Source organism: Bubalus bubalis, chromosome 20 (assembly GCF_019923935.1).
Source record: "Bubalus bubalis isolate 160015118507 breed Murrah chromosome 20, NDDB_SH_1, whole genome shotgun sequence".
Classification (NCBI taxonomy): domain Eukaryota; kingdom Metazoa; phylum Chordata; class Mammalia; order Artiodactyla; family Bovidae; genus Bubalus; species Bubalus bubalis.
The window spans coordinates 55,760,769-55,904,947 of NC_059176.1; the positions used below are offsets into that span (position 1 = coordinate 55,760,769).

At 47.6% G+C, this 144,179-nt stretch overlaps 1 protein-coding gene and 2 long non-coding RNA genes across 3 annotated transcripts; 1 reads left to right on the forward strand and 2 right to left on the reverse strand.

Annotated features, from left to right (window-relative positions):
- Positions 1–42,988: 42,988 nt before the first annotated feature.
- ST8SIA2 (ST8 alpha-N-acetyl-neuraminide alpha-2,8-sialyltransferase 2) lies at positions 42,989–115,302 on the forward strand. Its single transcript, XM_006078752.4, has 6 exons — positions 42,989–43,399; positions 83,715–83,777; positions 85,987–86,115; positions 91,581–91,838; positions 95,329–95,622; positions 110,793–115,302. The coding sequence occupies exons 1-6, from the start codon at positions 43,302–43,304 to the stop codon at positions 111,076–111,078; spliced, it is 1,128 nt and encodes a 375-aa protein (XP_006078814.3). The 5' UTR covers positions 42,989–43,301; the 3' UTR covers positions 111,079–115,302.
- On the reverse strand, positions 51,680–56,045 carry LOC123330719. Its single transcript, XR_006546796.2, has 2 exons — positions 55,906–56,045; positions 51,680–51,930 (listed from the first exon to the last, which is right to left on the reverse strand). It is a non-coding gene; the product is annotated as an uncharacterized LOC123330719 (long non-coding RNA).
- LOC123465197 lies at positions 64,249–88,056 on the reverse strand. The gene is made up of 3 exons (XR_006640340.1): positions 87,928–88,056; positions 64,807–64,922; positions 64,249–64,377 (listed from the first exon to the last, which is right to left on the reverse strand). It is a non-coding gene; the product is annotated as an uncharacterized LOC123465197 (long non-coding RNA).
- Positions 115,303–144,179: the final 28,877 nt, after the last annotated feature.

A 144,179-nucleotide genomic window follows, 5' to 3' on the forward strand; every position in this document is an offset into this window, starting at 1 on the left:
AGGCTCCGCCGTCCCTGAGATTCTCCAGGCAAGAACACTAGAGTGGGTTGCCATTGCCTTCTCCATACTAGCGTGTGAGATGAGTGCAATTGTGTGGTAGTTTGAATATTCTTTGGCATTGCCTTTCTTTGGGATTGGAATGGAAACTACCTTTTATAGCTTAATCCTAAATTTATCAGAAGGTTCTATTGAGTAGGCATCACCTACTCAACTTGAGGGACAGTTCCTAAGGGCCCCACACCTATTCTTCTCTGATTATTCTCTCCTCACCTCAGTCTACGGAGTTGTTGTGTAGTCTGTGTTTGGAGAAGAAACAGATGCTTGGCAAACAAACATCCTTCCAAAATTTTCCTGCCACCTCTGGGGCAGTGGCTTTTTAGTCTTTAAAGCCAAATATGTGATGTCTTTTCCTCTGGCTCTCCTGGGCTCATCACTTTGGGGTGAACCGGGCTTAAATCTGACTGCTGGGGCTGAGGGGTGCAGAACTGGTGAGGAAGGGAGGAGAGAAAGCAAGCAGGATGTTTGGAGCAAATGGAGAAATTTGGAGTGGAGAGGTACTCATCAGTTAAAACTCCAGAATTTTCTGTACTGCAAAAATACAAACACACACACACAGGGGACTGCCTGGGTAATAATTTCAACAAACACCTCCTTCCTTTCCAGTAAAGAAGCAAACCTCTTCCCAATATACCTACTATACCCACTGCCTTCAAATCCACTGAGACATTGCTGTAGACTGTAGAAGCAGCACATAGGCATGGTGGCTGGAATTGCAACCCACGACCCTGAGCATCACTGCATGTTCTTGCTAAAGGCACCAGGAGTGCAAGGCCCTGAGTGCTCTGACCTGGGTTACTTCCCAGGGCTGTGTCTGCAGCCAGTAACCTTAAGGGATGAGGTAGCATCGCACTCCCCAAACCCAGCTTTCTTCCCCTCCCTGTAAAAGGGACAAGTCCTCCAGGCACAAAGTGTAACATACTTCAATGTCTGTGAAACAGCCATTCGAGCCCACCTGTGTCACTTCCCCTTACCTCCATGGGACTGCAGGTCACGGAGAACCAGTACAGACATGAAGCTCTGGCTACAGATTTTGCTATGAGTGATAAAAGTCCTTTGTCTCTGACCCAGGAGTGTCATGCCTTCTGCCAGCATCCATGGAAACATGATATGTTAGCTTATAAGTAGTATAAAATCCCAGAGAAGGCAATGGCACCCCACTCCAGTACTCTTGCCTGGAAAATCCCATGGACAGAGGAGCCCGGTGGGCTGCAATCCATGGGGTCGCTAAGAGTCGGACACGACTGAGCGACTTCACTTTCACTTTTCACTTTCATGCATTGGAGAAGGAAATGGCAACCCACTCCAGTGTTCTTGCCTGGAGAATCCCAGGGACGGGGGAGCCTGGTGGGCTGCCATCTATGGGGTCACACAGAGTCAGACACAACTGAAGCGACTCAGCAGCAGTAGCAGCAGCAGCAGTATAAAATCCCAGACCATTAGCAACTCTTTTCAGTGGTGGCCTTTCAACGCCTTGTCCCAAAGGGTACACAGATCACCTTGACCAGCATCTCTGCATCTCAGTGGGACCCTGCTAAGTGATATAAAGAATGAGTGAAGTCGATGATGATAAAAAAAATAAAATAAAATAAAAACCAGGGCGGAAATCTAGTGTCTACCTCCCACTGGCTGGGCTTGTCTGGCTTTCACACTTAAAAACCCAAAAGCACTATGATGGAGAGGGTGTTTGAGGGTGTCCTCCTGGCCCAGTCTGGCTGATCTAAGTGCCTTCTTGGTGCTTTTAGAAAGAAGGTATCTACCAATGCACTCTGGCTTCTTAGCCTGCTGCTGGCAAATGCTTGCCATTCCCAGATTCCGAGCAGCCTTTCTAGACAAGATTTCAAACCTAATTAAGCTTAGCATTATCACTGTTTTTATCACATTAAGTTCCCGCCTGGCCCACAGCAGCAGAGACCACAAAGTCAGCGCTGCATCTTTAAACAGAAACAACAGATTTTGGTTCAATTAAAAATTCATTAAAATGCAAATGAGTTTGTAAATTTTTTTCCCTCCTTCTGATAATTCTTTAGCATGGTTTTTAAATCATAGCTTGTGCTGAAGGAGAGGTGAACCCATGGCTAGAAAGGAAAAGAGAGGGAGAGACAGAACACTGGACACTCACTGAGACGTAATGCTGCTTCCCTGAGAGCCTTCCCCCTCTGCCCCCTGCTTCCTCTCCTCCACCACTCTCCCCAGAGGGGACTAGTTTCATGATTGCTCCCCAGTGCTAGTGTTTAATGTTAAACCCCATCATTTTTATCTTTATCTCACCGCATCTTAAGGGAAACTCCAGGATAAAATGAATAAGTAACCTTATCCACCTAAGGCTATGGTTTTTCCAGTGGTCATGTATGGATGTGAGAGTTGGACTATAAAGGAAGCTAAGTGCAGAAGAATTGATGCTTTTGGACTGTGGTGTTGGAGAAGGCTCTTGAGAGTCACTTGAACTGCAAGGAGATCCAACCAGTCCATCCTAAAGGAGATAAGTCCTGGGTGTTCATTGGACGGAATGATGCTAAAGCTGAAACTCCAATACTTTGGCCACCTGATGCGAAGAACTGACTCATTGGAAAAGACCCTGATGCTGGGAAAGATTGAGGGCAGGAGGAGAAGGGGATGACAGAGGATGAGATGGTTGGATGGCATCACCAACTCAATGGACATGGGTTTCGGTGGACTCCAGGAGTTGGTGATGGACAGAGAGGCCTGGCGTGCTGCGGTTCATGGAGTCGCAAAGAGTCAGACATGACTGAGCGACTGAACTGAACTGAACTATCCACCTAAACCCCCTAGGGCTTCCCAGGTAGTGCTAGTGGTAAAGAACCCGCCTGCCAATGCAGGAGATGCTGGTTTGATCCCTGGTTCAGGAAGATCCCCTGGAGGAGGCCATGGCAACCCACTCCAGTATTCTTGCCTGGAGAATCCCATGGACAGAGGAGTCTGGCAGGTGACATTCCAAGGGTCGCACAGAGTTGGACTGAAGCGACTTAGGATGTACCTACAGCCCCTAGCCATCCCATCATATGTTGATAATGCTTTTAGGGAGCTTTCTCCACTCACAGGACATTGAAATGTGACCAAGGGCTCCTGTAATGACTTAAAATGGTGATTAACCCCTCTCATGCATTTGGCCAGGTAACCTCTTTGCCCAAATCCAACAAAACCACAGAGCCTACAGAAAGACATGTATGAACTAACAAGATGTTTAGTGTATACAGGACCTGTAAGGCTTTGCCCTCACGCTCTGACCAGTCTACCCAGAAACCTTAGTATACTCCCTACTTTTATGCCTGGCATAGGAATGGGGAAACTGAGGCACAGAGATTTGGGGAGATACTTGCTATGATTTTTCCAGTAGTCATGTATGGATGTTAGAGTTGGACTATAAAGAAAGCTGAGCAGCCAAGAATTGATACTTTTGAGCTGTGGTGTTGGAGTAGACTCTTGAGAGTCCCTTGGACTGCAAGGAGATCAAACCAGTCCATCCTAAAGGAAATCAGTCCTGAATATTCATTGGAAGAACTGACACTGAACCTGAAATTCCAATACTTTGGCCTCCTGATGCGAAGAACTGACTCATTGGAAAAGACCCTGAAGCTGGGAAAGATTGAGGGCAGGAGGAGAAGGGGACGACAGAGGATGAGATGGTTGGATGGCATCACCGACTCAATGGACATGAGTTTGAGAAAGCTTCGGGAGTTGGTGATGGACAGGGAAGCCTGGCGTGCTGCAGTCCATGGGGTCGCAAAGTTGGACATGACTGAGTGACTGAACTGACTGACTTGCCCAAAGTCACATTACTAGAAAGTAGTGGTCAAGACCTGAACCCATATCCCTTGGATTCCAAAGCCAGTGTTCTTTATATCACACGAATTCCACAGCTCTTTGTTTCCATTTTCACAGAGCTGCTCCAGCTTTTTTTCCCACAATTGACCAGCTATTTCATCCACTGGATCCTAAAACAGCTTGGATGTATAGACTGATGCTAGCTTTTGAGAAAACGATGCCATGGTTTCAGATGCCATCAGACCCCAGGAGCGATGCTGTCATGGTGCCGCTGCCTGTGGGAGGCAGGCAGCTTCCGCAAGTTCATTAGACACCCCTAATTGCTGTGAACACATTCAGGAGGTATAGTAAATGCGACTTAATTGAGAACTAATTAACTTGTTATAGTTATCTCGTTACATGCCAATTGAATGTCTAAATATTCTTTTCTTCTCAGATAAAGAAATATAAAAAAGGAAAATCAGGGGTGAAACTGGATCTCCATCCAGGTACCGGGGCAGCAACAGGGGTCTTGGTCCTCCAGAAGGAGTCAAGCTCATTAACACTATGTTAAAGGAAGATGTTCAAAGGCGGTGGGCAGATCCTGACTTTCAGAAGAATTCTCCATTAAATCTGCTGTGAAATGGGATTTAGCCTCATAAGGCTCCAAGAGACAGGACCCGGCAAGGGCTGTTTCTCCCACCTGGCTTCTCTCTAGCTGTTTAAGGTTTGGGTTTTTTATCCCTTTGTTTGCTGACAATCTGCCCTTTTCTGTGAAAGGCCAAGGGGACCTCCACGTAACCATGTGCAGCTATCAAGAGCAGAATGCCAGGCAGCGTTCAGCTGCAGCCCAGCTCTTGTGTTATCACTCGCCCTTTATCTGTTTTCAGCCACAATGTCGTTTAACCCTCTCTTCTGCTGAGTTTCCAAAAGCTCAGCGAGTCCCCAGCCATGGGGGAGATAAGGGGTGCCTCTCTCGAGGAGCAGGAATGAAGGCAAAGCTGAAATAATAGATCCGTTCACAGCACTTTACTTTCAGCTCTGATGTTTCTTGTTCAATTATGTCTGTTTAAATCACCAAGGAAAGCGAATCCTGTTTATTTCCATCAGAAACTCAAATCAATACCCAGTCCTGGCAGACAAAGGAGTCGGGTCCCCTTCTCACTGATTTGTAACTGTTAGAACTTATGGGCCACCTTGCTGACAATGGTTGGTATTGCACAAGGAAAAGATGTCCCTGGCTTTCCATCTTAATGAAAGGCAGGCATGACTGCTTGGAAAAACACTCTGGTTGACTCTCTCAACCTCTCCAGTTCAAGTACCCTCCCAGGTCTTTCTGGCTTCCTGTCTCACTGAAGCCAATCTCAACCACATTGTTTCTGGGACTTAAACATTCTTCTTTTGTCACTGCTGCTGTTGCTAAGTCGCTTCAGTCGTGTCTGACTCTGTGCGACCCCATAGACAGTAGCCCACCAGGCTCCCCCATCCCAGGGATTCTCCAGGCAAGAACACTGGAGTGGGTTGCCACTACCTTCTCCAATGCATGAAAGTGAAAAGTCAAAGTGAAGTCGCTCACTCGTGTCCCACTCTTAGTGACCCCGTGGACTGCAGCCCCCCAGGCTCCTCCATCCATGGGATTCTCCAGGCAAGAGTACTGGAGTGGGGTGCCATCGTCACAGCCTCTGATTATCCCCTATTCTGGAAGCTGATGGTGCTAACATAACTCTCGGCATCCCAGAGAGAAGTCAGGATGCTGAGGGCCCATTCTCTAAGCAGAGCTATTTATGTGGGCTGCCCCCAGGCTGGACATCCAAACCCCTCTGTCCAGGTGGGTTTCTATAAAGAACCCATTGGGATTCCTTTGTCTGACCTTCGTGAAGACAACAAAAGAATGGATGGAAAACTATTAGCCTACCTTGTAGAAAGAAAAATGATAAACCACTTACTACACAGTCAGCATGCTGCTGCTGCTGCTGCTGCTGCTAAGTCGCTTCAGTCGTGTCCGACTCTGTGCGACCCCATAGACGGCAGCCCACCAGGCTCCACCGTCCCTGGGATTCTCCAGGCAAGAACACTGAAGTGGGTTGCCATTTCCTAATACAGCAAACTAAATACATACAGTGAGATTCTGAGTGTTGTTGTTTAGTCACTAAGTTGCATCTGACTCTTTTGTAACCCCATGGACTGTAGCCCACCAGGCTCCTCTGTACCATGGGATTTCCCAGGCAAGAATACTGGAGTGGGTAGCCATTCCCTTCTCCAGGGGATCTTCCCAAACCAGGGAAGGAACCTGTGTCTCCTGCATTGGCAGGTGGATTCTTTACTACTGAGCCATCAGGGAAGCCTGAGATTCTGATAAGCGTTTACACGTTCTTCTCCCTACAAAACTCGTGCAACCCCTCTTTACCATAATTAAGAAGCCTGCCTGTCCTCTAATTTATCTGGGTGTTTTGAAGTTTATTTTACAACCTAGGTTTGGCTACTTTATTTCTGCCGAGTCTTCTTGTCTCACTTTAGTCGTGCCGAGCATGGCTTCTTTGTATGAAGCCCTTGCTTGCTTCTATTTGCAGAAAACATTCAATCTCTGCTTATGCATTTGTTCAAAGTTCACTTTAAGTACAGAGTATTTATCAACTGGATTGCTCTGTAAAGCGCCTGCCGCCGGTTACTCATTACGGGGAATGGCTTCCCTTCCTATTTTGCACGGCCCTGCAGCTTTCTGTCTATGTTGCTCTCATTTGAGCGCTCCGTTTTCCTTGGCCAGCTGCCTCTGTACTCAGCCAGCAACCTGATGATTGGGGGCATATTTCAAACCTTCTACTCCTCCCGGGTGGGGAAGGGAAAGACCAGTTTGGGACTGACATTTAAAAGAGCTCTTGTATTGTTGGAGACATGGTTACTATGTTAAAATTTCCTAGAAGAAACTAGCATCCTGATTGGTGGGGCGTGGGGGGTGGGGGAGGTGCGGGGCGGGTGCGGCGGGCGGAGGTGGTGGTTAACCAAAGCTTCAGGGGATGGAGATAGGGGTGGGGGCTACGAGGTGGGTGGTTTCCAACAGAGGTTGTCTCTCGCATCCCCAGCTGTCCTTTGGAGGCCCTTGGGCAGAGTTTGAAATTCTGACGCCTCTGTCCCACCCCAGAGATTCTGATTGAATTATTGGGGAGGAGGGAGCCTGAATCAAGGTTGTTTCCCAGATATAACTGAGTACTGAGCTAGGCTAGAGGTTGGAGCCCAATCAGAGTCTGCAAGAAAAAGTGAGCTTCCCATTCAGGGGAGAGCAATCTCAACTTCAAGTCCAAGGGACCTGATTGGCGTCCAGACTGGAAAGCCAAGAGTTGAAAGTGAGGCATGATGCGGGGAAGGGATAGTTAGGGAGCCTGGGATTGATATGTACACACTGCTGTATTTAAAATGGATAACCCAGACGAATTAAATAAAAGACTTCTGGGGTGGAGTATGGGAAAGGCAACGCCTCTAAAACATGCATTTAGGGCTGGGACATTTCCTTCAATAGGATGAGTCAGGTCCCCCCCAGCAGGGTATGCAGGAGTTACAGCCCTCCATGTTTGGAATAAAACCTGAGAAGTAGCTCCATGGCAATAGGATAATCAATTAATGATAGAGAAAATAACAAAAACAAAGCAAAGTACATTATTTGCTCACATCAATGCTTCATGTATTTAGACTTAGTTATCATGTTCTGCGAGCTTTCCTGGTGGCTCGGTGGTAAAAAAATATGCCTGCCAATGCAGGAGACACGGGTTCGATCCCTGGATTTGGAAGGTCCCCTGGAGAAGAAAATGGCAACCCACCCCAGTATTCTTGCCTGGGAAACCCCACAGACAGAGGAGCCTGGCGGTCTACCGTCATGGGGTCACAAAGAGCTGGACGCGACTTAGCGACTAAGCAACAACAACGTCATGTTCTGCGTGGCCGGTTCCCAGCTCCTCTGAACGCTGCACTGACCCGCGCCCACGCGCCTGGCTGTCACTTCCACTCGCCATCTGGTTTCACTCTTTGAACGCATTCTAGATATTTCAGGTGTACTCCTTAAATCTGGGCTCCCCCAGAATATCCCTCAGTGCTCCCACTGTGGCCGTGAGAGGAATAAAAGCCAATCGCTTGTCCTTGAGACTGCATTCCTGTTAACTCAGCCCAAGTGGAACTGCCAGGGAGGAAACAGCACCAGCTCTGCCCACCCAGATCAGGTGCAGAGACCCTGGCTCAGTGTTAGGACCAATTCCTCAGCCCCCACTTTGGGGTCTGGCCCCAGCTCTGCCTCCGACTCCCTGAGTTTCCTTGAATAAATCACTTCTTCTTTTGGCCCCAGTTCTCTCATCTAGGAGAGGGATTCTAGGGACAACCACACCCTTTCTGCTCCGTCCTTGGTGAGTCTGGGATTACACAGGCCTGAGAGTGGCAATGGCACCCCACTCCAGTACTCTTGCCTGGAAAATCCCATGGACGGAGGAGCCTGGGGGGCTGCAGTCCATGGGGTCGCTAAGAGTCAGACACGACTGAGCGACTTCACTTTCACTTTTCACTTTCATGCATTGGAGAAGGTAGTGGCAACCCACTCCAGTGTTCTTGCCTAGAGAATCCCAGGGACAGGGGAGCCTGGTGGGCTGCCATCTATGGGGTCGCACAGAGTCGGACATGACTGAAGCGACTTCGCAGCAGTAGCAGCAGCAGCAGAGAGTGGTCCCGGAGGAGCGATGCTGTAGTCAGAGAGCTTGAAGAAAGCCCAGACATTTACCTGGGGTTAGTTCCCAGCAGTGTGCTTGTGAAATGCTCTGGTGAAGACTTGTGCAGTTCTAGAAAACATAATCGTTTGGTTACGGCTAAGCCACTTCTCCACTTCTTCCTTTGGAGAAGGAAATGGCAACCCACTCCAGTGTTCTTGCCTGGAGAATCCCCGGGACGGGGGAGCCTGGTGGGCTGCCATCTATGGGGTCGCACAGAGTCGGACACGACTGAAGTGACTTAGCAGCAGCAAGCCACTAACTCCATCATCCCCTATGTTTTCCATGGACTGGGCTCCCAGTAAGGAAGCCTCCAGTAAGGAAGAGCTTTAACACAGCCAGGAGTAGAATCATCCAGGATATAGTTAATTAGCTTTGTGCCCACCTGCCATAGCATCCGGGGAGCCCACATGCCTCACTCCCTTTGGCAGTAAAACTCTGCCTTCGTAGGTATTTTTCACTGCTCCCTGGGCTTCCCAGGTGGTGTTAGTGGTAAAGAACCCGCCTGCCAATACAGGAGACGTAAGAGACATGGGTTCGATCCCTGGGTCGGAAAGATCCCTTGGAGGAGGGCATGGCAACCCATTCCAGTAGTCTTGCCTGGAGAATCCCATGGACAGAGGAACCAGTCAGGCACAGTCCAGAGGGTCACAAAGACTCAGACACGAGTGAAGTGATGCACACACTCACTGCTCCCTGCCTTCCTCATCTCCCTGCACCTGAATACTTGGAATGGTGACATGGAGATCTTTCACCCAACTTTCCTTTCCCTAGCAGCATCCCTTTGTCAGGATGCCTCCCTCTCTGGGCTTGTCTCGTTCTCTCTCCCCTCCGTTTACCATATGTACATTATAGCAGACTCCTGGACATTCCCAAACATACCGACTTCTTCCCTCTTTCCAGTCTGGACTCCTGGGGACCACAACACCCTCAGGACAGATGTCTACCTCACCAGCATCTTATCCCCACACCCTGGGTTCTTTCTCTGACTGATGTCAGCACCATGCCCCTGTCTCCAAGCCTGGGTTTAGGGCAATCTCAGCCCCCTTTCAACAGAATCTATGCATCGCTCTCCTCTGATAAAAATAGGAGAAGAAATCCAGAAGATTTATTTCCTTCATACTCCAGGTTAAAAAATTGGAACAGCACAGTATGTGTATGCACCACGGGGCTCAGTTTAGACAAACTCACTGATTTAGGAGACTTATTTTCTCTTAAGGAGCTTTACAGTGGGTTAAAAAGTGTATGATCATAACTTTTGCATTCATTAGCATCGTTTCTATGCTGCCAAATGCATAATTCTGAGTCCCAGTTCCCACTGAACCTATAAGCAAGAGGATTTATTTTATTGTTTCATTTTATTCATTGCTTTTTCTTCCCTCTCAGTGCTTCCCTAGGGCTGTATCATGGGCAAAATTTCACCTGTGATCAGGTTACAGAGCTGGGAGCTGGGAATCGAGGTACCAGTCTCTGGTTGGCTGGTACCTACACTTGGGTAGGATGATGTTTTTCAGGAGGGTTGTGGCCCCAGCCAAAATGATACTGGCCAGGACAAAGGAAGCCTACTTTCTAGAAAAAGTCACACCTCTGATGCCAGTGTCTAAACCTTAGCCCCAAGGTATTGGGACCTCCTCCTTAATATTTTGATAGAAATTGAAATGAAATTTTAAAACTCTTGTTCCTTGGAAGTAAAGATATGATAAACCTAGACAATGTATTCCAAAGCAGAGACATCACCTTGCTGACAAAGGTATGTATAGCAAAGCTATGATTTTTCCAGTAGTCATGTACAGATGTGAGAGTTGGTCCATAAAGAAGGCTGAACCCCAAAAAATTGATCCTTTCAAATTGTGATGCTGGAAAAGACTCTTGATAGCCCCTTAGATTGCAAGGAGATCAAACCAGTCAATCCTAAAAGAAATCAACCCTGAATATTCATTGGAAGGGCTGATGCTGATGCTACAATAGGTTGACCACCTGAGGAGAAGAATCAACTCATTGGAAAAGACCCTGATGCTGGGAAAAATTGAAGATAAAAGGAGAAAGGGATGGCAGAGGATGAGATGGTTAGATAGCATCACCAGCTCAATGGACATGAATTTGAACAAACTCCAGGGAAACAGTGGAGTACAGAGGAGCCTGACGTGCTGCAGTCCATAGCAATGCAAAGAGTTGGACACAACTTAGCAACTGAACAATAATAAATTTGCCTGGTAGCTTGGACAATGTGTTTTTCTTTTAAGGTGACCATCCCCAAATCCATAACTAGTGCCCATTATGAGTAGGCAGTTCACAGAAGCAGCATACAAAAAGATATCCATTCTCACATATAATGAAATAATTTGCACTTAAAACAGCAAAATAAAAATTTTCACCTAGCCGTTGGCAAAGAGCCACACGTTTGACACAATGCTGCATTAGCTGGAGTGGAGAACGTTTTGATGGGAGAGAATACTTGCATAGCCTTTGGCAATACCCCCACAAGGTAAAGTGTATATGATCCTTGATTAAGTAGTTCTGCTCCTAGGACTCTCTCAGAACCACGGTGACCCATGGAAACATTACTGGAGAAAATCCCATGCTTATGCAGACTCAACTCACTGGATTCACCTCAAGTGTGGAGAAAAGCGAGCCTTCCTACGCTGTTGTTGAGAATGCAAGTTGGTGCAGCCACAATGGAAAACAGTATGGAAGTTCCTAAGTAAACATGGAGTTTCCATATGATCCCACAATCCCACTTCTGAGCATGTATCTGAAAAGGATGAAAACTCTTATTTGAAAAGATACGAGTACCCCAATGTTTATAGCAGCATTATTTACAATTGCCAGGATGTGGAAGCAAGCCAAGTGTCCATCAACAAATGAATTGATAAAGATATATATATATATATAGAGAGAGAGAGAGAGTACACAATGAAATACTACTCAACCATAAAAAAGGATGAAATAATGCCATTTGCAGCAACATGGGTGGACCTCAAGATTACCATATGAACTAAGACAGAGAAAGACAGAGATTGTATCTCCTATATGTGAATCTAAAAAATAATATAAATGGAATTATTTACAAAACAGAAACAGATTCACAGATGCAGAAAACAAACTGATGGTTACCAAAGGGGAGGGGAAGGATAAATTAAGAGTTTGGGATTAACAGATACATATATGTATAAGACGGAGAAGCCAATGGCACCCCACTCCAGTACTCTTGCCTGGAAAATCCCATGGATGGAGGAGCCTGGTAGGCTGCAGTCCATGGGGTCGCTATGAGTCGGACACAACTGAGTGACTTCACTTTCACTTTTCACTTTCATGCATTGGAGAAGGAAATGGCAACCCACTCCAGTGTTCTTGCCCGGAGAATCCCAGGGATGGGGGAGCCTGGTGGGCTTCTGTCTACCGGGTCGCACAGAGTTGGACACGACTGAAGGGACTTAGCAGCAGCAGCAGCAGCATATGTATAAGATGTATATAACAGATACATATATACATATAAAGGAGAAAAACAATAAGGATTTACTGTATAGCACAGGGAACTATATTTAGTATCTTATAGTAACCTATAATGGAAAAGACTAACACAATATTATAAATTAAATATAATTCAGTGAAAAATAAAAATTTAAACTCAGATCTGAAAATGCACCCCAAGCAGGCTTAACAATTCAACCACTCTTTCCTAGTCCAATGATCACATCATAGTCACTTCTTAAACCTCTGAATTCTTTCAGCTGGAGACCCTTCTTCTGTCTTCATGGAGAAAGAGATGCAGATACAAACTGTTTCCCCAATTTAAAAAACTGTGATAGATCTACCATGGGTGGGGCGAGGAAGATAAAAGGCTCTGGCAACAGTCAGCCTCAGAGGAAAATGAGTTTAAATGCCACATATCAGCATAAGACCTTGGTCAGCATAAACACCCTGAAATTCAGGGTCTTCATCTTCATAACCAAGATCATGGCCATGGCCATGGAGGAAAGAGAGGAATCAATAATAACTCCCAGGTATTTGGCCTAAGCAATAGTACAGATGGTGGTACCATTAACTCAGATAGCAAAGTTCAATGGTTCAAAGTTCAAAGGTCAAGTGGGCCGGGGAGCGGCAGTATGAGCATCATCTCACTCCCACCCCCGACCTACTGAATCAGAAAGACTGAATAGCTAGCTAGTGGGAAGCTGCTGCATGTCACAGGGAGCTCAACTCCGCACCCTGTGATAACCTAGAGGAAGGGATAAATGTATACATGTAGCTGATTCACTCTGTTGTACAGCAGAAACTAAGACAACATTATAAAGCAATCATACTCCAATAATTTTTTTTAAATCTTAATTAAAAAATAAAACCTCTATGATGGACCCACAAGTCTATTTTAACAAGATGTCCAGGTATTTCTGATGCATGTTAGTGTGTGAGGGCTGGTGATTCAGAGAACATACCAAAAGTGAAAGAATTTAAGGTATTAAGCAGAAAAGGATTTAAGGTGGTTGGTACTTACAAAACCCTTGAAAGGGAGAAGGAACACAGATCTGGGAAGGTTGGTGTCCCTGGTAGCTTGGTTTACCTCCAGCTTACAGAGAGCCAGAAAGCTGTGGAAGTTCAGGAAACCTCTTGCACGAGTTTTAACTTCAGAAGTAGATGATTCATAGGAAAATGCTGGTGGCCACTGCAAAAACCTTTCATTTGCTAAAATCCATGAGGAGCAATTCTTTGGTTTGGTTTCTGCTTCTCCTCTTTCCTCCAAATCTCAACAAAGGCTTCCTGTTGGTGGAATCTAAACTGAGAACCCATTATCAGGTATCTGGGGAGATGGAGCTGCCAGATTCCCGGCCCCTGTGATGGGAGCAAAGCGCAAAGGGGAGGCGGATGTTGGGTTCCTCAGCAAGGTGGGGTAAAATAAGAATCTGTTGGAGATGCTGATGAGCCATCCAAAACTGGAGGCCCTCGGTAAGGATGCTGAGAGTCACTTTAGCAGAACGGTGGGGCAGAGCATTTTGGGGAATTGAATGAAGAGAGAGAACGCATAAAAGTAATGGATACAGAGAACTGACAGCCATTCCAGGGACATTTGCTATGAAAAAGGACAGAGAAATGGGCCACCACCAGATTCTTGATTATTTACAGGAAGAAACTGAATTTCAGAGAGTTTCTATGATTTGACCAAAGTCTCATACAGATGAGTGGTATTTAAACCTTGACCTCTGACACTGACTGTCACTAAATCCTATGTTATCTTCCCTCGCCCAGACAGATCCTCCAGTTTCTCAGGTTTTTTACTCTGGGTTTGTTTTCCCATAGTTACTGGAAAGAAAGTAAATTCCCTACTTACTCGTCAAAGCCTCTTGTCAGGAGGTAACTGTCCTCATTAGAAAAGAAATCTTATTAGACACAAGCAGGGATGAGGCCCCAGGCAGGTCTTCGTATCTTCAAAAGCAAAGGACTTCTACTAATTCACTCCCACAAGCACTTTCACAGACAGAGAACCTTCAAAGAGATAACGAGGAGAAGAAAGATAGACACTCCCTCCCTTTGATTGTTTCAGGTTAATAAATCAGTATTTGTGCAAATGGATTGACTCTAATGGCCACATGAATCTAAGCCAGACTCAGATAAAAAGAAGTCCCAAAATGAGTATACCCGGAAAAGTTAAAGCCAGACTGGCTTGAGGTTACAACCCACCTGTCACTCACCGTCTTCCCAAGAACATTCGATGGTATTACTTCCCAAGGCCTGGGCCATCCGGTTGCTGTGAAATCTGAATTCATTCTGTGTGGATGCCAAATGCCCTTTATGTAGTCAACCCAAGAGAGCAGCGCCAGTGGTGGGTTCCACGAAGGTGTTAAATCTACTGATGTTTTTTTCCATGAAAAAAAAAAGCGAAAAAAAACCCATCTACTTAGAAAGGGGTAAATTTAGTCATCAGTTGATCAGTAGATAATTTTAACACCTTCGTGGAACCCACCACTGGCACTTGGACTCTCTTGGGTTGACTACATAAAGGGCATTTGGCATCCACACAGAATGAATTCAGATTTCACAGCAACCGGATGGCCCAGGCCTTGGGAAGTAATACCATCGAGAGTCCCTTGGACTGCAAGGAGATCCAACCAGTCCATTCTGAAGGAGATCAGCCCTGGGATTTCTTTGGAGGGAATGATGCTAAAGCTGAAACTCCAGTACTTTGGCCACCTCATGCGAAGAGTTGACTCATTGGAAAAGACTCTGATGCTGGGAGGGATTGGGGGCAGGAGGAGAAAGGGATGACAGAGGATGAGATGGCTGGATGGCATCACTGACTCGATGGACGTAAGTCTGAGTGAACTCCAGGAGCTGGTGATGGACAGTGAGGCCTGGCGTGCTTTGATTCATGGGGTCACAAAGAGTCAGACACGACTGAGCGACTGAACTGAACTGAACTGAACTGAAGTAGATGTTTGGAATCGTGATCATATATGCTACATTACACCCTAGAAATTATAATCAAATTCGTCAAAACAAATAAACTAGGAAAAGTTGATGTAAACTGAATCTCATCTTGAAATAAAAAATAAACGTCTTATTTTCTTTTTTATTAATTTAATTAGAAAAATAATACATGAACATTGTAGGGGAATAAAATGAGGAATTACATTTTACCAGTGAGGTGGACATGGATGCTGGAGAAAGGGATTAAAAGTCTCCGAGAAGATGTAAAGCCAGAAATTTCAACACGTGTTTCAAGGAAGTCTCAGAAAAGATACCATCTTCTAATGTCAGTGGTTGGAGAGCACCAGCACCACTAACAAGTTCAGGGCGGGCTCTCTCCTGTAGGCCAGGGCTGGTGGTGGCTGACGCAGAGCTAGGCACAGCTGAGGGCAATGGGGATAAGGGGCCCTGGAAATAAAACCAGGAGGACACAGCTATCGTGATGATGACAGGGCCATTGTGATAGGAATGGCATCTAAGGGGGCTAGACTCACGGAAAATTCCTGTTATGCAGACAACAGAACGGAACGTCACTAGAGGTGAGATAGATGGGCACCCAACGATGGTAACTTCAGGCATGCACCACCAGAGGAAAGCAAGGACAGACGAGCAGGAGGCTGAAGGCAGTCACCGCAATAAAACAGCACACCCTCTTACCTGTGTGCTTGGTTTGAGCCAGTTTTCAGACTCAGACCAATCAGCTGAAGAGGTGGTTTGCCGCCTTCTTCAGGAGGAAGGAGCTAACGCCACCGTGGCAAATACACACAGTAATGACTCCCACAGTCCTTTCTCAAAGGCACCTACAGCCATTTACTTGGGTAGCTATACACCAAGGGAAGGGGGATAGTTAAACATTTGGATGACTCTTGGACACAAATCTGAGCCAACACTGATCTCAGAAACCTGAAGCATCATTACCCCTCCCTCTCGGTTAGAGTGGAGGGTACATGTGTTAGTTGCTCAGTAGTGTCCTACTCTTTGCGACTGCATGGCTGTAGCCCACCTGGCTCCTCTGTCCAAGGAATTCTCCAGGTAAGAATACCAGAGTGGGTAGCCATTCCCTTCTCCAGGGGATCTTCCTGACTCAGGGTTCAAGCCCGGGTCTCCTGAATTACAGGCAGATTCTTTACCATCTGAGCCACCAGGGAAGCCCAGAGGGGACATGGGGTCATGTAATAAGTGGAGTCCTGGCCAAGATCTGACTTACATTGGATACACTGCATCCATGAACCCACTTAGTGGTCACTTCTAGAGCTCCAAATGTATATTTGGTAATTGGTGCAACCCCCATATAGCAATCTTGACCAGTGGGGTGGGAACTATCATAGTGGGGAAGGCCAAGGAGAAGCCGTAGAACTGTATCCTTGTTTGGAGGTGATTCTTCATAATTATAGCATTTCTGCTCCTCTTCTGAGCCAAGCACCCTGCATGACTGTTTCTGTATCAGACAATCTTAGTAACTAGAAATAGTGTCTCCAAGATAGAGACCCTCAGTCATATTTCAGGATAATAAAATCTTTCTCCTCCCAGAAGATTTTATTACCTTCTAGAATAATAAGCTTAATCTTTCTCTGAAGAGGAAGATGGATGTGTTAGCCAGCAGCCTCATATAGGATTTAGGGTCTCCTAAGCTCAGTGTTTGAGCATTCTTTGGCATTGCCTTTCTTTGGGATTGGAATGAAAACTAACCTTTTCCAGTCCTGTAGCCACTGCTGAGTTTTCCAAATTTGCTGGCATATTAAGTGCAGCACTTTCACAGCATCATCTTTCAGGATTTGAAATAGATCAACTGGAATTCCATCACCTCCACTAGCTTTGTTCGTAGTGATGCTTTCTAGGTCCCACTTGACCTTCACATTCCAGGATGTCTGACTCTAGGTGAGTGATCAGTCATGTATGGATGTGAGAGTTGGACTGTGAAGAAAACTGAGCACCAAAGAATTGATGCTTTTGAACTGTGGTGTTGGAGAAGACTCTTGAGAGTCCCTTGGACTGCAAGGAGATCCAACCAGTCCATTCTGAAGGAGATCAGCCCTGGGTGTTCTTTGGAAGGAATGATGCTAAAGCTGAAACTCCAGTACTTTGGCCACCTCATGCGAAGAGTTGACTCATTGGCAAAGACTCTGATGCTGGGAGGGATTGGGGGCAGGAGGAGAAGGGGACGACAGAGGATGAGATGGCTGGATGGCATCACCGACTCGATGGACGTGAGTTTGAGTGAACTCTGGGAGTTGGTGATGGACAGGGAGGCCTGGCATGCTGCGATTCATGGGGTTGCAAAGAGTCAGACACCACTGAGCGACTGAATTGAACAGAAGCTCAGTGTTCATTGCCTATGACATAGACATGTGTGTGCAGCATCCACTAAGTCCACTCCTCATCACCACATGGAGCTTGGGGGGCAGTGAGAATCCATGCAAACATTTTGTGCTATGACTTATAGACTGTCTAAATACATTTTGCCCCATTGTCCTCTTACCAAACGCATCGAAGTGCAGAACACAAACCTTATTAATTGTCTGGTTGCTTGGCCTGACATACCCTTCCCCAGCTAAACAAGAGAACAAATCAAAAACATCCTGAAAAGGATGGCAGGAATCGCTGCTACTCTCAAAGACCTAAAGCAGGAGTTGGTAAATCACAGACCACATGCCAAATCTGGCCCACCAGTCTAAATAAAGTTTTATTGAAATACAGCCACTCATTTGCTTACATATTGTCTATGGCTGTCTTTGTACTACAGCAGCATAGTTGAGTAGTTATAACAGAGACTGTATGGCCACAAAGCCTAAAATATTTACCATTTGGCCTTTTGCAGAAAAGGTTTGCTGCCTCCTGATCTAAAGATGTCAGAGTAAGCGATCTCCATAAATGACGCAGTCTGGTCCCTGGAAGAAACCAGATGGATCCTGAAATGACAATAAACCACCACAAACTCAACCAAGCAGTAGCCCCAGTTGCAGCTGTCATGCCAGATGCATTGATTTTGTTAGTGGAAGTTAACATGGACTCAGGCACATGATATGTGGCCATTGATTTGATAAATGAATTCCTTTATACTCCTACCAGAAAAGAGGATCTGAAACAGTTTGCACTCACATGGAACAGGCAACAATATGCATCCATAGCTTCGTCTCAGGGATGTATGAACCTACCCCCTCACACACAAAAGAGAACATCCCAAAGACCAGCACATTCGATCTTCCCTTGGCATTGATGATATTGTGATAAGTTGGGTTAGATAAAGAATTGGATAGCACAGTGGATGCTTTGGTATGACACATATGCTACTGAGGGTGAAAGGAAAAATCAGAGTTTGCCATATCGATACAAGTGTTAGGGGTACAGCGGTAAGGGGCATGCCAAGACATCTCCTCCCAAGCAAAAGATAAATAACTGCAACTTATACCTCCTGCCATGGAGAAGGAAGGAAGGAAGCCCAGAGCTTGACAAAACACTGGTAGATTTTGTCAAGTTCCGGAAGCATCATGTTCCATATTTTGCAGTAGTATTCTAGCTCATAGACTGGATGAAATGAAGTACTGTGTATCTTGAGTAGAGACAGAGCCACGAAGGAGTTTGCAGCAAGTCTAAGGTGCAGAGCAAGCAGCCTTGCCTCTTGCACTGTATGACCCAGCAGAACCTATGTTATTGACTTGATGCTGGTGGTGGGCAAAAAAAGCAAATAGTAAAGAACAGGGCAATCACCACAAGGCCACAGCATCTGCAGTGGAGAATGATAGACCTTTAGAAAACAGCCTCTGGTAGAGATGGAGCACCATGGAGCACCAAGTGACCATGAATCCAGAATGTTCGATGATGGTCTTAGCCTGTCATCATGCCCTCAAGTTGGGCTGGCCCAGCAGCGGCCCAACAAAAATGAGTGGGATGAGATTGAACAGCATTTGGCCCAGAGAATGCAAGCAGGCTGCATGAACAGATAGCCTAGATCCCCATGAATTCACTCTCAGCTCATCCTGTACAGGAGCCAGTATGACCAGCTGGAGGAAAAACCCAAGCTTGGTTTACAGATGGGTCAGTGTAATGGCCTGAATATTTACGTCCCCCAAAATTTCATACATTGAAGTGCCCACCCTCAAGGTGATGATATTAGGAGAAGGCGCCTTTGGGAGGTGATGAGGTTTAGATTGGCTTCCCTGGTGTTTCAAACAGTAAAGAATCTGCCTGCAATGCAGGAGACCCAGGTTTGATCCCTGGGTCAGGAAGATCCCTTGGAGAAGGAAATGGCAGCCCAATCCAGTATTCTTGCCTGGAGAATCCCATGGACAGAGGAGTCTAGTAAGCTACAGTCCATGGGGTAGCAATGTTCATCCGCCAGCCCCAGAGACCACGCTGAGTGCTGATATAACAACATACCTCAAAAACTACAACTGGCAGCTCAATCCTTCCATCCTGAAGAGCTAGAAATTCCTTGTAAGAAGAATAGACATATTCCAATTATGGGTTTGCCTTTCCTACCCATAATTGAAGCTATGGCCTCAGTCTATCCAAGGACCAAATATGTTTGAGTCCCACCAACTTAATATGTCCCACCAACATGGACCTTACAGAACATTGTTATCACGGGGAACACATGAGCCGTTGTTACTGTCACTAAGTCATGTCCAGCTCTTTGCAACCCCATGGACTGTAGCCCACCAGGCTCCTCTGTCCGTGGGGTTTCCGAGGCAAGAATACTGGGGTGGGATGTCATTTCCTTCTCCAAAGGGTCTTCCCAATGCAGGGATCAAACCCATGTCTCTTGCATTGCAGGCAGATTCTTTACCATCTGAACCACCAGGAAAGCCATCATAGGAAACACATTCCGCAGCAAAGGAGGTATAGACGTTGGCCCACATGGAATCACTTGGACATATCACTTATGAAGCCACCCAGAAGCTGCCAGCCTCATAGAGCAATGGAAGAGCTTTCTGAAGGCTCTGTTGAAGCACCAACTTGGATGCAATACTCCATGAGGATGGGTGCCACACTCCAGGATGCAGTGACCCCATTGAGTTAAAGACCTTTGTACAGTATTGAATGCACAGTAGGAGTACTGCATGGGTCTAGGAGCCAAGAGGTAGAAACAGGAATGGCCATATTTAACATCCCTCCCAGTGTCCCAGGGAAAAACACTAGGCTTCTCATCTCTCCAAAGCTGGATTTTCCAGAGCTACAGGTCCTGTTTCCCAATGGGGTATGCTATTGCCAGAACCAAAGCAAGAGTCCTATTGAATTAGAAGCTATGGCTGCTATCCGGTCTTGTCAAACTCTTTAGGTCCAGTGACCAACAGGGGAAGTGAGGAGCCTTGATCTAGACAGCGGTAATTGTCCCTGAAACCGAGAAGGCAGAGCTCCAGGTCTGTCTTTAGGTCCCTCCCGGCCAACTGTGAAGGTACATTAATAAATGCAGCATCCCTGGGTATTTGAGCAGGTGAGCCCCTGAGACCAGCATGAGTGTTAGCAGAGAGTGAGAGGAATCTATACAGGGTGGTGGTGCAGAGAACACGGAGCTCCAGGTGGGGACCCAAGACCAGCTGCTGTTAGTTGCTTCTCTTCTCTCTCTCCTAAGTTTCTCCCAGGAAAGGAGGAGCTCACGGGCATCTTGGGGAAGTTGCTGGAGAATGCGAATGAAGAAGCGGCTCTGAGTGGCGCGAATAGCCGACTGCGGGCACAGACGCCCGCCGCGACGGAAGAAAAGTCCTGCTTTCTTCCTGTGGAAGAAAGTCCTGCTCCCACGGTGCTGCATGCGGACAGCTCCCGGCTGTCAGAGCTGCAGGGTCGGCCTCAGCTGCAAGGTGACCTCGCCCGACGGCCTGCCCTTCCTAGGCTAACGCATCCGACTGCCCACTGTGGGGAAGATAAATCTGGCCTTTTCCACCCAGTGGGGGTAACTCTGGTGGGCAAGCGTTCCCTGCGTGGTTGGCCGAGCTTTGGGGAGGTCCCCATAGCAACCCCCCCTCAGCCCAGCCTTGCTTTCCCTAGTCTTCTCCGCTGCGGTCCACGCAGGATGAGCTGCTCAAGAGGCTGGAAGGAGGGCCTGCTGTCCGGGGTGGGAGGTGCGGTCTGCAGGCTGTCTCTCCCTGCTGGCTCTTTCAGATCTGCGGGGGGAGTCAGAGGTCACGGCCTTCTTGGAGCAGCTTTCCTTCAGTGGCTGAGCAACACGGCTACAGAGGTAACCCTCCGCAGAAGCTGCTCCACGTTAGTCTCCTGTGAACAGTATATGGAATTAATTCCCTGTATTTAGTATCTGTTAAGTAAGAAGGTGCTGACCCCTCCTCAACATTGCACACATTCTGTGTTCTTTTCCAAACAACCATCTGAGTTTTATGTGGCTCCAGTTCATAGCACAACCATTCTGACCCCATGCAAGACACATCTGATAGAAAATATTGGCTGCAAAGTTCCCCTCTGGGTGGATGAGTCTTTATCAGACCTGCACAGTTGTTCACTGTCTCTTTCTATGCAGTCCCTCTCCTCCCACTCCCTTCATGGGTGTTGCTGCTGCTGCTGCTAAGTCGCATCAGTCGTGTCCGACTCTGTGCGACCCCACAGACGGCAGCCCAAACAAATACCTTGTAACCTAAGCTCTGTTTTAGTGCCTGCCCCCCCTCCCCGAGAACACAAATTGCAACAAAGAGGAGGAAAATTAAGTGAATTAAAGTCACCCCAAGTCACACCCCCATCATAAATAGAGAGCATGCCTCAGAGACATAATGGTTCTGCCATAAGTATATGAAATCAGCCAAGTATACTGTAAACTGTTAAGTCTCCCTTCTGTTTATTCAATGACAGTGTCAAAATCTCACATTTTTCATCAGAATAAAATATAAAAGGTTGTCATTGTCACATCTAAGTGATTTGCAGCCCCCAAACATGTTAAGCATGCTCTCTTTGTTATATTATGAAGTGTTTTTAATTAATCTCCATTCAAGGGACTTCAGTTAACCAAAGGCCTTTATTCCTCTCTGTAAGTCATTTGGCTGTGCGGAAGTCCTGCTCCTCCTGGTGGGCCTGCATACTTTCGTTCTCACGGACCAGCAGCTCACCCTAGAGAACAGGTGTCCCATAATACAGGGTTCCCCAGTCTCTGGGATCTACCACCTGATGATCCGGTGGAGCTGATGTAATAATAATAAAAATAAAGTGCCCAACGAGATGCACTTGAATCATCCTGAAACCATCCCCTCCTTAGAAAACCTGTCTTCCACAAAACCAGTCCCTGGCGCCAAAAAGGTTGGGGACCGAAGCTAACCTGACTTCCATTATGACACTAAATTGCCCTCCACAGAAGCTGCTCCAAATCACCCTCCTGTGAACAGTATATGGAATTAATTCCCTGTATTTAGTATCTGTTATGTGAGACGGTACTGACCCCTCCTCAATAAACAACAAACAATGATCTGAGTTTCATGTGGCTCCAGTTCTTAGATGAACTAAGGTCATCTAAGGTCATCTAAGAACCCTGGAGTCAGGCACAGATCATACATGTGTGAATCCGACTAGATGTTAAAACAACAGGCATGTTGAGGTTTGACAGAAAACAACAAAATTCTGTAAAGCAACTATCCTTCAGTAAAAAATTAATTACTTAAAACAACAACAGCAGGCCCTGGTAGAGCCTGTTGAGAGCTGAAAAGTCCGTGGCCCACTAAGAGCCTTTCGACTTTAAACACTTTTCTGGCCCAATAAAATATTTCTGTGACTCAGATTAAACATGGGCTGTGAGTTTATGATCCATGGTTTATACTTGAAAGATACTTGTTGAAAAGTAATTATTGCCTCTGAACATGAAAAGAAGCATTCCCTAAGCAAAGCCAACTGCCGCATACAGCTGGCCCTACAGTCTTTACTCCAAAAATGTCAGATGAAATGGGCTGGCAGGAACTCCAAGATGGACAAAGGACTCGAAAATTAATAAGCATTCTCTTCTTGAGAAGCAAAAGTAGGTGTCATATGAAAACATAAGTGAATGAACAAACGGTGACTGCTTTTCTGAGCTCCCTTCCTCCTTACCTGCTACAAGCGCGGAGCTCTCTCACTTTCAGAACCTGGGAGTGATGGCAGATACATTTATAAATACACCCACACTTGTCGTGAATCTCAGCAGCTTCACTCCACATCCCTGGAGGACTGACTGTAGGAATCCATTAAGTTAATGAGGAGTTGGGCACAGCTCTATCTGTGCAACATGTGACAAGCATCACCCCCTAATTGAATCAGGAACCTTCTGCAAAGACTCTGAGGGAAAAGTTATGCTTTCCATTTCTTGAAAAGCAGAGCGCTGGGCACACAGCTGGGCACATAATGGGAAGGTTTTACTAGGACCCGATGGCAGGTGTGTGAACTGTGAGAACACGAATGCTGTATGAATAGGTCCCTTTTCCTCCTCCGTCAAGGAATCCGGTTTGCTGTTTCCCCTCCTTTTCTCTGGGGAAGGGAAGAGTTGTCAAGAGAAAGCCTCTAATTTCATGTCTAATTGTATTGTCAGGGTGTCTGGGGGATGTGGGGACATTCCCTATTTTTGGCTTTTTTATTTAAAAAGCTAGAAAGGGCATGTCTTCCTGTGGCTGTGCCCAAGTCAGGGAGAGGTTCAGATGCTGACTGAGTATTGATTTTCACTGAGGGTGTAAGGTGTCGTTTTATTACTGATTTTTGTGTTATTTGATTCTTTGAAGAACTGCTCAAATTTAATTTCTTCACCAGACCTAGAAGGGGCATTAAGAAAAGGACTCCTCTGAAGAAATAACTTGGGATTTTCCAACCAGTTTTTGATGATCCCTGTCTGTCTCCCCTTGGTCTGTTTGCTTTGCAATACTGATTTCCAGAGAGACTACTGTATCTACTTTTTCATCTCAATTTCAGTTACATTGTTTCATTGTTACTGTCATTCAGTTACATTGTTTGTTTGCTGCTGGGTCTTTGTTGCTACAGGGAGGCTTTCTCTGAGTGTGGCAGACGGGGGAGGGGACGGGGAGGGGTGGGTGGGCTACTCTTCCTTGCCAGGCACAAGCTTCTCATTGTGGCGCCTTCTCTTGCCGTGGAGCACAGGCTCTAGGTGCTGGGGCTCAGTAGTCGTGGCACAGGAGCTTAGTTGCCTGGGGCATGTGGGATCCTAGTTCCCTGACCAGGGATTGAACCTGTGTCCTCTGCTTTGGCAGGTGGATTCTCAACCACTGGACCACCAGGGAAGTCCTGCAGTTAACGTTGTGACTGAAACTATCTACTGAGACAGCTCAATGAGCAAGATGTAGGATTCTTGCTCCTTTAGGAGACTGTCTCCTCCTCACTATATTCCTATATTCCCATTCTCCCGATTTCCCTTTTGACTCTCCCTGGCCCTGGTACTGCCTCAGCTCAGAGATGCCACTTCATTTTGGGCACCACCCCCCTTCAATCTTGCACGCTCTTCAATCTTGAAGAATTGATGCTTTTGAGCTGTGGTGTTGGAGAAGACTCTTGAGAGTCCTTTGGACTGCAAGAAGATCCAACCAATCCATCCTAGAGAAAATCAGTCCTGAATATCCATTCATTGGAAGGACTGATGTTGAAGCTGAAACTCCAATACTTTGGCCACCTGATGTGAATAACTTACTCATTTGAAAAGACCCTGATGCTGGGAAAGATTGAGGGCAGGAGGAGAAGGGGACGACAGAGGATGAGATGGTTGGATGGCATCACCGACTCAATGGACATGAGTTTGAGTAAACTCTGGGAGTTGGTGATGGACAGGGAGGCCTGGCGTGCTGCGGTTCATGGGGTCGCAAAGAATCGGACACGACTGAACGACTGAACTGAACTGAACCATCTTGCGCAGTGCCACCTGGTGGTTCCCCTCTGCTATTACAGCAGGACAACAAAAGCAGCCCAGCGGCAGGGGCAGCTCATCAAATGAATGGAAACAAAGCTTTGAGGACCACTGCATGAAAGAAATCAAATGACTGATAGAAAAAAAATTCCTCCTTTTGTGGAATGGCCATAAATTCACGAGTTGTATGAATGCAGAGTAAGAAGTGATTCTGTAGGGACTAGTTTACAAACATCAAAACTATATTCCTATCCACATCTTTGAAAACACCTTTTATACTGTACTTTGTTAGTGAATGAGGGTGACTTTGGAGTGGTTAACCACTCTCTATGAAAGTCCTCTCTTTATAGGCTTCTGAAAGCAAAACTATAAATGGTTTTCTATTATCTAGCAAATTATGATGAATCATCAATATTATTGACACTTCCAAGTTTATCCTTTCAAACAGCTGCAGCAACCTCAGAACGTAAATTCCTGCTTCATACAAAGCGTCTCCCTCTCACAGTGGCTAGCTCAGTACTGTCGTCCTGGGTCCTGGCTGATATTTCGCCACGTGAAAGAAAAAAGGACCAAGTGGCAGTAAGCTTTTTAACATTTATCTTTTTTTTCCCTTTAGCTGTGCTTTGGAAATAACTGAAAATGTTTGTCGGTGTAGTTTTTAAATTTCTCTAGTTTAAAATATAGGTGCTGCTTCGTGATTTCTGCTTCATAGTTATTTGTGGTCAATGCCATTCTAGAATTGGAGGAAAAGAAGATCTTTACCACCAGCCTCATCTATCCCATTGATTTCCTCGCCCAACACAAGCCCCTAATGGAGCTTGAAATGAAGGCAGCTTTGCTTTTGTTTTCTGCCTCTGTCGGCACACCTCTGCTGGAGGCCAGCTGTGGTCTAAGCCTGGGGCACTCATTCTGCATGTAGGCTAGCTGCCCCTCCCAGTGCCTGACAAGCAGAAGGTAAGGGGAGGAAAGGGGAATGCCATTCCCTTGGCTGGGCCTGGAGCTGAACTACAGAGGGAAAGGCTTATAAAAGACATAGGAGCCAAGAAGTTACCAATTCAGGTAGAAAAGCAGGCTGACAGTGCTGGGAATGCGGCGGTGGGAGGGCTGCTATAAAAGGCCAGAGGGACTCGCGCGTGTCTTACAAACTACAAAATAAGATAGAGAGGCACAGATGTAGAAAATAAAATTTTGGTTACCAGGGGGTAAGGGAGGAAGGGGGTAAGGGAAGAACCCCATGAACAGTATGAAAAGGCAAAATGATAGGACACTGAAAGAGGAACTCCCCAGGTCAGTAGGTGCCCAATATGCTACTGGAGATCAGTGGAGAAATAACTCCAGAAAGAATGAAGGGATGGAGCCAAAGCAAAAACAATACCCAGTTGTGGATGTGACTGGTGATAGAAGCAAGGTCCGATGCTGTAAAGAGCAATATTGCATAGGAACCTGGAATGTCAGGTCCATGAATCAAGGCAAATTGGAAGTGATCAAACGAGATGGCAAGAGTGAATGTCGACATTCTAGGAATCAGTGAACTGAAATGGACTGGAATGGGTGAATTTAACTCAGATGACCATTATATCTACTACTGCGGGCAGGAATCCCTTAGACGAAATGGAGTAGCCATCATGGTCAACAAAAGAGTCCAAAATGCAGTACTTGGATGCAATGTCAAAAATGACAGAATGATCTCTATTCGTTTCCAAGGCAAAGCATTCAATATCACAGTAATCCAAGTCTATGCCCCACCCAGTAACGCTGAAGAAGCTGAAGTAGAACAGTTCTATGAAGACCTACAAGACCTTTTAGAACTAACACCAAAAAAAGATGTCCTTTTCATTATAGGGGACTGGAATGGAAAAGTAGGAAGTCAAGAAATACCTGGGGTAATAGGCAAATTTGGCCTTGGAATACAGAATGAAGTAGGGAAAAGTCTAATAGAGTTTTGCCAAAAGAATGCACTGGTCATAGCAAACAACACAAGAGAAGACTCTACACATGGACATCACCAGATGGTCAACACTGAAATCAGATTGATTATATTCTTTGCAGCCAAAGATGGAGAAGGTCTATACAGTCAGCAAAAACAAGACCGGGAGCTGACTGTGGCTCAGATCATGAACTCCTTATTGCCAAATTCAGACCTAAATTGAAGAAAGTAAGGAAAACCACTAGACCATTCAGGTATGACCTAAATCAAATCCCTTATGATTATACAGTGGAAGTGAGAAATAGATTTAAGGGCCTAGATTTGATAGATAGAGTGCCTGATGAACTATGGAATGAGGTTTGTGACATTGTACAGGAGACAGGGATCAAGACCATTCCCATGGAAAAGAAATGCAAAAAAGCAAAATGGCTGTCTGGGGAGGCCTTACAAATAGCTGTGAAAAGAAGAGAAGTGAAAAGCCAAGGAGAAAAGGAAAGATATAAGCATCTGAATGCAGAGTTCCAAAGAATAGCAAGGAGAGATAAGAAAGCCTTCCTCAGCGATCAATGAAAAGAAATAGAGGGGAAAACAGAATGGGAAAGACTAGAGATCTCTTCAAGAAAATTAGAGATACCAAGGGAACATTTCATGCAAAGATGGGCTTGATAAAGGGCAGAAATGGTATGGACCTAACAGAAGCAGAAGATTTTAAGAAGAGGTGGCAAGAATACACAGAAGAACTGTACAAAAAAGATCTTCATAACCAAGATAATCACGATGGTGTGATCACTCACCTAGAGCCAGACATCCTGGAATGTGAAGTCAAGTGGGCCTTAGGAATCATCACTACGAACAGAGCTAGTGGAGGTGATGGAATTCCAGTTGAGCTATTTCAAATCCTAGAAGATGATGCTGTGAAAGTGCTGCACTCAATATGCCAGCAAATTTGGAAAACTCAGCAGTGGCCACAGGACTGGAAAAGGTCAATTTTCATTCCAATCCCAAAGAAAGGCAATGCCAAAGAATGCTCAAACTACTGCACAATTGCACTCATCTCACACACTAGTAAAGTAATGCTCAAAATTCTCCAAGCCAGGCTTCAGCAATATGTGAACTGTGAACTTCCAGATGTCAAAGCTGGTTTGAGAAAAGGCAGAGAAACCAGAGATCAAATTGCCAACATCCACTGGATCATTGAAAAAGCAAGAAAGTTCCAGAAAAACATCTATTTCTGCTTTATTGACTATGCCAAAGCCTTTGATTGTGTGGATCACAATAAACTGCGGAAAATTCTTTAAGAGACGGGACTACCAGACCACCTGACCTGCCTCTTGAGAAACCTATATGTTGGTCAGGAAGCAACAGTTAGAACTGGACATGGAACAACAGACTGGTTCCAAATAGGGAAAGGAGTACGTCAAGGCTGTATATTGTCACCCTGCTTATTTAACTTATATGCAGAGTACATCATGAGAAACACTGGACTGGAAGAAGCACAGCTGGAATCAGGATTGCCAGGAGAAATATCAATAACCTCAGATATGCAGATGACACCACCCTTATGGCAGAAAGTGAAGAGGAACTCAAAAGCCTCTTGATGAAAGTAAAAGTAGAGAGTGAAAAAGTTGGCTTAAAGAGCAACATTCAGAAAACGAAGATCATGGCATCCGCTCCCATCACTTCATGGCAAATAGATGGGGAAACAGTGGAAACAGTGTCAGACTTAATTTTGGGGGGCTCCAAAATCACTGCAGATGGTGATTGCAGGCATAAAATTAAAAGACGCTTACTCCTTGGAAGGAAAGTTATGACCAACCTAGATAGCATATTCAAAAGCAGAGACATTACTTTGCCAACAAAGGTCCCTCTAGTCAAGGCTATGGTCTTTCCTGTGGTCATGTATGGATGTGAGAGTTGGACTATAAAGAAAGCTGAGCACCGAAGAATTGATGCTTTTGAACTGTGGTGTTGGAGAAGACTCTTGAGAGTCCCTTGGACTGCAAGGAGATCCAACCAGTCCATTCTAAAGGAGATCAGGCCTGGGATTTCTTCGGAAGGAATGATGCTAAAGCTGAAACTCCAGTACTTTGGCCACCTCATGCGAAGAGTTGACTCATTGGCAAAGACTCTGATGCTGGGAGGGATTGGGGGCAGGAGGAGAAGGGGATGACAGAGGATGAGATGGCTGGATGGCATCACCGACTCGATGGACATGAGTCTGAGAGAACTCCGGGAGTTGGTGATGGACAGGGAGGCCTGGCGTGCTGCGATTCATGGGGTCGCAAAGAGTCAGACACGACTGAGTGACTGAACTGAACTGAACTGAACTGAAGGGAGGAAGGGATAAATTGGAAGATTGGCTTTGACAGATACACATTATTGTATATAAAATAGATACCTAAGAAGGACCGACTACTCTGTAATGGCCTCTGTGGGAGAGGAATCTGAAAAAAGAGTGGATATATGTATATGTATGCTGCTAAGTCACTTCAGTCATGTCCGACTCTGTGCGACCCCATAGACGGAAGCCCACCAGGCTCCCCCATCCCTGGGATTCTCCAGGCAAGAACACTGGAGTGGGTTGCCATTTCCTTCTCCAATGCATGAAAGTGAAAGTGAAGACGCTCAGTCGTGTCCGACTCTTAGTGACCCCATGCATATAGCTGAATCACTTTGCTATATAGCAGAAATTAATACAGCATCGTAAATCAACTATACTCCAATAAAAATCATCTAAAAACACAAAACAAGAATTATAAAACTCATCCCAAATGCCCCAAATGGGGATTATGCGCACAGAGGAAAAGTGAAAAGGAAGGACATGTATAGAGAGTCTTCCCGAGTTCTCCAGCTGCCTCAGGACTCCCTCCCCTCCCTCCCCTTCCTCCCCTCCCTCTCCTTTCTCTCCCCTCCCCTTCCTCCCCTCCCTCTCCTTCCTCCCCTCCCTCCCTATCCTCTCCTTTCTCTCTCCTTCCCTTCCTCCTAGGCTCAGGAAGCAGGAGCCCCACAAACAGCTGAATCAGTGAGTGTGGCCAAGGACCTCATGGACCCTACCAGAGATAAAATAACCCACAACGGGCCCTTGTGGATCTGAGATCCCAGTTTTTCCTTTTGGAAGAAAACTGAATGAGGAATTTGGCCTTCTTAATCTCTCCCAGACCCATGCACTGCTATATTGGGTAGACCACACAGCATTTCTCCAACTCAGCGTGTGGATAACTGAAGTGCTCAGTTGAGGTAGCTGCTATGAGCCCAGGCTACTCTCAGTGATGTCAGGGGGCTGGGGGCTGCTCCCAGGGCCGCTCAGGAAAGCTTAGGAAATGGCTTTCAGGCAGAAGAGTGATCCAGTTCTCATCAGTCACCTCGGGGAATTTCCAGAAACCCAAGAATGGACTATATTCCCCCATTGGCTTACGATTACAACTGGGGTTCTGTTGCTGGACGTGTGTGTGTGTGTGTGTGTGTGTCACTCAGTCGTGTCTGACTCTTTATAACCCCATGGACTGTAGCCCACCAGGCTCCTCTGTCCATGGAATTCTCCAGGCAAGAATACTGGAGTGGGTTCTCATTGCCTACTCCAGGGGATCTTCCCGACCCAGGGTTCACACCTGGGTCTTCTGCATTGCAAGGAGATTCTTTACCATCTGAGCCACCAACTCTCACCAAAGATATGTTGCTATAAAGGCAGGAACCTGCTACCACTCTCCATAATCATTCTGAATTGTCAAAAGTATCTCCCTCTTGGTTTAATAAATAAATTTCTTTTAAAAAAATGTCTGGGGAAACTTAAATTACTGCTTTCTTTTTCATATCAATAAATTTCCTCCTAGCCAAAAAATGGAACATATTTCAAAATGTGCAGCCGTCACATAGGTGCATTTCAGGTGAGGATTCTTCTCAAAGAGAGCAGTGTGCCACAGGATGCCCTGAAGACCTGGCCAAGAACTTTATTTGTGACGATGTGAAAAGAAAGGGTGCCTTTATGATCTTCACGTTTCTTTCGCCCTCCACCCCTCATTTTAACACATCGGCAGTTCTGTTGCCAGCATCAGACCATCGTCAGCAGAATTTGAGCAGTGGTTGGGGGGAGGGGGCTTCCCAGGCGGCCCTAGTGGTAAGGAACCCGCCTGCCAATGGAGGAGACCTAAGAGACGCAGGTTTGTTCCCTGGGCCGGGAAGATCCCCTGGAGGAGGGCATGGCAACCCACTCCAGTATTCTTGCCTGGAGAATCCCATGGACGGAGGAGCTTGGCGGGCTACAGTCCATAGGGTCGAGAAGAGTCAGACATAACTGAAGTGACTCAGCACAAACGCAGGCACACGGCCAACGGGAAGTGGTCCCCTCGGCCCCTGGGAGTTACAAGATTTGTGGCACCCCACCCCCCTGCAAGTGGATCTCTGAATCGCCCCTGTGCCCCAGAAGCTGGGGCCAGGCTGTGACACAAAGCAATCAACAGAGAAGTCCAGGATAAGGGATGACCAGTGACATCAGGTGAGAAGGCAGGAGTCAGAAGCGTCCCAGGGCTCCCGGGATTAGTGGGGCAAGTTTTTGTAAGCTGTGCTTTCCTTCACTGGAAATTGCAACGTGAATATTAGGTAGATGCTTACAAAACATCAAAGAAAGATTGGAAATTGTTTGCAAAACCAATTTCTTTACTTAATATGTGTGTTTATATTGGGTTATTGAGAAAGAATATTAAACTCTGGCAGGAAAAAAAAATTCAGTGCAGAGAAAATAGGCACAACAAATTTTAATGACATTTTTCTTGATTATAGAGTCATTTGTGATCATTGTAGAAAATTTATAAAACAGAAAAAAGTATGTAGAAAAATACAGATCAACCTAAGTTTCACCATCCAGCGATAACCCCTCCTCACGTTATATATAGTCTTTCTTTTTTTGTATTATCCTAAATGATAAATCAAAGTCCATATGGGATGAGCACTTTCAGCTAGGATTCCATGTACTTTAGATATATTATCTTAATTTGTTCTCACTGAAATTCGTAAGTTAAGTATTGCTATTTTCTTCATTTCATATTTTGGAGACTGAAACTTGAATTGAGATCACACAAAAAGGTGAGTTCTGAGCAGTGATTCACCTCGACATCAACTCTAAACCAGAACTACTCAAAGTGTGGTCCATGGACCAGAGCCAGTGTGTTGACTGTCTGTTACAGATCCCTGCCGAGACAAGTACAGAAAAGCAAAGACAAGCACTTAGTAACGTCTGTAGCAATTTCACATTTGCAACATCAGGGGCTCCTCTGGATGAAGAGGTTTGGGGACCCCCTGACACACACAGCCAGTCATGGTGTGAACTGCGTTCTAGTTACCCAGGAGGTCAGGCACTGGTCTGCAACCAGTGAGAAATTTGAAATGAAATGAAAACCCTGGTCTTGCACCAAGAGTACTTTGAGGAGCACTGCTCTAAACCACGAAAACCATGTTTTTAAATGTAGGTGTTATTATTTATTGTTCAGCTATGGTGAGCCAAACGGATCAGGAGGACCACTGAAAACATGGTTTGTTACTCACAGTTCCAAGAGGAGGGGGCACAACATGCCATGCAGGGCCACCGAGGGAAGCAATAGGGTCAGTCGGGAGGCAGAAGGCGTAGGAGGACAATGTGGGCAAGAGCCGTTGTTGTGGTTTCCGTGGAAAGGAACAGGTGAGGCAGGATAAGCAGACTTAGAATTCTCCGGTTTGCATCATTCCAATGGGCGCTGGGGCATAGGGGCTGACCCTGGTGTCTGGTACTGGCCTTAAGATGCTTAGGACAAGGGGTTAGTGGCTCAGACCTTGAGAGCACCATTAAAAGGTGGCTTGGGGTGTGGACTGTGGATTGTTCCACTTGCTCGTGAAAGGCAAATCCTTTGCCATCTCTAGGGACTGACTACCTTAGGCAGGGCAGTCTCTCCAGGGTCAGGAAGGACTCAGATGTCAAAGTATTAAAATCAAAATATCTGCTTAAGACAAACAATTTGCATTGCCTCCTAGGGTGATAACAATGAAATAAAGGTAGAAAAATTAGCTGCTAAGAGATAGAAAGTGCAACAATATGAAACAGCTACAGAAACACTCTGCTGCCCCCACACACATGGTCAGCAGCTTCTGGCAAGTCCTGTTTCACACAATCATTGAAGGCAGGCTGGATGAGGGCTTGTGTGCAAAACTGGAGGTGGGGGAAAAAAAACCCACCAAGATCTTTTGCAACCCCATTGCGGCAGAGCCTGCCAGTTGTCCCTTACATCTGTCCTTCCCTTCTCTCATAACAGACTTCTCAGCTGAGCACAAAGGCCAGGATAAAGATTTGCTCCACGCTTCCCTTGCAGCTAGGTGTGGCCACATGACCGTATTCAGAACAAAGTGGACAGACGCAGAAGCCAGTTTTAGACAGACGCAGACAAACATGGCCAGTTTTTTAAATTTTTAGTCCTTTTTTTCCCCCTGTTGTTCTTCTTTAAAGGTCGTTTTATTTATTTTCTCCCCACCATTTACTCTCTTAATTTCAGTAACCCTAGAAAATACCCCCAGAGAAAAGCAGACCACAGTATCCTAGAAATCAGTACTGACATGGTGTACTCTCTTCCAAAAGTCCTGCCAGGAGCCTTGCTGCAAATCTTCACCTGTTGAGACCCACATTTTCATCTTTTTAAATCAATTTTTGTTGGAGCATAGCTGCTTTACAATGTTGCATTAGTATCTGCTGTACAGCAAAGTGATTCAGCCACTCGTAAGATATATCCTCTCTTTTTTGGATTCTTCCCCGTTTAGGTCACCACAGAGCACTGAGGAGAGTTCCTTGTGCTGTACAGCAAGTTCTCACTAATTATCCATTCATACCTAATGTCAATAATGGACATATGTCAATCCCGGTCTCCCAGTTCCTCCCAGCACCCCTTTCCCCATCTTGGTATCCATACATTTGAAGAACTTTCTTTTTGTGTTTATCTCTTCCTCCACTTTGTTGCCTGCAACCTGGGTGTGATGGATCATGAGGAAAGGGCCTCGCTGTAGGCTGGGAGAGAGGAAAGTTGGGAGGACCTGAGTCCCTAAGGACCTCGGAGACCTTGTGGACAAACCAGCCCTGGTTATCTGCCTGAAGACTTACACATGAGGCAGGGTGCAGGGGGCTTGTTTAAAACAAGCCATTGGCATTTGGGGTTAACTGTTGTGTGCAGCTAAACTTCATCCAAACTCAGATACTTACAAAACCACTGGTCTCTTGATCCTTCTGAAACTTTCCCAATCTGCTTCATCAAACCTGTCCTGGGCTGGGGGGTACTGCGAAGAGAAGGTGTCCAACCACAAAGAATACATTTGAGGAGAAGTAGAAGAGGACTTGGAGAAGGCAATGGCACCCCACTCCAGTACTCTTGCCTGGAAAATCCCATGGACGGGTGATCTGGTGGGCTTCCATCTATGGGGTCACACAGAGTCAGATACTACTGAAGCGACTTAGCAGCAGCAGTAGCAGCAGCAGAAGAGGACTCCTAATGGGATGCTGTACAAGAAACCCACTTGGGGCCATGGGCCACTCCCCTTTAACCAGTGTTTTGTGAGGAGATCTCAGCAGGTGGATATGACGATGAATGCTGCCATGGCTTTGGAGACTCTCATCTGCACATCAGAACTGGTGTTTCACCAGCCTGCTCACCAGGTGGGTGTGACTGTGCAGCTTCCTGTTGCCACTGGTCACCGTATTGAGCTGGAAATGACTGTTAAACAAGGCCATCATTAAACGCTGAAGTATATAAGGTGAAAGTCACTTAGTTGTGTCCAAGTCTTTGCGACCCCATGGACTGTAGGCCACCAGGCTCCTCGGTCCATGGAATTCTCCAGGCAAGAACACTGGAGTGGGTTGCCATTGTCTTTTCCAGGGGATCTTCCTGACCCAGGGACTGAACCTGGGTCTCCCACATTGCAGGCAGATTCCTTACGACCTGAGCCACCAGGGAAGCTCCAACAGTACATAAACTTGCATTAAATTAACCATATTAAAAACAAAGGCAATACATACTCACAAGGCACCACTTCCTAATTTCATTCTCCACCTTTTTCCTATGTTCTTGAGATTATTTCATGTGTGGTCTCTGATAGAAATACATCAACTCTTCTCAACCTTGCCTTCAGTGAGGTGATGGTTGTGGCTTGAGATTGGCCATGGCTGAGACAGGTATTGAGTTGGTTTCTACCACGATGGATAACATGGGACCAGACGAGAAACAAAAATCTGCTGCCCACAAGAATTTACAATCTCATTGAGATGTCATGAAAAACTACGTAAAATTGGGTACGTGCGGGAGAGCTAGCGCTGAACTCAACTAGGAGACGGGGGGCTGGATTCTGTTTCAGTTCTGAAATTAGCAGTGGGGCTGTGGTCAAGTCTCCTGGACTCTGGGTCCCAGGGTTTTCCACCTGTAAGTGGCCTCCCACCCAGGACTCCAAGCTGCACAAGATCAGAAACCGTGCCTACAGATCCCCACTGCATCCCAGTCCTCTGGCAGAGTTCCAGACACTTGGTAAGTGATGCAGCAATACTTGTTAAGTAAATAAATGGCCAGGCACTGCCTCTACCCACTCTTCCAGCTCTGAAAAAATGGAGGCCCATGATCCAAATTGAGGCCAACAGAAGTGACACAAGACTGAGGGCCAGGGGTGACTGACCCAGGCCAGTTTCCTTGGATGACTCCAGGGTGTCAGGGGTGAGAGGGTCACGCCGGACTCTGAGCACAGTTGGGTGAGCTGACTCAGAAAAAGCTGATTCTGTGACCTCAGTGATAATTTCGCTGAAGCACTGGTCAGAACAGAGAAAGGGCATTCTTTTGTTTTGACCCTGAGAAAATATTTTTAGCATGTGTATCTGACAAAGGACTGTTATCATGGATGCCTTTATTCTTAATTGTATGATTTTTTGTTGTTGTTGTTAAACCCATTTTTATTGAAGTACAGTTGATTTACAAAGTTGTGTTAGTTTCAAATATACAGCAAAGTGAAGGCATCCTTTCTGGTTTATCTTCATCTGGTACCTGACTTCACGCTTTGGTTCAAAACCACCTTAATTTTTTTTTTTTTTTTTGTAATTTTACTAGAGCACTAGTAAAAACCAGAATAAAGATTTGTTTCATGCTTCCCTTGCAGCTAGGTGTGGCCACGTGACCATATTCAGAACAAACTGGACAGACACAGAAGGCAGTTTTAGACAGACGCAGACAGATGTGGCCAGTTTTTAAAACTTTTAGTCCGTTTTTTTCGCTGTTGTTTTTCTTTAAAAGGGTAGTGGCTAAGAGAAGTGACACAAGATTGAGGGCTGCAGTGGCCGACTCAGGCCACAGTTGACTTACAATGTTGTCTTGGTTTCAGATGTGCCACAAAGTGACTCAGCTATACACGTATTCATTCATTTCTAGATTCTTTTCTCATATAGGTTATCACCGAGTATTGAGTCGAGTTTTCTGTGCTATACAGCAGATCCTTATACATTATATATAGTAGTATATATTACATATATAGTGTGTATATTCATCCCAAGCTCCTGATTTGTCCTCTTCCCACATGTTTCCCTTTGGTAAACATAAGTTTTTTTTTTTTTTCCAATATCAGCAAGTCTGTTTCTATTTTGTAAATAGGTTCATTTGTATCATTTTTCAGAATTAGACCCCACACATGAGAAATATCATATATTTATCTTTCTCTGACTTACTTCACTTTAAGTATGACAATCTCTAGTGCCATCCATGCTGCTGCAAAAGGCATTATTTCATTCTTTCTTATGGTTGGGTAATATTCCATTGTATATATGTACCATATCTTCTTTGGGTTTCCTAGCTGGTGCTAGTGTAAAGAATCCACATGCCAATGCAGGAGATGGAAGAGATGTGGGTTGGATCCCTGAGTCAGGAAGATCCCCTGGAGGTGGGCACAGTAACCCAACCCATTTTCACCTGGAGAATCTCATGGACAGAGTAGCCTGGTGGGCTACAGTCCATAGGGTTGCACGACTGAAGTGACTTGGCACACACACACCATATCTTCTTCACCCGCTCCTCTGTCGATGAACATTTAGGTTGTTGCCATCTCTTGGCTGTTGTAAATTGTACTGTAAGGAACACTGGAGTGCATGTATCTTTTCAGATTCGGTTTTTAGTTTTATCTAGTTAGGAAATCATTTGCTTATTTCACAGGAACACATTGTCAAGAATTTAAGCAAGAGATGGTTTATGATAAGTAACTTTTATGATTCCTAGCCCCTAAATGTTTATAATTTCAACATTTTGTCAGTAGTTGAATGGTTACAGATTTCTACACTGAAAGTCAGTCACCCAAAGCTTAAATGTTCCATTTCATTTTCTTCCAATATTAAAAGCTGCTAACATTTTTGATACATGAGTTCTCTAGTCTTTTATATAAGACAAAACAGCCCTTAATACCATTTGAAGGGTTAGAAAATTCCTAACAAAAATGAACCATTTCCCCCCTCTCTGCTAAAATCTCCAGTTCCCTGGGGAGCCGTTCCCAAGGCCCTTGCAAGATCTCCTGCTGATTTTCCATACAAATTGTGAAATTATTTGTTCTAGCTCTGTGAAGAATGCTGTTGGTAGCTTGATAGGGATTGCATTGAATCTATAGATTGCTTTGGGTAGTATACTCATTTTCACTACATTGATTCTTCCAATCCATGAACATGGTATATTTCTCCATCTGTTAGTGTCCTCTTTGATTTCTTTCACCAGTGTTTTATAGTTTTCTATATATAGGTCTTTAGTTTCTTTAGGTAGATATATTCCTAAGTATTTTATTCTTTCCGTTGCAATGGTGAATGGAACTGACAAACAACTAATCTCGCGAATATACAAGCAACTCCTACAGCTCAACTCCAGAAAAATAAATGACCCAATCAAAAAATGGGCCAAAGAACTAAATAGACATTTCTCCAAAGAAGACATACAGATGGCTAACAAACACATGAAAAGATGCTCAGCATCACTCATTATCAGAGAAATGCAAATCAAAACCACTATGAGGTACCATTTCACGCCAGTCAGAATAACTGTGATCCAAAAGTCTACAAGTAATAAATGCTGGAGAGGGTGTGGAGAAAAGGGAACCCTCTTACACTGTTGGTGGGAATGCAAACTAGTACAGCCACTATGGAGAACAGTGTGGAGATTCCTTAAAAAACTGGAAATAGACATGCCTTATGATCCAGCAATCCCACTGCTGGGCATACACACTGAGAAAACCAGAAGGGAAAGAGACACGAGTACCCCAATGTTCATCGCAGCACTGTTTATAATAGCCAGGACATGGAAGCAACCTAGATGTCCATCAGCAGATGAATGGATAAGAAAGCTGTGGTACATATACACAATGGAGTATTATTCAGCCATTAAAAAGAATACATTTGAATCAGTTCTAATGAGGTGGATGAAACTGGAGCCTATTATACAGAGTGAAGTAAGCCAGAAAGAAAAACACCAATACAGTATACTAACGCATATATATGGAATTTAGAAAGATGGTAACAATAACCCTGTGTACGAGACAGCAAAAGAGACACTGATGTATAGAACAGTCTTATGGACTCTGTGGGAGAGGGAGAGGGTGGGAAGATTTGGGAGAATGGCATTGAAACATGTAAAATATCATGTATGAAATGAGTTGCCAGTCCAGGTTCGATGCACGATACTGGATGCTTGGGGCTGGTGCACTGGGACGACCCAGAGGGATGGAATGGGGAGGGAGGAGGGAGGAGGGTTCAGGATGGGGAACACATGTAAACCTGTGGCGGATTCATTTTGATATTTGGCAAATCTAATACAGTTATGTAAAGTTTAAAAATAAAATAAAATTAAAAAAAAAAAAAAAAAGATCTCCTGCTGATAATTCCAGAAAAAGTTAAAGCAATTGCCTGGATACATTTCCTTCCTTACTTTGACTAAGGTACAATGTTGCCATTTACAAAAGCTACAAATGAAATGCAAATGTGCCCCTTTACTTTGTCTTGTTGTTGTCGTCGTCCTTGTGTGTGTGTGCACTCAGTCGTGGCCAACACTTTGTGAGCCTACGGACTGTAGCCCACCAGGCTCCTCTGTCTAGTCTATTGTCTGTTCTCGCTATAATATTCCAACTCTTTACACACACACACACACACACACACACACACACACACCCCTACCTCACTCTGCCTCAGGTATAGCTGTTCACAGCTTCTGCTTCAGAGATGACGAAGAAGTCTGATCATTACCACTTGGCAGATTCTTCACACTCTAAACTGCTTTCAGAGAGTTCAAAGCTGTTAGGTACCAGGTCAGAGTTTTGAATGGGAAAATTATCATATATTACTGAGTTTTAAAAAACAAGTTTTGATTGACTGAAAGGCCTACACTCTTCCATGTGGAAAGACAAAAATTGAGATTTATGATCATGGTGTTTCTACTGATGAAGAGTGTGCAGGGAGTGAAGATAAATTTGTTCCTTTTATCTTGACATCCCAGAACTAAGGGGATACGGCAAGAATCAAAGGCAATGCAGGCTTACAAATCCATTTAGTAATGCCCGGGGTGCTGCAGGGGCCCTTGGCAATCCGATCCCAGAAGTTGCTGAGGCTCAGGGGAGACGGACTGAATTAAAAGTTCCTTTCTGTATTAGTTTTGCCAAAGTTATGTAAAGTTTAAAAATAAAATAAAATTTAAAAAAAAAAAAGAAAAAAAAAAAGACACATACCATAAAAAAAAAAAAAATAAAATGTGTTAAATGAATTAAAAAAAAAAATAAAAAACAAAAAAAAAACAAAAAAAAATAAAATAAAAGTTCCTTTCTGCTGGGTGAACCACTGTGGGCAGTTTTGCTCTTTTGAGCCTCAGATTCTTCAAATGTAGAAGGTGGGGACTCGTATGAAAGGACTGCCAAGACGATTCTTCTGAGAACCTGAGGAGCAGTTCTGTTAAAGTTTACATACATACCTTGCGGGGGGGTGGGGTGGGGGGAGTTAAATGTCTAAATGGTACTTGCAGTTTTGAGTTTCCCTGAATTTAAGCTCTGGATGCCAGGTCCTACTCCTGGTCCCTGAAAGGGGAGCCAAGCCCTTAGCTAGTGTCGGGATGAGAAGGGGCTGTCCCATGACTGGGTATAACTCTGTCTGGCCCCTCTGGGGCTCTGCTTCCTGCTCCTCTTTCCCTCATATTAAATATTTCTGGGGACCTGATGAGGTGCCTGAATAGCTAATAGATTTGATATGCATGAGTGCTCAGTCATTCAATCCCTTTGCGACCCCATGGACTGTAGGCCACCAGGCTCCTCTGTCCATGGAATTTTCCAGACAAGAATCCTGGAGTGGGGTGCCATTTCCTACTGCAGGGGATCTTCCCCACCAAGGGATCAAACCCCTGTCTCCTGCAATTCCGGCATTGGCAGGTGGATTCTTTACCTCTGGGCCTCCTGGGAGGTTCAAAAGACACTATTAATGTGAGTTAAATGTTACTGGTTGGTAATGACTTTTGACTTGCTGCCACTCCCATAAACTCCTGTATTTTAACCCAAACAGTCAATGACTTAGCTTAAAGAAATGATTACTTTGGGACCTTCTAGTTTCTCCAACAAACCAAGGCAGAAAAAAGTAACGTGTGTAAACAGAGGGTTCAGAAAGAAAGGAGGCTAGCACCAAGCGTGTGCCCACACACACTACCCAGCATCAGCAGACTTGACACTTCCTATCCAATCATTCTTTCTCCTCCAGATCCCAGGAACAAACTCAGTTTTCAGAGAGAGCTGCAAGGGGCAGGGAATGTACACAGATCACTGTAAAAGCAGCTGGCTCATGAGGATTCAAACCTAAGTACTTAGGGACAGCATCCCACGATCAACTATCACAAGGGTTCCCTACAACTCTCAGAGTAAAATCCCATCTCAATGGCTCTCAGTGCAAGGACAGCCTCCCCATTACAAAGCTAGTGCTACTTCCCAGCAGATATACTTGAAGAATGTTGCTCTGTGGGACTGGTTACAAGATTTCTCTATAAGAGAGCAGTGTCCAACCTTTCTGGCACCAAGAACCAGTTTTATGGAAGACAATTTTTCCATGGACAGGGCAGCGGGGGTGGGGGGTGATGGTTTCAGGAAGATTCAAGTGTAAAACATTTATTACGCCTTTTATTTCTATTATTATTACATCAGTTCCACCTCAGATCATCAGGCATTAGATCCCAGAAGCTGGGAACCCCTGCTATAAGGGATGGAACTGTTCACCAAGTTTCTACTCCTCCTGGCCACTTATAATGACTCCTCAAGTGAGTCCAAGGAAGGAAGCATCTGACGCTGGAATGATAACACAGGTCACCTAATAGATAATGGAAATAGACTGTTGTATCAGTGCTTGTAACAGTGACGTTTACCCGACCTGGGATGAATTAAGGATGATGGCAACCTCTCCATGACGTTCAGCGCAGTAAGAATGCAGTTTGTAGGGAAGCAGAGGGTTAAGGCCAGCCAGTTTCTTCTTGCTTTGGGGGGAGAGGGCTGATCCCATTGATCAATTGTAAGCCATTCAGGAGACCACAGCTGCATTGTAGCTCACATCCCCTGTGTATGCGTGCTAAGTTGCTTCAGTCATGTCTGACTCCTTGCGACCCCATGGACTGTAGCCTGCCAGACTCCTCTGTCCATGGGATTCTCCAGTAAGAATACTGGAGCGGGTTGCCATGCCCTTCTCCCGTGGATCTTCCCGACCCAGGGATGGATCCTGCCTCTCTCTGTAGTCTCCATTGCTACAAATGTGTCTTCCTCCTGAACCATGAACCACTAGGGGGCAGAAAACATGTGCCTCTTTGTAGGCCATCTCTAGCCCCTAGCACAGAGCCTGGCACAGAGTAGGCGTTCAGCAAATATTGCCAAGTGATGGAGTGAATGGGGGAGTGATTGAAACATGGAGCAGCATAACAGTTGCCTCCCATTCTGTCCGCTCCTCTTCCAATATCCGAACCATTTATCTCAGAAAAAAAAACAAGGTTAAATGATATCAAATACAACTCCTACACACAAGGAGGCAGAAGGACTCAGCACAGCCAGTGCTTTGGAGAAGAAATCAAAAAGGTCAATTCGTACCACCCCAGGGCTCTTCCGAAGGGGCTAACCACAGTCACCTCTGCTCCAAGCCCCTCCGGGACCTCGCTCGTGTGGGCGAGCCTAGCTGCCTCCCCCATTCATTCTCCAGTGCTTTCCAGGGAGGCCCTTGCATGTAGCCTCCCTTTCCTAGCCAGCTGATCATTTCTGGGAAGTTTTCTGATTTCAGGATTGTTACCATTAGCACAAGAAGAAGCAAAGTTGGGTAATTATCTAATTCCTGTAAAACTTAATGGGGCCCTTCCCACCCCAGGCTAATGGGTGATGCAAAATGTAATTTGAGTTAAGCGGTCTAAGGCTGGGGAAGTGTAAACTATTCAGCGGGAGAGGGGGATATTACCCCTTGTGGAGGCAAATTTTCTAGCAGACCTTTAGATCAAGGTAGGATCCCCCCCGGGGGGTACTGATTTTGCCGGAAGAGGGCAAGAGCTGGGAAGATGAAGCCCAGCTCAGAACTAGCACCCGTAGGGCCCAGGCAGGGTGAGCGATGTGTCTGCCACTGTGGACAGAGGAGCCACTCCGGTAGGAGTCGGGGATCTAGCCAAGGCTCCAATAGCTCAAGCAACTCAGCGAGCCCTCTCTGGACCCAGTCTCCTTGGGTCTGTCAGTGGAGACCAAGAGGACCGCCTGGCGGGGCTGATTTCTCTCGGTGGGGTGGGGGGCGGGGCGAGCACCTCACCCACAAATTGCAATCAGCGTCCCCTCCGAAGTTGGCGTCTCTCGGATGTCTTCTCCCCTCCCCTTCCCCCACCACCCCTCCTAATTCGTCAACTGCTGAAACATCTGCCTGGCTGAAACCAGCTCCTCGCCGCGCGCCGGGGGCTGTTTCCAGGTGTTGGTCTTTGTGTTGGGAAAACTTTGCGAGAAACCGAGGGCGCTGGACAAAGATTGAAAGAGGGAGGGCGTTTGCCAGGCGGCGGGGCACGCCGAGCGGTGCGCGCTCTTCCCTGGGGCTCCGCTTGGTACCCGGACGCACGCGGTGCTCCGAGCCCAGCCTCCCTAAAGCGGGGAGTGGCTGGCTCCGGCCCCATTCCAGCGCCCTCGGGAACGAAAAGAAGGCAGGCGGGAGAAGCAAAGGCCGGAGGCTGGACACTGGAGTTGTCTAGAGTGGGAGGAGGAGAGCAGGGGCGCGGAGCGAAGCTGTCAAACTGCGCGCGGATCCCCGCGCGGGGCGGGGAAAGGGAGGGGAGGGGAGTGGAGAGGAGGGGCGGACGCGAGCTGAGAGCGAGCGAGCGGGCTCGCCGCGCCTGAGCAACCCTTGTCTGCTGCTGCCGCCGCCGCCGCCGCTGGCCCGGACTCGCCCGGAGCGCAGCGTGTCTGCCCGGCTGCGCGCCGAGGCTCGGGCGCCTGCCGCTGCGCCCCCCAGCTCCAGCTCTTCTCGCCGGCCCGCGTGGGTCCCGGTGGGCGCGAACCCACCATGCAGCTGCAGTTCCGGAGCTGGATGCTGGCTGCGCTCACGCTGCTCGTGGTCTTCCTCATCTTCGCAGACATCTCGGAGATCGAAGAAGAAATCGGGTAAATAAATAGCTGCGCCGGGGCCCTTGCCGAGCCCGGGCGGGATCTCTTCCACACCCCTGCACTCTGTATCCACCCTTGCACCCGCTTTGTTTGCGCGCCGCGCCCCCCTGTCGCTCGGCGGGAGAGGTGGTGAATGATTTGGACCCGGGGTGGCGGTGCCGGGGGCCCGGGACTGTCTGCGCAGTGGAAGGCGGGGGCGCGGCTGCCGCGGGAAGTGACCGGGCCGGGAGGACTGGCAGCCTCCAGCTGGCCCGCGTAGGGGAGCAGACTCGCCCACCCTGCCTCCCTTCCTCGGCCTGTCCGGGCGCGTCGTCGCCGGGGTCGAGGGAGGGCGCCGGGGAGTGTCTGGGGCGGGCGGAGAGGCCGAGAGTGGAGGAGGTTGGAGTTTCTTTGTCTCCGGCTCGGCCGCTTTCTCGCCTTAGCAAAGTGGGCAGGGGGCGCGCGGGGATCTCTGTGCTGGGGGAGGGGATCCCCGGGGCCAGGGCGAAGGGCGGGGGCTCTCCACGGGCTCCCAGGAAGGCGAGGGTCCCCAGGACACCCAGATACGCACACGCGCCTCCCGCCTGCCCGGGAGCCCAGCACTGGGGCGCGGGCTGGTAGGAGCGCGCAAGGGTTAGCTGTCATCCCTTCCCCACCCTCACCTGGTTTTGGACGTTCAGCTAATTCCGCCGCGCCCCCTGCGCCCCCGGGTTCCTGTGCGCTCTGGGTCGCGGAGACGGAGACCTTTGGGCAAAGTCTGTACCGCCCCCCGCTTGTCCTGGCTGGGGGTTGGGGCGGGGCGGGGGCGAGGGGTTCCCAGGCACACAGTCCTGCCCTCGCTTTTCTCCCAATCTCTCTGAGGGCGGGACCGCGAGCCCCAGTCCTGGCACAGGACTTCGAGGAGTGCGCACTCGCGGCGCGGGACGCACCCGCTGTGGGTCGGGTAGGCTGAGGCTCGCGCCCCGCCCCGTGGCCGCCCGCACGCTGGCCAGCCCTTTTCCACAAAGAACCTCCACCCCGCGGTGAGCAAGTGTGGGGAGGGGGCTATCCAAGGTTCTGAGAGGCCCTTTGGAGAGCTTCCTGGCCCAAGGCAGAGAGAACGTGAGGTCATAGAGTGGGCAGAAAGTCCCTTCTTCCGTGGGTCTAGCTTCGGGCAGGCTCCCTCCCGCTGGTCCCGCGCCGCGCGCGCCCCTCCATTGTCCCGCTGGGTATTTCATTCACTCTCGGCGCTAGTTGAGGGCCGGCCGAGCCGACAGGTTCCTCCGAAGGGAAATGCCAGCCCTGGCCCAGAATGCCAAGGCCCTAAGGACCGAAACCCGGGCCGGTCGCCACTGCCTGTTCTCGCCTTTGCTCCTCGCCCCTGCCCGGCTTGGCAACCCCAGAATTTCTTCTGGGAACTCCACTGCTCTTCAAGAACCCCGCCCTCTTCCTCTCCCTCCTCCTCCTCCTCGATTTCTCCAAGAGCTCAGAAAACTTTCCCAAATACTGTTCACGTAATACACGACAGGCTCCTACGCGGAGATAAGAGAAACGCTCCTTTCGGTAGCTGTTCGTCTCAAAACTGTGGATCGGAAAGAAAATCCGGCAGGACAAGTCGGGGTGAAGGAGGACGCGGTTGGGAGGGCCTTCCTCGGCACCCCCTCCCCCCCTACACACACTCCCATTCTCCCCCAAGATGTGGGCTCTGCCTGGCCCAGGCCACTTGCTGACCTTGACCCGCGAGGGAAGGAACAGCGGCTGCCCATTGTGCTGGGAAAACTTAAGAGCTGGGCGCTGTCAGGCCTTGCTCGCTTGTCCCTCCACTGAACTTTTACAGAATTTCTTCTAGAGGCCAGTGACTTTTAATTTTTTAAACGCGATCAGGAAGTCACTTTGCATATAATGCTGCGCTTTCCTGCCAAATACCTTGTAAACCCACTCCCCACCTTAGGTTATTTCAATAGGGTATCCGGAAATAAGCTCCAAAACGGGAGCTAAGAAGGGCATTTACCATATGCTCAAAAGCCAGGGCTCCTCCGCTGTGGGTGTTTCCTTAGATCTGTTTCACTGGGGTTGGGGAAGGGGCGCATTCCTGCTTGGGCCCACCGTGGGGAAAATTGTCAAACAAGTCAAATGTGTTATCTCGTGCGGCACTACCCGCCCCACCCCCCAGCTCCGGTGCCCCTGTCCTCAGGCTGACCCCTGGCTTCCTCTCCCTCAGCCCTCTTCCAGTGCCACCCCCAGTCTGCCCCACACACGGTTCACTCATCTGGGATTTGCCATGACTCGGGGAGGAAGAACATGGAACAGAGGACCGGAATCCAAGCTTACAAGCCAAGTTGCAAGCTCAGTCACTTATTTAATCTTTGGGAGCACCCCAACTTTGGACAGCCAGCGGGGGCTCAGTGCAGTAAGTGCCCTGGCACAGTAGCCAGTGAAGGGCACCAGGCATCGGACTCCTGTCTTCCTCAACCTATGCCTTGCCTTCCCGGGAGACCCGGAATCCAACTTCAGACCATGGGGCTATGGCGCCAACCCTGCCTGCCCTTCCCCAACTTTATATTGACCTGTGCTCCGAAAGATTGCAAATCACCCGCCAGTGCTGGTCCCTGGGAGAAAATAGAGGTTCTGTTAAAGGATGACTGTTTCTGGAAGACAATGGTAGGACCCTGTGATCTGTTAGGAAGGACGGGGAAAAAAAATATCTCTTTTGGAGTAAAATTTCCAAGGATTAACAAATGAGAAGTAAAAGAGGAAAGACGATTTCATGTGTGTTATCTACAGGAACAAAACTGAGATACATTTTTGCTACGTTCTTGATTCCTTTTAGTATTAAGCCTTTTGATGTGGTGTTCTCAGAAGTTCTGTCCTGCCCAAGGAATCGTCTAAAGGGTTGCGAAGGGCACGGCTTTCTTCCAGGGGCTATTTCCCTAGAGACACGTCTCTTGCTAAGTAATGATTTTCACAGTTCTGTTTCTAACTTACTTGCTTGTGGAAATGCCTCCCTGGGGTTGAATGGGAAAAGAAAATGTAAAAAGATGGATTCTTTGCAAAGATTTCGAAGAGTGAATTCAAATTCTCAATCAGAGATTGGGTGAAGCTTTGGTAAAAGCTCCCATCAACTCAGGCAGCACCCCCAAATTTTAGAGTCCACTGGACAAAGTCGTAAGCCAAACTTTTTCTGATCATCCCCTGAGCTTTAGTCTTGAGTGTAACCTTCAAGAGAGAGTTGTGAGCATGGCTGTTGTGCCCACCATGGTGGGCTCAGAAGCTGACACACGGAAGGCATTCAGAAGCATCTGTTGGATAAATATCCCCTGGGGTCTGGCCCAGTGATGGACATGCACGGCATCTTTAGGGAAGGCTAACAACTCAGTCTTGGAACAAAAAGGGAGTGTAGGGTTCCACTTAAGAAACCTCCTCTCTTTTTGTAAGTGGGGTAAATTTGACCCAGAGAAGTAGCATCACTTACCAAAGATTACCCTGGCTGGTTGAGGACAGAGCAAGCCTGCTTGTTTGAGCTGGTCTCCTCATTTATAACCCCATGCCCAGTCCCCAGGTGAGTTCTCTAATCATAAAAGAATAACAGAACTCTGGACAAACAGGATGTGCACGCATGCTAAGTCGCTTCAGTCGTGTCCAACTCTTTTTGACCCCAGGTACCATAGCCCACCGGCTTTTCTGTCCATGGAGTTCTCCAGGCAAGAATACTGGAGTGGGTTGCCGTGCCCTCCTCCAGGGGATCTTCCCAACCCGGGATTGAACCCACATCTCTTAATGTCTCCTGCACTGGCAGGTGGGTTCTTTACCACTAGTGCCACCTGGGAAGCCCCAAAGAGGATGTAGCTAGGAATAATAGTAATAATAATAATAGAAAGCATGGCAATGGCAAAGATGAAGACGATGATGGTTATTAACGTTTATTCATTTATTGAGTGCTTGAAGCAAGAGCTATTCCAAGGGTTTTGTAGATGTTAACACGTCATCCTTGTGGAAACCCAATGGTCCCCTACTAAGTGGCCCCAAGAGCTACTATTTGTTGAGCACAAATAGTGCCAGACACCATACTTACTGCTCTAAAGCACTGGTTCAGGGACTTCCCTGTCGATCCAGTGGTTAAGACTCCGTGCTTCCACTGTAGGGGGTGAAGGTTTGATCCCTGGTTGGGGAACTAAGATCTCACATGCCCCAGGATTATTTTTGGCATGGCAAGATCAAAAAATAAATTTAAAAAATGAAATCAGTAAATGACTTTTAAAATAAATAAAGCATTAGTTCACTCAGTCCTCACCACACTTCTTGGAACTAGCTAGGTACTGTGGCTACCTTTAGGTCATCAGTGAAGACACCGAAGCTCTGAAAGACTGTATAACTTGCTCATGATAAAGCCAGTGACCCTAATTCTATGAGAATCCAAAGTCCCTGTCTTGACTGACACCCTAGACTGCCCTTTCTCTGAATTCTTGGCCTCCTGTAGTGGCATTACAGAATAGGTCTCAGAACTGGCCTTCCTAACTCATTCCACTGAGTTCTTCCAAAGGTCCAGTTTCCCTAAGGATGTGGTCTGACTTAGTAGTAACCACCCCCGCGCCAGCAGTTTAGAATGAGGGCAGGTGAGTGATGAAGACTGAGAAGGACTTGGGGCTCGTCTCCCAAAAATGCCCCCAGTCCGGTCAGGTTCAGTATGGCACTGTCCCCTGGTTAGCAGACAAGTTCACTGGCCATGAGCTTGAGCATCCCAGACTCTCGGGTGGGGCCTGGGACTGAAGCTTCTGAAGGAGGAAAACTCCCATTCCATTACAACTCTGATTTTGATGTCAGCCGAATGTAGCTTCCTCACTTCTACACACCATGTGATTGGACATCTGGACTAGGGCTGACAGTACAGATGCTTAACAACTGGTCCCTCTAGGGCACCACCCTCTTAGAACGGACATCTGATTGGTCAGAACTGATGCCGTCTAGTACATCATGGCCAGGGTCCTGGTGCACCCCAGTCAGACATCAGACGCTGTCTGGGAAGGTAATGAATGAACCAGCTCTGATCATCAAACCCGTGAGCTGGCAACTACTGCCATAAGCCAAGGATGAGCGAGGTGCACCTTTTGGTGGATGAGTCCAGGTGGGGACAAAAGGAAATGACCTTGGACAGTTGCCATCCAGGTCACAAGAAACACACATACCTGTACAAGATGAGGCTATGTTTTTTTTTCTTTTTTAGTCCAATCTTCGCCCCAGTCCTCGTGTACTTCGCTCAAGTATAAACATGATTGGAGGATAAAATAGGACAGAAAGAAAGTCTGGTTTTTAACCGACTTGCTCCAAGTCCTTGTTGCCAACTGTTCCTAGCATCAAATTTAAATTGTAAATAGATATCCTTCTTAGAAACCAATTCGCCACTCAGGGCCTCTTTCCCCTTGTAAAGCAGGGTTGCTAGGTTTTAAAATTGCTTAGGTTTTACAAATTGGGGATGTTGTAGATTACAAATTATAAATACTTCTCAGAGAGAGTGGAATTCTATAAAGGCTCCCATTGCTTTTAGTGTGGCATACAAGATAATACGTAATCTGGCCCCTGTATCTCTCTTCAGTCTTCCTGGGCTCCAGCCATTCTGTATTGCTCACAGTTCAGTGGAACATACCATGACTTCAGGCAACTGTGCCTTTGCACGCTCACTTACTGCTTTCTGGAACAACCTTCTTGCACACACTATTCTTCCTGACCTCACCCATCCATCCTGCCTTCCTCTGACTCCTCCTTTAAGGCTCAGAGCTAGTCCCCTCTGCAAAGCATTCCAGGACCCCAGACCTTCTTGGACCATCTGGTGTAGCTGCTCCTTCTCTGTATACCCTTAGCATCCCAGTATCCTATGGAGATGGACTCAATGATTATGTTTTCCCCCCTTCCCTGGCCCCTGGTGATAAGTATTGCCATTTAGTTGCTAAGTCATGTCCAACTCTTTGCAACTCCAGACTGTAGCCCACCAGGCTCCTCTTTTCATGGAATTCTCCAAGCAAGAATACTGGAGTGGGTTGCCATGCCCTCCTTCAGGGAATTGTCCTGACCCAGGGGTCAAACCCACATCTCCTGCATTGGCAGGCAGAGTCTTTACCACGGAGCCACCTGGTGAGAAGTATATGGTTTAGTAAATAGAGCCCATAAAGTATTTTTAGAATGATCAAACTTGGGCCTCAGTTCAGTCCAGTTGCTCAGTCATGTCCAGCTCTTTGTGACCCCACGGACTGCAGCACACCAGGCTTCCCAGTCCATCACCAACTCCCGGAGCTTGCTCAAACTCATGTCCATCCAGTCGGTGACGCCATCCAACCGTCTCATCCTCTGTCCTCCCCTTCTCCTCCTGCCTTCAGTCTTTCCCAGCATCAGGGTTTTTTCCAATGAGTCAGTTCTTCGCAGGTGGCCAAAGTATTGGAGCTTCAGCTTCAGTATCAGTCCTTCCAATGGATATTTAGGACTGATTTCCATAGATTGACTGGTCTTGGGCCAAGCACGTGGGAAATACAAGCATTCACCCTTATGCTCCCAAAGGTCTGTGTGTGTTAGTTGCTCAGTTGTGTCTGACTCTTTGACACCCCATGGACTGCAGCCCACCAGGCTCCTCTATCCATGGGATTCTCCAAGCAAGAATATTGGAGTGGGTTGCTGTATCCTACTCCAGGGGATCTTCGCAACCCCAGGGGTTGAAACCAGGTCTTCTGCATTGCAGACAAATTCTTTACCATCTCAGCTACCAGGGAAGCCCTCCCCACCAAAGGTCCACTCAATTGTAAAGCAATTAAACACCCTCCACTTGCTCAGAAAGCCCCTTGCTTTTCACTACATGTGTATCCAACATGGAGGTCACAGCCCAGTTAAGGGCACAGCTTTTGTCATCTCAAATGTTGGGGAGCAGGCCATGGGAATGAAAGGAACTTTCTAGTTTGTAAAAGAGGGGGACCCAGTGGTAAGGCTCCTGCTGCCAGTTTAGATAACAAAGCAAAGATGTGAAGCCCCACTTCCAAGACCATGTCCAGTTCTTTTTCTCCAGAGAGCTCTTTCTAGCTCTGCCACTGCCTATAATGTCAGGCCCCCACCATCCTCCTCTTGCCTGGAAAGGAAGGGCCCGCTCTGCCTATCTTTATCACCTTTATGGCCTCCACACTGGCAGTGAGAGCAGACTTAAGGCCAGCTGTTTCCTTCCAAGGGCTGGCCCCCGGAAAGGATGCTGAACAGAAAGGATGTGCTGTGTGTTTGAAACATTGAGGGAGAAAGAAATAAGAGGTCAGATTGATGCATTGATGCCAAGTTGTGTACAACTCTTCGCAACCCCATGGACTGTAGAACACCAGGCTTCCCTGTCCCTCACCATCTCCTGGACTTTGCCCAAGTTCATGGCCATTGATTGATGTGCATCATCTCAAAGATTTTCTCTCTGAAGCACCTTTAAGTTGTGTTTTGATTAACACTGGTCAAACCAGGGAATCATGATGGATTGGCCAAGACTTCTAAGCAACTGCGAGAACCCTCAGTGGGATTCAGAAGCCTTGCACCTTTCAGCTGCCTCAAGCAAAAATGACTTCATGAGGCAGGTGGAAAGATACAGTGAAGAGAGTTGGGGGGGGTGCCCTTCCCTGGTGAAACAGTGGTTAGTTATCCGCCTGCCAGTGCCGGGGATACGGGTTCGATCCCTGCTCAGGGAAGATCTCACATTCTGCAGGGCCAACTAAGCCCGAGTGCCACAACTTTGGAAGTCTGCTCTGCAACAAGAGAAGCCACTGCAGTGAGAAGCCCACGCACCGCAACTAGAGAGTGGCCCCCACTTGGCACACCTAGAGAAAAGCCTGCACAGCACCCCAGACTTGGCACAGCCAGTAAATAAATACAAAGAATGGGGGTGGGCAGGAACATGAATGCCACTGGGGGCTGGGGCTGGTCAGGTGGCAGTCTCCCGTGAGGAGATGGGCACAGATTCATGTCTCCAGGAGAAGCCCCAGGGTGAGACACTGGGGTGCCACGTGCAAGCAGGGAAACCATCCCCCGTGTCTGAGTGACTGCTGGTCTGGGGCTTGTCCTTAAGTGTTGAGATTAGTCACTCTCCTGGGCGGCAGCTGGGCTGGTTTTAAATTCTCCCCAGTCTCCCGCAATTCGTCACTTGGCTAGGAAACTGCCCAGTGTCCTGACGGGACCTGTTTGTCCTAGCATTTCTTAGCGTCAGCTGTCGCAGACTTTGCAGTGGCAAAGGGAACTGCTCCAGAGGTGTCTGTATTCCATGGTGGCAGGGAGTGGGCTCCTCCCAGACACTTCTAGCACTTGGAATCCTGGTTGGCTGCTCCTGGAAACCCCGAGTCCCTGTGTGGGTGTGTGTTTGAGTTCGGAAATTGCTCTTTGAGAAAGAAGCTCTCTGCTCTGTCACAGAGTTCTCCAGCATTTGGCTATCATTATTGCAGGAGCAGGGAGGCACAGCTCTGGTTCCTGGTCCCCTTTAAAGGCTCAGGGCTGCAGTTTCTCCTCTGCCTCTTAGTTGATGGTGGGAGGCTGAAATGACCCTGAGGTCAGCGGTTCCCAATGCTGATCTGCAGATGGGCGGTGACCCAGAAGGAAAAAGGAAAGAGAAAATAAGAGATACAATGTAGCCATGACAATTCTGTTAGTTTCAAGTTTTCAACCTGTCATTTTCTGAGAACTCAGCTATCTTCTGAGATGATGTTCTTTTTCTTTTGGGTGTTAATGTCCTTTCTTTCCTGAAAGAGGGTGATGGTAGATAGTAGTGTTACATTTTTCCCCAACCTGTGTTTTTGGACCAGTGCAGTGGGGGATCTTAGTTCCCCACCCAGGGATCAAACACAAGCCCCCTGTGCTGGAAACATGGTATCTTAACCACTGGACCATCCTGGAAGTCCCTCAGCCCCAATTTTTTTGGAAATGTTATTGATGGGTGAAATCTATAGTTTGGGATCTGAGTTTACCTTGAAGAGTAAACAGAGGCATTGCTTCTAGAAACAGGGGCTCACTCATCACACATCTTTTCTCAGTGGAGGCTGACGGCAGCAAAGAATAACAATGGTCTTATTTATTTATTTATTTATTGGTGTATCTGTTGCGTGCATATGACAGCCTAAGCACCTTAGCTCTGTTCGCACCTGTAATATTCCCAGCAGTCCTATGAGGTCCATGTTGTTATTACCTCTGTTATGATGATGAGCAACCTGAGGCACAGAACAGTTAAGCAACTTGACCAAAGTCACACAGCCAGTCAGTGGCAGAGCTGGGATGTGAACCCAGGTTCCAGGAAATCAGGAGAACCATCTATAACTGATGTATGAAATGACATCCAATGAGGGAAATATGCATGCTCAGTCCCCCAAAGGATAAAGCTGGGAAAGAGAGAGGTCTGCAGGAAAGAGAGAAACCTGGGGAACAGCCATGCTCGAGGAGAGCTCCAGAGACAGGACGCTAGAGGCGGGGCTGTAATGGAATATGGCAGCCCAGGAGATGGAGGTGATTCAGGGTGGCCAGCTACACGGCATCTTGTTTTGGATGGTGCTCCCCATGCCTCCTTCCCTCCTTCCCTCTCCCCCAGCCCCCTCCTTGCCCCCACCAGGTCTCATCAGAGTGGCTCTGGAGCATGTTTGTTTGATCAGCTCACTATAGGAGACACAGACACACACACACACACACTGATGGAAGAGAAAAAACAACACAAATGATTAAAGCCTGGAAGAATTTTTTTCTGGGGAAAGACAGAAGGGCTAGGGTGGTCAGCTTCCTGGATCCTGGCAAGGAAGGAAGGAAGCAGGTGGGGAGGAGACTTCTGCAGGGAGGTTGTAGGGGCCCAGGGAGTCTCTTTCCTAGGGGCTTATATTGTACTCGGAGCTGCCAAGTTGGTTCATCTACAGATGAGGGACTGGAGGCCCAGAGAGGGACCAAGTCTTGCTGAGGTCACACAGCCAGTAACAAGGAAATGAGATGCCAACCAGCTTTGCCCAACTGCATCACCATGCCCTTCGTAGTGACTTCTGTGTCCCGGAATCACTGGGCTGCCTGCGCCTGTTCCCCCTGCCTCCCGCCTCCTGCCCTGGGCCATTTCCTGTACCACAAAGACAGTTTGCAAAGGGAAACTGGAAACACTGGGACTTCAGCAAGGGCTCACGGATGGTCAGATGAGCCTCCTGAACACCATGGCGACCCCATACTTGGGTGCAGCATTTCAGCTCCTGTTGAGAAGAGGCACACACCCTTGGACAGTCCAGTGATGCATGGGTGCTTGCCGTTAGGTTTCCAGTCTCCAGTTTCAAGCACAAGAATATCGGCCACGCTTGGAGGAGTGATCCGCAGGATTAATTCACATCTTCTTGCTTAGTAAATGCCAGAGTGGCTTAAATAATGGAGCGGGGAGGCTAAGACACCCAGAGAAAATGAGCTGGTAAACTGATCGGGCAGCTGACTTGCGTTTGCTCTTCTCCTATAAGCAGCAAACCCTCTCCCACTGCACTCTGAGGCTCCTGAGGTTTGGGAGCTGACTCTTAAGTGGACTCTGCCTTATGTCCAAACTACACCCCAGTCCATAGGCTTTGTTCTAAGGAGAGGTAAAGAGAAGGGCGGGAGAGGAACCTGCAGTGGTGTGAGGGTCCTGGCCAGAGCTGGGAGCCTCCTCCACCGAAGCAGCAGGGCAGCAGCCCTCTGACAAGTAGATCCTTAAAGAACAGCCAGCCTTGGGGATGGAGCCAGCCCAAGGTGTCCCAGCCCCATCCCCAGCCTACGGGTACCCAGGCCAAAGCTCTGCCCTCCAGCATCATTAGAATATGACTCCCTCAAGTCTTCATTGTAAATCTCTCCCAGCTGCCAGCGTAGGGCCTTCCTTTTCTCCTGTCTGTAAGAACTAGGGCTTCCCTGGTGGCTCAGATGGTAAAGAATCTGCCTGCAATGCAGGAGGCCCGAGTTCGATCCCTGAGTCAGGAAGATCCCCTGGAGAAGGGAATGGCTACCCACTCTGGTGTTCTTACCTGGAGAATCCCATGGACAGAGGAGCCTGGTGGGCACAGTCCAGGGGGTTGTAAAGAGTCAACTGAGCAACTGACACCCACACAAGAACTGGCAAGTCTTCCTTACGAGCCAGACTCACTGTTCATGCTTTGAGACACTGGACCGCACCTTTGGAGCCCCTGGGAGCTGCTATGGGAAGACTAAGGCACTGATCACTGATGACATACTTATTACCTGTGTGACCTCAGGCAGGTGGCTTCACTTCTCTGAGCCTCAGTTTCCTAAACTTTCTAAAGGAGTTAATAGTATCCTATTCATAGTGTTCTGAGGCATCAGTAAAATATAACTGATGGGAATGTAAAATGGTGCAGCTGCTATGGAAAACAGTAGGGTGGTTCCTCATAAAATTAAAAATAGAAGTACCATCTGACCCAGCAATTCCACGGCTGGGTACATACCGCAAAGAATCAAAAGCAAGGATCTGAACAGGTATTTGTACACTTGTGTTTATAGCACTATCATTTTCAGTAGCCAAAAAATGTCCATCAGTGGATGACTGGATAAGCAAAATGTATATACACAAGAAAGGAATGCTGTTGTTATTCAGTCGCTAAGTCATGCCCACCTTGTTGTGACTTCATGAACTACAGCACACCAAACTTCCCTGTCCTTCACTGTCTCTCTGAGTTTGCTCAGACTCATGTCCAACAAGTCAGTGATGCCATCCAACCATCTCATCCTCTATCATCCCCTTCTCATCCCTCGTTCAATCTTTCCCAGCATCAGGGTCTTTTCCAATGAGTCAGCTCTTCGCACCAGGGGGCCACAGTATTGGAGCTCCAGCTTCAGCATCGGTCCTTCCAGTGAATATTCAGGACTGATTTCCTTTAGGATGGACTTGATCTCCTTGCAGTCCAACGGACTCTCAAGAGTCTTCTCCAGCACCACAGTTTGAAAGCATCAATTCTTTGGTGCTCAGCTTTCTTTATGGTGCAACTCTCACATCCATACATGACTACTGGAAAAACCATAGACTAGGTGGACCTTTGTCAGCAAAGTGATGTCTCTGCTTTTTAATATGCTATCTAGGTTTGTCATATCTTTTCTTCCAAGGAGCAAGCGTCTTTAATTCCATGGCTATTTAATTCATAAAATAATGTAGTACCAAAACGCATATGGGGAAGGAGCAGAGGGAGAAAAAGAGGAAAGAACTGGTACTAGAATTAGAGAAACATCAATGTGAACCATTACTTTGTTATGAGTATATTTGGATACGCTTGCCAGAGAGGGAGGGCAAATTCCCAACGCCTGGGATTTAGGACTGTGTATGTACACGTAAGTATATGTGCAAACATACACTTTTTGTGGACACCTTAAATACTCGTTGGCCTGCCTTCCTGTCTAACTTCAGTGGAGGGACCCATACGGCCTGGTAAAAGTCTAAACTGCATGGAAGTCATGGAGTGGTGGGGAAGGGGAGCAGGGGGAAGGAAGGGGAGGCCACAGGTGCAGACAACCCAGATCATCCCCTCCCAGACCGGATTCCCAGAGGCCCTTTTCCTTACCACCTGCGTGTGAGTAGCTTTCGTCAGTGTCTGTGGCTCAAGGGTGAGTCTGAACAGAGACCCAGAATACTCATCCCCAGAGATGATCCTGCTGGGCTGGGACTTGCTGAGAGGCAGCTGTCTATCCCCTTTCAGGCTCAGGCCAGACAACGCCCATACAACCACAGACCTGAGCTAGTGCTGCGCTTGCCAAGGGCAGGAGGTGCCAGAGCTGGAGGTTGTTACAAACAGTGCTGGCCCCACCCCCCAGCTTCTGATTCAGCAGGTGGAGCCTGAGAACTGGCCTCACTAACAAGTTGCAAGTGATGCCGATACCTTTGGCCCCTCCTTCAGAGAACCCCTACTGGGAGAACCATTGAGCTAGAGCCTTGTCAATCAAAGTGTTATCCTTGGCCCAGCAAGAGGGGCCTCATCTGGGGTTTGGGTAGACAAGCAAAACCTCAGGCCTCACCCTGGAATCCACACCTGATGAAATTGAATCTGCATCGGAACAAGACCCCAGGCAAATTGTATACACACTCCCTGCGTTGGTGGGAATAATTGATCTCCTGGCCTTTCAGCAGAGCCCCAGCCCAAGGCAAAGACCTTGACCCGTCAAACCAGGGGAAGGTTGTCTGAGGATCCCTGTTGCCCATCAGTGTTGGCCTTCACCCTTAGATGGATGTCAGAAAAATCAATAATGGTTATTATTACAGCCAGATGCCTGTGTGCACACCAGGAGTTTTCATATGCTATTTCACACATGTATTATAAAACCCTGGACAAGACTTCCCTGGTGGTTCAGTGGTTAAGACTCTGAGCTTTCCATGCAGGGGGGCCCAGGTTCGATCCCTGGTTGAGAAACTCAGATCCCACCTACCACATGGCAAAACCTAAAAAAACATACACACATTAAAACCCTGGAAAGAAACCATTTTATGGATGAGTGAACTGAGACTCGTGTAAAGTAACTGCTTAATCAACACAAAAAAACAACTGAATTTCATCAAGGTCTAGCTGGTTGTTTCCAGAGTGTCAGGGTTTAGCCCTGTGGATTAACCTGCTTCTCTTTCTTTCCCCTCCCAAAGTGAGGCCCTGGCCGTGAAGTAAGGCAAGGAGAAATCTTAAACAAGTGTTGAATTGACGTTTTAAGTGAGCTTAAGGAGGCTGCAGTGTCTGTACCAGAATAACCTTGATCCACGGCTGGGGCAAGTGATAGAAATTTCCAGAGAAAACTGCTCAGCCACCTGGCCTGTGTCATTAAGCCCCCTCGTGCATTTGGCCTGGATGTGATCATTCACACAGCTGACGGCCCCACTTCACAGTTGGCACGTGCAGTAACAGTTCCCTAGAGTTCTTGGGGTTCCTGAGTGGTTTTGGTGGCCTGCCCAGCCAGCAATCCAATTCCAAACTCCATTCTCAGTTATAAAAAGCAGAGGAATTGATGAGGGAGGCCTCTAGAGGTGATCGAAGGCCAGTAGAGGGGAGCCTTTTAAAACCAATCTGCTACTTCAGATAAAGACAGCCTCGAGACAGGCTGGAAGCCAGGAATTTAATTTTATTTATTTTTGCCGTTACCTTCTATTTAGGGCAAGGGATATTGGTATTCTATTTATGGCAGTGATATTAAGGGTTCCTTTGATGATAAACTCATTTATGTTTTTAAGTGAGTCAGTTTAAAGAAAATATTGTCAGTAAAGTGGGATCAGCAAAACACATGGAGGTAGACCCCAAAATGACTGAAGTTGATGCCGTGACGTTGTGCTTACTTGACTTCTCTTTGGGACCATTATCTGCCCCCTTGGCAGCAGAGCCCTGACAAGTCCTTGTAGAACTTATACAGAGAGTGAGTTAATCTTCCAAAAAAGTACCTAGTTCCAGATACAATGTCTCACTGTATCTGGGAAATTGCCCAGTGCAGAAAAAAAGAATCCTCCAGTGAAACAATATTGTGGATGACTCAAAAGGCAAGGACGGTTGAGCTCCTGCCCAGCCCCCAGCAGCACTACTAGGTGAGACCCCCTCCGCCCCGTCCCAGCCCCCCAGGCTCCCAGCACCCTCTGCTGTTGCTGCTCGGTTGCTTGAGTCGTGTCCAACTCTTTGTAGACCCCATGGACTGTAGCCCGCCAGGCTCTTCTGTCCATGGGATTTCCCAGGCAAGAATACTGGAGTGGGTTGCGATTTCCTCCTCCAGGGGCTCTTCCTGACCCAGGGATAGAGCCCACGTCCCTTATGCCTCCTGTGTGGCAAGTGGGTTCTTTACAGCTAGCACTACCTGGGAAGCCCTATTTCTTGCATGGTGCCTTTCCTGCCTGCTAGACTGTAGCTTTAGGAGGGCTAGGACCATTTCAGATCTGTGCTGCGTTGGTTCAGTACTTTCAGCCCCTTGCACAGTGCCTGGGAGAGAGTAAGTGCTGGTTTGGAGAACAAAGAAAGTAAGGAGGGAGAGCGGGAAGGAGGGAGTCAGTTCCAGAGAAAGGCTCAGAACAGCCCCTGCCACCCGCATTCCACACTCATTTATTTATTCCTTTCCAGGGTCAAAGAAGAGAAAATATAGTGGGTTATACGGGCTCCCGTGTAACTGTCTGATTGGAGACCCGTTGAGGTCCGTCTGGTTTATAGAGGAAACCTACTTTTCCTTTTTCCTCGATTCCATGGACAAAGACCTGCTCACTGGTAAAGTTTTCTTAGCAGGGTAATTCATGGTGCTATACAAGCTCCATGGCCTGGTACGCAGAAGCCAGGGGGATGTGGATGTGGCCAGAATTGAGAATCTAATAAGCCTGCTCCTGGCAGGCTGAGATCATGCTGATAACAAGGAGATTAATAAGGGTCTGCAACCTCCTCCATCCTGTAGTATCCAGGAGGGTTTTTCAATCAATGCTGGTCTAGCCAGCTTAATGGTACCTAATCTTAAACCTTCTGAAGCTGGAGCATTTGAGAGTTGAGATCAGTTGAGATAAAATAAAGTAAAATGTGTTGAACTTTTTGGATTTGGGGTCTTCATCGAGTTCCATTGTGCGGTGTTGTTTTTATTTTCTGTCTTGAAAACAGGCAGAGATTAGCCACTGGAGAGGGTTCTTCTGCCAGGATCAGATGATGATATATTTGCTTTTGTTCTTCTTTTTCTTCCTCTTGCACAAGATGATTCTTCATGAGGGAAAGATCCATTCCATCTTGTTCATCTCTATATACCCAGGGCATGTCACCTGGTAAATGCTCAAGGACTAAATCTCAAATACAGCATTTCAGTGTAACCAGCACACTCTGTGCCATGGGCTACATCTGCTGGAAGAGTCAGTCTGTTCCCGATTTGGTGCAGAAACAGCAGCCTTACACGGCACCCAAGGACCCTGGAGAAAACCTCGGGAAGGCTCACTGGTACCTGTCACCATGAGCCTTATGTAGTCATCACAAAACATCCGATTTGTCACATGCAGGGCTCACAGACCCTGTGCAAGATGCTGGTGACATGCAAAGATGTTGTTGTTCAGTCACTAAGTCATGTTCAACTCTTCACGACCCCATGGACTGCAGCATGCCAGGCTCCCCTGTCCTTCATCACTACCAGAGTTTGCTTAAATTCATGGCCATTGAGCCAGTGATGCCATCTCATCCTCTGTCATCCCCTTCTCCTTTTGCCTTCAATGGTTCCCAGCATCAGGGTCTTTTCCAATGAGTCGGCTCTTTGCATCCAGTGGCCAAAGTATTGGAGCTTTGGCATCAGTCCTTCCAAGGAATATTCAGGGTTGATTACCAACATTTGTTGGATCGTAGAGAAAGCAAAGATGAACTCAGCACAGAAAAAGTGCTCGAGGAGTTTGTGATCTGATGGAGGAGAGAATTCTTGTGTGATGGTGAGAAACATGTCATCATCACAGGTGAGTAAGAGTTGGGAGAGCTGCCACCTCAAGGGCAGGCCCTGAGCTCCGAGGACCTCAGTTTCCCCATCTGTAAATGAGGTTCCAGAAACCAATCATCTTCAGCTCCCCAGCATCACCACTGGGTACCTTCCCTGTTGAGTGAGTTCAGACTTGCTGGAAACATCTAATCCTTTTGCTATGCCTCTAAATTCCTTGCCCTGAAATGCTAGAGCAGGATAATAAATAGGTGCTGAGCTATTTTCACCTACCACCTGCTCTACATTTAAAAGGAAAAAAAGTCACTCTAAAGGAGGAGGAAGGCAGATGTACACACTGAGGGTCTTCCACATGCCCAGCACCTCAGTGAGTGTTCTCACATCTCAGTGAAGCCTCTTGATGAGCAGGCAAGATGAACTCACAGCATCCTTATTGCCCACATCTCAGTACCACTTGGAGCATCATCCGGTTACAGCAGGATTGGTGTTCCAGATAAATCATGCTCAGTATACCACGCTTCCCTGATGGTAAAGAATCTGCCTACAATGCAAGAGACCTGTGTTTGATCCCTGGGTCAGGAAGATCCCCTGGAGAAAGAAATGGTTACCCACTCCAATATTCTTTTTTTTATTATTATTTATTTTTTAAATTGTAGGTTAGTTGCTTTGCAGAATTTTCTTGTTTTTCTATCACAGATTGACAAGAATCAGCCATAGGTATGCCCATGTCTCCTCATTCCTTAACCTCCCTCCCATTTCCCTCCCCATCCCACTGTGATAGATTGTTATAGAGCCCCTGTTTGAATTCCCTGAGTCATACAGCAAATCCCCATTGGCTATCTATTTTACATATGGTCATGTAAATTTCCATGTTACTCACTCCATACATCTCACCCTCTCCTCCGCTCTTTCCGTGTCCATAAGTCTGTTCTCTAGTTTCTCCATTGCTGCCCTGTGAATAAATTCATCAGTACCATCTTTCTAGATTCCATATATATGTGTTAGTATATGATACTTACCTTTCTCTTTCTGACTTACTTCACTCTGTATAATAGGCTCTAGGTTCATCCACCTCATTAGAACTGACTCAAATGTGTTCCTTTTATGGCTGAATAATATTCCATTGTATATATGTACCACAGCCTCTTTAGCCATTCATCTGTAAGTGGACATCTAGGTTGCTTCCATGTTCTAGCTATTGTAAATAGTGCCGCAATGAATATTGGGATACATGTGTCTTTTTCTTGCTGGAGAATCCCATGGACAGAGGAGCCTGGTGGGCTACAGTCCATGAGGTCACCAAGAGTCAGACATAACTGAGCAACTAACTTTCACTTTCATACTGTGTTTTAGAAAACACGTGGGTGTGTGTAATAAAATATAGAAAAGCTGGCGTCACTCAGAGCCCAGCTGGAGCATTTTGGAAGCCTTCTTCCTTCAGTCATAATCAGAAAGATTCATTATCGCCAGCAAGCATTTCAGCCTAGTGACAGTACCTGGCCTCAGGGGTGAGCCTTGCCATGTCGTAGAAACAAAAATTGACCATACGGTGCTGATGGCTGATGACTCAGACCTACAGGAGCTCCAGAGAGGAAGCCCACACAGGGCGGGGAGCAAGAGAGACCTTTTCTGGAGAAGGTGGGATTGGTGCGGGACTTGAAGGAATGGTCCAAGACTTAGCTGCAAGAAGAAAGAAGTTGATGATTCAGATGGGGAGAATGGCCTGAGCCAAAGAAGGTTCACGTGCCCATCAAGGAGCTGCTGCTACCTTTGGGGCTTGGCTGGAGTGGGGGCTTCAGGAGGATCTGAGGCTGGAGGAAAACAGGATAGAACAGAGGGTGCAGAGTCAAGTTGTCAGGGGCTCCAGAACTCAAAAAATGAGATTCTTTGAGGGGCTGCTTTGGTCTAAGCTGGGGTTCAAAGACCTCTAAAGAGCCTGTGATACATTTCGGGAGATCCATAGTCACTCCGTCGAGTCCAGCTCTTTGTGATCTCATGGACTGTGGCCTGCCAGGCTCCCCTGTCCATGGGATTTCCCAGGCAAGAATACTGGAGTGGGTTGCCATTCCCTTCTCCAGGGGATCTTCCCGACCCAGTAATCGAACCTGGGTCTCCTGCATTGCAGGCAGATTCTTTACCATCTGAGCCACCAGGGAAGCCCATGAACCTCTTAAAGTTTTAGGCATTTTTCTGTATGGAGGATCCATACATTTTAAAGGATTCTCCAGGGAACCCACAAAGCTGAAGAGGAGCTGCTATGAACAATTGGGACCCTTGAAATGTTTAGAATGTGCAGATTGTATGTTGCTGAAAGGGGCAGAATCTGCAGGGGACCACCTGGGTCATCTCTAGGAGCAGCATGGAGGGAGGGCTGGGGGGCAGGGGGCTGCGAATGGAAAGAGAGAATTAGGGAGTCTTGGTTACAGAGACGAAATGACAACACTCTGGGATCATCCAGGATGGCTGAGCCCACTGTGTGTGTCAGAATCCAGAGGGGTAGCTGTGCCTTAATGAGGAGTTTAACTTTAAACATGATGATTTTAAGAGGACAGAGTTCATCTATGTGGGAATGAAGACATTTAAAAATCATTGAGTCACCAATTATTGGAGCTTAGGGACAAAAGAAGGCAGCCGGCCCATTTCCCAGTATTTTCCAGGCATGACAATAACACCCCAAGATGGGGATGGACTTCTCTAAGGTCCCCTAGATGGTAGATAACTGTGACCAATATGTAAGGAATAATACGTAGTGGAGAGATCAGCGCTGCGATGGAGATTGCAAGCCAGCTGGAGGGAGACGATTGAAGCTATGAGTGTAGCCATCTTTAACGTTGCTGAGATCCCAGGATTAAGCTACGAGAGTTGGAAGCAGGAACAAAAAGAGAAAGGCCATGGTGAAGGACCAAGAAGCGTGAGAACCAAGAGACCAAAGCAGTCACCCGGGTGGTGCAGGGTGGGCACGAACACCCACTGTGGGAGCGTGCCTGGGATGAGGGTGCTCCAGGGCCACCGGCTGGGGCATCAGCGGGCTCCTGGCACCAGGAGGAGAAGGGGCCAACAGAGGATGAGATGGCTGGATGGCATCACCGACTCGATGGATATGAGTTTGAGCAAGCTCCAGGAGTTGGTGATGGCCAGAGAGGCCTGGCGTGCTGCAGTCCATCGAGGCGCAGAGTCGGAAGCAACTGAGCGACTGAACTGAACTGGTGCCGTGTGAGTGATTCCTTTCCTCGGTGTGGTGAAGTGATACGAAATTTCAGAGAGCTCCCTGATCAAAGCGGGCCGTGATTACAGTCTGGCCTTGCCAGAGGGTTGAGAAGCAAAGAGAAGAAACAGGTCAGGGGCAGAGAAGAGTCAGAAGGAGAATATTTTACAAATAAAAAAACGTATTTGTAAACATAAGGTAAAGAAACGAGGGAAGAGAAGGAAAGGTGGGGGGTTGTAGGAAAATGCCACAACCTTGAGGCAAAAATGGGACCAATAAACAGGTGAGGATGAAGATTCACAGGCCGTCTTAGGGGGCGAGGAGGTCCCAGAAACAACATAAATTTTCAGTAGGGAAAACTGGGATCCATTAACACATCAGGCTCCTCTTGCTTTGGGACCCTGGCTTGTGCACACCCTTCTGCCTGATGCTCTTCCCATAGCCCTTCTGAGGCTGCCCCCTTGTATTTTAGGGTTCTGACAAAATGCTACCCCCCATCGGCTCTTCCATGCCCACTCCCACATACACACTCAGTCTCAAATCAGTGCTTCTCCTGGCTCCTTCTTAGCATCACCCCACGTATGGCTGAGTGGCTGTGATTATGTTCCTTTGTTGGGGTGTTTCCTGTGTATGCGTATGTGAGTGTGTGCTCTTGTCTCCAAATTTCAATTTTAAGCACCTTCAGACTGGAGACTGTCTCCATCCCCCACCGTGAGCCCAGAGCCCAGCCCGGGGCCCATTACAAAGTAGGGGCTCCATGAACACAGACTTATTGGAACAAAAAGAAGAGAAGGCCTCTTCTCAAAAAGGTTTACCAGGAACAACAATGAAAATTAAATAAAAGCAGGATCTGCCAAGTTGTTTACACATACTCCTCATCTCTCTTACTCCAAACGGTTTACTCATTGTAAGAGGTGAGAAAGCTCCATTTTAAAGAGTCCGCTACTGAAGGTAGAGTTAGGGATCTCATCAAAACCTGTGTTCTTTCTGGCAGCCTCATTTTCTGACAGTTTTGGGTCAAAGAGGCATTTCCATCAAGAGAACTAGAGGCTAGATCTCGTTCTCTGGTCCCTGAGGCCAGGTGCGAGGTAGGCCTGTGCTTCCCTCCCAGTTCTCGCCGGCAGCATCACGCAGTTCCGAATGTGCCCATGCAAAGCGTTCACGGGCGGGTGTTTTACTAGGTAGGAAAAAAGGATTAAGTTTCCCGTCCACTTGTCACTCCATTGCGGTCACTCTACTGGGAAGTCTGCAGGTAAAGAGTTCTCTTTGCATCTTTTTTATTTACTTCCGGCCTCACTGGGTCGTCGCCACTGCGCGTGCGCTTTCTCCATTTGCGGTGCCGAGGCCTCTCAGTGCAGCGGCTTCTCTTGCTGCGGAGCACGGGCTCTCGAGTGCAGACTCAGTGGTTGGGCACATGGGCCCACGGGCCCTGCAGGTGGCACGGGGAATCCCCCAGGACCAGGGATCAAATTCGAGTCTCCTGCTTTGGCAGGCAGACTCTCAACCCCTGGACCACCAGGAAAGTCCCTTCTCTTTGCATCTTGATTATTCTAAGCCTCAGGGAGGGGCCAGGATGTCCCCCCCTTCACCCTGGCCTTCTCCCCCGGCATTTCCTACAGGAATGTGATAGCAGGAGAAATGGGAAGAGGATGAGGCTCTGAGGGAGCCCCAGATACCGAGCCCTCAGTGAGAACTTGGGCCACTGTCCCCTGGGCACCACCCAAAACCACCAGCCCAGACCCTGGAGGTAGGAAGCCTGTATCTGTGATGCCATCTCGGGCCCCAGCCCACCCTGGACATCAGGACCGATGCTCAGGGCAAGAAGAAAAGCAAAGGAGGGGGTACCCTGTTAACCTACCTTGTTCCTCTTCCTGTGCTTGTTTAGAACAGAAACCAGTTTCCCAGCCTTCTGCACAGCCTGAACATCCTGTCTGAAGCTGCTGGAAACATTCCAAGTATTAAGGCCAAAGTCTCCTGGAGTGAGGGGGTAGGAAACAAGTTAGATGGGATGACCCCAGGTTCCTTGCACATTCCCTGTGTGGCTTCACACTGCTTCCTCATAGCTGTGGCAGGTGGTGGCAGGTGGCAGGGGATATTGCAGGCAGGTGATGTTGCGAGCATTTCTGGAGTGAGGTATGGTGTCCCAGGTATAAGGGCCGCATGGCCCTGCTCTCTGGCTTCTCTTCAGGGTTTGCTCCTATTACACTAAGCCCCAGCTCTGACTGAGCTCAGGCTTTCACCTCCACCCCCACTCCCACCTTTTGCAATAGTTCCTGATTTGATGATGATCCATCAGACAGAGTTAGGTCAAATCCTGCAACTCTTGGATAGGATGCATAACATCTCTAGGCAAAATAGGGGTCATAAAAAGGCCCACCTCTCGGGGCTGCAATAGGGACAAAAGGAGAAAAATCCACAGTGAGAACTTGGTCTGTGTCTGCCCTGTGGTAAGTGCCCAGGCAGTGTTAACTCTGTGATGGTCACTCCTCCACTGTCCACCCAAGCAGAGTCCTCCTCAAGCCCCCATTCAGACACCTGATTCAGCATCAACCTGGGCGCAGCCTTGGGTGCCACCATCTTCCCTACGCCCACCTGCACGCCCCCCCCCGACCTGCTACCAGATGCAGTGGGGTTTTTTGGGGGTAAAGTCAGTTTCCCTGCCCTTAAGCACCAGGGCTGGAGTTTATTTTCTCCATCCTCAACTCTGGCCCTGGGCTTTACTGTCTGGGCTTTGCTCTAAAGCAATCTGAAAGGAGCTCACAGAGAGGACCTGAAGGGCAGGTTCCATCCCCAGTTCCTGTCCAGAGCCTTGGAGTCCTGTAGAACATGGGTTGGGGATGTGGGTGGAGGCCACAGCTGACCCCTGAGACTGAGGGTCCTTCCAGACCCCAGGCCCGCTTCCTCTTACTAGTCTATCGGTCAGTGACTCAATCAGCGAGTCCCAGAAGGCAGCCTCGTGCCACTTCACAGAGAGGAAGGAGCTCCCAAATTTTCACCCTCAGAACTTTTGTCTTCGGAATATTGCATGTGGGGAGGACAGCGCCCCTGGGTGGTCCTCTTCTGCAGTGATTGATTTTATCAACCAGCATCTTGTCAGTTGTCATTGAAAGAGAACTAGTGACTAACCCCTGCCATTCCTCTTGGGCTTCCCTGCTGGCTCGATGGTAAAGAACCTGCCTGCCAGTGCAGGAAACGCAAGAGATGCAGGTTCAATCCCTCAGTTGAGAAGATCCCCTGGAGGAGGGCACGGCAACCCAGTCCAGTAGTCTTGCCTGGAGAATCCCATGGACAGAGGACCCTGGCGGGCTACCGTCCAGGGGCTTGTAGAGTTGGACACGACTGAGCATGAACACATGCCACTTGCTATATACCCGCAGGTCCTGTAGGCTTGCTGTACCTGGCATAAGTGAAACTTCTGGGTCAGGAATGGTCATGGGCAAGGTGACATGAGCTGACTTTGCTACCTGAGGAGTAGAGGGTCTGGCGATCCCAAACTCAGATGCCTTCAAGGTCTAGGCAGGTCACATAAATAAGTGAAACAGCTCAGTGTAAGACAATAGGGAGTGATGTGGACTCCCAATGAGGCACAGCTCCACCAATTCATATGGGTCAGGGCTGCCAGCACTTCTCATTGTTCAAAGGAAGCCAAAACTTGATACTGAGTTGGCCAAAAAATTCATCTGGATTTTTCCATACAGTGTAACAGTTCAGCACTGGCATGCACACACTGCTGTATTTAGAATGGATAGCCAGCAAGGACCTACTGTATAGCCCAGGGAACTCTGGTCAGTGTTATCTGCCACCCTGGATGGGAGAGGGGTTTAGGGAAGAATGGATACATACATGTATGCCCGAGCCCCTTTGCTTCTTACTTTCAGTTATCATAACGTCGTTCATCAGCTATACTCCAATATAAAATAAAAAGTTTTTAAAACAAACAAAGCTTTTGGCTAGCCCAAGGTTTTATATTTTATAATGGCTATTCCCTTGAGTTTTTACTATTGGCATTTTAATTATAAAAGACAACATTATACAAGTCCCCCTGCCCCCACCAAATACATATTTATGCCGGATACGACCTTGGGCTGGCAATTCATAAATGCTGACTTAAGTAAACTTGGAAAACAGAATAAAGGATTTTGGGGAGAAAGGATAATGTTCAAAGGCACGATCTTGTGACCCGACACATTCCAGAAACTGCCTGTTGCTCCGTGGAGGCAGCTAGTGGGTGTGTGAGAAGGTGAAGGTGAGGACCGAGAGGGCCAGCTTGGAAAGGGTCTCCTGTGCTGTGCTAAAGGATCTGTGCTGACTCATTTTGAAAGCAGTGGGACTTGATGAGGAAACCCAGAAGAGTTTCGAGGAGGAAGTGCCACGTTGCACCGTGCATTTTGGAAATCTGGGTCCCACATGGGAGCAGTTGACAAGGAGTGCTTCTCTGCAGACAGGGAGCTAAGATAGAAGCCATGGCAGAGGACCCAAGGGAATGGCACCTGCTGTCCTCCAGTGGGAGAGTCTGAAGGCTGGGTGATCTTGAGGGGAGGCCTGGAAATAGAGGGTGGGGAGTGCCCACAGCACCCTGATTCTGCATGACTAGGTGGGTGCCATTCCCTGAGAGAACCCTGGGAGAGAGCAGGTTGGGGTGTGAGTGCCGGTCAGGTCTGAGGTCTGTTGGGGGGTGTCTGGCCTCTTCTGTGACTCTGGCGCCTGGAGCGCACTATGCCTGAAGTTGCATTGGGAGTTGTGGGCATGTAGATGAACGACAGAAGAGGGGCTTCACAAGGCCTAAGGGTGGGCTCTGAGCAACTGGGATACGTAGGGCAGGGCCTGAGAAGGAAGGGCTGGGAGGAGCAGCTGAGAAGAGTATCAAAGAATACCCGAAGGTGTTGACACGTGATGAAGGAGGAGGGGATCTAGGACCTATGGGACACTTCTGGGTCCATTCAGGAGAAATGATACGTAGTCAACCCACCCAGGGGCCAGGCCATGCTCTGCGGGTCCCATAGGGGCTCCATCCAGCACAGCCTCGTGGCTGTTGGACAGGCCACACGCAGGCCTTGGCAACATGACTGTCAGACATGCCTCTTGTGCTGTTTAGCTGAGCACGTCTTGCTGAAGAAAAGAAAGGGCACTAATTTACTCCTGGGCAGGGCTCCCCTCTGGACGGCCTCAGAGACATCAGGCAGCGCAGCAGTGGCAGCGGGAATCATGGTTCTGCATCCCATTTTCTTCCATCCATACGTGCGTATGTGCTAAGTCAGAGCCAGGCTTCTCTGTCCATGGGATTCTCCAGGCAAGAATACTGGAGTGGGTTGCCATGTGCATTGGGTTGTCATGCCCTCCCCAAGGAGATCTTCCTGACCCAGGGATCGAACCCTGTATCTTATGTCTCCTGCATTGGCAGGGTGATTCATTACCACTAGCGCCACCTGGGAAACCCTCTTCCGTCCACTGTGGTTTATTTCTCCCTAATGGACCACACTTGGTGGAAGACAACCTCCCTGAGGACAGCTGTTCCAACGGGGTCAGTGGCCTGCAGCAGTGGTTTATTCTGATTCCCAAGGCAGCAGCCGTCACCTTCAATAACAATATTACAACTAACACTCACATCTACCCGGGGCTTCTCACTGTGATCCCACCGTAGGATCCTGCTTTGCAGAGAAGGAAGGACGTCAAGACCTCAAGAGGCCAAGGACTGCAAAGCTAGAGCCTGATGGGAGTCAGAACTCCAGCCCCCTAGTTGATAGCCTCACTGTCCCCCTTCCAGATGACAGCGAGTTTCTGTGAGCGATGACTGCTGGTTGGGACCAGCAGAGTGGGGAAGGGGGCACATCAAACATCTGGAAGGAAAGTGACTTTAAAGTCCTCCCCAACCCGGGGCCCTCCAGGGATTTTCTCAGGGAAAGGCTGCAGCTGTGTTAATAGGGACACGGCCTATGAATGCTGGTCCATCAGGAAGTGAACAAAAGAGAGGGAAGAAAGGCTGGCTTAAGGCAGAGGCCTTTCAAGTCCCAGCAAGGTGGGTTCAAGAGCACGGCATGTGGGATGGGCGTTCTGCTTCTCTTTAAAGAGCACGGATTTGTCCACACCATGTGCCATGAATGAAGTGAGAAGCTTTCAGGGCTGCCAGACCTCTCCATTAAGGTTTTGCAGGAGGCAAAGGCACAGTCAGTAGTGCCCACACACGGAAGTGCAATGGCTTGAATATTTTTGTCCCTGCCAGATTCACACGTTGGAATCCTAATGCCCAATGTGATGGTTATTAGGAGATGGAGCCTTTGAGGTAGTTAGGTCATGAGGGTGGGGCCCTCATGAATAGGGTTAGTGCCCTTATGGAAGAGGCTCCAAAGACCCCTCACCCCATCTGCCTTGTGAGGATGCAAGATGCCTGTGACCCAGGAGGGGGCCCTCATCTGCCCACGCTGGCACCCTGATCTCAGACCTTGAGCCTCCAGAATGCTGAGTGATCAACCAGTGTTGTTTATAAGCCTCCCAGGCTATGGCATTACGTTCTGGCTGCCCAAATGGACTAAAATATGGTCAAATGAATTTTCATATAAAACTGCTCCTAAGCATAACTCTTCATGGCTAGATCATATTTTATCCTTATTGGTGTGGTGCCAGTGGAGAATCTGACTTGAATATTTTCCCAGTTAGCTCATCACATGTCTCACAACTACTTATTGAATAACCTTTGCATGTGTGTGTGCTAGGTTGCTTCAATTGTGCTGACTTTTTTGTGACCCCATGGACTGTAGCCCACCAGGCTCCTCTGTCCATGGAATCCTCAAGGCAAGAATACTGGAGTGGGTTGCTATGGCCTCCTCCAGGGGATCTTCCCAACCCAGGGATTGAAGCTGTATCTCCTGTGGCTCCTACTTTGCAGACAGATTCTTTACCACTGAGCCACTGGGGAAGCCCTGAATAACCTTTGCTTCCTCTTAAGTCTCAAGCATCTCCCTGACTGTATATTAAACCCTTATGTGCAGTAGGCGAAGGGCAGGGTACAGGGGCCAGCATTCTGCAGGCACACGTGGTTTGACCATATGCAACTCGAATCCCTGCTCTGCCAGTTTATTTGCTGAGGTTGACCCTGGGCAAATCACTTAACCTTTTTGAGGCTGTGTGTCCTATTTATAAAACCAAAATATGCAAATTAACTTGCCACTGGTACAGTGCCTGGCACAGGGTGAAGCTCAAGCAAAGGAAGTTATTCATGATTTTCACTGCTCTCTTGGAATCCACACCCCCATCCTAAGGATGGGTTTTGTTAACATGTCTGTTTGCCACTGGGACTGTCACCTGGAACGGTGAAGCCATCGCTCTTGGGGAGTAAATTCTGGTGGAGAGGGGGCCAGGAAGCTGTTGAAAAAAAATTCAACCATATTTGGTATTTGAAAATTTTGTAAAAACTAATATATTTTGAAAGAAAAATATTTTCTGTATTTTGAAAGAAAGCAGTGCTGGACACAATCTTATTGGGTGTGAATATAGAGAAAAATTGAGATTTTAATTGGGGAGGGTGCCCTCTGTCAGGGGACCAGAATCAAGGAGGAATTTTGTGTCATGATTAGTAGAACCTTAAAGTGTTTGAGAGATGATTTAAAATAATGGATTTCCAGAGCCAGAAGGAATCTGAAAGATGCCCCGAGGACTCTTAACCTTTCTCTCCACTTGGGGCTATTTATCATGTCTCTTCCCAGTAGCTTATTTCCTCCAGGGGAAGAAGGTTTGTCCAGGCCCACTCTGTGGCCAGACCCAGGAAGCCCTGACTTTACTAATCCAGGAAGGGGGACATGCCACCATCATCAAAAGTCGGCAGAGTTCAAATAAGATGGAGACAGACTTGCCCATCATAGGGTGTTCATACAAGAGCACTTTTGATAGCGTGATGGGGACATGAACCAGAATGGAATGGTAGGGGAAGATGGTGAAGTGAGGAGTCACGGATAGTGTAGAAGTCTGCAAAGTGCTGGCGAGAGACAGAGAAGTAGCCGAGGGATGTACCGAAGGAGGGTTGGGTCGTTTACTGGAGGTGAGACAAGCAAACGTACATAAATGCAAGTGGGGATGAGAAAGCCGCATGGCGGTGCAACCAGGCGCTGGTCTGAGGCAGCCTGCTGCGTTCAAACCTCGGCACCCCTGCTTGGTGGTTGTGTGGCCCCAAGCAGGATCTCCCCCCTTTCTGTGCCTCCGTTTGTTCTCAATGCATCATCATTTCCGCATCCTCAGGCTACTGTGAGGCTTACATGAACCAATACAAAATTTGCAGAATGGAGTCTGACATATACAAAGACCAAGATAAAGACCAGAATTATTAGGCAGCTGAAAGGAAGCTGTAAAAAGATGAGGAAGAGAGAAGAAATAGTTGATAGAGTAATAATCACGGAAGACTGGAAGGGATGCATTTCAGAGCACAGGTGGAGGTATCGGGTTTGGGGAAGAGGCCAGCTGCCTTCTCTGTTGTAACCAAGGATGGGAGGAGGCAGGTTCCTTCTATCTGTAAATATTCACAGACCTTTCGTGATGTCCAGGCACTAGAGGCACAGCAGTCAACGAGACAGGCGCAGTGCTTCTGTCATGGAGCTGCAGTCCTGTGGCAAAGGGAGACCATGTGCATAATGCATGATATAGTGATGAAAGTGTTAGTCACTCAGTCGTGTCAACTCTCTGCAACAATATGGACTGTAGCCTGCCAGGCTCCTTCGTCCAAGGAATTCTCCAGGCAAGAATACTAGACTGGGGAGTCATTCCCTTCTCCTGGGGATCTTCCTGACCCAGGGATCGAACTTGGGTCTCCTGCATTGCAGGCAGATTCTTTACTCTCTGAGCCATCAAGGAAGCAGCTATGGTTTTTTCCAGCAGTCATTTATGGATGTGAAAGCTGGACCATAAAGAAGGCTGAGCACTGAAGAATTGATTCTTTTGAACTGTGGTGCTGGAGAAGACTCTTGAGAGTCCCTTGGACAGCAAGGAGATCAAACCAGTCAATCCTAAGGGATATCAAACCTGAATATTCACTGGAAGGACTGATGCTGAAGCTCCAATACTTCAGCCACCTGATGCAAAGAGCCAACTCATTGGGAAAGACCCTGATGCTGGGAAAGATTGAAGGCAGGAGGAGAAGTGGATGACAGAGGATGAGATGGTTGGATGGCATCATCAACTCAATGGACACGAGTTTGAGAAAACTCTGGGAGATAGTGAAGGACAGGGAGGCCTGGCGTGCTGCAGTTCATGGGGTCACAAAGAGTTGGACATGACTGAGCGACTGAATAAGTGATGTAAAGATAAAAGGAGATGGGAGAGAGGAGGACCTCCATGGAGGAGGGGGACAGCAGATGCAGTGTTGAATGGGACGGGCAGGGAAGACCACTCTGAGAAGGTCAGATTTGATCAAGACTTGAAAAAAGAGGAAAGGGAGGAGGGAGCCATGGAGTATCTGTTGGAAAAACTTTCCATGGAGGAGAACAGTCAGTGCAGAGGCCCTGGGTCTGGAGCACTCTTGGCAGCTCTGGGTAGGTGGGTAGCAGGGGTGGGAGTGAGGCTGGGGTTTCCCTTCTTCCTCCCCAAGCCATGCTACCATGGGGGCTGAACCCTTTTCTCTCCAGAGAAGGAATGGCCTTGGCTTTCTTGCCTCATTTATTCATCCAGTAGTCATCTTCAGAAGCACGTTGAATCTGCAGGAGACACATGACCTCCCCCACTCCATGGCAATACAGAGATGAGCAGGACCTTGTCCCAGGCTTGCCCCCAGTCTAGGTGGTGAAGCCACATGCTAGGTGACGCTGCAGTGGTAGCTGAGTGTAATGAAAACCTTGCTGTAGGTGTGACCACGATACCAGGGCACGTTAAGGGACACAGACTCACTGTAGAGCAGTCTTCAGAATGGGTGGGAGGGACAAGGGACTCACAAAAGGCTCTACAGCCAAGAGTTACTTACTGGAGATCCACTAGAGAAGGAAATGGCAACCCATTCCAGTACTCTTGCCTAGAACATCCCATGGACAGAGGAGCCTGGCGGGCTATAGTTCATGGGGTCACAAAAGAGTAGGACACGACTTAGGGACTAAACAACAACAAATTACTGAAGAAATCTTCTTTAATGATAGCTTTCACCAGCTGCAACTGCATACATAGATACGTATCCAACTCAACCAACTACATAGATATGTATCACCTCTGAGTTGTAACTGCCTTGGTTTCTAGGGTTTTTAATGATCTGGATTTGTAGTGCAGCATTCTCTTAAAAATCTTTGTATTATAAAGTCTGTCTCCTTTATAAGATGAGTGTAAATTGGAGGAGGACGATTCCCGCATGAACTGGTCATCTCAATTCCTGCATCCTTTCCTGCCTCAGTTGTTGACTCGGTTTATTCCGTAAGTGTTCTGGTCTGAGAGACAAATTTTCTGGTATCTCTTCTGGTTGTTGGTGACAGTTTCATGATGAGAAAGAGGAAAGATCAGGAGTAAGTGTTAGGGAAACGCTTGGCATCCCACTGGTTGTTTACTTTTCTGATGTTCGGATGACTAGCATAAGAGACTGGGGAAATTGGCTGGAATCAAAGCCTTCGGTTCTCGCGGATGTTTTCTGAGGTTGAGCAGAGGGGAGAGCCAAGAGTGAGCTGGTATCTTTTTGTTCCAGCTGATGGAAGCTGATTCACAAACAAAAGTTTGCTGAAATCACATCCAGCGGATACATCAAACCATATTAAGCATGAAGGAAGAGGGGATGGCAGAAGGAGCTGAGTGTTCGGGGGGAGGGCAGAAGAAGACAGAAGCCCGAGAACTTGCTGACATGACATCCCATTGGCACTTAACACCCAGTAACGAGAGATCTCAGTCATCATGGAAACACCATTGTCAAGGATACCACTGGTCTCTTCAGAGCTCTGTGCCCAGTGGTGTTTCAGTATCTGTGAGGTCCAAGGGCTGTGGGGCAATGATCAGACCTGCTGAACAGCAAAAGGCCTCTCAGGGACTGTTGAGTGAGACTGTTAGACCTGAGAAGCCGGAAGTGGAGTGGATGGACCTGGAGGAGGGTAACCACATTGGTGCCAGACATGGGTGGCACTGGGAATAAACCTAAATTTGGTGCAAGCATCATATTATCAGCAGTGTCATTTGTTGCCTGTAAGGCTGAAGAGGAGAAGGGGACAACAGAAGAGGAGATGGTTGGATGGCATCACCAACTCAATGGACATGAATTTGGGCAAACTCAGGGAGATAGTGAAGGACAGGGAAGCCTGGCGTGCTGCAGTCCATGGGGTCGCAAAGTCGGACACGACTGATCGACTGAACAACAAGGCTGAAGCTGCTGAGAGGGAGCCCCCTGTACCGTCACACGGGACCCTGGCTGGCAGTCCAGAAGTGACTGGCCTGTTCCAGCTTTAACTGTGATCCACATAAGGAGCTGGCAGTGCAGGAGTTTGTGGTCCCTGCTGTTGGAGCTGTGACTTCAGGAAAGCCTTCCTCTGGCAGTAGAAGCTTATCTCCACCAGAAGGATGTCATCAGGAGACATATGGCAAAGATGCTATGTGGAGGGGCATTTTGCTCCTAACATCCTAGAGAAGACTATTCAGAAAGTCAGTCCTGAATATTCATTGGAAGGACTGATGCTGAAGCTGAAACTCCAATACTTTGGCCACCTGATACAAAGAACTGACTCATGGAAAAGACCCTGATGGTGGGAAATATTGAAGGTGGGAGGAGAAGGAGACGACAGAGAATGAGATGGTTAGATGGCATCACCGACTCGATGGACATGTGTTTGAGTAAGCTCCAGGACTTGGTGACAGACAGGGAAGCCATGGGATTGCAAAAAGTCGGACATGACTGAGCGACTGAACTGAACTGATCCTAGAGAACAAGGTAGGAAAGCATAGCTCACAGGTCAAATCTAGGCAGCTACCTGTTATCATGTGCCTCTCAAGTAAAGATGATTTGACTTTTTCTAAAAACAAGTACTTATTTATTTATATATTTGGCTGTCCTGGGCCCCAGCTGCTGCACTCGGGATCCTCGATCTTCATTGCAGCGTGTGGGATCCCCAGCCGTGGGATTTTTTAGCTGTGTCCTGGGGATCTTTAGTTGCATGGGGGATCCCAACCAGGGATCAAATCCAGGCCCCCACCCCCACGCTGAGAGTGGGGAGTCCCAGCCCCTGGACCACCAGGGAAGTCCCTGCATTTTTAAAAGGTTGCAAAAAGTCAAAATAAGGATAACATCAATATCAAGTTCTTTACAATGTGTCATGCACTGTTCTCTATCTCTGCATTTATTAGCTCATTTAATCTCTACAGTCACTCCATGAACAAACGTAAGCCTGGAGCAGTAGTCAAAGATCACACAGCTAATGATTAGTTCAGTTAGAACGCAGACCCTGGGAGTCTTATCTCAGAGCGTGTACCCTTAACTTGCTTCCCCTTATGACAAGTTCTCCAGCACTGTTAGGGTGGACAGAGTGTAAGTCTAGGAGAGAGATTCAGGTAACACAGTCTGGCAAGTTCACTAGAAAGAAGCAAGGGGACAGAGTTTCTGTTGGGAGGGACGAAAAAATCCTAGAGATGGTGATGGCTGCATGATCTTGTGAACAGACTGGGCGCCCCTGAATTGTACACTTAAAAAGGACAAAATGGAAATTTTGTGTTATGCATATTTTTCCACCAAAATCCTTTGACTGTGTGGATCACAACCAACTGTGGAAAATTCTTAAAGAGATGAGAATACCAGACCACCTTACCTATCTCCAGAGAAACCTGTATGCAGGCCAAGAAGAAACAGTTAGACGTAGACATGAACAACTGGTTAACACTGGGAAAGGAGTACATCAAGGTTGTATGTTGTCAGCCTGCTTATTTAACTTCTATGCAGAGTGCATCATGTGAAATGCCCAGACTGGATGAATCACAAGCTGGAATCAAGATTGCTGGGAGAAATATCAACAACCTTAGATATGCAGATGATACCACTCTAATGGTAGGAAAAGAGCCTCTTGCTGAGGATGAAAGAGGAGAGTGAAAAAGTTGGCTTAAAACTCAACATTCAAAAAACTAAGATCATGGCATATTGTCCCATCACCTCATGGCAAATAGATGGGGAAAAAGTGGAAATGGTAATAGATTTTATTTTCTTGGGTTCTAAAATCACTGTGGATGGTGACTACAGCCACGAAATTAAAAGATGCTTGCTCCCTGGAAGGAAAGCTGTAACAAACCTAGGCAGCATATTAAAAAGCAGAGACATCGCTTTACTCACAAAGGTCTGTATAGTCAGAGCTATGGCTTTTCCATTAGTCATGTACAGATATGAGAGTTGAACCATAAAGAAGGCTGAGGGCCAAAGAATATATGCTTTTGAACTGTGGTGCTGGAGAAGACTCTTGAGAGTCCCTTGGACTGCAAGGAGATCAAACCAGTCAATCCTAAAGGAAATCAACCCTGAATATTCATTGGAAGGACTGATGCTGAAGCTGAAGCTCCAATACTTTTTCTACCTGATGCAAAGAGCCTACTATTTGGAAAAAGACCCACATGCTGGGAAAGATTGAAGGTAGGAGGAGAAAGGGGTGACAGAGGATGAGATGGTTGGACATGACTGACCCTAGATCATCCTTTTCCTTGCTTTTTGCCTCGCCATGTGTCCGGGGCACCACATACTTATGTGTCCTTGGATGGCATCACCAGCTTAATGGACATGAGCTTGAGCAAACTCCAGAAGATAGTGAAAGACAGGGAAGCCTGGTGTGCTGCAGTTCATAAGGTTGCAAAGAGTCAGACATGACTTAGAGACTGAACAACAACCACCACAAAAAAGAAAAAGCCAGTTTAAAAAGCACGCTTGGAGCCTGTTGGGAGCTCTCACTCTTCATGTGACTGACGCTAAATCATTCTTTCCCTCACTCTCTCCTCACCATGTGTCCTTGGAGGAGCAGCAGGCAGGAGCCCCAGTGGTTTCTGTGCACAGCATTCAGTATCCTCCCGAAACTGTGAGGGAGGAAGCAGTCACCTGCAAATTCATGACTTGTGCTTCAGTTTAATCTTCTATTCTCAGGACTAATCAGCTGTTTAAGTTGGGTCCAGACTCTTAATTAAAGCTGTCAGCTCTTGAAAGTTCATTTACCGAGCCTGACTCTCCAGTGAGAAACCAAGGATCTGGGAGATTCTAACACAGCAGTGAGACCCCAACACACTAGAACGTGACCTTACCTACACACAGCTGGGCTTGGATGAAGAGGCTAAACAGAAACGCGGTTTTCAGGTTTGCGCATTGCTTTTCACTGAAAACAAATCCAACTATGCATGGTATTCTCTTGTAACATGCTATTTTTATTTATTATCTTAGCTACTGCTTGGAAAGAGTATTATGTTTGTGGTGGAAAGTAGACTAACTTCTCAAAATGTAGCGCTTTGGAGTAATCAACCTCCATCGTAACTATGGCTGAGAATATTGGGCAGGTCCGGTGGACAGTGGTTGTTACTAACATTGCACCTTGTTTTATTGAGTTCTTTATAGTGTGCAAAGTGCTTTCCCATATATTTTTTTCACTTGGATGATCTAAGCCTCTTTGTCTCTATGATTTCAGAAGTTGATTAATTATCTTTAGCAGATTTTTCTCACCAGATCATCTTCTTCTGTCACTCAACCAAGCAGGTCTCAGCATTCCCCTGTCACAAGGGATGCAGGCTTATTTTAATAACAATAGAGGCCAAACCTAATTAGAAAAAAAAAAATCGCTTGCCAATTCATGCAGTTCATTTTGAGCCAAACATCTGCAGCCTGGGTTTCTTTGAATGACAGTAGCCCCATTCTCTGGGTATCTGAGAGGTGGAACAGTGTCTTGCACAGGTATAAATAATACGTGGGAACACACTATGCAAGCTACTGGAAAGACTTAGGAAGAAAAGTCCCAGTTGAGCAAGGTATTGTGCAAGGCTAAGAAGTGAACAAGACAGGCTCTCCCTGTTTTATTATAAGATTTATTATTATTTAATAATAATAGATAATAATATCTATTAATATATTATATATTAATGGATATATTATCTATTATTTAGATAATATCTACAATAATAGTTTATTGTTATTTAAAATAATAATAATAGGCCAACAGATCGGGAAATGGCTGCTGTTGAAAATGGTGTTTTTTTGTATTCCCAGATCCCAAGAGAGGTGGCATGCCACGTCATGCAGGCTGCAGGGAGTAGCCCCAGCTCCCTTAAGAGGCAGAGGAAGGGGGAGCTGTGGACAAGAGCCTTTATTGTGGTTTGCAGAGGAAGCAAGGGTGAGGCTGGGTGAGCAGCTTAGGACTGGCAGTTTTGGATAACTTCAGCAGACTATGGGGCATAGGAGCTGACCCTGTGTGTCTGAGATAACTGTAATCCCTGGGTTTATTAAACCAGATAGATGCATAGAAGTCCAGTACCTAGCTCTAGGTTGATTTTGGCAGGTGGATGGTGACCCAGGGTGTAAGATCCCAAAGAGGGAGGTGATGGGGCAGGGGAGGGGTTGGGCTCCAGATTGGTTGGTTTGCATTTGAAAGATGCCCTCCCAGGCCGGTGGTTTACTATCTCTAGGAATCTGCTAACCCTGAGAGAAGCTGCCCCTCCAAAGTCAGCAAGCCCCCAGATGTCAAAGCATTAGATAAAATAAAAGACATGGTTAGTGCACGCCACCCAGGGGCTTCCACTCTAGTGTGGCGAGCAGCCAAGGAAGCGGAAGCCCGAACCAAATCTCGAGACCTTGGTTCCTTAAACTATAAGAGGAGGAGTTTAGACTGGATAAATGACAACATTTCTTTCATGTCCCCTATCTGTGATCCCATGCAATAATTAAATATGAAAAAGGTGACAGATGCTGTAGCGGGACGCTTTGGGAGGAGAAGGGAAAGGTGGCTGAGAATTGAAAATTGGGTTTTGAGCAGAAGCACAGGTGTTGGGCTTGGAGTTTGGCATGGGGTTGGGCTTGGGAAGGTGATGGAACGGTTGGCTGGTGAGGGAGAGCAGGGGCAGGGATTCATCTCAGAGGCACCAGGTGGAAGACGAGAGTCTGAGCAGAGGTTCTCAAGTGGAGGTAATTCTGCCTCCCTGCCCCAGGGGACAACTGGAGGCATTTTTGTTGGCATTTTTGGTTGTCACAATTTGCGGGGTGTGGGGAGGGCTGCTCCTGCCTTAAAGCAGGTAGAGGCCAGGGATTCGGCTAAACATACTACAGCGTACAATTAGCTGCCCCGACACCCAACACCAACCCTGAAACATCAGTAGAGCTGAGGTAGGGGAAAGCCAGGATTAGAGAAAGTTTTAGTATGAAACCCCAGAGAAGGGAAAGGCTACCCACTCCAGTATTCTGGCCTGGAGAATTCCAGGGACTGTACAGTCCATGGGGTCGCAAAGAGTTGGACACGACTGAACAACTTTCACTTACTTTCTTAGTATGAAAAAGTGCATGGGTTGTGGCCTGAGTGCTCCTCAGAACCTGGCCTGGAGGCAAGAGAAGAGAAAGATGGTAGGAGGCAGTTGTACTCAGCATCACATCCTCTCCAAACCCCTGGTTGCAGTAAACCAGATAGATACCCAAATGCAGGGTTCCCCTCACCTGGAGCCCTCTCATATTCCAAGAAGGACGCTGGAGAGAGTTTGTTGAGCTTTGTTGTTTGTATAAGCAGAATTTTAAATTTTTATGAAGTCAAATCTGTCTGCATTCCCTCTTAGGGTTTCTTCTTACACTTCTGAATTTTAGAAGTCCTTCACATTCGCTCCTCATACCTCATCAAGATTTGATAAATATTCTCTTCCATCTTCATACCAATTTCATATGGATTGCCTTCTTTAAATATTTAACTGTTTAATTCAGTCTTTTCCAGAGATGCTACAAGAGTTCTTGGTGATAATGTAAGATGATTTTAGGAATTCCATTGATAAATATTTTGGGGGATAATGGTTTTGTGTTCTTTTCAAATGAGTATATATTCATGATATGAAACCCATATTTTAACTTGGGGCGTTGCTTAGGTTAAGAAGTTTTAAAAAGATGAGTCAATTTGAAAACTTGAGTATATAGTAGAATGGGTGATAAACAAAATATGGCAAACTGCTGATAGGAATAGGAGCATTATTACGGTCTGAGAAACACTAGTTAAATCCACTTGAAATGTATAAATCAGGGAACATTTAACCTGATTTCCCTCCAACTCACCTCCAGATTTTTAATCAAATACTTCAGACCATTTATCGAATTTCTCATTGATAATAATTTTAAAAAAATAATACATCAGTTCTAGACAATCTTTTTGTTCCGTTAACCTTTCATTAATCTTGAGCTATGACCACACTTTTAATTACTATACTTGACTTAATATTTGGCCCAGCGACCCTTCCCTCCCGACAAGGAGTGCTGATTTTGAAAACGGGGGTCAGGGTCAGGGCATGGTGAAAGGTCAATGACTTGTAGACAGCAGCATGCCCAGGAGAGCCCCTGGGCTCTGACCTAAGTATAATAGATTATGATTACAGGCCGGAGCTGGCCAGGTAGTCCTAGACCCTTGAATTAGAAGTGCGAGTGCTCTGCCATCCCAAGGGGAAATGAAGAGAGACAAGAAAGAGATATTATGCATTGATTGCAACGTGAGGAACCAATGATACTCTGTGCAATTAAAAACTAGACTGTGTGTGGTGAAATCTGAGACCTGAAGGGAGGCCTGGAACGAGGCACAGGGTGAGTCATAGCACCCTTCCTGCTGCTGCTCATCCAGCTATGAGGCAGAATGATTCTTACTGCAAACAGTGTCGAAAAGACATTTCAGTCTATCAGGAAAACATAAACACACAAGCACGCACATACACACACACACACACACACACACACACAATGTTATATCTACAAGTATGTGAATCCTAAAGAAATTTAGGATTTCCGGTTTCAAACTTAAAACCAGCGAGGAAATAGGCATTGGCTTCCCCCACAGAATTCCTGTTAAATCACAGTGTTCTTTAAATACACGATGATTTTGCAGTGATTTTAATTGTTTCTTTGAAGTATAGCAGCACCTTGGCTGAAGGTCTAGATGGAACTTTTAAAAAATGAGAAAACATGTATAATATCATGTATGAAACGAGTTGCCAGTCCAGGTTCAATGCACGATACTGGATGCTTGGGGCTGGTGCACTGGGACGACCCAGAGGGATGGTATGGGGAGGGAGGAGGGAGGAGGGTTCAGGATGGGGAACACATGTATACCTGTGGTGGATTCATTTTGATATTTGGCAAAACTAATACAATTTTGTAAAGTTTAAAAATAAAGTAAAATTAATTTTAAAAAATCAAAAGCTAAAAAAAAAAAAGAAAAAGAAAAATATCTCCTTAAACCACATATCCTACAAATCAGTGGGGAAAATTATTTAATTTAACCATTAGTCTTGATCTTGGGTGGCCTTGCCCTGCAACGGCCTGGGTTCCCAGCCAGAGATTGAGGCCAGGTCATAGTGGTGAAGGAAATGGCAACCCACTCCAGTAATCTTGCCTGGAGAATTCCATGGACAGAGGAGCCTGGCAGGCTACAGTCCATGGGGTTGCAAAGAGTCAGGCATGACTGAGCAACTTTCACTCACTCACTCACAGTGCTGAAAGCACCAGATTCTAGCCACTAGACCAGTGGTCAGTGACCAGGGCCCCGGCCTTCAGCTTTGCAGAAAAGAACTCCCACAAAGACAAAAATAGTGAAGCAAGTCAAGTATTATATTAAGAAGACAAAGAATTACGGTACATGTGGATAGACACGTGGGTGGACTCGGGGAGAAATAGAGTCGCTGAGTCACACCCTCGTGGCAATTTGAATTACTTCTATGGGACATTTCTTCTGGGTTTCCTTTGGCCAGTCATTATGATTTGCCTGATTCACAGTCTTTATCTGATACACCTCAGGATTCTCCCATGTGTGAGCATGCATCTCTTAGCCAGGATGGATTCTACCAAAAGGGCGTCTGGGTAGAACCTCCCTTAACATGACTCCCCTTTGGCCTCCAAGGAGCCTTTTCTGTGCGTGTGTGGTCAGGAAGGTCTCCTGACTTCAGGAATGAAACTTGTGGTCTGAGCAGGGCCCAGGCTCTTCTCTTAATGGTCCTGCTACTCTCATCTTGGAGTTTCAGTCAAGAGGGAATGAATCTCCAATAGCTTTGCTCTGGGTGGGGGAGGTCCATCTGCCTCCTGCCTCAATCTCACATACAACTTTTAAAAACACACACAGAGCACAAAGTGGGCTGAATACCAAGGAAGAGATTTATCTCTCCCCTGACCCAGTGCAACTGGCAAAGGAGGGTGAAACTTCATGGCCCTATAGCCCCCACCCAGAGCAGAATGTGACAGAACTGAAGAGACGGTGGGACTGGAAAGGGCCTTAGAGTGCTTTGACGCCCACAGCTTATCCTCCAGAGGAAGAAGCAGAGGACACTAATACTTACCCATCTCCTGCTCCTCCACAAAGTCACACTGCTATTATTTTTCCTGCCTCCAAAAAGCAAATCATTTTCACATTTGGTTGGAGGCACTGGTGGCGTCGGTCTCGCTGCCTCTGTTGAACGTCTGAGATCTTAAGTTTGGACACAATGTGGTGGACAACATCTCACCACAAGTTGTTGTTGTTCAGTCACATTATTCAGTCATGTCCGACTCTTTGTGACCCCATGGACTGCAGCACACCAGGCTTCCCTGTCCATCACCAACTCCCGGAGCTTGCTCAGACTCATGTCCATTGAGTCGGTGATGTCATGCAACCATCTCCTCTGTTGTCCCTTTCTCCTCCCGCCTTCAGTCTTTCCCAGCATCAGGGTCTTTTCCAATGAGTCAGCTCTTTGCATCAGGTAGCCAAAGTGTTGGAGCTTCAGCTTCAGCATCAGTCCTTCCAGTGAATATTCAGGGCATAATTCCTTTAGAATGGACTGGTTTGATCTCCTTGCTGTCCAAAGGACTCTCAAGAGTCTTCTCCAACACCACAGCTCAAAAGCATCATTTCTTTGGCACTCAGCCTTCTTCATGATCCAATTCTCACATCTGTACATGACTGCTGGAAAAACCATAGCCTTGACTATACGAACCTTTGTAGGCAAAGTGATGTCTCTGCTTTTTAATACACTGTACAGGTTTTGTCGTATCTTTTCCTCCAAGGAGCAAGAGTGTTTTAATTTCTTGGCTGAAGTCACTGTCCACAGTGCCTTTAGAGCCCAAGAAAACAATCTGCCACTATTTACACTTTTCCCCCATCTGTTTGCCACGAAGTGATGGGACCGGATGCCACGATCTTTGTTTTTTGAAAGTTGATTTTTAGGCCAACCTTTCCACTCTCCTCTTTCACTTTCATCAAGGTAAGTGAAAACAAAAGATGAAGGGCAGATGCTGAGTCAGGCTAGAGTTACGGCTGAGTCATGCTATAGCAGGTGCTGAGTCGTGCTAAAGCATGCTAGCCTGTGGGGTTAACCAGAGGGGATGAATCCCAGAGGAGTCTGTCTCGAAGTCAGATGAAATTCTCAAGTGGAAACCTAGGTGGAAATTGAAACAGTGCTCAAGTGGGAGGCAGGAAAGGACCTGAGGTCAGCTTCCCCCTCAAAGGCTTGGATTTGTGGCTAGATCAGGATGCTGTCCATCCTGGAGAAGCCCCGGCGAGAATGCATCCTCCCTTTGTACTTCCCCAAGGTGGGCTGCAGGCGCTCTTGGCAACTGAAGAGGGCTTTGCAAAAAAGAGCTGGATTTATAAATAATGCATTTCCTTTGTCTTGCAGGAATTCTGGAGGCAGAGGTACAATCAGATCAGCTGTGAACAGCTTACATAGCAAATCTAATAGGTTTGTAAATTAGATTTTGTGTTCATTTGTTTTTGCTGTAAGGCAGCTATTAATCTGCTTCTCCTCTTTGCTGGATGGTGCCCTTCTTACTTAGCAAATAGATCTGTTTCGTTTCACTTTGGCTTTGCATTTCTCTAATCAGTGTGTGTAGGGGGGTGGCGGGGAGCTGTTGGTAGAAGAGCCCAGAAAATGGCCCCAGTCTAGAGGCTGCGGAGATGGAAAATTCAGATGGGTAAGAGTCTTTCTGAAAAGGACCCACCCGCTTGGAGGCGCTTGAGTGCTTATTCATAACTTGAATTTTTGCCAAATAATGGAGACTCTGAAAGGAATCAGGATTTCCACCCCATTTCATGGGGAGAGATAAAGATGGAAAATAGAGCACTCAGAAACTTTGTTGAGACCTCTTAAAAATATTTAGGAAGTCATCTCAGAACTGTTAACCTTGATTATTGAAAGTGACGTGAAAGTCACTCAGTCATGTCCCACTGTTTGTGACCCCACGGACTATACAGTCCATGGAATTCTCCAGGCCAGAGTACTGGAGTGGGTAGCCTTTCCCTTCTCCAGGGGATCTTCCCAACCCAGGGATTGAACCCCGGGTTTCCCGCATTGCAGGTGGATTCTTTACCAGCTGAGCCACAAGGGAAGCCCATGATTACTGAAGGCGCACTCTAAATCTAAAAGAGTGTTTCCCCAAATGACAGTTTTGGCCAGAGGATAGCTTGATGCTGGAGAGTGAGAAAATGCTTTACAAGCCAACAGACCCAGGCTTGCCACTGGCTATGGTTGGACCGTGCCAATCATATTCAGAGAATATCTTCCTCTTCCACACCCTCTTTCTGTAAACGGGGAAACTGAGGCTCAGAGTGATAAAGTAATTTGCCTGTAGTCTCACAGCTTGTGAAATCTTTCCACTACATCCTCTGCCTCTGTTCATGAAAACAGCAAAAATTGCAAAGGGTCAAGTCTTCTGTTTGCTTTGATAGCTCTCTTTAGGCCTGTCAGCTGGAGGAATACTCAAAACCCTTGAATTTTATGTTCTCTGCTGAAGTTGCATATTTTTGAATCTCTGACAAGTAGTATCAGCCAGAGGAGTCAGAAGTTTTGGGAATGGAAGTATGTGGGGAGAAAGTGAGTCCCCCAAATAAATTTCTTCTCTACCTACAAAAAGCAAAATAGAGCCCTGGGTTTAGACCTGTTAAAAGGATTTCATCTCTTTTAGCATGGCTGTTCCAAGGTAAATGCAGAGGACATAGATGTTTGGTTTGAATCCTTTCAAGCTCCAGAATTTGGCATCACAAATCCACTTGTCATTCTAACTGAGAGAATGTGCTATCCGCACATACAAAAGGAACTTGCGATGTGACCCACATGCATCACCGTGGTTCCCGCGCTGCCTTTAGAGATGTAATTGTAACCTGGTTTCTTAGAAACCCACTAGCATAGATTTCCAGCAGCTGAATTCAAGCAGGTCCTGTAATGCCTGAGTCAGGTGGGAAGATGGTGGTACGCACCCAGAATTATGTATGAGTGGCCTCAGGCATTCAGAGCCAGCCAGCAACTTCATCCATCCAGGCTCCCCTAGGGTCAAATTCAAATTCAGCAACCACTTATTTATTGAGCATCTGCTATGTTAGGCCATTGGGGGATGTAGAAATGAGTGAGGGAGGTCCCCTGCTGCCAGTCTAGTGGGGAAGAGAAACAGAGCACAAATAACTCTGGAACAAGGTGGGTATTTGAAGAGGCATTTTACAAACGAGGGATAATGAGATAAGGCTACATCCCATTGCCCCAGTATGAGTTTTTGTTTTCCTCTTTATTAAGTTTGCAAACCGTCTTATGATACGAGGTTGTTAATGCAAGTGCTCTGCAGAGTTTTGCAAAAGTGGCTTGAAGAAGGATTACTATTCCGACAGTGACTGCTAAGTTTCACTCAGAGGAAACGTTGTGGGTGGGAGAGGTGAGAAAGATAGTTTATTACCCCCTTTCCTGTCTCCCAGAATATATGTAGGTTATACCTGAGGGAGAGAGTTGGTGCATTCTAGAAGATAAATAGACTTCCTTCCCTTCCCAGGTAATAACTGCAATTTTGCTCCTCCGAAGAAGTTTACATTCAAGCTCGTGCAAAAACAAAACGATTAGGCTTGTCATTGGCTTGCTAACAGATCATGTCTCCCCTCTTCCCTTTTTTTTCTCCCCCCACTTCCAGAGCTGAAGTTGTGATAAATGGCTCCTCGTCGCCAGCTGTTGTTGACAGAAGTAATGAAAGCATTAAGCACAACATCCAGCCAGCCTCGGCCAAATGGAGACACAACCAGACGCTCTCTCTGAGGATCAGGTAGTGGTAATTACCTCTAGGACAAGAGACAGACTTGGCCTTCTTCGGCACAAGCCAGCAAATTGCCGCTCTCCATCACCTAAGCAAGTCAGGATAGAAATAAAATGTTTACCTCCAGCCAAGGCAGGTTTCATCTCTAAGCAATCAATTGGAAATAAAAACCCAAGACAAGCCCGGCAGCCCAACATGTGTGTGCCGCGACTGGAGTGGGGAGGGGGCAGGAGCAGCCAGCTGAGGTCCTGGCTTTGGAAGGAGCGAGGCTCTGGGTCAGCAGCAGAGAAAGCCTGGTGGGGGTAGGAGAGCGGGCACAGAGATCACAGATGGCTTCCTTCCGGAGGAGCCTGAAGCAGCAGTCCTTGCTGCTTCCATCATCCATCCCCAGCTTTCAGCGGCGAGGGTCCTCCCGTTTGCCTCTGGAGAGTTGTCCCCTCCCGTGGTCCTCGGGTCAGCAAGCCCCTCCCTGATGACATGAAAATAAAAAGTCACATCCCAGCAGCAGGTGACCCAGGAGCTGACGGGACACCTAACCACAAAGGGAGGGTCTATTTAACCAAAGAGCAGCTCTTGTCTTGATCTTTAAAAAAAAAAAAATTGATTCATTGATTTATTTTTGGCTGTGCTGGGTCTTCGTCGCTGTGCAGACTTTTCTCTGGTTGCAGTGCGTGGGCTTCTCATTGCGGTGGATTCTCTTGTTGCAGAGCACAGGCTCTAGAGCACGTGGGCTCAGTAGTCGCCGTGTGTGGGCTCAGTAGTCGTGGTGCAGGCTCAGCTGCCCCTTGGCATGGGGAGTCGTCCCAGATCTGGGATCAAACCCGTGTCTCCTGTGGATTCACCACCACTGGGCCCCCAGGGAAGCCCCTCTTGTCCTGATCTTTACGGAGTGATGTTTCCAGAGCGGTGTGGTCACTGTTGGGCGGTGGGAATGGGGAGCTATGGGGGAGGGATTCCAAGGTCAGCACAGTGGCCACTTGGCTTTGACAGAGCCTCGGTACACCCGGCACAGACTGGTCAGTGTACCCAACCATTCCCTTGCAGATGTTGTGCTGGGAGCTGACGTGAATCAGACATGCTCGCAGGAGACACAGGTGTCACAGAGCTAGAGCATGGCAGTGAGATGCTGGCAATGGGCAGCGTTACCTCATAGAAATAGGTAGGGAAAGCTCCTACTGAGCTGAGCGCTTCATTTTGTAAGGGGACTAAGAGGGCCGGCCAGGAGAGACCTAGCCAGGAGCAGTGGGTTTTGAGGGATACTTAGGAGTTTGCCAGGCATGCCACGCTGCTGCCTGAAGTCTGGTGTCTGTGCTCAGCGTTGCTGGAGCACCCCTTGGGAGGAAGGGAAGAGGGGATGCTGGTGTGGTAGCCAGGACCAGGCGGGAAAGCTCTGACATCAGGGGGAGAAGGCTGAGAACGGGGGGTCAGGGGCCCGGTAATCAGCCTTGACCTTAGCTGCCGGAAGGGCCATCACGAAAAGTGGGGAGCTGCCCCCTTCAGGTACCCCACCCCCTGGTTCTTGAAGCTTGGCTTTGGGACCTGAGGAGGTGTGGGGAGTAGGGAGGATTAGCTGGAAGGGCTGGCAGCTGAGAAAGTGCCTGAAGGAGTGGACCCCTGTCACCTCCCTTCTGCCTCCCTCATTCAGGGTCTCTTCTGAGGTGCCCATGATGAGGGGCCCAGCCTTCGTCTTACACCCTAATAGCTGCCAGCCTGCCCTTACTGACCCCTGGTCAGCAGCCCTGGGGAGCACTAGGCCTGAGGCTGCTGAACAAATTTCCACCAACTTGATGGCTTCAGACAAAAGAAAATGCATTCTCTTACTGTTCTGGGGGCCAGAATTCTGAGCGTGGCCTCTGAAGGCTCCAGGGGAGACTCTGTCTTCACCCCTTCCAGCTTCTGCTGACTCCAGGCGCTCCCCATCGTGTGGCCGAGCCGCTCGTCTCTGCCCCGTCTTCACAGAGCCTTTCCCTCTGTGTCTGTGCGTTCCCTCTCCTGTCTCTAAAAAGGGCACTTGTCATTGGATTTAGGCCCAGTGGGGTAATCAAGATGACCTCAAGATCCTTAATTTAATTACATTTGCAAAGATGCTGTTTCCAAATATAGCACCTCGCAGTTCCCAAGGGTTAGGAAAGTGAAAGTGAAGTAAAAGTCGCTCAGTCGTGTCCGACTCTTTGTGGCCCCATGGACTATACAGTCCACAGAATTCTTTAGACCAGAACACTGGAGTGGGTAGCCTTTCCCTTCTCCAGGGAATCTTCCTAACCCAGGGATTGAACCCAGGTCTCCTACATTGCAGGCGGATTTTTTTTGCCAGCTGAGCCACAAGGGAAGACCAAGAACACTGGAGTGGGTAGCCTAGCCCTTCTCCAGCAGATGTTTCCCTCCTAGGAATCAAACTGGGGTCTCCTGCATTGCAGCTGGATTCTTTACCAACTGAGCTAGTTAGGAGGTGGACATATATTTGATCTGGGCTGTGTTGTGCTTAGTCATTCAGTTGTGTTTGACTCTTTGCTGCCCCATGGACTGTAGCCTGCCAGGCTCCTCTGTCCATGGGGATTTTCCAAGCAAGAATACTGGAGTGAGTTGCCATTTCCTTCTTCATGGGATCTTCCCAACCCAGATATTGAACCCAGGTCTCGTGCATTGCAGGCGGATTTTTTGCCTGCTGAGCCACAAGGACAGCCCAAGAATACTGGAGTGGGTAGCCTAGCCCTTCTCCAGCGGAACTTCCCAACCCAGGAATCAAACCAGGGTCTCCTGCACTGCAGGTGGATTCTTTACCAGCTGAACTACCAGGGAAGCCCCATATAGTTTGGGGAGCCCCTATTCACCCCAGGCTTCCCTGGTGGCTCAGATGATAAAGAATCTGCCTGCTATTGAGGAGACCTGGATTCCAGTCCTGGGTGGGGAAGATCCCCTGGAGAAGGGAATGGCAATCCACTCCAGTATCCTTGCCTGGAAAATCTCATGGACAGGAGCCTGGTGAGCTACAGTCCATGAGGTCGCAGAGTCAGACATGACTGAGCAACTCTTTCACTTTCATTCACCCCAGTGTGGCTCAGTGGTAAAGAAACTGCCTGCCAATGCAGGAGATGCAAGTTTGGTTCCTGGGTTTGGAAGATCCCCTGGAGAAGGAAATGACAACCCACTTCAGTATTCTTGCCTGGCAAATCCCATGGACAGAGGATCCCGGCAGGCTCCAGTCCTCAGGGTCTCAAGAGTCGGGCACGACCGAGTGGCTGAGCATACATGCGCACCACCTGTGAATGAAAACTTTCTGCCAGAACAAGCCCACCTGTGATCTCCACTTGCCCTTTCTCCCACCACCGGGTAGAGAAAAGGATATCCCCACCCCTTTGGGGAAGAACAGACTGAGGCCTTTGTGGGGAGCCTGCAAGCGCATAGCCACCTCAGCAGGAACAACGTGCCTTCACCCAGTGGGGAAAAGGATCTCCTTCATCTTCCTTCAATTAGTCACCAACATTATTCATAATAAAGATTCTGTGAGTGATTTGGAATGCTGTTTAATAATTGGTGGTAATTTCTCATAATTAGTTAGAAATTAATTCAGGCACAGAGGAGTTTCTCTATGGGCTTTCTGGGGGCTCTTTGCTTTTAAATACTCTGGGGTAAGTAATTGCAAAGGTTTCAGCGATTTCCAAGCCGTATTAGTTTGTCAATTGCGTCATCTTTGGTAAAGGTTCAGTAAATAAAAACAATGTCTCTGTTTTCCATTAGGAGATAGAAATTATTCATCAAGGGTGGTTTCCCATGCATGAAAATGCAAGATTCGGGTCATTAATAAGGCAAAACCAGTGGAAATAGAGCGTCATGCCCTGTCAAGCATTCTAGCCACCCTTGGGCAATGCCAAAGGCTCCCAAACCTGGACCCACCTGAGTCCCCTGTGGAGCCTGTCAAAGCGTGCTGAGACCCGGGTCATGCTGAGAATCAGGATTTCTCAGGCGTCAACCTGGACCTTCTGAATTGTTTATGGTTCCTCAAGTGATTGAATGTGCACCCCAACGGGATACATCACAGGTTGTAACCATCTCAGAGCGCACAGACTGTCAGGGATCAGTGTTACCGTCTGTTCAGTGGGGCAGCAACCTTGCAAATCCTTACATTTGCAAAATGTGTGATGGTCCTGTCCCTCTGGAGCTTGGTGGAAAAGAAGAACAGTCTCATCCTATCTGTTCTATATGGGGGCTTGCTTGCTACAGGAAGTGAAGTTAATTCCTGCTGATCTGAGTACCAGATTTCTTTCTCCTGATGACTTGAATCATTTCTAAAAATCTTTGGGGCAGTGTGTGTGTGTGTGTGTGTGTGTGTGTGTGTGTTAGTCACTCATTTATGTCTGACTCTTTGCAACCCCATGGACTGTATAGCCTGCCAGGCTCCTCTGTCCATGGGATTCTCCAGGCAAGAATACTGGAGAGGGAAGCCATTCCCTTCTCCAGGGGGATATTCCTGACCCAGGGATTGAACCCAGATCTCCTGAACTGCAGGTGGTCTCTTTACCATCTGAACCTCCAGGGAAGCCCTTGGGACATATACAGTTTTTACAACAAAACCTCCAGTTAGGATCCCCAGCTTCTTGGGGTAAAATTCCCCCAGGGGATTCTGAGAGGATTCTGGCCCCTTTTCTGACCGCATCCCATCCCATTTATGTGCTTTGCTAGATGATTCTGGAACTTTCCCCCTAGAACTCACCCTGGAGCCAAGAGAGATGTCCTTTTGTTTTGTCCTCAACACAAAGTAATGCGCTCTATGGGACCAGGCCTCTCTGAGCTTCGCAAATCACAATTGACAAAGTCCAAGCTAGATAGCGGTGAGGAGGGCCATAAACCACACAACCCAGAAAGGACCAGTGTACAGACTTCAGGCCGTGTGCTCGGGCCCACCGCGGGGGAGTACTGACACACCCGCGCTGCGCCCAGACAAGGCTGCCAGGAGGAAGATGGGCTCTGAGGAAGAAGGGACAAGGGCCATCTCGGTCTCCTGTTCCTAATTCAGGACTGCTTGTCAGATGGTGACCCCGAATCCCGCTCAGAGAAGGGGGTTTGACATAGGATGACTACAGTCTGGGTTTGCCCAAGATTCAGGGACACAGTTTGCCCCTGGGGCACACAGCTTTCAGTCTAAGACCGTGCTTTCCTAGGCAAACCAGCTCGATGGGTCACCCTTCCTTCCAGGTCCCTCCGTGATGAACTCGCATTGAGTCCTAAGGACGTCACTTCCCAGGGTGGGTGTCTTGTCTCTTAGAAATGGAGTGTGGGCACAGCCACCAGATTGGCCTCGGGACCATTTTGCCAGTCTGCCTGGAACCCGTTCTCAGAGGGCATCTGACCTCTCACTTCACCTGGATGAGGGTCTGCAGCAGCTCTGCAGGGTGACCGAGGAGAGGAAAAGTCAGGCGGGCAAAAGGCAGCTGGCAACAGCAGACTTTTTTCTCATGTGTGTTTGGCTTTTGCAGGAAGCAAATCTTAAAGTTCTTGGATGCTGAAAAGGACATTTCTGTCCTCAAGGGGACCCTGAAACCTGGAGACATTATTCATTACATCTTCGACCGAGACAGCACAATGAACGTGTCCCAGAACCTCTATGAGCTTCTCCCCAGAACGTCTCCACTGAAAAACAAGCACTTTGGGACATGTGCCATCGTGGGCAACTCCGGGGTCTTGCTGAACAGCGGCTGCGGGCAGGAGATTGACACCCACAGCTTTGTCATCAGGTAACCGCAATAGGTACTCTGGACCCAGAGTGGCAGGCATTGCCAGTTATCCCAAGAGGCTGAAACAAGGCTTGTTGGCTTAGATCCTTGTGCATTAGAATTGCTCAGGTAGCCTTGAAAAGTCCCAAAGTCCAGGCTGTGCCCCAGACCATTTAAATCCATCTGAAGGGTCAGAGCCCAGGGAGCCTGAGGGCTTCTGACGTACAACCAAGATTGAGTATCACTGATTTAGAACAGAAGCAGGCAGACTCTGTCCCACAGCCTGTTTTTACCAATAAAGTTTTATTGAAACAACAACCAGGCTCATTCACTCTCATTTCCTCAATGGCTGCTTTCTCACAGCAGTGGATTAGTTGGGCAAAGCTGAAGAATCAAAACAGAGAGAGCATACAGCCCACAAGCCTAAAATAATATCTGGCCTTTTACAGAAAAATTTGCTGATAGAGCCCAGGACAAAATGTCAGTAAAAAAAAAATAGTCTCTTGGCCAGTTTTTGGTCCAAGTTTATAAAACTCTTTTAAGGTGTACTCTACCAGTATCTTTATTACCCTTTAGACAAAACCTGGGGAGTGAGGGGGCAACAGAGAAACTTGGGTTTGTACTTGACCATTATTCTCTCCAAAGTGTCACCTCTCATTTTCCAGTCACCTGAGGACACATTTGGCGCTGACATCTGACCCCCCCAACCCAGACAGACTCAGAAACAAGGCCTTGCTGTCCCCTGTTCAAAAGTAGGGCACACAGAGCCTCGAATTTCATCCCAAACACACCCCAGCCCTGGGGGAACCGCGTCTCACGTTTCTATTGGGACCATCTTGATGCAAAGAGAGTCTTGTCCTCAGCTTTGGGAAGTGGCCTTAGCACAGAGCTCCCTGGACCTCAGGACGTGGGACTAGATGGTGTACTAACTCCTGTGTCTGCTGTGATGGACGCGCCTCCACAGCCCAGCAACCACCCGTGTTTTAATTTGCTGTCTTTTGCCTGGTTCTGTCTGTGCCTGGTGTCCCCAGTGGCTCAGTCTCTTTTTTTCAAAGCCCTCGAGTCTAAAGATTGGAGACGGAGGGGAGAAGGGGAGGGAAGTGGCAGGTTTGTCTGATTAGAAGCCAGAGAAGAGGTGAGGGTAGGTGAAAGTATTAGTCACTCAGTTGTGTCCGACTCTTTTTGACCCTATATGGACAGTAGCCCACCAGGCTCCTCTGTCCATGGGATTCTCCAGGCAAGAATACTGGAGTGGGTTGCCATGCCTTCCTCCAGGGGATCTTCCTGACCCAGGGATTAAACCTGGGTCTCCTGCATTGCAGGCAGAGTGTTTACCACCTGAGCCACCAGGGAAGGCCTCGGTAGGAAGAAAATTAAAAATGCAGAGGGTCCAATCACCTCCTGGGGACCAGGACAGAGGTGACCTGATTTTCATGGTGATCTTTCTTTGCTCCACCCAGCCTGACCCCAAGATTTTCAGAGGCCATGGCAGGTTCTAGTTAGCATTTTGTTTGTTTGTTATGGACACTTGCCCAGAGAGATGAGCAGCGTGGTATCTGGAGTCTGGTCTTGGCTCTGCTACCCGTTGTCACTTGACTCAGAGTGTGTCACTCTCCTTTCTGGGCCTCAGTTTCATCATCTGTAAAATGGGTATTTGGGCTGGTTGTCTCTGAACTTCAACGAGCATATGAACCATCTGAGCTTATCAAGAGGCAGGGTCATCAGGGCTGGGGTGAGGCCTGACTAATGCCCTTGTGCCGATGCGTGGACCACACTTGGAGAGGCTCGGCTACAGCCTGCTTTGCCTCTCCTGGGACCCACATCCACAGAGGTCTACACACACTTAGAAAAGAGGGAGCCACTTGGAGCAACATGTGGCTGTCCTTTGACCTTGACTCCTTGGCTCTTGCAGATCTGTGTGTCTGTGGGGCAGACTTGTGAGATCTTTAGGGACAAAAGGCAGATGGCCCAGCTGTGTACACACCCCCATTTGATGCCAGATGCCAGCACCCCTGACACACAGGCCCTTTGCCATCTCACCCTGCTTGCCTCTCCAGCCTCATCCCCACTGCACAATATGCCCCTCTCAGACCAGATCACCAGCCTTCCCCTACGTACCAGCACGGGTCCACACTGCTATGCCCCGGGAATACATTCACTGGGACTAAAATGCCGCAGTGTGATGTTTTCTAAGCTGCCCGGTTATAAGACTCAGCTGAAAAGCTTGTAAAAATAGCTATCAATTCCTCAACTCGCCTGCTGAATCCAGATCTCCAGGTGAGGGACCTAGGGAGTCTGTATTTTTAACCAGTGCCTGAGGTGATTCTCCAGCTCTTGCAAGCTGGAGAAACACTCTCCTGAGGAGCCTCATCCACAAACGGGCTTCTGCTCTTCCATCCTCCTAGACTTCCCGCCATGGTTACCCCCTCCGGAAGACCACCTGAAGCACCTCCTGCCTGGGAGGATGCTGGTAACTGAACATGTACTGAGCTCTCCCTGTGGTCCAGCAGCTTTCTAAGTACCGTGGGTGTCTGGGCACTGCTTTCATCCCTGGGAGGGGGCCCTGCTGTGATCTTCATCACAGAAGCTGTTGTGGCTGTTCCTCAGCCAGCGGGGAAGCTCTCAGAAAGCACAGAGAGGCTGAGCAGGTTACCTGGAGTCACACAGGTAGAACATATTAAGTCGCTTCAGTCGTATCTGACTCTGGGTGACTTTATGGACCATAGCCCGCCAGGCTCCTCCATCCAAAGATTCTCCAGGCAAAAATACTGGAGTAGGTTGTCGTTTCCTCCTCCAGGGGATCTTCCCGACCCGGGGACTGAACCTGTATGTCTTATGTCTCCTGCATTGGCAGGAAGGTTCTTTACCACTAGCGCCACCTGGGGAGCCCAGGTAGAAAGTATCAGAGCTGAATTCTGAACCCAGGAGTGTGTCTTTGGAGCCCACGCTCTGTCACCTGATGTGACCTGGTCACACTTGCCTGTAACATGGTCACCATGTGGGCTGAGGGCTCTTCTCCAAGATCCTGAGCACCAGAAGGCAGGCACTGTACCACTCCTGGGCCCAGCAAGTTTCTATGAATGTGCTAGAGAGAGCATGGTCAGTCATGTCTGACTCTTTGCAACCCCATGGACTGTAGCCCACCAGGCCCCTATGTCTGTGGGATTCTCCAGTCAAGAATACCGGAGTGGGTTGCCATTTCCTCCTCCAGGGGATCTTCCAGAACCAGGAATCAAACTTGCATCGCCTGTGTCTCCTGCATTGGCAGGAGGACTCTTCCACTGCTGAGCCACCTGGGAAGCCCACGAATATGCTAAGGACCTGATAAATATACATAGCAGGAGAAGAAGGAACAGGGATGCCAGAGGGACCAGAAACTGCAGGAAGATGCCCTGGGTCTTTGGGGATGAGGAGGAAGCAAAGAGAGTCAAGGATGGATACAGTTAAGGATACGCAGTGGTGCCTCAGCTTTCCCCGAAGGATCATACATTGCCGCCTTTTTCTCCGGCAGGTGCAACCTGGCCCCCGTGCAGGAGTATGCCCGGGATGTGGGGCTCAAGACTGACCTGGTGACCATGAACCCCTCCGTCGTCCAGCGGGCCTTCGAGGACTTGGTCAACGCCACGTGGCGGGAGAAGCTGCTGCAGCGGCTGCACAGCCTCAACGGCAGCATCCTGTGGATCCCCGCCTTCATGGCCAGGGGTGGCAAGCAGCGGGTCGAGTGGGTCAACGAGCTCATCTTGAAGCACCACGTCAACGTGCGTACCGCATACCCTTCTCTGCGCCTGCTGCACGCCGTCCGCGGGTGAGCGGCCCCGGGGTGCGGGAGGGGTGGGGGGCGTACTCCTTTCCCAGCTGCGTCTGCAGCCTCCACTCACTGGTTGTCTAATTCTGCAAGTCGCCTGGCCTCTCTGAGCCTCGTGTCCTGGAGAAGTGGGTCGGCAGATGGGCAGCATGTGGCATGCCGGTGTTGACCGAGGGGTATTGCTTGCCCAGAGAGCCGTGCGGAGAATGATCCTCCAACAGCTGTTGAGCGGAGACGGAACCATAAGGGGGCAGGAAGAGAAGTAGAAATATTTGTTGGGAAGCTCTTGCAGGAGTCCAGGCTGGGACTTAACAGTGGTTTAGACTGGGATGGTGGGCGTGAATGTGCCACAGTGTGGCCAGATTTGCTAGAACATTTGGAGTAGTATCTAAGTGTTAGTCGCTCAACTCTTTTGCAAAATCCACGGACTATAGACTGCCAGGCTTCTCTGCCCGTGGGATTTCCCAGGCAAGAATACTGGAGTGGGTTGCCATGCCCTTCTCCAGGGCATCTTCCCGACCCAGGGATAGAGCCTGGGTCTCCTTCATTGCAGGCAGATTCTTTGCTGTCTGAGCCGCCAGGGAAGCCATTTGGAGTAGACGCAGCAGGACTTGCCAATGGATTCTGTTTAAGGACCTCAAGGGGTGAGAGAAAGAGAAAAATCCAAGGCGACTGTCAAGATTAGAGGTAGAGCAGATGCTTGGTTGGTGGTGTCGTTTTCTGCGATGGGAGAATTTGGGGGAAGTTTGTGTGTGTTTCAGCATGTTGAGCAACAGAGCCTTTCTCGGACATGTTAAGTATGAGATGTCTGTTACAAATGTACCCACCACAGTCCTGACCCCCATCTTGGTCCTGCATCTAGTGATTCATCCACCTGGCAGTTCACAGTCTTGCTCTGGTGTCATAAGACAGTTTCCGAGGGATATTGGAATGATCTTCACTTGGGCCTTAGCCTAACTTGGTGTGACCTGAGAAGCCCTCTGAGCCGCCCAGAAAGGACTCGTGCTATTCTCATAAAGGTGACCCCTCGAGGCACACGAGCCTGTGACCCACACTGGTCTCATTAGAGTAGGTATCAGTGCAGAAATGCATTGCCCCCAAGAAAGACCCAGAGAAACATGCAGTGAGAGACCCTCGTGGCTGATGCAGCAGGGTGATACTTGCATGGACCAGGGCTCACTAGGCCACATCCCTTATCCTGGAGGCTGACCTGTCAAGCCTCCCTTTAGCGCCCACTTCACCCCCCTACAGGGAGCTGCCCTGGTGGCTCAGACAGTAAAGAATCATCCTGCAATGCAGGAGGCCCAGGTTCAATCTCTAGGTCAGGAAGATCCCCTGGAGAAGGGAATGGCAACCCACTCCAGTATTCTTCCCTGGAGAATTCCATGGACAGAGGAGCCTAGCAGGCGACAGTCCATGAGGTCACAAAGGGCCAGACACAACTGAGCAACTTTCAGCTCAGCTCATCCCCTCCCAGAGCGGGGCTGTTGCAGCAACCCCAACTCATCGGTTCAGTCTCCGTGCCTTGAACGTCATTTCTTCCTGGAAAGAGGTCTTTATGTGATTTGGAGGTCAGAGGATATAAGGGAAGGAGATGAGCTGCCTTTTGGTAAAGAGAGAAAAAGTCCCTTGGCTGGGAATGGGCAACCACCTGGAAGAAACGATGCAGCCAGAGCTATTTCCAGCTATAATTGACTCACTTTCACCTGTCAAAATAGCATTAAGAGCCAGTAATAAACCCTTTAAACAAACAGGCTGTTAATCCTGAGATTGTCACGTCTTCCTTTGCAGGAACTCCCAGGAGGAAGTACGCCAGGAGAGACAAATGGGGAGGGCTTCTCCTTTTAGCAAGCGGAGGAGGTGGGGGATGAGGGCTCCAGGGGCTTGGGACTGATTTCTGCCAAGGACCCCCTCCCTCTGTGGGGACATTGGGCCTTGTAGGGTTTGTGTCCAGTAGGGATCATTGAGAAGATGAACAGTGTCTGTATTGAGAGGAAGAGCTTGCCTCTGTCTTGATGGGAGCTTATCTGACATTTACTGCAAGAAGAATGGGCTGATAAGGGGCGCAGAACAGAGGCACCTCAGAAAAGACCAGGGGGTCATAGAGAAGAAGGCTGTGGGGGAAGCTGGCTAAGAGGTGATCTGGCCTAGCATCAGAAACATGGCTTTGGGAGGTAGGGACACCCAGGTTCACATCCCAGTTTGGTTACTCCCCTAGTTGTATGACAAGCTGGACCAGGTGGCTTGTCCCGCAAGCCCCGCTTTCTCTCTGTACCCACTGGGGAGCAGTAGCTATGACAGAAGGTCCCGTCATCGGCACTAGATAGGGTGTCCTGTGCCAACACAGGGGAGACAGGCAGGCAGGCAGGCATGGCTGCTGCAATCCCAGCAGCTGCCTCCAACCACCGGCCCAGGGAGTAGACTTGTTCTGTAGGCTCAAGAGGTAGAATCAGGATCAGAGCGTGAAACCACAGAAAGGAAAGTACATTTAGGCTCCATTTGATAAAGGCTTCTAAAGAACAATGGACCAAGTCAAATTCACCTGTCAGGAGCTCCTCACCTCAGAGTTCCAAGATGGGCTATAGTTTGCAGAATAATCTCATTTCCTTATTAAAAATCTATTTATGAGGTTTTTAATCCAGTCTCAGCCCTGTTTATGAGGTGGGACCAGATAAACACTATTTATTGTGGTAAAATATGCACCACATAAAATTTACCATTTTAACCATTTTTATCTGTACATTTCAGTAGTGTCCAGCATATTCATATTGTTGTGAAACAGATCTCCAGAACTTTTTAATCTTTCAAATCCAAAATTCTGTGCGCATTAAACACAAGTTCCCTTTTCTTCATAAATTCAAGCTCTGGTAACCACCATTCTACTTCAGTGTCTATAAATGTGGCTACTTTAGATACCTCATATGTGTAAGTTGCTCGATTGTGTCTGACTCTTTGTGACCCCATGAACTGTATCCACCAGGCTATTCTGTCCATGGAATTCTCCAGGCAAGAATACTGGAGTGGGTAGCCACTTCCTTCTCTAGGGGATCTTCCCGACCCTGGGATCGAACCCGTGTCTCCTACATTGCAGGCAGATTCTTTACCATCTGTGCCACCAGGGGAGCCCATTAATTCCCCTAAAAGATAGTTCATATAAGTAAAGTAGTACAGTGTCTTCTTCTCCGTGACTGGCCTGTTGCGTTTAATGTATGTCCTTAGGGTCCACCCATGTTGTAGCGTGTGTTGGAATTCCCTCAGTTCTGCAGGCTGGATAGCATTCTATCGTGTATAGACGTCATGCTTTGTCCTTTCATCCATCAATGGACGTTTAGATTGTTTTTACCTCTTGACTCTGGGCAATAGTGTTGCTATGAAGATGGGTGTGCAAATATCTCTTTGAGAACCTACTTTCTGTTCTCTTGGATATACACTCAGAAATGGAATTCTTGGATTATACAGTGGTTCTATTTTTCATTTTTTTAGGACCCTCCATAGTTTTCCACAGTGGCAGCATGATTTTACAGTCTACCAACAGTGTACAAGAGTTCCAGTTTCTCCACATCCTTACCAAGATTTGTTATTTTGTTTCTTGAGAGTATCCCATTTTAACCATTTAAAAGTGTACAGTTCATTTAGAAGAAATTCACTATCACAGAAAAACATATGCGAATCTCTATAATCTTGGGTTTGGCAATGGTTTCCTAACTATGACTTGAAAAGAACAGGCAACAACAACAACACAATAGATAATGGACTTTGTCAAAATTAAAACTCTGTGTGTGCCAAAAAACAGCACATCAAGAGAGTTAAAAGACAAACCATAGAATAGGAGAAAATATTTGCAAATCATGTATCTACCAAGGGATTAACATCCAGAATATATAGAGAACTCCAATAACTCAACAATAAAAAAACCAAACAACCCACTTCAACAACGGCCAAAGATTTGAATAGACATTTCTCCAAAGAAGATATACAAGGGACCAATAAGCACATGAAAAGGTGCTCAACATCACTAATCACTAGGCAAATATAAGTCAAAACCACAATGCATTGCCACTTCGCACCCACTAGGATGGCTGTTATCAAAGCAGTGGAAAATAACAAGTGTGAGGAAATTGGCCTCCCTGTGCTTGCTGATGGGACTGTCGAGTGGGAGTTGACTCTGAGACACCCTGTGCCTCTGTTTTACAAATGAGGAACCCGATGCCCAGACAAGTTTTGTGACTTGTATGAGGTCACCCAGCCAGTGAGAGTCACAACCCTGCCCTGAACCACGCTGGCTCACTTTAATGCAGTGTCCCAGATGCAGCAGAAATTCACACCCACCCACTTCTGTATTGGGGCGCACTATGAGTTCAGGGGGCTGGGAGCTGCTGCACTGCACAGGTGGTCTTGGCAAACCACAGTGCGGAGCAGCGTATCAAGACTCCATGTGCACAGCACCACTGTCCCAAACACAGGGCAGCTTCCCCACCAGGCAGAACAAACGGGAAGGTCAGCACACCTTGGAACAAACGTATGAGATAGAGTCTGTTTCCAGACCCATTTTACTCATAAGGAAACAGGCTCAGGAATGCTAAGAGAATCACCCGAGCTCACTCAGATGGGCAGGAGGGGGATCAGAATCCACAATAGAGGTTTCAAAGTTCTCTGCTCCTCCCACCGCCACCCTGTTCCCATGTCCCTGACAGACAGACTGATCTCTGTTGACCACTGATAGCCCAGGGTCACTGATTGACTACCAGCCTCCTGTCCTGCCAACTGGCCCCATTTTTTTACCTGTGACTTACATGAAGGCAGGGGCTTCCCAGGTGGTTCAGTGGTAAAGAATCCGCCTGCCAATGTGGGAGACGTAGGAGATGCAGGTTCAATCCCTGGGTCAGGAAGATCCCCTAGAGGAGGGCATGGAAACCCACCCACTCTGGTATTGCCTGGAGAATTCCATGGACAAAGGAGCTGGCGGGCTGCAGTCCATGGGGTTGCAAAGAGTCAGACAAGACCCAGCAACTAAACAACAGCCCAGACACACATGAAGGCATCAGTGGTCTGATTCACAAATTCACAGGTGGTGTGACTTTGGGGGAATTCCCAATATTTGGGTCCTCAGCGTTGAATCCAAATTTCTCTTGTCAGGCTGAAGTGAAAGTGTTAGTCACTCAGTCATGTCCGACTCTTTGCAACCCCATGGACTATAGCCCACCAGGTTCCTCTGCCGGTGAAAATCTCCAGGCAAGAACACTGGAGTGGGTAGCCATTCCCTTCTCCAGGGGGTCTTCCCAACCCAGAGATCGAACTTGTGTCTCCCACATCTCAGGAAAATTCTTTACCATCTGAGCCATGAGGGAAGCCCTTGTCAGGCTGAAACAATGAGCCAATCCAAGAGGAAGACATTTCATATGAATGAATGAATTCAAGACTCTCTACTTGGGTTCCAAACGATTGTATGGGTACAGAGGGATCAGCAGTACCAACCATCGGCAGAAGTGTGGTCACTCAAAGGGATAACGTGATCTTAACAGCACACATCCTTAGAGATGGATGGACTGATTACATCTTTGAGAGTCAGGGAGTTCAGTTACGCCTTGGTCAAATCCCACTCAGAGAACCTCATTCAGTTTTGGGTACCAGGCTGGAGAGGGGCCACAGTGGCAAAGAAATTCAAAAGTTGAAAGGATTTGGAAAGAGAAGTCTCCAAAGAGCATGGCAGCAGTCTTTCTTCATTCAGCAAATACTTACAGACACCTTGAGGGTTCCAGGCCTGTGCTGGGGAAACACAAAAATCATTCAATGAGCCTCCTTCCTTGAAAGAGTCACTGATTTGGGCCATGAGGCTGCAGGCGTAGAATGAGTTCTGGGAAAGAATCTATAGCAGCAGTCCCCAACCTTTTTTGATGTGCATGCGTGCTAAGTCACTTCAGTCCGGTCCGACTCTGTGTGACCTTAGGGACTGTAACCCGCCAGGTTCCTCTGTCCATGGGATTCTCCAGGCAAGAATACTGGAGTAGGTTGTTATGCCCTCCTCCAGGAGATCTTCCCGACCCAGGGATCAAACCCACGTATCTTATGTCTACCTGCATTGGCAGGCTAGTTATTTACCAATAGCACTACCTGGGAAGCCCAACCTTTTTGGCACCAGGGAACAATTTCATGTAAAACAACTTTTTTCATGGGCCGGTATAGGGGATGGTTTTATTCTAGAACATTACATTAATTGTGCACTTTAATCTAAGGCTGCCACTGATCTGACAGGAGGTACCAGTCTGTGACCTGGAGGTTGGGGACCCCTGATCTAGAATGAGTCCAGTTTCCTATGGACACTGGGAAGAACATTCCATCAAATACGATCATCTGAAATGATGGTTGCCTCTTAGGAACGGATGAATTCCGCATTCCTGGAGATGTCCAGGGTGCAAGGCACGCCCCTTCCTGGGCTGTGGAAAGGGAAATCCATATTATACAGTGAGTGTGTTAGTTTGCAAGGGGTCCTATAACAGCACCACAGGGCAGGTGACCTAAAGAACAGAAATGTGTTGCCCTACAGTTTGGAGGCTAGAAATTCTTCTGGGGGCTTTGAGGGAAGAATCTGTTCCACGTGTCTCTCTGTGGCTTATAGATGGCCGTCCTCATCATCCTCCCTGTGTGTCTGTCTCCAGCTTTAAGGACATCAGTTGGATTAGATTAGAACTCAGTCTCATAACCTCACTCTAACTTGGTTATCTCTGTAAAGACTTTTATCTCCAAAGGTCACATTCTGAAGTACTGGGAGATATGACTTCAACATACGAGTTTTGTTTTTTTTTAATAGATTTTTTTAAAGATTTTTTTTTTGATGTGGACCATTTTAAAAGTATTGAATTTGTTACAATACTGTTTCTGTTTTATGTTTTGCTTTCTTTGGCCTCAAGGCATGTGGTAGTGGTTTGCCCAGTCTCCTCCAGCAAACACGGATACAGAATGTGAAAGTGTGTTCCATGGTGGAGGTTTAGTCGCTAAGTCGTATACCAACTCTTTACCATCCCTGTCTGGACTGTAGCCCGCCAGGCTTCTCTGTCCATGGGACTTCCCCAGGAAAGAATACTGGAGTGAGTTGCCGTTTCCTTCTGTGGATCTTCCCAACCCAGCGATCAAACCTGGGTCTCCTGCATTACAGGCAGTTTCTTTACCAGCTGAGCCACCAGGGAAGCTCATGGTGGTGTCACCTAAAGAAAGGGAGGAAGGACTGGGGTGTTAAAGCACAGATGGCATTTGGTCATTTTTAATGGATTGTCTCCATTTTTTTTTAATAGCAGTGTACATAGTCCAAAGAGAAAGTCAAATAGTACAGAAGGATTTCAAGTGAAAAATGAGCCCTTCTCCACAGAGACAGCCTGTTAAACTGGTTTTTCTATGTGTAACCTTCCAGAGATATCCACTTTCACACCTTAGGGAGCATGTTTTAAGTACTGCATTTGCTAAATTCTGAAAATTATTCCATATCGACATGCACCACTTCATTCTCTTCACAACTGCCTAACAGTCCACCATATCTGGACCATAATTTCTGTAAGCAGAAGGCATCAGTGGGCATCACAGGCTTTTCCAATCTTCTGCTGGTATAATCATTATTACAGAGATCATCTGAGTCTGACATCTACACACATATGTATGTAGGCTTGCTTTTTAGATGTGCCATTGCTACAAAGAGATGGTTTTTGAGACACATATTGTTAGTTTTCCTGGAGATTGCCAAATTGCCCAACCTAGAGGTAGGTACCAATTTACACTCCCATATATGATTATTGAAAATACCTGTTTTCCCTTAACCTCGCCAACATGACATATTATTAATACCTGCTATCTCTGCCAATCTGATGAAAAAAATGACATCTGATTGTTGTGTGAAATTGGATTCCTTCCATTATGAGTGAGGTTAAATATATAAATATATATTTTCTGTTTGGAGTGGCATCAGTTTAGATTCTTGGAGAAGGCGATGGCACCCCACTCCAGTACTCTTGCCTGGAAAATCCCATGGACAGAGGAGCTTGGTGGGCTGCAGTCCATGGGGTCGCTGAGGGTCGGACACGACTGAGCAACTTCACTTTCACTTTTCACTTTCATGCACTGGAGAAGGAAATGGCAACCCACTTCAGTGTTCTTGCCTGGAGAATCCCAGGGACAGGGGAGCCTGGTGGGCTGCCGTCTATGGGGTCGCACAGAGTCGGACACGACTGAAGCGACTTAGCAGCAGCAGCAGCAGCAGTTTAGATTCTAGAATCTAGCCTGAAGGTGTTTTTTGTTTTGTTTTTTGTTGTGCTGGGTCTTTCTTGCTGCATGGGCTTTTCTGTAGTTGCAGCGGGTGGGGCTATGCCCAAGCTGTGGTGCATGGGCTTCTCATCGCACTGTGGCCGAGCACGGGCTCCAGACTGCACGGGCTTCAATAGTTGCAGCATATGGGCTCAGTAGTCACGGCTCATGGGGCTCTAGAGCACAGGCTCAGTAGTTGTGGCACACGGGTATAGTTGCTCCAAGGCATGTGAGATCTTCCCGGAACAGTAATCAAGCCCGTATCTCCTGCATTGGCAGGCTGATTCTTTACCACTGAGCCACCAGGAAAGCCCTAGCCAAAAGGTTTAAACCCCCAAGAAATGGTTTTGCCAGGTCCTTGCATGGTCCCTAGGACAGATGCAATATCTGTGCCAGAGTGGCTGTCTTTTGACTCCCTGAGCAGGGAGCTCCCCGACCCGTATGTAGCAGGAGGAATCCCTTAAGTAACCAGCATCTTGTTTTTCCTTCTTTCTTTGGGCAACATACTGTCTAGGATGCTGTAAGCCTACCTTTCACACGTGAGGATTCAGTGTCTGCCTAGAAGGGTTTAGGGTAAGGCTGGACTCCTTCACCTCTCCTGCCAGTTCCCCCAAAGGCAGACCCTAGCCTCTACTTGCTCATCTTGACTCATTGCTTCATTAAATAAAGATTGTGAAGCACCCACTTTGTAGATGAGCTATACTTGGATCTGGGGTAATGTGGAAGCAGAAAGTCAACCCACTTGTCATAGAAATTTAAATTGTAGGGGAGGAGAAAGACAAGTAAACAAGTCATTATAGCCTGGTTGGTGCTAGGATAGGAAAAGAACAGCACACAGGACACAGAAGCATCCAGGCAGGTCCTGGAAGTCTTCCTGCAGGAAGTGGCATTGAAGCTGAGACTGTAAGAAGGAGTTGCCAGCCAAGAGAAGTAGGAGGTAGTGGTGTCCTGGAAGAAGCCGGAAGTCCCTGGTAATAGTGTGGCTGTGCACGCCAGATGGTGGGAGGGATTTCAAGCCCAGATCTCAAGGACTTCACAAGTCTGGCTGAGGGTGTTGGATGTCCTCCTGTGGACCCCAGGAGTCACGGGGGGTCTGTTGGTGGCATGGTCAGACTTGAGGCTAGCCTGGCTCACTGAGAGCACCAACTTGGGTAAGCATGGAAGCCTGGGAACCAGGCATCGACCTCAAGAATCCCCAGGGTTTGCCCAGCTCTGCAGGTTTACCCCAACCTCTGAAACAAACCTCCAATCTCCACTTCCACAAAGCTGGAAAGCCACATCCTGAGATCCCCCCAAGACGCCAGAGCTCTCACGTGCTCCCAAGGAAAGGACAGTGATGAGCTGTGGGGTCCCTGGACCACTGCTGGCTGCCGATGTAAATGACGAGAGACCAGGCTGTCTGAGAGCCCTGCTCCTGGCTTTGCTGCTGATCTGTGCAAAGCATCACCAAGAGTCCCTCAGTGACCACCTGTGACACATTGCTGCTCCTTAGAGATGATATGAGCCATATCCCACGAAGTGCTTTCAGCTTAGAGAAAGCCCTCTTGGCCACTTTTTCTGAAAGTGGCAACCACCGTGCTTGCCATGTACTGAGCACGGGAATTCAGGGAGAAAGACAAAAAAGGCACGTTGGCAATGATTTTTGGCCCTCTTCATTTATTGCCGTCCACGCTCGTAAAACATGACGCTTAATCGTCTTGGCAATTGGCGTAACCGCTTTGAAAAATAATTACTGCCTTCTTGGAGATTACTTTGCCTTCTAATTAAAACCTCCAGACTGGTATATTTAAAGGTGCCTTGTCAATGCAGCATCCCGGATACACCCAGCTAACCTCATTTGGGAAGGCAAAATTAATTAGTTTGTGTTTCAACACCCAGCTGTTATCCTAAGGAAAAGAAATCGTCTACAAGTCGGCCACGCACACTGTCTCTAAATTGGCCAGGGCAGCTGAGGAGAGATAAAGGAAATGGAGAGTGATTTGTTCCTGCATAACTCCAGCTTCTAGAACAAGCTGCTCGTTAGACAGTGGCCCCATGTCCCTGTCAGACCTCGCTCGGGAGTTCTTGTTTACCCAGAGAGGCAGAATCGGAAATGAGAGGGTCCCTCCCGCCGCTGAGCTCAGTTCACTCTGGAGCCTCTTTTGCTCCTAATACCTTTCGCTGAGCGATCCTGTGCAGCAGATCTGAGAGGCTGGGCATTTCTCTTCCTGTCCCAGCCGGTCAGACTCACAAAGCTTCGTGCACTGCTAGCCACCCCCCTCCTTTACTACCACTTGCTCTTTTGCAATGCCATTTAAGTCCAGCACTTGCCGAGCACCGTGGAAACCAGGATAATCGATTCTAGTTTATGCTACAATAACAATCCCCGGAGCCCTTGTGATTTCGCTCAACGGAAGTTTCCCATCCTCACAAAGTGTGATGTGGGTTGGCGGGGGCTCTCTTCCAACCAGCGATTCAAGGACTTAGGATTCTTCTATCTTAGGCTGACATCTTTCCAGGAGTCATGGAGGGTATCCAAGGCAGGAAAAAAAAGCACTGGAGGAACCTTTAGTCCAGCAGGGGGCATTTCCAGCTGCAGCCCATTGGCCAGAACTGGTCACGTGACCCCAGCTGTTTGACAAGGCATGCTGAGAGACATAGGCGAGCCCACGGAGAACTGGTTGAGTGATGCTGTCTCTGCCACGGTGCCTTGGCTGCAGCACACACCGAGCCAGGGGCCTCTGATCACCCACAAAGGAGGGTAAGGCGTGGGGAGATCACAGTGTAGTGGGAGTCCAACCCAGACAGTCATGAAGGATCAGCCCGGGTTGAGAAGCACAATAGGAAACATAGAAATAAAACTCATGGTAATAACGGGGGAATCACTAACTCAGTTTGAGCAGAGGAGAAGAGAGGGGAACAAAGGGAGCGTTTCCAGGAAGACGTGATTCATGAGCTTAGTTTGGGGGCGGCAGGGAGAGTTCACCCAGAGGACAGATAGGGGACAGGCGTATCTATAAAGAGGGCACAGCACAGGTCTGGGTAACCTCAGACCCACCTAGGAGCTACTTGGACATTTCCCCACTGATTTCATTCTTCGCATCCCCTCTCTGGGCAAAGCATCAATGGCCAGGAAAAAAAAAAAAAAAAAAGGAATTTCTAAAGGTCTTACCCCACTAAAGCCTTGCGATCAGAAAATAAACAAACCACAAATCCCGAATATGGCATGTGGCTGTTGTTAGGCTTGAATATCTCAGAAAGTGAGCAATCTGTGAGATGCTCCCATGTGGGGACACAGCCTGTGGTTGTGTGTCTCTGGATACCATCAACAGCGGCTGCAGCTAGCTCATCTCAGCCCCGACACCCTCCCCCGCAGAATCACCATGGAGCGCAAACAGCCCAGGACACAGGAGGCGGGAAGCCGCATTTATCCGAGTTCTATGTGACCAGCTGCGTGAGAAGTTTGCCTCTTCTCAGGCAGGTCACCCTGGATTCTCATTTTTTCCTCTGTAAATTGAGAGATGGAAACGAGTTCGATCCAGGAGACCCGTGGATTACTCACAGATGTGGTCTATTAACTCACTCAAGAGGGACCCACGTGATTTTTTTTTTAAATGTTTTAAATTAGTTGCCAACATTTAAAAATTTGGAGAATTTGCTTGAAAATCCAGATTTCGGATAGCTTTGAAAAAATTAGAAAATTTGACACCACCACACAGGACAGCCGTAAAACCGGGCACCCTATTAGATGCTACAGACCGTGCTGCTCCCTGTTGCCTTGGCAACACAGAGGCCAGTGCCAGTTTTCCCTCCACACGTGTCCCAGCTCGTTCAGTTATATCCCCTTGCCAGGTTGCTAAGCTGGATGAGGTCCCCAGGCCCAGTTGTCTTTAAAGCTCTGTGACTACGCCTCATGCTTACTTTTACCCCTCTCTTTTCTCTAAACAAGTCTCCTTCTTAGGTTCTTGTGGCAGAACTGCCTGCCAGTTAGAGCAGGGCTTCTTAGCCTTGGCTGTACAGTTGAATTTACTGGCGGAGGTTTTAAAAATCTCAGTTTCCAGGCTGTACCTGGATGGTGGGAGCCAGGCCTCGGTCCTCTTAAAGCTGCAGGCGATTCCAGTGGGCAGCCTAGGGTGAGAAGCGTTGAGTTAAAGCTGAAAGGGCAATGGACTAGCTCAGGAGGGGATGAGCTGCCTGTTGCTAGAGGTAGTTAAGCCGACGTAGATAAGCATTTAGCAGGGACCAGCTGCTCTCTTGTGGATTCTTCTCCTCCTTGCACTCTCCCTGCCTTCACCCCACAGGGTCCCCCCAAGCTCAGCTCAGTGCCATTGAGCACAAACATCACACTTACAGGGCTTCAGGACATCCCTGACCATCCAATAATTAAGACTCCACACTTCCAGTGCAGGGGACACGGGTTTGATACCTGATCAGGGAAGATCCGGCATGCCATGCAATGTGGCCAAAAAATATTTTTAAATCAAAAAAATAAAGGGGCTCAGCATAGGGTAAGTGGAAGGTTTTACTAGAGAGAAAGAGGTTGGACCACACTCTCATTCTAAATCCAAGCAGGAGGAAAACCATGATGGGAAACAAAAGTGATGACGAGAGTGGCTGTTTTCCCACTTCTGGATTATATGGAACTTGGAGGCTGTCTTTGTTGTTGTTAGTCGCTCAGTCGTGTCTGACTCTTTGTGACCCCGTGGACTGTAGCCCACCAGGCTCCTCTGTCCATGGGATTCTCCAGGCAAGAACACTGGAGTGGGTTGCCATTTCCTTCTCCAGGGGGTCTTCCCAGCCCAGGGATAGAACCTGCGTCTCCTGCACTGGCAGGTGGGTTCTTTACCTCTGAGCCGCCTGGGAAGCCCCTGGAGGCTGTCTTGGTGGTCCCTCGGCCTGTGCCCCGTCATTGTATAAACGTGAAAAGTGGGTTCAGCAGGAGAAGCGACTTGCTCAAGGACACACAGGTGGCTGTTGACAGAACTGTCGCTGAAACCCCCTTTCAACCTCTGTCGCTTAGTCGGTGCAATGGAGGTGGTTTCTTCCTTTCTGTTTTCTTGTGCAGGTAAACTGAGGCCCTCTATGTATGGAGGAAGCTCAGTGCCTCACTCACAGGAAACCCTTAGCCTAAGGCTCCACTCTTCCCCGTACAGGAGACGTGGGTTCGATCCCTGGGTCAGGAGGATCCCCTGGAGAAGGAAATGGCAACCCACCCCAGTATTCTTGCCTGAAAAATCCCATGGACAGAGGAGCCCGGTGGGCTACAGTCCATGGAATTGCAAAGAGTCGGGCACGACTTAGAGACTAGACAACAACAAGCACTCTTCCCCACCCCGCCCTTGTCTCCTCTAACACTCCTGTCAGACTCCTTTGTGGGACCCAGCCGCATAGGGCAGGCCACTATTTGCTGCTGCCTTCCCCCAGCCTCCAGCCCTCCAGGGAAGCCACATGTGCGCAGAGATGGGCAGCCCACATCAGAGGGTCGTGGGGCTGGTGGGCAGGGATGGGAAGGAAATCTGATGATGCTTAGAAGGCAAGGAGGTCAACCCCTGCCAAGCCCAGGCATGGCGCTAGGCAGTGGGATCACACAAGAGGCGGCCCCTTATCAGAGCTGGCCAGAGCGCCAAGATTGGCCACACCTGTGTGCATTGTCTGTGGCTGCTTTTAGTGCTATGACAGCAGAGGCCAGGAGTGTGGCCGCCACCTGGCCCTTTATAGAAAGGGTTTGCCAGCCCCTGCTTTAGATTTCAACAGGCCTGGGCTTCCCTGGTGGCTCAGTGGTAAAGAATCTGGCTGCCAATAAAGGAGACACAAGACACTGGGGTTCAGTCCCTGGATCAGGAAGATCCCCTGGAGCAGGAAACGGCAGCCCTCTCCAGGATTCTTGCAGGGAAAATCCCACGGACAGAGGAGCCTGGCAGGCTACAGTCCATGGGCTCGCAAAGAGTCGGACACGACTGAGCACACACGCATTGCTATGCACTGAGCTCGAGGCAAGGTCCTTTCCTTTCTACCTCGGTGACCTTGGGCAAGCCACTTCCATCTCTGAACCTCGTGTCTGCATCTGCATGTATTCACAGGCTTGTGTTCTTTACATCCAATCACATATATGAAAGCACAGAGCCTAAGGGCAGTTCCAGTACTTGATAAATGATGGCTGTCACTATTTACATTAGCTAGGGCATGGAAGGAACCTAGATGTCCATTGGCAGATGGATGGATAAGGAAGTTGTGGTACATATACACAATGGAATGTTACTCAGCTATAAAAAGGAACACATTTGAGTTAGTTCTAATGAGGTGGATGAACCTAGAGCCTATTATACAGAGTGAAGTAAATCAGAAAGAGAAAGACAAATCCTATATATTAGCACATATATATGTGGCATTTAGAAAGATAGTACTAACAATCTTACATACATGGCAGCAAAGACACAGATGTAAAGAGCAGACTTTTGGACTCTGTGGGAGGAGAGGGTGGAATGATTTGAGAGAATCGCACTGAAACACGTATATTACCATATGTAAAACAGAGGACCCGTGCAAGTTGGATGCATAAAGCAGGGCACCCAAACCCAGAAGGATGGGATGGGGAGGGAGGGGAGAGGGATTTCAGAATAGGGGGAACACATGCATACCTGTGGCCGATTCATGTTGATATATGGCAAAAACCACCACAATATCGTAATTATCCTCCAATTAAAATATTAATTTAAATGGTGGCTGTCAGTCCTCTGTGAAAGGACCTTGGAATCAGCCACTCGATTGGTATCTACAGTTGCTGGAGTGGCAAGAGGCAGGCTGTGGAGCAAGATAAAAGTCTCCTCCTTCCTGGAAAGGATAATTCATAAACTCATGTTCATTTTTTGTGTGTTTCTTTTTTTTCCACTTTTTTCCTCCAGATACTGGCTGACTAACAAAGTTCACATCAAAAGACCCACCACGGGCCTCTTGATGTACACCCTGGCCACGCGTTTCTGCAACCAGATCTACCTCTATGGCTTCTGGCCCTTTCCGCTAGATCAGAACCAGAATCCTGTCAAGTACCACTATTACGACAGCCTCAAGTATGGCTACACCTCCCAGGCCAGCCCCCACACCATGCCCCTGGAGTTCAAGGCCCTGAAGAGCCTCCACGAGCAGGGGGCTTTGAAACTGACTGTCGGCCAGTGCGACGGGGCCACGTAAGGTGGGCGCCCGGTGGGACTCAGTGGCTCACATTTGCTGCCAGCTACACCACAGGCAGATGGGAGTCGGGGCGGCACAGACTCTAGAACAAGCAGGCTAGTGGTTTTCTTTGTTCAAGTGTAAAACAGTGACCAGAATATATATATCTATTCCTGCATATATATATTGACCTGAGTATTTATAACTGTGTGGTGTTCATCTAGCATTAGGCAGATAAGCCACAAGAAGAAGGTGTGGAGAACCCACCTGGACCAGATTGAGACTCAGTGCATCTTTGGGGGCAGAAGGACTCGACGTGAAAAGAACCAGTCCCACGAGTTGGGATGGCATGCTGCCTCCTGGATTGGAGAGGTCTTTGGGCTCATGGGTGATTGGAGAGCCACCTGTGGACAGCTGCCTCGAGCCTCTGAGAAATGTGGATTCTGGGCGAGCCAAGACCCAGAGGGGACAACTGGACCCATGTCTAACACGGTGCTGTTCTTAGAGAAGAGGGAGGTTGGAATGTTCAGCCCAGCAAAGGAGCACATGGTCCCCGAGGAGCAGAGGCCAAGTCAGAGCTGAGCACTTGGGTCCGTGAACTTAGAGTTGAACTGCCCACGGGATGAACCATGGTTGACCCGCCTGTCCCAGACTGGCCTCCATAGATCTGGGGAGAAGGCTGGAGAAGATGCGGTGGACAGGTCATAGTCCAGCTTTGCAAGAACCCCCAGGAACCTGGCACAGAGCAGGCAGATGACACCCAATTGCTAGGGTGTCCCAAAGCGTGTTTTTGAAAAATCACAACTTCCTACCAAGAGAGTTGGTGCTCTGGCCCAGAATAAGGCAAAAGAGGGTCCCAAGTGTGGTGGTGGTTCTTTAAAGCAACTTGAGTCCATCATGGAGGAAGGGAGCCTGGGCTTTCATCCTCAGGGTTAGCCTCCTTCCTTGCCCTGTTAGAATGTCCCCAGAGGGACAGTCCTGTTCCCTTCGGCCACCAGGGAAGCCGCCGCAAAAGCTTGAAAGGGCACGGCAAAGATAAATGTCATGCTTTTAAAATTGCCTTTCTGGTTGCCTCAGGAGCCCCAGAATGCGAGGCCAGGAAGAATGGTAAGCGTCGTGCTCGTTTGCCTGCAGCCACCGCGTTTGCTTTCTGCCCTGTGCTGCGGGGCCTCTGCAGCTAGACTGCTGTGTCAGCGTCACTTTCTTGTCGCTTTCTTATCCTGATGGTCACACTAGCCAGCACTGAGCTCCAACACTGAGGTTTTCAGCCCTCCGGGGAGAGGGTTCAACGTCCATCCCCACCTCCCTGTTTTCACAGAGGCAGTGATTTTAGAATTTGACACAAACCCTATGAAGATGAAGAGTTCAGACTTTTTTTTTTTAAACCCAAGTATCCAAATGCAGTATCCTAATACTGGATATAATCTCCGTGGGGAAACCTGGGCTCCATGCGGATAACGTGGGGCTCGAATCACAGGTCACGTGTAGATGAGCGTTAGCCAGCTTCATTTGTTAGCTCATTCTCTTGCCTGATAAATAAGTGTTTTAAAATCTATTCGAAAGATAAGTTTAAAAACAACAACATTGTCTTGAAGGTGAAGGGAGTTAAGAAAAGGGATCAAGATCTGTTTCCAAGCCTAGGAGGCCAGACATAATCAATGATGAATCAGAGCAGGGCATTTGCTCGAAATGAATGCCTGATGGGAAGCCAGTGGGGGTGGTGGAAGGATGCTCAGAACCTCTTAACCCCATAGGCGGACGCTCCAGCTCCGAACCACATCCGTTTCTGTGTTACCTACCTTGTTGCTGTTCTTGTTGACACTTGAAGTCTGAGATTTGGGATTTGCATTGTAAAGTAAGTATTTTAAAAAGCAACAGCCCTCACAGCCTCTGTGGGAACAGAGTGGTTTGGACTTCTCACAAGAAGTGGAAATTAACGTCTCGTATTTTACACTTCTCCAAGGGGCCTTTCACCCCGAGGATCTCAGAGGCCCTGGAAGACATTCCCTTGTTGAAGCCTCCAGCATCCGGGGAAACAGGCAGAATTTCCAGGCTCGGGATTAGCCAAGGCCTTGGGTTCCAGGAGGTTCCAGTGGCAAGTGCAGAGAGGAGCCTCATGTCAGGTCCGGAGTCAGCCCTGCGTCCATGTACCTGTCAATGCCCCTCCCTGCAGGGGAATCAAAGGGCCAGAGCTCTTTTTAAAACATGGCTTTCTTTCTGTCTCTTCTCGGTCTTGGTTCCTTAAACTGAAACTAACAGAGTTGAGGGGGCAGGGACCATCTGCCTCTGGGCTCTCTCTAGAGAGTGCTGGGGACCCAGGACAGCCCACATGTCAGCACTGCCAACCTGCACGGCCTGTGCTGCCAAAGCAGCTACGGGATGGCAGGAGCTCCAAGGCCTTGGCTTCCCCTCCGCAGCCACCCTTCCACGATCAGGAGGCAGCCGTCTTCTCCTCCTACTTACAGCTCAGTTTGCCTGAGAGTCCACGGTAGCGTCTGACCCAGCCCGGCTAGCCTGGGGCAGCCCCAGGGAGTCCCAGTCTGTACCTGGTACCCAGTACCCTGATCCGCTGCCTTGTAACGGCAGAGGCCACAGGCCTCCAGGAGCAGATGCAGTCAGCCGACCTCCCCCTGACCCTCAGTCATCCCCAGTCCCCTCGTCCTCACCCACCCTGAAGCCCCTCAGCCCTTCTGCATTCTCCTCAAGCCCCCAGCTGAGCCCCACTCTCAGCCTCCTCCTTTGCTGCAGAGATGGAGCCATCTGAAATGCAGTGTCTACTCCGGATCTCTTGACCTCTTTCCTCCCCTTTCACTGTCTTCCTCCCATTTCTGAGGGAACATCCATCCCCTCGCTGGTCCTTAGCCACTCTACCCGCTTTGTGCTCTCTGTCCACCAACAGGCACCCACCCACCCGTCCTGACCCCCATGGCCTCATCCCTTCATCCCCAGGCCCAGGAGGGGCTCTCTGGTGCTGGTGCCACCTTTCCTCTCAACACCCTCTTGGCCTCCATGCTCCTGGGACCAGAGACTTCAGGTCAAAAGCCCCTTCTCATCACCAAGCTCTCTGCATTGCTCAGCTCCACACTGACTCCTGGACGTTCCCTGTCCCCAAGGTGCCCAGAGGCCACATTCTCATGATTTTCCTCCCCTTTCCCATTGCCCCTTCAGTGTTTATTTATGTATTTATTTATTTATGTATTTATGACGTATTTATTGACACCCTCACCTTAATCTAGAGAGTAGCCATGGTAGACCTGACTGTTGTATCCCTCTCTCCTCCATGGCCCACACTCAGACCTTCCGCACCGCGGCGTCCTCTCCTCGGGCCCCTTTCATCGCAGCCCTGCATGCTCTGTTAGCACCCCCCGCCTTCCTGTGAAGTCATCCTCCACTTCCTGCAGCTCAGCACCTCCCTCGAGCTCCAGGCTCGATTGTACAGGGCTCACTGGTCATTCATCCCATCTGCTCTGGTGGCTCCAGAAACTCAACATCTGAAGCCAAATCTATCACTTCCACCCAGTTCTGAAACCCTGAAGTCATCTTGGTTTCTTCTCCACGCATCCCCTTGTTGCTCTTGCACCATCCTTGCCTTCTAGTTGCTCCGGCAATTTCAACATCGGCCTCCTCTCGCCACTTCCTCTGGGCCTGCTTGCACGTTCTCCATCTATCCTAAACATCCATACAGATTTATCTTTTTAATCTCCAGCCATTCACAAACTTTTAAAATGATGTGCAACTCTTTGTCCTGACATTACAGGCCATCCAATAAGGCCCCATCCTTCCTTTACACCCTGCATTTGTCCATCTAGAATAGTCGTCATTCCTCAAAAATGTGCCCAGTCTTCCTGTCTCTGTGCCTTTGGTCTTGCTGTTCCCATCCCCTGGAACACTCTCTTCTGCTTCCTTCAAGGCCCATGCAGAAACCACATCTTCCATGAAGCTCCCCCGATCGACCAACCACTGGGATCTCTCCATGGCTGAACCACCGTAGCACTTTATTTGTACCTTTCTCACGGCACTTACCATATTCTGCCTTGTATTATAGTTATTGTGCACCTGTCTTATGACTGTTCTTAGATTGTAAGCTCGCCAAGGGCAGGGACCGTGTTTTATTCATCTATGTCCATCATGGCACCGGGGGTGGTGCATAGCACACAGCAGTTGCTCAATAAATGTTTGTTGGATTAAATCCTTAATGCCTATCAAGGGCTGTATAATTAAGAAAATCATTTTGCCTCATATGATGCCACAGGAACCTGCAAAGAATCAGTGAGTTGAGAAGATACAGAAATCATTATCCCCACTGTGTAGATCATAAGACTGAGGCAAAAACCACATGAAGCCACATAGGTCACCAAAAGAATTTGCATCCAGGTCTTCTGGTTCCCACTTCAGGGCTTTTTCTGTTAATCAGTGCAGCTGAGTCACTGTAAACTGAAAACCGATCCGAGGCACAGTCCTGGCTCTCATGAGTCTGGGCATCAGTCAGAGAGGCAGGCGACCCTCAGTGTGAACCGCCGCTTGTGTGCCCAGCAGCACAGGTGAAATCTCGCTCTGTTTTGGAGAGGATAAGAGCCCTTCAGGTTTTACCAGGCCCAGGGGGTGGAGCTGTGGGACCTCATAAATCATTCCCGCTGCTTGTCACAGGGTAGAAACTGTCCGTCCAGATGGCAAAAGAGACTACCAGCTCCAAGGGGGCTGCTGTTTGATAAATCTCTTCATGTCTAATTCAGGCTCCTCTTCCAGAATGAATAGAACAGGAAGGGGAGTGAATGATGCCAGTCAGATGGGGCTGCAGACGCGCATGCTGCCTCCTGAATACCCTCACCGCATCCCCAGTGACACTGACCGCCTGCCCCAGCCCGCCCGGCTCTCGTCAGCACTGCTGGGTGTCCCCACCTCCTCCCATCTTTATCCCCATCCTTTTCTTTTCTCCTCTCCGGGGCTCTTTCCCTTGGTACCCACCAAAATCAAGATGAACCTTGCAGAGCCAAATTACAGCTCTTTTTGGAAACCTGAGGCCTGGCCTGGAGCAATGGATCGAGGTGGCAGAGGGGCCCTCAATGCCCTTGAACAAGGAGCTGTTCTGGTGGTGGGAGCAGGGCATTCACAGCAATGGGAGGTTTCCATGGTTACTGTAGAGAAGCAATGTTTTCGTTGCCCTTGAGCCTCATGATGAGGGTAGGAGTCTTATTTCCATCCTTAGGTGGTGGGGCCAGTTTCTACATACATCAAGCTCGCCAAACCTCAGATCATCCAGATCTGTAGGCAAAGTTCTACAGAACCACCCAACAAGGACACTGAAGGCCCTTGGTGGCCTTTCTTGGTCTTCCTTGCCACTTCCCCAGCCAATCCATCCCATGTCCCCCTGGACCCTGGGGTGGGAAATGGGGTTCCCAAGGGGTTCCAATAAGTGTATCAAGAAAACCCCAAATACTGTAGCCATGAAGATGAATCCAGCGTTAAATATTAAACATGTTTCTCAAAAACTGATCCAGCACCAGCTGTCCACAGCCAGACCTTTGGGAAGTAATAGATTATGAGGAGCTAGCAGCCGGGCTCTGGGGAGACAGCCCCATGTCCCATGTGGAACAGGCAGGGCAGGCCCAGCCAATGAGGAGTGCAGATTCCAGGTGAGTCGGGGTGAGATTGATGCTGCAAAACACCTCTTCGTTTTAGTTCAAAGCACCATCATTTTCTAAACCAAGGTTGTCACACTGGAGCTGCTGGGCTGCCTTTGAGATGGGATGGCTGACTCAGCAGCTTTTGAAAGGAAGCTGGCTGTTGCAGAGAAGACCATTTGGGGGCAATCTGCTTCACTCAAGGAAAGCCAGTATTGCGCTTTCTCATCCTGATGGCCAGGGTTGGAGCGCGTGTAACTCCGTGTAGCGACTGTGACAGGTCCTCATGCTCAGGAGCATCTCTGGGCAAGAGCTCTGGGACGGGTACCAGAGGATCCAGTTCAAGAGCCCGGGGAACATGATGAGCCACTCGACACTGGTGCCTTCTCAGCTGTAAAATGGAGAAGATATCTAACTACATCTAACTAGCTCCTTGCAGGAGTCATCGTGAAAATGCAGATAAAGGATGGGGCAGAGAGAGAAGTCTGGTGGGGGTAGGTGGGAGCAAATGAAATGCTTGCAGCTCTGAGTTTCAGAATTCTGCTCACACAATTGCCCTGCTTAAACCTGTCAGTGGCTTTCCTTCACCCTGGGGAGAAAATTCAAAGCATCTTTTCATTGCTCATGTAGTCTTGAATGCTCCTCTCCCCTCTGGCTCACTACATTCCAGCCACACAGGCTTTTCTGCTTCTCCTAGAACCTGCCACGCCACACTCATTCCAGCCTCAGGACCTTTGCACATTCTGTGTCCTCTGCCTGCAAAGCTTCTTCTCCAGATCCTTGCAGGACGCCTCTACCTCGTCTTTCAAGTCTCAAATTGAATGTTACCTCCCAGAGCGTCCATCCCTGGTCTCTGAGTCAATCACTCTCTATTACACACACATTGTCCCCCTAGGCGGTCCTTATAAACCATCTGAATCATCTCACCTATTTTGTAGTTCTCAACCCTGGGCAAGGGCTTCCCAGGTGGCGCTAGTGTTAAAGAACCTGCCTGCCAATGCAGGAGACAAAAGAGACCGGGTTCTATCCCTGGGTTGGGAAGATTCCCCCAGAAGAGGAAATGGCAATAACCACTCCAGTATTCTTGCCTGGAGAATCCCATGGACAGGGGACTTTGGCAGGCTACAGTCCATGGGGTCACAAAGAGTCAGACACGACTGAAACAACTTAGCACAACGCATGCAACCCTGGAGAAAATTCATAAAAGACGGCCTTGCCAAGGCCATGGTGGGGACAATTTTAATCAGTATCTCTAGAAATGAATGAGGGGCTCAGTATTAAAAAAAAAAACAAAACTTCTGGCGCACAGCCAGGGTTGGGAAGCCCTGACATATTTGCTATTTGCTCCCTTGTTTATTGCCTGCCTACGCTTCTAAAGTGTTCAGCGGGCACTTGTTCTCCATAGCAGTTTCTTGTGCCCTGGGAAACGGAAGTGGCCACCCTCCAGGGTTATGGCGAATGTCTCTTCTTGGGGTGCTGGCAACAGACTACAATGTGACCACTTTCCTGGCTCTCTGAGGAGGCACAGAGTAGCTCTGAATTCTCCTGGTGACACTTAGTCCCTGTGCTCCCCCGGGTGGATGGCCAGCATAAACCCTTCAGCTGAGCTCTGGCAGCTAGGTCTCTAGTCCACTCATATCTGCCTCTTCGTCTTCAACTTGTCTGTTCTCTGTGACAACCTCTACTATTGAGGGGAAGCGGAACTTGGAAAGAAGCCCCAGGGACTGAGTCCACATACCTTGGAAGGCAGCTCCCCTTTCCTCTACACACACACACACACACACACACACACACACACTCTGGCCCCTCCCCTCTCATATACCTGAAGATTGGTGACCATTCAGTCCTGGGGGGGTTGTTGGGTATAGTCCACATGCACCGTACCCAGCCCCCAACAAAGGGCCACTCAACAGATGCGGCAAACAGGAACAGGCAAGAAGGTTCCAGTGTGTCCAAGGACGTCTGCTTTCAGTCATTCATTCAGTTTCAGGAACACACTGAGCACCAGCAAGGAGTTGCCCTGCTCTGGGCATTGTGGGAGATCCAGCCCCCGCCCCTGGAGGCTCGAGTCTAACGGAACAATTATGCACACCCAATGGCCTGCCTGCCTGCTAAGTCGCTTCAGTGTCTGACTCTTTGCAACCCTGTGAACTGTAGCCCAGCAGGCTCCTCTGTCCATGGGATCTCCCAGGCAAGAATACCGGAGTGGGTTGCCATGCCCTGAAGAGGATCTTCCCGACCCAGGGATCCAACCCACGTTCTTCTGTCTCCTGCATTGGCAGTCAGGTCCTTTACCACGAGCGCTACCTGGAAAGCCCAGGCAACGGCAAAATGAGATAAAAGGGAACCACCTATCCAAGCTGGTGGGATTTAAAGCAGGTTTCACAGAGGAGATGGCGGATGAGCTGAGCCTTGCATGAGTGAATTTTTGAGAGATGGACAGACTCTAAGACTACCCACTCTAGGAAGTTGTCACCCTCCTTGGTGACAGCAAAGGACGAGGGATGACTCAAGCTGCACCTGCCATATTGTTGCCAATTTCCGCCAGTTCACAAAACCCACCGGAGGCACCAGCTGTGCCACCATGGGCCCAGCCACCCCTCTAGATCCAGATGCTGTCCCTGGAGAGACCACCTGGATCCGTGAGATCCGCGATTGTGTGTGGGTAATGGTCTCCGCCGAGCCAGGCAGAGGAAGGACAGGCAGCTGCCCTCTCCGTCGGCAGCCGAGGGCCACAGAGCCGGCCTGTTTGTTGCAATCCAAGCCCGCCCTTCATGCCCCCATCCTCTTCCCATGGCGCCTTCCTCGGAGGTATGGCTATCAAGGCCTCAGCGTTCCACTTCTAGTCACGGTTTCCTTGGTTGGTTTGCAGCTGTTCTCACCGTAAAACCTGTCACCTGTCCAGTCCTTGAGGAAATGCTACTGCACTTCCCAGAGTGGCAGTTAACCACAGAAGCCGCTGAAGCCCCATCCTTTCCGGGTCTTTCCTGAGGAGGATGGCAGCCTTTGCTGCTCACCAATGGGAGGCAAGTGGATAGAAAGGAGGCGCTAAAGACGCAAGTAGTGGCAGCTCTTGCATGAGCTGGGGGACGGGGTGAACAGGACTCCATTCTTTGCCTTGCAGAAGACCCTCTCACCATAGCAACTGGAGTGGGCTGGGGGGCAGGAGGGGGAAGGGGGACTGCTGAGTGTGTTCCTGGCTGCACCCTCCGCTCTACCCAAGCAACAGTCAGCTGGGCTCTTGGCCTCCTCTGTGGCCACGCACTGTGGCGCCCTCCTCCTAATCCCCTCTTTCTCCCAGTCCCTGCTGTAGGGGATCTGCTCTCCTGATTTACTTAACACTTTTAATTCTATCCAGGTAACGGGCAGAATACATCCATGTATATATGAGGACAATCTTAAGTCTTTACAAACACCCTGAATAGTTTCTTGCGAAATTATCATCAACATGTTCAAGTATTATCAACATGTTCATTACTTATCCTAATATATGTGTGTCCTCCGAAGCAATAGATTATCTGACCATATCGACCCAATGGTAGAAACAGTTGGAGTGAGAAGTAGCCAGACACCTTAATGCATTCTGACATGGGAATTCAAAATTATACATGAAAGATGCCCAACCCAGCAACCACAAGCTCCTCCGACTATGTCCAAGATGAGCTCCGAGTCTGCTCCCCGTCACGTCCGGAGCCACTGGCGTCACTGTGCCCAGGCTCTAGCTACAGCATCTCCACTTCCCACTCCTTGTGGCCTTGACTAGCCTCATCCTCCCTAGTTCGTGTCCATCCGTTATGGCTCTCTCCCATCTGGCCCGGTACACTGAGTGGACCCCAGAATGACTGAGCGCCCTGGCTCATCTCTGACTCTCTCCAAAGAAATTTCCCCTTGGGTGGCTTAAAGTGAAAGTGAAAGTTGCTCAGTCGTGTCCGGATCATTGTGACCCCAAGGACTGTATAGTCCATGGCATTCTCTAGGCCAGAATACTGGAGTGGGTAGCCTTTCCCTTCTCCAGGGGATCTTCCCAACCCAGGAATTGAGCCCCAGGTCTCCCGCATTGCAGGCAGATTCTTTACCAACTGAGCCACAAGGGAAGCATTGGGTGGGTTAGGTGCATAAAGATGGGAATTTCCTGGGCCTCACCCTTAGGTACTCTACTCTCAACCAATCAGATGTGAGCATTGGAGGAAATTGCACTCAAGCCGCAGAGGAAAATGGAAGCTCAGATCGAAGGAGCCACCCGGACAATTCAAAATATTGAAACTGTTCTCTCAACCCCAATCTGGTGTGGGGAGCCATGAACAAATCATGGAAGAGACACACTCCTGTTACTTGTTGAAGTCTCTCTTCATATTTGCTTCTTTATCTTAATTGATTTTTGTGTGTGTGGAAAATAAGATAACAGACTCAGAGTTTAAAAATAAGGTTTTGTCTTAGGGAACCCTCCTACACTGTTGGTGGAAATGTAGGTTGGTGCAGCCCACTGTGGAAAACAGCATGGAGATTCCTCAGAACACTAAAAATAGAATCACCATATGATCCACTAATCCCTCTCCTGGGCGTGAATCCAGACAAAACTATAATTCAAAAAAGATACATGCAACGCTAAGCTCATAACAGTACTATTTGCAACAACCAAAACATGGAAATAGCCAAAATGTCCACTGACAGATGAATGGATAAAGAAGATGTGGTACATAAATATAATAGAATATTACTCGGCCATAAAAAAAGAATGAAATAATGCCACTTTCAGCAACATGGGGACAACTAGAGATTATCATACTAAGTGAGATAAGTCAGAAAAAGACAAATACCATATGGTTTCAATTATATGTGGAATCTAAACTATGACACCAATGAACCTACCTGTGAAACAGAATCGTGGACATAGGAACAGATTGGTGGTTACCAAGAGGGAGGTGGTTGAGGGGGTGATGGTGTGGGAGGCTGGGGTTAGCAGATGCAAGCTTTTATATATAGAATGGATAAACAATAAGATCCTACTGTATAGCACAGAGAACTATATTCAGTATCCTATGATAAACCATAATGGAAAAGAATATTAAAAATGTATAACTGAATCACTTTGCTGTACATCAGTAATTAATACAGCATTGTAAATCAACTATATTTCAATTAAAAATAAGCCTTTGTCTTTACTGAAAAACTGCATGGAAGAAGAGGGTGAAGTGAATTCGCACAAGTAGAAGACTGACAACCGCACGTTCAGTGCTGAATGCATCAAAATTATAGGCTTTCTGTTACACCAAGTTACAGCCTGAGATCCCCTCCGTGAAGTGCCTTGTGGTCTGCCTGGGAGGAAAGGCTCATGCTTTTCTTCACATAATAGAAAGACAAATCTTATCATTTAGCCAACTCTGAAAGGGCTATTTGAATGGGGTGCAGATGACATTTCTTTAAAGAGGGCCAGGAGGTTTGCCCAGTAAAACGTTTAAGAGATACAATTTCATTGCAATTATAGGTTTCTTCCTCCCACCACAGGTTACATGGGTGCATCTCTGTCTATTAAGGAGTAAATCTCTTTATTTCAACCTCCCCTTCTCCACCTACAGTCTCATGTACATCAGTATTAGGAAGATTATTTTGCCACTTAGATTACATTTTTCTTTGTTCAATTCATTCTGCTTGAGATCATTCTGCTGTCAAGAATTCCTTGTCCAGTGGCAGCGACAGAGAAATAATTTAAAAATTTCACTTCTTACCTAGATGCCTGACTTCCCATCCTCTCTTCCTCAAACTCTCCTGGTTAAATCTGAGCCAAGATTTCCCAAGCATCTATCTTTCAGAGTTTCAAATGTTCCTCTTTTTATTAGGAAAACATAAGATCATTCATTCTGACCAATCTTTCTATATTTTTCAAACTCAGATATGTTTGTAAGATTCAGCCAGGAAAACAGAAACCTCTCTAGGTATTTTGAGCAGGAAGAGATTTAATGCAGGGAGTTAGAGGTTTGCAATACTATTGGACAAACGGAGATGGTAAAGTCAGGGAAAACCAAAACTAACATTCAGGAAATAAGAAAGTATAGAGACCCCTAAAATGGCCATGGGTGATCTATGCTGCTCATAGCCATAGAATATGTCATCTTTAGGGGTGGTCTGAGAAGACCCTGGCAAAAGCTCATGTCTACTGTTTCTGAAGTTCATGTGATTGTCCAAAGATTTGCAGGTGCAATAATGACTTCTGCTTTCTATTTTCTGCTTCTGAATCTCATTGAATGCCTCCCATTCTGAGTCTAAATCAGAATCCTGCTGATGAGGGATGCTGGGAAATGTAGTTCTCAGAATCCAACCCCACAAATACAGCAGAGACTTTATAAGGAAATAGGGATGAATATTAGTTTCCCACAACAAACACACCAAGTGTCCACATTTTTCCAAGTACTCTGTTAGTGGAGATAGATAGAGATAGAAAGATAGAGACAGCTATTCTACATTTTCCACATGAAGAAATGGAGCTCAGATTTGTTAGGTAATTTGTCCAAGGACATACAACCAACAAGTGAGAATTGATCTCATTTCTGAGCCCACATTCTTTCTACAACATTCTCCTGTCTCATATGTTTAGGACACAAACTTTCATAACCTATACTATTCTCTTGCAGTGCATCTTCAGAAACTATCCAGGAATAAATTTCTCCTACTTCAGGAGCCAGTTTACATGTCTTATTTCATAGCATTTCCATGCAGCTTTGTCTCCCTCCCTCCAGTGATATTCTGCCTCAGATGGTCCTGAAGCTGGATGTCCACATCTCCTCTACCAGTTTCTTTTTTTAGGAATTAATTTATTTATTTTAATTGAAGGATAATTATTTTACAATTCTGTGATGGTTTTAGCCATACATCAACATGAATCAGCCATAAGTATACATGTGCCCCCCCATCCTGAACCCCACCTCTCTCAATTTCAGCTGATCCTAGTTGTCTGAGGTTTGCTCACTTTCAACTTGATATCATTAACTTCCAAGCTGGTACACAGCGGGGTCCCCACAAACCCCTACTTCAACTTCCAAGACACCTCTTCAGAAGGTCTGTGACGACCTCTGAAAATCTCTGAGTCTCCAGTACAGTCTTTCAGGAAACACTAGAGTTTCCCAAGATTGTTGTCAACTCCATAGGCCATTCAGGTGCAACTTGGCTATCTCCTGATCTTTTTCAGAGATAATAGAAGTCTCCTGCTACCTTCTGCTGCTGCTACTGCTGCTGCTGCTACTGTTAAGTTGCTTCAGTCGTGTCCAACTCTGTGTGACCCCATAGATGGCAGCCCACCAGGCTCCCCTGTCCCTGGGATTCTCCAGGCTAGAACACTGGAGTGGGTTGCCATTTCCTTCTCCAATGCAGGAAAGTGAAAAGTGAAAGTGAAGTCGCCCAGTCATGTCTGACTCTTAGCAACCCCATGGACTGCAGCCCACCAGGCTCCTCCTTCCATGGGATTTTCCAGGCAAGAGTACTGGAGTGGGTTGCCATTGCCTTCTCCTGCCACCTTCTAACAGGAGTCAAACTAGATAGAGAAGAGGAGTTGAGGGGGGAAGAAGTGGCAGCTCCATAAATTACTCAGCTGGGCTAGCAGGTGCCTATAATTTTTCTTCTGCCCTAGAGACAAAAAGACCATTCTCGGTGATGAGGAGCAGGGTCTCAGCACCTAATGATATCATCAGTCAGGATACCACTAAAATGAGTTTATCTCCAATTTCCCATCCTGAACAAAGGCATTATTCTTACCCTGCCCATGGACATGAAGTATATACACTCTTAAATCCAAGCCCCTACCCCACTTACAAGAGGAAGAGATGAATGCAGGAATTAATGCAGTTTGGTAAATAGTGGGGTGCTTCACAATTTGCTTTCTCAGTTAAAAAGAAAAGCAGAAAAACTAACAGGAGTGTCTCCCCTGAATCATATTTAGAGATGAGGGTAGAGGACAGAAGAGAAGCCCATTCTACAAAGTGGTGGCTTTTCAAAGCTATTTAAGGTAACACCGTAACCCTACATATACACCTGCAAGTCTCAAACTTGCAAAGATGTGAATGTGCATTCCATCAACGTCAGGTGTGTGTGAGTGAAATCACAGCTTGCCCTCCGTCTCCTATCACTGACGACCCTTCATCTCTACCATCTCCCACCTCCCCTCCCTCCTCCATCACCAACTCTTCTTGCATGTTCACTCAATGCCAGTCCCTACATGCCAGCCGTTGTGCTGTACTCCTGTACTTTCCAAGGTATTGTACTAACTTGCCAGGAGAAATAACAACTTCAGATATGCAGATGACACCACTCTAATGGCCAAAAGGGAAAAGGAGCTAAAGAACCTCTTGATGAAGGTGAAAAAGGAGAGTGAAAAAGCTGGCTTAAAACTCAACATTCAAAAAACTAAGATCACAGCATCCAATCTCATCACTTCATGGCAAATAGAAGTGGGGAAAGGGGAAGCAGTGACAGATTTTATTTTCTTGGGCTCCAAAGTCACTATAGATGGTGATTTCAGCCATAAAATTAAAAGATACTTGCTCCTTGGAAGGAAAGCTACGACAAACCTAGACAGCATATTAAAAAGCAAAGACATCACTTTGCCCACAAAGGTTCATATAGTCAAAGCTATGGTTTTTCCAGTAGTCATGTACAGATTGAATAGTTGGACCATAAAGAAGACTGAGTGCCAAAGAATTGATGCTTTCAAACTGTGGTGCTGGAGAAGATTCTTGAGAGTTCCTTGGATTGCAAGGAGATCCAACCAGTCAATCCCAAAGGAAATCAGCCCTTAATATTCATTGGAAGGACTGATGCTGAAGCTGAAGCTCCAATACTTTGGCCACATGATGTGAAGAGCCAACTCATTGGAAAAGACCCTGATGCTGGGAAAGGTTGATGGCAAAAGGAGAAGCAGGCAGCTGAGGATAGAATGGTTAGATAGCATCACTGACTCAATAGACATGAATTTGAGCAAACTCCAGGAGATAGTGGAGGACAGGGAAGCCTGGTGTGCTATAGTCCACGGAGTTCCAAAGAATTGGACATGACTTAGAGACTGAACAACAATGATTGTAAGAATAAAAATACTTTATTTTTTTTTGTTTTTTAATGTATTATTTGTGTGAAAAGTATTATAAACCTATTACAGTACAGTCCTATATAGCCGATGGTGTTAGTTAGGTACCTAGGCTAACTTTGTTGGACTTAAGAACACACTTTCAGAACAGAATTTATTCATATGTAGGGAATTTATTATAAATTGACAGGAAAATCAACAAGACTGATGAAAAGATGCTGGAAGAAGCGAGGTTAAATCGAGACACCAACTCCACTCCTGCCTATACCAGCTGGTAAATCTCAACTCAGCCTATTTAAAAAGAACACACACAATGAGGGGGATCTAACCTTTTTCTAGAATAGGGGCACAAAGAAAAGCAGGCACTGCCTGTTTATGACTTATGCATCACCCTTGCCAATCCTGAGAGAGACTCTTAAGAGCAATGACTTCTATTATGGAATTACAATGAGGTGTCCCAGGGAAACATTAAACCATAGGTTAGATTCCAACCAGACTTTTACTCCTGCATGTGCTAGAGGCAGAAGGCTGGCCTAGATGGTGTGGAGGACATTGTTTCAGCCCCATAATTCCATCCCCTGGTTCCTATGCATTACATCAGGTGACTCCCATCAGAGCTCAACTCAGAAGGGCCTTAGCTGTACACCAGGGAATAGGAAGATGTCAAACATTCATATGTAAATCTGTTTATAAGGGCTAGACCCCAGATGACTTACTGGTACCCAGAGTTGGTTTAAAAGCAGTGTCAATTAACTGAGTCCTAATAATCTTCCAAGGACTTCCCTGGTGGCTCAGTGGTAAAGAATACACCTGTAATGCAGGAGATGTGGGTTGGATCCCTGGGTCGAGAATAAACCCCTGGAGAAGAACATGGCAACCCACTCCAGCATTCTTGCCTGGAGAATCCTATGGACAGAGGAGCCTGATGGGCTACATTCCATGCGGTCACAAAGGTCAGATACAACTCAGTGACTAAACCACCACCACCAACAATCTTCCAAACACAGTACCAGAGTTCAGAAGCTAATTTCCAAGTGAAAAGCACCTGCTTGTCTTCCCTTTGGAAAGCACATATACTGGCTCATTTCTACTGGAGGCAAATTAAAGCCCATGAGAGCCCGGTCCAGGCCATGGCTTCAACATAGTATCCCTGTGTTCCACATACACCAGCCCTCCCCAGCGTCTCCCTCTATTCTGCCATACCCCCCAAGAGAAAGAAAAGAACTGGCTAAATTACAATGTGGGCTGGAAATCAGCTCTTTTATGGCTCCCTATAAAGAGAACAAAGGGGGCTTTCATCAAGCTTTAAATCAACCATTAAATAAACTCTTAAAACCTTAAGAGACACTCTGCCTCTTCTATGTTGAAAAAGTCTGTAATAAAGCCACACGGAGGTGGGAGGTGGAAGGGAGGTTCAGGAGGGAGGGGACATACATGTACCTATGGCTGATTCATGTTGATATGTGGCAGAATCAACACAATATTGTAAAGCAATTATCCTCCAATTAAAAATAAATTTAAGAAATAAAATGAAAAGCACTTTTAAAAAGCCACACTGCTTCTCCTTCACACGCTGAAGGTTGATATTGCCAGTTATAGCACAAGCTATGTCTTAGGTCTTGAGGGCATATTAGGTGGATGAATTTGTGATCTGGATAATGAGAAAGGAAAAACCCTTGTCCACATACATTGACCCTACTCCACCAAGCTTCCTTAAATTAACTATGTTCTGTCATCTACAAAAAAATGTTACAGAAAGCTAAAAAATCTGCTTATCACCCTTGCTAAAGAGGAGAAAGACAGCATTAGTAAAAATGCCCTTTTCTGCTTCCGGAATGATAGTCGGACAGAGCTGTCCCAAGTTCCAATAAAAACAATTTGAAGTAAGATGCATGCACAATTCCAGGTGTGGGTGTCCCAATTAGAAATGGAGCTTTTTAAAAACTATGAGAACAAGTCTGCATCAAGATGGGGATTTAAAGCATCCATGTACCTCTACCTGCTTCAGTATTAAAATATTTTAAAAGGGATACAAATTCATTGGCACCTACAGAATGGGAGAGAAAAAGAGAAATTGGAAAGATGAGAAGCAGATGGGTGAATGGGAACTGACTTGGCTAAGCTGTAAGCTGGCAGCGGGAAAGGTGGCTACAGGTGCACATAAACTGGGGTATGAAGATGAGGCTAAAAACAGGAAAATTGGTTAAAAGACCATAAAGAAGTGATTGGGCCTCCCTAGTGGCTCAGGTGGTAAAGAATCAGCCTGCTTTGTAGGAGACCCATGTTTGATCCCTGGACTGGGAAGATCCCCTGGAGAAGGGAATGACTATGCGCTCCAGTATTCTTGCCTGGAGAATTCCATGGACAGAGGAGCCTGGTGGGCTACAGTCCGTGGGGTTGCAAAGATGGAGATGAGGCTAAAAACAGGAAAATTTGTTAAAAGACCTTAAAGAGGTGATTAGACCCTCTAATTCCCTCTCCCCTCTAAGAAACTGGATGGTGGCTCCACGCACACCTAAACTTAAAGCAGATGAAACCACAGAGCAGGCACAGGACGAGGGACTGAGTGACCCTATGCACACTCAGTACTGAGACTCCCCCCCGCACTGTTCCAGCTTCCCTCCAGAGATGGGCTACCATGCCTCCCTCCCTAGGTGAGAGGGTAGAAGAGACTTCTTCTGGAACATGACCAGCTCGAGAGAGAAAAACAGAAAGAGGCTGACGTCAGAGGTCAGTCAGATCTCTGTACACTGAAGCTCACGATCCAAAAGCCTGTGGCACAGGGAACTCAGTGTTATGTGGCAGCCTGGATAGGAGGGGAGTTGGGGGGAGAATGGATACATGTATATGTACGGCTGAGTCCCTTCGCTGTTCACCTGAAACTATCACGACATTGCTTGTTAACTGGTTATACCCCAATACAAAATAAAAAAGTTTAAAGTTTGGAAAAAAACAGAAGCCTGTGGCAAAGGCAGCAGCGAGCATTCCGTTGGCCATCCCGGTGGTCGGTGAACCCTCCGTCTGCCGCCCTTGCTTTCCAACCCGCTTGCATTGGCGGTAACTGTAACTAGATCCTGCCAGCTGACTGTAGGCAGACGTGGCATGGTACTTCTGGAATGAAGCATAAGACCCATCACGCAACCATCTGGCTGTCTATTCCCCTACGAGGTGCACAAACAGGCCACAGGATCCAGATGAAACATCTCCAGGATGAGGCACCCTCCATCAGCCTGGGTCGCTGAGCGTGGAATACAGTTCCATAGCAACCTTCACTGCTTGTGTTACGTGTGAAATTAACCTTTATTGTGTGAAGCCACTGGAGACTGTTTCAAAACACAAGTCTAGTCTCTCCTGACTAACACGAAGCCATGCGCACACACGCAGGCTTTTCAAACACCATTTAGGTCTACAGTGGCAAAATGCAAGCGCTCACGGATGCTCAGGAATCTGGTCCTTCACCTTTCCAATTCAAGTCCGTCTTAGGGAATCTCTAGATAAATCTTTTTTGACTCCTGAGAAATATACCACGCCGTCACCCAGCATCCCTGGTTCTCCCAACCTGGTGCCTGTATTTCTCACGCAGATATATATCAGGTCACAAAGCACTATGTTCCCCAATTCCAGGGAATAACAGCTCTCCAGGGGGTCCTCCAGATGGCTGTGCTCCCCCACAGAGTGTGGATTGGGGTACAGAGCGGGTCACATCACATATCAACAATTCTCCCCACAAATACCCTCTCTTTCCAATTTCCACTTTCAATTACTTTATACCTTTGAGATGGGTGATGGATGAAGGGTCAAGACACTGGTTTTTAGGTCACTGTCTTTGTAAACCCTGTTTAGATGTCTAAATCCTGGCTTTGGAATATGAAGATGCTTGTCTGCTTTTGTTTTGTTCTTGGCTTTCGGCATCAGCTAAAAGAAAGAAATTCAATGTGCTGTTACGGGTAATGGTTCAGGAAGCTTACTTGAAAGTCCATGCTACAGGGTCAGATAATGTCAGAGACCTAAGTTTGTACAGCTCCATCTCCAAGGAACCAGAAAATAGACATCTGGTAACTCAAGAGCCATGATTATGGCTGATTGAAACTTGAAGAACTGTAAGAAGATGTGGGCCATATTTTAGCAATCTGAGACAAGATGAAATTCCATTATCTGCCTCTTGCTTCTGGTTTACAATCTCATTAAAATCAGAATTCCAGATTAGCTGCATCTGTGTTACCATGACATCAAATGGTTTGTTGTTAGAACCGTTCCCTAGCCAAGAAGCTAAGCTTCATAGCAATGGGCCAATGGAAATAGAGTTTGCACAGAAGCTCTCCTGGGGTTAGAGCATGTTTTGGAAACTGAAGTGTCCTTTTTCTGTGACTGGGAGGTTCCCCAACAATGCCCAGGCTTCTGAAGGTCAATTGTTGAACAAACTGAATCACAGTTACAAAGTGTTATTGCCGGAAGGGACCTTGGAGACATTTGAAGCTGAATCAAGTAAGTTAAGCGCACTCAGTCTTAGGTCCCAGGCTCATGGCAAACAATTAATTTATCTCAGCACGTGGCAGCACCCACAAAGCCCAGCCTCAATCAATGCCCATCAATGCAAGATGACACCAAAGATGAAACTGATTGGCCAGTTCTACCTGATTCCCTGGTTGTACAGGTGAGGAACATTGTCCTATTACTTGTTCAAGGTCAAAAGCAGAGAAAAGACGAGACTGCTCTGTTCCATGTTCTTTCAATCACTCCACCCTGAATAAATGGGAAAACAAGCATTTCTCTCTTACATACCTTGGGTCCATTTTTCCCATCAAATCCCTCCAAACACACTCAAGGCTTACTCTAGTTGTAGATGTGACTCAGATGTCATACTTACCAGTCTCTTCTGGGCCACAGTACTTCTGCTTTTCCATTCTGGGTCTACCCACACCTCCAGTAAGAAGCATCAAAATAAGAGCTAATACTTTTGAATGGGCCAGAACCACTGAATTCATTATTTCTAGAGCCTCCTGGCCTTAACAGAAAGTCAATGTTATGCTTTCAAGTTAAAAGGCCTAACTTATTCCTGGAAAAGTAAAAATGGAATACTTCCAAGTGCCATATTATGGATGCACTAACCTCTTGGAGCTGATTGCATTTGAGGTCTTGAGTCTAGAAGGGACCAAAGAAAACAAAAATCATCCCTTCAGACTCTTAGCACCTTTCTGAATCTTTTCCAGATGAACTTGCCTACCTCGGTCCAGAATAGAAAGTGGTTGTAGGTTGGAGGTGAACCTGAAATGCAGACATAGACAAATAGTTCATTCTATTCTTGGATTGCATATTACTGCTCCATATGGGGGTGGGGTGGGGGTGAGCCAAAACATATGGTACTCCATCTGTAAGATGGAGCTGGCTGGGTCCCATGGATGGCTTCTAATGCAAGTAGATTCAGCCTGATTTTGGTCTGCCTCCAAAGAAGGCGGAAATGCCAGTGATTCAAATATTGTGTAAAACCATTGAAGTTAATGGCACAAAACAAGACTCATTTGTATTCTGCCTAATTTAAAAGATGTCTGCCTGGTGTAAAGTAATGAATTAGTTACGGGGGTGTTTGGACTGAGTGTTCAATATCCTCTTGGAAGGAACAAAATGCCTTTCTTTTTCCTTCTTTCAAGCCATTCTCTGTTATTTTGTACCATTTCCCCCCAGGAAATCCACTAAGCATTTTGGCTTCTGTCATGGGCTGAATTTCATGAAGTTCACAGCACAGGACACAGATGATTCTACTTGAACTCCCCAAGGCCAAGTTGGGAGGGAAAATTCAAGAAGATGCTCTTTCAAAAGCTGCCTAGTGGAGCCATATTGTTCATGCTTTTCCAGGAAATCTCCAACAACTACTCATCATTAGCATACCCAGTGAGTGTGAGGTTGTGCCCTTCCTGAATGCGACAGGAGAGAACTTGAAGTTCATCCTTGGATGATTGCACTGGGCTTCCATGCCACACACTCCATGGGAATATCTCCAAAGGCTCATGTGCAGCCCCAGCCCCATTCAGTCAAGAAACTAGCCATCCACTCTCAGGATGATGATGGTAATTAATTAATGCATGGGATTAACGCATGCTGAGATCCTGCTCTGTGCCAGGCATCACACTATACATTGCATGTGAAATATACAATTCCATTCTTACAATAATATCATAAGATAGGCTCTGTCCTCCACACTTTTCAGATAAAGAGGCTGAAGTTTAAAAAGTTGCCAAAGTCAAAGAGATAGTGACTGGCAGACCAAGAACCCCGGTGTTTCTGCCCCAAAGACTATGCTGAGATTGAACAGGAAAATGTGGTGCAGCTACCCCTGTGAGCACCTGCCTAAGCTGATGCCTCTCTCCAACCAGCCTAGCCTCTTCACTGTTGTTGTTCAGTCTCTCAGTCATGTTCAACTCTTTGCAACCACATGAACTGCAGGATGCAAGGCTTCCCTGTCCTTCACTGTCTCCTGGAGTTTGCTCAAACTCATGTCCATTGAGTCGGTGATGCCATCCAACCATCTCATCCTCGGTTGCCCCCTTCTCCTCTTGCCCTCAATCTTTCCCAGCACAGGGTCTTTCTTTGCCAATGAGATGGCTCTTTGCATCAGGTGGCCAAAGTACTGGAGCTTCAGCATCAGTCCTTCCAATGAATATTCAGGATTTGATATTGCAGTCGAAGGGACTCTCAAGAGTCTTCTCCAGCTCCACAATTCAAAAGTATCATTTTTTTGGCACTCAGCTTGCTTTATGGTCCAACTCTCACATCCATACATGACTACTGGAAAAATCATTGCTTTGACTATACAGATCTTTGTCGGCAAAGTGATGTCTCTGCTTTTTAATACAATGTGTAGGTTTATCATAGCTTTCCTTCCAAGGAGCAAGCATCTTTTAATTTCATGGCTGCAGTCACCACCCGCAGTGGTTTCAGAGCCCAAGAAAAGAAAATTTGTCACTGCTTCCACTTTTCCCCCTAAGATTATGGGACTGGAGGCCATAATCTTAGTTTTTTCAAACGTTGAGTTCCAAACCAGCTTTTTCACTCCTCTTTCGTCCTCAAGAGGCTCTTTAGTTCCTCTTCACTTTCTGCCATTAGGGAGGTGTCATCTGCATATCTGAGGTTGTTGATATTTCTCCTGGCAGTCTTGATTCCAGCTTGTGATTCATCCAGCCCAGCATTTCACATGATGTACACTGCATGTAAGTTAAATAATCAGGGTGAAAATATACAGCCTTGTCGTACTCCTTTCCCAATTTTGAACCAGTGAGTTCCGCTTAATTTAAAGTACTAGTTAACTCAAACTAGGAATGACAAGAAAAGCAAGCACTCTCTAGTTATAACCTTCAGTCAAAGCAGGGCAGGGAAGAAGCCTGCACAAAATCTCCATGGCACCATTCCCACCTGGATGGGACTGGTTTCCTCAATATGGTATTATATAACTCAGATCATGACCCCCTGATGAAGGCCAGAGTTCACCAGAAACCCCACACAGGCCATCTTTCCCTTTGAAGGGAAGACTCTGTAATTTGTGGTCCATTCTTGACTGTTCTAGTCAAGTAGTTTTCAAATATATTTTGGCAACACAGACCTTACCTCCCCGAATGAAACTGACAAATGGAAACCCTTCATCTTAAGAGGAAATAGATGGCTCTTAGCTTTTTTCTCCTCCAAAGGACAAACTCTAAAGATTCTAAGAAATTTCCAAAATCACCATTGGAAGTCCAAAGTTTTAGACCCATTTTCCACCTCCTACCTGTAAGGATCCTGGTAGACCCAGAGTCATGGACATATTCTCAGTTCCTTGCTAGGAAGCCGAGTTCTTGTGGAAAGCTATCAGACTTAGTGTTAACAAGAGCCATTTTTATCATCGCACCCATTAAGCCAACTATACCACTTAGGTGATCACAGACGGTAGAGTTCAAGGGACCCCAAGCCTGAATCATTTCCGGGAGGAAGTGTTAATAGAACCCTTTGGTCAGAAGCAGCCTTTCTTCTGCAGGAGGCATAGGGCACCTGCCTTCTATATTACTTGATTTGAAGGTCACTGCATCTGTTTATTTTGTATTAAATACCTTCTGGAGCCTTCAAGATGGGGATGAAAGGTATAAAGAAATGAAAAGAAAATGGTTTTAGATCCTCAGCACCCATTGTAAACTAAATTATTCTAAAAGAATTAAATATGGATTTCTTGAAAAGGTGGATGAGGGATTTCCTTTGCTGGAAAATCAGAGTTTCTTTTCCTTCTTTCTTTCTTTCTTTTTTTTTTTGTGGTCCGTTCTCTTTTGTCTTCATTTTGACACCCAGCATGAGGCTTAGCACAATTTATTTCAGGTTCCCTGTCACAGAGCACACCCACCAGAGTTCTTCTTGGAGAAGCTATCTGTCTGTGGCTGGCCCAGCAACTGCCAATGTCGGCGAGTTCCACAGGCACGGTTGTAGAGGTTTACAAGTGGTGTGAAGACATGCTGAGCTGAGCTGAGCTGGAGCTTGGTCCCAGGGAGAGAGCCTGCCTGCCCAGGCTCAGGGCCATCTTCTGCTTCTAAAAGAAAATGCCCTACTGGGCCCAGGTCCTGGAAAACTGATGCTATGCTGAGTCACTGGCCCCCTGCCAAGCTGCACCCCTGCGGCAGCTCATACAAGCTGCACTCTGCTCCTGCGCATACAAGCCCGTGTGCCCTACTCCCCAGTTCAGGACCACCCTCCCTCCTTCTCCAACACTGAATCTGTAAATAAGGCCAGAGCTCTGCCACCTGAAGAAAGGGCCTTTCAATCGTGAAACATGTGCTGCAGACACGAATCGCAGTCCTCCATTTGGTGCACAGGTAGTAAAACCTGCTTCATCTTTCTATAACTCGTTTATTTCTATTTTGAGCTATGACTCCATGAGGCTGGGAGAAACTCTAACTCGATCAATTCACTTCCCTGTGACTGTGCCTAAATCCTAGGGACTTACTTGGTGCACAACTTGGGGACAGGGGTGCCATCTGGTCCTTGATTTCAACTGCCAGCTTGGGTACCCACCACCAGCACCTCCTTCATCTCTCTCCTCCATGCGCTCAGGCCAGCTCTCCACTGCTCCTCTGCCTGTGGAGAGTCCAGGAACGACTCTGCTCTTCTGGGCCTTGGGGTGGGGCTGGGAGGGCTGAGGGTGGTCACCCAACTTCCAGGTTCTACCCCTGATGTCTCCATAAACATGCTCACTCACCTTCCCTGAAACTCAGTTAACTGTGGACACCACTGGATTTGTTCAGTTTGACATAACTTGTTGCCGCTGTGACTGCAAGATAATCACAATGGAATGGAGAAGGCAAAGACAAGAATTATCAAGGGACAAAAACAGTGAATGCTTTTAAAAATAGAACACCACCTTCCAGGTGACCACACAGCAGCAGCCCTGATGTGTTCTGTTTGCCACCCTTTTTATTTTTCTTTAATTTTTTAATTGGAGGATAACTGCTTTACAATGTTGGTTTCTGCCATATGACATCACAAATCAGTCGTGTGTGTGTGTGTGTGTTTGTGTGTGTACACACATATGCCTCTCTCTTAAGCCTCCCGCCTCCCCCATCCCACCCACCTGGGTTATCACAGAGCACCAGGCTCAGCTCCCTGTGTTATACAGCAGCTTCCCACCAGCTGTCTATTTCACCTGAGGTAGTATATATATGCAAATGCTATTTTCTCAACTTGTCCCACCCTCTCCTTCCCCCACTGTGTCCACAAGTCCATTCTCTGTGTCTGCATCTCTATCCTTTTCCTGCAAATAGGTTCATCAATGCAATTTTTCTAGATTCCGTTTATACGCATTAATGTATCCAAGCATGGTAAGGCTCTCAGTCATGTCCAACTTTGTGACCGCACGGACTGTGGCCCGCCAGGCTCCTCTGTCCATGGGATTCTCCAGGCAAGGATACTGGAGTGGGTTGCCATTTCCTCCTCCAGGGGATCTTCCCAACCCAAGGATCGAAACCACATCTCTTATGTCTCCTACATAAGGATTCTGGCCACAGAATCCTTATTGTTGTTATTGTTGTCCCCTTTATTGGCAGGTGGGTTCTTTACCAGTAGCACCGCCTGGGAAGCCCATATGCATTTATATACAATACTTATTTTTCTCTTTCTGACTTCACTCTGTATGAAAGACTCTAGATTCACCCACCTCAGTTCAATCAATTCACTACCTCCCTTTTTAGATGATATGAGAGGGAGAGGGTTGGAGACAAGGCAGCCTGTGGTCATGGTGGAGACAAACCGGGGCCCCATCTCTGGAAGACAGGGTATGAGCTGGAAAGGACGGCAGGATATTTTAGGAAAGAACATGCCCCCATGCAGAAGGGCTGGCCCTCCCCAGAGCTCCTGGGTGTTTGCGTGGTGAGCTCGTAAGGCACTCGGATCTCCTTGCAGCTGACGCCTTTCTTCTGCCAACACAACACACACCACATGATCAGGACGGGCATCCCAAGGTTCCTGGGGTCCTTCCAACAACTCAGGGAGTGGAGCTTGTGGCTGCTACTGCAATAAAGCCTTTCCTGTTTTAGCCTTCCCCTCCCAGGTATGAGTCTTCCAAACCCAAACAGGACTGCTCTTTCTGCCAGGGTAGACAGTGGTGATTCTGTGGCCAGAATCCTTGAGATGGTGAGTTCTGGAGTCAAGAGACTTAGGTTCAGAATTCTTACCATGACTCAACCTAGCAGTGTGATCAGGTCTCATAGAAGATCCCCTTTATCTGTCTGTAAACTCACAGTTCAGTTCAGTTTAGCTCAGTTGCTCAGTCGTGTCCAACTCTTTGCGACCCCATGGAATGTAGCACACCAGGCCTTCCCTGTCCATCACCAACTCCCAGAGTTTACTCAAACCTATGGCCATCGAGTCGGTGATGCCATCCAACCATCTCGTCCTCTTGTCCCCTTCTCCTCCTGCCCTCAATCTTTCCCTGCATCGGGCTCTTTTCCAACGAGTCGGCTCTTCACATCAGGTGGCCAAAGTACTGGAGCTTCAGCATCAGTCCTTCCAATGAATATTCAGGGTTGATTTCCTTTAGGATCGACTGGTTGGATCTCCTTGCTGTTCAAGGGACTCTCAAGAGTCTTCTGCAGCACTACTGTTCAAAAGCATCAATTCTTCATCATTCAGACTTTTTTATGGTCCAACTCCCACATCCATACCTGACTACTGGAAAAACCATAGCTTTGATTATAGGGACCATTGTTGGCAAAGTAACATCTCTGCTTTTTAATACTCTGTCCAGGTTTATCATAGCTTTTCTTCCAAGGAGCAATCATCTTTTAATTTCATGGCAGCAGTCACCATCTGCAGTGATTTTGGAGCCCAAGAAAATAAAGTCTGTCACTGTTTCCATTGTTCCCTCATCTATTTGCCTTGAAGTGATGGGACTGGATGCCATAATCTTAGTTTATTGAGCATTGCGTTTTAAGCCAGCTTCTTCACTCTCCTCTTTCACCTTTATTAAGAGGCTATTTAGTTCCTCTTCGCTTTCTACCATTAGGGTGGTGTTGAGGTTTAAGCCAGCTTAAACTCACAGATGTCCATGAGAATGGAACGAGGACATATGTGTGGAATCCTTAGCATGGTGTCTGGCACATGACAAGAGCTGATGACCCGGGAAGTCACCTCATTCCATTATTACAACCGCCAGATTCGCCCCAGCCCATCGCCTCACCTTTCTCCCTGGACAGGCAGATCTTGGGGTGGGGGGGTCCTCCAAATTCCCCTCCTCCCAGGACCGAGGCTTAGGCCTCTGCTGACCCGTCCCCAGGGAAGCCCTGTCGTTGCAACCTGACCCGGGGGCCCTGATTTTGTAGTGTGTTTATGGAGAAGGGCTGACTTCAGTATGCTCTCTTCCTCCCCCTCCACTCAGCCTTAGCAGTCCTCACTCTGCACAGGGGATGTGTTGAGTGGCCCAGTTAGCATCAGGGAGCCGAGACCATGTCACTTCTGTGCCAGCCACTCCTCACCAGGCAATCTTACAGCCTTTGCTATAAACCGACCTTTCCAGGCCAACTACTTGCTCCCGAATGTCTGAGAGTGTCACCTCGGCCCCAGTCTATGGGTAAAGAGGTCTGCAGAACAAGGATATCTGACCCTGAGTCCCAATATTTCTGAGGCTCAGGTGGCCAGACACTGAACACTTATTTCTGGTGGTTTGGGGAAGAAGCTGTGATTTTCCTTTGGGAAAGTCTCTCCCTGGTTCTGGGAAAGACCATTCCAATGCCTCTTTTACAGGGTATAGACACAAGTCCCATGTTAGTATCCGGATGAACAAATCTGGAAGCAATTTCTCCGAATGGATTGTGGACCTCCAGTTTTGTTAATTTAGAAGACGATCTCTGCAGCAGTCGGGGATATCTCTCCAAAGATGATTTTGATGCTAGCTAATTTCTTTTCTTTTTAATTAATTTTTCTTGGAGTATGTGCTGGGCCATGCCATGCTCAGTTGTGTCTGACTCTTTGTGATCCTTTGGACTGTAGCCCGCCAGGCTCCTTGGTCCACAGGATTTCTGAGGTAAGAATACTGGAGTGGGTTACCATGCCCTCCTTCAAGGGCTCTTCCTCAACCCAGAGATCAAACCCATGTCTCCTGTGTCTGCTGCCTTGCAGGCTGATTCTTGATCACTGAGCCACCAGGGAAGCCCTATTGGAATATAGTTTGCTTTATAAAGTTGTGTTAGTTTCTTGCTGTACAGCAAAGTGAATCAGTCATATGTACACATATATTCACTTTTTTTTTTGGATTTCTGTCCCATTTAGGCCACCGCAGAGCGCTGAGTTCCCTGTGCTGTACAGTAGGTTCATATTACTTACTTTATACATAGTAGACAATGTGTATCTCCCAATTCATCCCATACTCCCTTCCCCCCTTGGTCTCCATACATTTGTTCTCTACATCTGTTACTCTATTTCTGCTTTGCAAATAAGTTCATCTGTACTATTTTCCCAGATTCCATGTATAAGCAATATTTTACAGTATTTGCTTTTCTCTTTCTGACTTACTTCCCTCTGTATGACAGTCTCTAGGTCCATCCATGTCTCTGCAAACAGCACAATTTCATTCCTTTTTACAGCTGAATAATATTCCACTGGATATATGTACCACATCTTCTTTATCCATTCCTCTGTCATTGAACATTTAGGTTGCTTCCATGTCCTGGCTATTATAAATAGTGGGGTGGGAGTGGGGATAAGGGGATGGGAACACCAGACTGACTCAGATGTGGAAGGAAACATCTCATAATTTGGGCAGGCGTGGGACTAAGTGAAAAGGTCATTGTGGGGAGGGCAGTGGGGGCAGAGACAGGAGTCCTGTGAGATCTTGGGGTGATGCCCTTTGCAGGAAATGAAACCCCAGAGCCGATTTTAAGGTTTTATTTTCTTTCATGAAATTCCTTCAAGTCTCAGTGACGTTTATAAACAGGTCAGTGTTTGGGTTAGTCCATTAGAAGATAAAGGGGAGAGTCAGTGTTTAAGTCTGGGGCCAAGGCAGACTGCAGGAGGAGGAGGACCCTTCTCTAAAGGAGGGTCCCCCATTCAGCAACGGGGGTGGATTTTCTGGATGTTTATGGACGGTGGACACTGCCTTGCCTGAAAAGCATCTGATGTTGTGGACATTTGTTTTTTTTGATAGAGGGAGACATAAGAATGCATATGAATTCATTGAATTGGAATTTATTCTTTTTATAACTTTTTAATTTATTTATTTTTCCTTTTGGCTCTGCTGGGTCTTCACTGCAGCATAGGCTTTTCTCTGGTTATGGTGAGTGGGGGCTACTCCCTAGTTGTGGTGCAGGGGTTTCTCATTGCAGTGCCTTCTCTTGTTGTGGAGCATGGGCTCTAGGGCTCACAGGCTTCAGAGGCGGCAGCTCCCAGGCTCCAGAGCACAGGCTCAATAGTTGTGGCCCACGGGCTTAGCTGCTCTGCGGCACGTACAGTCTTTTCAGACCAGGGATAGAACCCATGTCTTCTGCATTGGCATGTGGATTCTTTACCACTGAGCCAGCAGGGAAGACCCTCACAATTTATTTTTAAATACACATTGTGTGTCAGGCCCTGTGGGAGGTGGTCAGGATACTCGGTGGAGAGACAGTGGTGGTTCTTGCTCGGCTGGAGTATCCGTCACCAGGCATGGATGAACAACAACACGATCATCCTATAGGCAATACATTGGGCTTCCCAGGTGGCACTAGTGGTAAAGAACATGCCCGCCAATGCAGGAGGCGTAAGAGATGCGGGTTCAATCCCTGGGTCAGGAAGATCCCCTGGAGGAGGGCAAGGAAAGCCAGTCCAGTATTCTTGCCTGGAGAATCCCATGGACAGAGGAGCCTGGTGGGCTACAGCTCATAGGGTCACAAAGAGTTGGACATGACTGAAGCGACTTAGCACGCAAGCGCACAGGCAATGTATTAATTAGGGCTCTGCTGAAGGCAACGAAAGAGAAGAACAGAGGTCTGTGAGAGGATGTTACTGGCAACCTAATGTACAACTTTGATTATTTTATTGAAATGTTATATTTTATTATGTTTTCAACAGCAGATCATTATATTATTTAAACCCCAAATTTTATTGGCATTTCATCATAAAACAACAATTGACATCTACTAAAAATGAAGTCCCAGACACTCTCCTGACTTGCTTGCTTCTGAGATACGATTCCAAAACAGAATTCTGACTGTTCCCTCCCAGCCGCAAATACAGTGTAGGGGCAAGAGTGGCCCAGAAAAGAAGGCTGGTCAGCAACAGGTGGGTATAATGGGCTGAACGAGGAACCATCAAGATTCATGTGTTGAAGTCCAGAGCCCCAGAACCTCAGATACAACTGTGTTTGGAGACAAAGCCTTAAAAGAGATAATTAAAAGAAAACGAATTCACTGGGGCCCGAATCCAATAGGCCTGGTGTCCTTATAAGAAGAGGAGATTAGGACACAGACACACAGAGGGAAGACAGTATGAAGACAGCTGGGAGAAGACAGCCGTCTGCAAGCCAGGAAGAGAGGCCTCGGGAGAAAGCAACTTGGCCAACACCTTGATCTCAGACTCACAGCCTCTATTTCTGTTGTTTATGGCCCCCACTCTGCTAATTTTGCTAAGGTAGCTGTAGCAAACTAACACAGTGGGAAAGATCTTCCTGAAGGAGGCAGAGGAGCCGTCTCCTCTGCGTGCCCAGCATCCCGCGTCTCTTCTCTGTGTGCCCAGCATCTCGCATCTCTTCTCTGTGTGCTGTGAGTCAGGCCTGTCTCCTCTCCGAGCAGTCATGAGGCCTCTGCTTCTACAGGCAGGGGCGGAGTTGGGGGGTGGGCAGGGCGTCAGGGACTGAGGGGAGCACTGCTGTTTCCCGGAGCCCCATTTATTTTCCCTGATGCCCACTCAGTCCTTTCGCCAGACTGACTGCCACCCCAAAACGGAGCGCCTGATCTATCCTCCTGCAGACTCTGTGAATGTCACATGTTTCTCGCCTTCTCCCCTCTTCCTTCAACCACCGGGTGAATACAAAACAATCTCCTGAAAGTCCCCAGCAGCAATTGTCTCTCCCAGAACAAGGGGCATGCAGCTCATAGTCTAAAGGAGATTACCTCTTCGGATTTAATGAGAGCCACTATGAAAGCAGTGTCCCGGAGAAAGGGGGGAAAAGAATACCATCAAAAAAGAAAAAAAGAATAGCCATCCAATTAGTGTCTCTAACATGGCCTCATTATAATCCACGTCTGACATTTGCCAGTGGTGTTAGATTTGAGCTGCAAAAAATGTCTTTTGAACAGCAAGTTGACATTTGCCATCACCCTCCCCCACCCGCTGGAGTCCTAAGACTTAAGCACTTACCGTGGCAGCTGAGATTAGGCAAAGAAGGCAGAGGGACCACAGTGAACTAACTCATGACAGGCAAGGACGAGATGCCTGATGGAGGAGGGGGAGAGGGCAGAGAACATCGCAGCTACATGTGAACGACCCTCACCTTCCATGTCTCTGTGTGATTTCCTTTTTAGGGAACATTTAATAAGAGACAGAAGCCAGATTTGGTTGAGCTGAATGCAGGATCGCCATGGCAACCTTCCTTTGGAGGTTATCCAAGTCAGGTAGTGACAGCAAAGCTGAGTTAAAGGTCATCCCTGCGGAGAAAGATGGGCATTGATAAAGTATTTTAACAAGACCCAGAGGAGCTGGTATTTGAAAGCAACCCACAGAGGATCAACTAGACTCTAGGAATGAGAGGCAAACAGCAGCAGGGTGAGAGGGGGCGTCCTGTGGGGGATTCCATCAGAGCCCCACGCTGGAGCTGTAAACACCTCGCCCTCCACGCAGAGAACTTGGGTCTCCACCAAAAGCTCAGGCTTGACACGATTCGTATTTGCTCAAAGGAAGGGTTAAAACCCATTGGCCTCTGGATGGTAAAGAAGTACATCTGTGCAATTCTGTGCCCAGGACATTTTCAGGCATTCCTGAAAATTTCTGAACGAGCCAAATTTTTGCAAATGGAACAGCACTGACCGTCTTCATCACTCCCAGAGATGCTTTATTTAATCTCTTTTCTATTAGAACATCACCGTAAAATCTTGGAGTTAAAAACCCTTTTCTAGCACATCTCTGAAGCCAGAAATCTCTGAGGAAACCACATAAATATGAATGTGTGGCTGGCCGGGAAGAGAAGATATAAAATGAATTTTAAACATAAGAAAATATGACAGAACTAAGATCCCATGTGCTGTGGAGCAACTAAGTCCATGCTCTGCAACTGCTGAATCTACACACAACTAGAGAGTCTGTGCTCCTCAAGGGAAGTTCCCACTCGAGGCAAGGAGCATCCTGCACGCTGCAGCTGAGATCCAATGCAGCCAAATAAATAAATATTTTTTTAAAGGAAGAAAATAACAAAATAACCCAACATCCCTCATAAATAAGCAAATGCCTATTTAAATGAGAACAAATAAACATAGGTACGTGAAAACAATAGTATTTTACTATTATATAATCAAGGATCTGCTGCTGCTGCTGCTAAGTTGAGTCAGTCGTGTCCGACTCTGTGCGACCCAATAGATGGCAGCCCACCAGGCTCCCCCAACCCTGCAATTCTCCAGGCAAGAACACTGGAGTGGGTTGCCATTTCCTTCTCCAATGCATGAAAGTGAAAAGTGAAAGGGAAGTCGCTCAGTCGTGTCCGACTCTTCGTGACCCCATGGACTGCAGCCTACCAGGCTCCTCCATCCATGGGATTTTCCAGGCAAGAGTACTGGAGTGGGGTGCCATCGCCTTCTCCGAATCAAGGATCTAGCAGTGTGGTAATACTTAAGAGTTGATGGGATGTGAGGAAACAAGCATTCTTACACACTCCTGGTAAGAGTAAATTGGTGCCACTCGGTGGTAGACAGTTTGTATAAATCTATCAAAATTTAAAATGGACCTCACTTTGAGATGGAAATTCCACTTCTGCATAGCTGCTCTCATGCAAAGATGTATGGACACAGATGTTCATTCATTGCAGCATTGTTTATATTAGCAACAGATTAGAAACAATGTGAAGGTCCCACAGGAGACAGACGGAAGAAATTATGAAACATCCATAACATGGAATAATGTTCCATGAGAAAGAATGAGACATGTATCGGTGTTGACATAAAATAATCTCCCTAATACATTACATGAAAAAAGCAAGTACAGAATTGTATCATATGCTCACCTGTACTTTTCCACAATTATAGAATTTCACCGTGTGCATGTATTAGTTGTTTAATTTTAAAAGTTAGGCTTAAAATGTCATCTTGGATTTGAATTATGGACCATTTGTTCCACATGGTCGGAGCTTCCCTGGTGGCTCAGATGGTAAAGAATCTGTCGGTAATGCAGGAGACCTAGGTTCAATCTCTGGGTCAAGAAGATCCCCTGGGGAAGGGAATGACTACCCACTCCAGTATTCTTGCCTAGAGAAGTCCATGTTGGTAACCCTAGCATCCATTTCTCCTTTCCTCCTTCACAGAACCTTAGGACTCCATCCATCCTTTAAGTAGCCCATGAGATTCAAAGGACATAAACCTACCCAACTCCAGTGGTGGGCCCTGAGTCAGTGGGTTTCAGATTTCAGGAAGCATCAGAACCAGCTGGAGGGTTTATCAAATCAGAGAGTGCCTGATGCAGTAGATCTAGAGCAGGGCCCTGAGAAGTTTCATTCCAAAGAAGCACTGATATTGCCGGTCTGGGGACCACACCTGGAGAACCCATGATTTAAACCAGAAAATCCTTCCTTTGTGTTAATGATGGCTTCAGACCTACAGCAGCAACACCATCTGAGATATCTGATGTGAGTCTGATGGGATGTTTTGTGGAAGACCACTTCTTTCTCTTAACAGAGAAGCACAGAGTAAACCACACTTTCTTTCCTCTTCCCCTCACCCGAACGTGAATGGGACAGGGATGAAACCCTG

Coding starts and splice junctions, on each gene's coding strand:
- ST8SIA2 (XM_006078752.4), top strand. CDS start 43,302: ATGCAGCTGCAGTTCCGGAGCTGGATGCTGGCTGCGCTCACGCTGCTC. Junction 83,778..85,986: donor TTACATAGCAAATCTAATAG/GTTTGTAAATTA, acceptor CCCCACTTCCAG/AGCTGAAGTTGTGATAAATG. Junction 91,839..95,328: donor ACCCACAGCTTTGTCATCAG/GTAACCGCAATA, acceptor TTTCTCCGGCAG/GTGCAACCTGGCCCCCGTGC.